We start from the raw sequence: 144,179 nt of genomic DNA, 5'->3' as shown, positions 1-144,179 counted from the left end.
CCTGAGGTACTCCACTCAGGACTTTAGCCCAACCTGCATTTCTTATAGCTCCTTCCTTTTTTTATAATATAAATAAAATACAGCTCAACCCCGTTATAGCGCGATCCGCTATAACGCGGTTTGAGCGTGGACCACACACTCACAGCAAACTGCACACACTCACAGCACACTGCACACACTCACAGCACACTGCACACACTCACAGCACACTGCACACACTCACAGCATGCTGCACACACTCACAGCACACTGCACACACTCACAGCACACTGCATACACATTCACAGCACACTGCATACACTCACAGCACACTGCACACACTCACAGCACACTGCACACACTCACAGCACGCTGCACACACTCACAGCATGCTGCACACACTCACAGCACGCTGCACACACTCACAGCACACTGCACACACTCACAGCACACTGCACACACTCACAGCACACTGCATACACACACAGCACACTGCACACACTCACAGCACACTGCACACACTCACAGCACACTGCACACACACACACACACACACACACACACACACACACACACACACACACACACACACACACACTGACACACGCACAGCACACTGCATACACTCATAGCACACACTCACAGCACACTGCATAAATTCACATCACACTGCATACACACACAGCACACTGCACACACTCACAGCACACTGCTCACACAGTCTCACACAGTCAAATACACACACACACAGAGACACACTTTCTCTTTAAGGGAGCTTGCTCTTGCAAGACGGAAGCAGAAGCAGGAAGCAGAGACAGGGAGAAGAGCTGCCAGATGCCGGTTAAGTGCTGTGTGCTGTTGCCACTGCCGCTGCCCCACCGGGTCTGGGAATGCTGGGAGAGTTCTCAGCTTTCCCCCTCCGGCAAACACGGTACCACCACAAAAAAATAAATAAATAAAAAAAATTTAAAAAAATCGGTGGCCATTTTTTTCCGCGACCCCGTGTATAACGCGGTGGTCGCGTGTGGCCCCCGAGGACCGCGCTATTACGGGGTTAAGCTGTACTATGTTTGAAATGGTTTCTAAAGAGCTGTCACTACATATGGAAGGATTGTACTGTCTATCTATGAAGTGTTTTACCCCTTAGGCTAAGGCCCCGGTATCTCAGCTGCAACGCGCGCCCGCGAGATTGGCGGCGCGTGCAGCCGATTCCCTGGTCTGCAGCTCACTGCAGGAAGAGAGACCGGGGGGGACGTGGCGGGGGAGTGACGGGGGCGTGGCTATGACGTCACCCGGCAGGTTTGCCCTCATTGGCTGAACCGCCGGGGGGCGTGCCTAATCGCTCGTCGCGAGTCCTGCTCTCAATTCTATTGAGAGCAGGAGCAGCTCTCGCCCGAGCGCTGCGCCCCCCCCTCGCAGCAGGCCCGGCGCCATTGAGGGGAGGGCTCTCATCCGTGCAGCGTCCTCCACAGCAGACACTGTAGTAGGCAGCGGGGTCAAGGCCTAAGGCTGCATCCAAAGTGCAGTATACAGCACAAGCTACGTAGCTGGCGCCGAAACAAAAACTAGGACGCCAATGTATATGTTCATAGTGCATGTGTGCTAGTGCGTGCACATGCGCTACGGGGAGACCGGCACTAGAAGATACAAGCAAGTTTGTATTTCCCGTGCGACGCCAGGTCACGTGAGCGGTTCGCCCAATGAGGGTGAACCAGCTCCGTGACGTCACGGCCATGCCCCCCTTCACGCCTTCCTGTTGTCTCTGCCTGCAGGACAGGAAACATCTCCTGCTGCAGGCAAGCGTGCGCTGCGCCGAGGAGCGCGGAAGCTAGCGCGTTCTACTATGGACGCAGCCTAAGGGTGGGCACTTTCTCCTCATGTTTTGGTTTTGGTCCTCAAAAAATGATTGTGTTTTTGTTGTTCCCAAATTCGATTGATTTTAGTTTTAGATTTGGAAACCATTATGGAAAAAAACAAACAAACGTTTGTCTAGTCCACTATGAATTACGTAGAAATTCAGTCGTTGACTGAGACACTGATTGAGCCACCTGTGCTGAAGCAGGGATATCCTTTAAACCTGACCTGTTGGTGGCCCTGGAGGACTGGAGTGAGTTGACCACTCCTGCTTTAGAGGATAGGCACTGAGGGGGGCACCTCTTCTGCATTTCATCATCACTAACAGCTGTTAGAGTTAACACTATGCTCTTTCCGGGAGAAAACATGACTCAATGTTCCGTTATTATCCTGTGAAGCTATGCAGTGAGGCTCAGCGTGACATTAGATTCGGTTAATGTCATGTTAAGTCCCTTGACTGAGATTTGTGGATCTAAGCCCAGGTCTGTGCACAGGAAGCTGTGGAAGGCAGAATGCAGTGGCTTTGCAGCTTTGTCTCTATTTTATTAAGGGGGAGATACTCAAATCAGACATAGTGCCATCTCTGCCTAACCTTGAGAAAGTAATTGCATCACTCAGTGCGTCAAAGTCTGAAATTAGATTGTAAGTTCATCGGGGCAGGCATTTATGTACGTACTGTTTTCCTACATGCACTGGCAGCATAGTGTATATTTTATTATGATTACAGCTCATTACAAAATAACAGATGTGGGTGTGAGAGATGTGTGCAGAGGTACATTTAATGGAGACCGATTAGGGTGAAATTATATATTGGCTTTATTGCGCATGTTCCTTTAACAAGGCAAAACATACAAAAACAAACAAAATAAAGGCCAACTCCACTTTGGAGAATAACTAAACCTATACTCCAGCCCTTTCTAACTGGGTGGGTAGCTAAGCTGGTTACCACCCTCTATATATATAGCACCCACCCAAAAATATATGTTTTGCCTTGTTAAAGGAACAGGCGCAATAAAGCCAATATATAATTTCACCCTAATCGGTCTCCATTAAATGTACCTCTGCACACATCTCTCACACCCACATCTGTTATTTTGTAATGAGCTGTAATCATAATAAAATATACACTATGCTGCCAGTGCATGTAGGAAAACAGTACGTACATAAATGCCTGCCCCGATGAACTTACAATCTAATATATATAGATGTTTTATCGATGTTAGAACACATCACGGTTGACGAGGATGTTCTCCTCGCAACTTGTGATGTGGAGTCACTCTATACCTGTATTCTATACCTGTATTCACTATACGGATGGTTTAAAAGCTGCCAAATTTTATTTATCCATGCAGAATCTCTCTGGGGACTTCATACAATTGATCCCCAATCTGCTACACTTTGTATTGTCCCACAATTATTTCATCTTTAAGAACAGATACTTCCTTCAGAAGAGAGGGACTGCAATGGGTGCAACTTGCGCACCCTCCTATGCCAACCTTTTCCTGTGGTGGTGGGAGAGAGAAATTGTCTTCACTGAGGATAACCTTGTACACACACAGTGTGTTCTGTTGTGGTTGAGGTACATTGACGATGTGCTTATCCTCTGGCGGGGTACCGCTGGAGGGTTCGCTGCATTTGTCGATGTCCTCAACCGCAACGAACTCAACATCAAGCTGACTTTTCAGTCCAGTCATACAAGAATTGAATTTCTGGACCTCGTCATTAGTGTTGGACAAGGAGGTGTCTTAAATACAGATATCTTCCGTAAAACAACAGCAACAAACTCAATATTACACGCTACGAGTTTTCATCCTGTTCATCAGGTTAGGGGTATCCCCACGAGTGAGTTCCTCAGACTAAGACGCAATGTTTCGTCCCCATCTGACTTTTTATTAAGGTCAGGGGAGATGAAACAGAGTTTCGCTCAGAGGGGTTATAGTAAGACCATTGTAGAGACAGGTTTTCGCAATAGCATGAAGACATCACGAACCACATTCTTACAACCAAAACGCACAACATCCAATCAGAAAATCATTCGTTTTGTGGGAACACATAATAAACAGTGGCCAAAACTACGTAATGTCCTTCAACAACATTGGGATATACTTATGACAGACCGCGACCCCCGACCTAAAAAAGGTTTTGGGTAAACAGGTTACCATGACGAGCCGTCGGTCACCAAATTTGAAGGACAGCTTAGTCAATAGCCATTATGTTCCCAATGTTGGTACAACATTCTTATCATCTACCCCGAGAAGAGGCTTCTCAAGGTGCACAAACTGCTTAGCATGTAAATTTATGGAGAACACAGTTACTTTTTCTAATAGCTCAAAAACCCATGATTACAATATTAATCACACACTCAATTGTAAATCTGAAGGGGTTATTTACTGTGTTTTATGCCCCTGTGACCTACCCTATGTTGGAATGACAACTAGGGAGGTCAGGTTCCGTATATTGGAACACATTAGGAATGTCAAAAATGCACAAAAAGATCTTGATAGCTTTAAGAAAGTCAGCACAATTGCTAGACATTTTCTAAACAAGCATAATGCGGATAGTACACTCCTGAGGGCCTTTGCAATTGAAAAAGTCACGCTGGGCATACGAGGTGGGGACCTTGAGAGGACCCTTCTACGAAGGGAGACTAGATGGATTACACAAATAGAATCTATGATCCCAAAAGGTTTGAACGACTACATCAGCTTTGCCATGTTTTTATAGAGTTTAGACGTCATTGTTTTGAGGTTATGTCACCCGCGATTTATTGTCATAGCAGATGTGCGGTAAAAAAACTTTTTGTAAAAATAATTTCTATGGCAATAACAAGTGATGAATCGATAAAAATATTTATTGCTCGTTTTTATTTTTCACTAGCGCATCATCTGCATGATATAAAGGCCAAGACACCGAACCATTCCTTAGATGTTTTACTTACACCTAACCCCGGCAGGAATGTGAAGTGTTTCCGTGCCCTCTCTAAATCACCTACCTGAGTCCTTGGCTTATGGATTAACATTTTATACAGTCTCCTTTTTGAAGATTTGGACTCAAGATTCCAATAACTCCTATGGATCTAGAGCAGATATCACGCCTTTGGACATTTATGTGGACTAAGCATACTGTCACATGACATTTATTCTCCATGGACACTGATCCCTATTTTGTTTGAACAAACCTCTTTAAATAAGATGAAGTGGGGTCTGCACACGTTTGTAGACAGCATTTTTAAGGTTAAATGTGGTTGAAAGGTGTGGGGTTTGTATACTCCTCTATCTAGCATCACTTTGTCTGTATGTGATTATGAGGGATCTATTGCGCATGTGCGGTTTGGATTTGATGTGTATAATACAGACATGCAGTTTTATCGTGTGTCCTGGTGGGGGCGCCTCCAGCTTGGCACTAATTGTGCGCATGGGCATCATTGAGGGATTTCTGGCCATTAGTTTGGTGGAAGAGTGTTCCCCGCATTGCGTAAGTATTGCGCATGCGCATTATATGCTACGGCGCCATACAGGCAGCATAGGCAAATAGAAATGTGCCTCTCTATTTCCCACATTACGCTTATATTGGGCATGTGCATTATGAGTCATGGCATCACACACGAAGTATATGCTGCTACAAAGTCTCTTACTATCCCCTGTGTCACGGCTGTATTGCGCATGCGCATCACGCATCATGGCTCCATATAGGAATTAATTGCAAAAACTATATGCTTCACCTTGACACGTGGAAGTACGGACCCTTAATCACAGTAGGGATTACATACAGCCGTTTACTCCTTCTCTTGGCGCGAAATCCACCCTTTTTAAGCAGTGTTTTGTCCTAGCCTCCTCACCACTCCAAGTTTAAGTCCTCTGACGAAACGCGTGGGGGTGCTAGGCAGGACCCCTGGATTATGAAGTCACGTAACTATGCTACCTAACATTGCTGTGATTATCCTTTTGGACTTTGAACACTTTTGATACTCATTTGTGCAATAGACAGGCTATTTAACTTTGCACTCGGCTGAGTGCAAATATATATATTTTTTATGCCACATGCGTGACATTGCTTGTATTGAGTGATCCTCAGAGCACAGAAACCATTTTTCCACAGATATCCAATTTGCTGTGGATTTGGATCATATATCTGCCTTAAGAAGCGGAATCTTTATGCTCGATGAGGAAGTATTTTCTACCACTCCAGGCCCTTGGAGATTTATTCCACTACAGTATATGCATGTGTCATTAATTTGGCATTTGGAATAGCCAGCAAAGGACTTTATTGCATATCAAAGTGATTCTAATCATCTTGTCTATACCAGGCATTGGGGTTTATATAATCAATTTAACCCCTTTTCATGCAACAGTGTTTCTTTTGGGTAGTATCCGTGTCAGGGGTCCTAGCCTATTTTTTAATATTTTTGTACTGTTACCTATTTTCTTTGTGTCAATCAATAAATTGTTATTTTTCATATGGAATACCTGAGTGCTCTTAGGCGGGTTTCTTTTTTCTTGATGCATAGCTATTCCTGACCCGTGAGCACCGCCTGTTATGGAAATGATTCCATCATATACTGGCTTATGGTGACCACTTATATTGCTTGAGTGGATGCGAGGTTATCTTCTTCTTCTTCGTATATATATATAGCCCTCAGACCCCCCCCCCCCCCGGTCGCAGATCAGACCCCCTAGGATGTACTAAGGTCTGGCTACACATGTCTAGGTGGTGCATACCTGTGGGCAACAGGAGGGCATGAGTCTTCCGCGATGGTGTGGGGTAGTACAGGACCAGGTTTCTGCGGTTCTTGCCTTCATCAGATCTCAATGGTGCAACGCCTCCATCTCTGTTAAGCCCCAGGGATATGGGGTGGAACCCTTACAGAGAATTTCCACTCAGGGACGAGAGATTCCAGTCTCAGTCTTTGGTAAAAGTAGCAGCAGCTCTCTTTATTGTCACAGCAGCTCACAGCACACAGCAATCCCAGTAACACGCTGGTCTCAGGTACAGGGTCTTCTCTCCCAGCTCCAGACTGCACACCCTCAGAATGGTCTGTGGGTGTTCACTGTATCCCTGCCACCACCCCAAGCCGCGGGGGCTGATGGTGGGGCTAGCTCTTCCATCACCCCCTAGGCAGGGTGAGAGGCATTGGTCCACCGTAGCTCTATCAGCTCTACTCAGGGCCTGCCTGATCTCCTCCAACTGTATACCTTAACAGGAACTCTCTCTCTCTGAACTCTCAGGAACACACACACAGAACTGCCACAGGAAATCACACTACTTAGACTGTGCACTGCCCTTTATGACTTTGGCAGGCCCCTCCCCTATGTCTCTTGCCTTAGACACAGAGTCAGGTGGCCTACCTCCACCACTCAGGGCAGGGCTTGAAGTGGGGGAAACCCATGATAACTACTGGCAGCCTGCCCTTAGCAGGACTTACACCAGTAGGAGGAAAGACATATAGCCCTATTTCTTACCAGGGCTATATATATATATATAACAAATGGAAATATTACTCTATGCTCATTTGCATGTCTTAGAGAGGTCTGCAACCCCGCCTTTCACAATTTTGACCCAGCACACAGCACTTCCACTGCAGCAAGTGATTCTGGGAAATGACATGCAAATGAGCACACAGTGCCACCTTTTGCTTCAAAACCATTTTTAACATCTAAACTAAGAGATGCAAATGAGCATACAGTAATATTTCCAATTGCTATATGCTTTGCTGGAGAGGGTTTTTGTCACTTTTTTTTACCCACCATAACTTAACTAAGTACAGACAGTCCTCGTTTTACAACGCTTCGTTTTGCAACGAATGGCTTATCCAACGCTATGCAATGCATACCTATATTCATTTTTACAACGCCAAAACGGCTTATCCAATGCTCTTACGACGCTTTGCAACGTTGTTTATGCGTATGTGTGTGTGTGTGTATATATATATATATATATATATATACACACATACGCATAAACAACGTTGCAAAGCGTCATAAGAGCGTTATTATATATTATAGTACTATATAATATATAATTTATTATGTTATATTATATATATAATACAGTGTATACACTATATAATTTATGCGTGTGCTGCATATCTTATAGCCTGCATAAAATATTTGGTGTATTTTAGTGTTAAAAATGCCTTCAGGAACGGAACCTTTCATTTAAACAGTGTTCCTATGAGAAAATGTGTTTCGCTTTACAACGTTTCGCTATCCAACGCCATTTTGAGTAACGCATTGTGTCGGATAACCGAGGACTGCCTGTATGGTAAAACCCATCCTCATTGCTTCATTTTTGCATAGCCAGTGTAACCAACCCCACACTGATGAGTCCCATTAAGGTTGAAACGGCTGTCTGTGGGTGGGTTTGCTGGCTATGCATCTTAACCCTGGCTGTGCTCAAAGTTGTGACCATGCAGCAAGCTTAAGCTTATAGGGAAACATGTTAAAAATGGTTTTGAAGCAAAAGGTGTCACTGTGTGCTCATTTGCATGTCATTTCCCAGAATCCCTTGCTGCAGTGGAAGTGCTGTGTGCTGGGTGATAATGGTGAAAGATGGGGTTGCATACCTATCTAAGAAATGCAAATGAGCATACAGTAATATTTCCATTTGCTATATGCTATGCTGTGGTGGGACACACACACGTACGTACGTCCAACAAGAAAATCTCATATGTTTCGGTTTGTGACGATAGTGAGGGTTTGGCCCGGGATTAACGGGGTTACCCCCCAAGGGCCCCCCTCTAACCTCACCAGGGAGACAAGGGGTTAACTGGGCTGAGGTCCAGAAATGTGATTTAACCCTTGTTATAACATGAAAATGCTTATTCCCCTGTGTAAAATGTATTGTTGCTGGGTCAGGGTCTGCATAACCCACCCACTGGGACTTAAGGGGTTAATGAGCTACAGTTTAAGAAAATTCCACTGTATTATGTCTTTTCAGGAAATCTGGACTTCAAAGGGTTAATTGAAGTTGAATGTGAAAAGCAGAAGGGTTTTTAGTGCACCGTAGGTTAATACCTGTTTGCAGCCAGCCCCTGAGTCTTGGGGTGCAGCCTCAGGGGAACCCCCCAAGTACCCACGTATTAAAAATATAACTTTGTCATAAGGGGGACATATATTTTTGATAAAGTGACTTTTGGCAGTCTTACAATGTACAGGCCAAATGCTAATAACCTCTGCCTGCCTTTGTAATGCGTACCAGGACCAAATGGGTCTATTCACGTTTGATATGCAAGCTTACTCACTGGAAGTGTATATCAACAGAGAGGTCTGGGCTTAGGTGTGATACATAAGTGATCAAGAGAGTGATTACCTAATTGCTATGCAAGACCCAGGAAGCAGCCAACAGGTAACTGCCCTAGTTGGTTATGCGAGAAGCTACAAGCCTACTTCAAAAGGTTTTATTGATGGGGGTAGGGGTGGAGCTACCCAAGAAGGGAATCAAAAGGAGTAACCTTATTAAATATAAGAATACTATGAGATGACCTTGGCTGAAAATGATAAGAATTACATATTTGTATTCGTGGGATTTAGCATATCTTTGGGAATCTAAACACTGGATAATGAACTGCTGCTAAATGTCAGATATTAATATCTCTATTAATTTTCATATTACACTGTAATGTTTGGTCTCTCTGCGAGCGTCAGGTGTGACGGACTGTATTAATATATCTCACCTGACTGTATGTCTTACTGAACTCAAGTTATGAGGTGATTTGCAGTAAATATGAAATTTTGGTTGAGTTCTGAGGAACCCCTGTTGTGATGAGCAGGAAAGGCTAGAATTTACAAGCCTGGTCATCAAAGGCTAAATTGCTAATTGCTTATGCTTGGTCCAACGGACAAAAGGAATTAACCAGAGTAAGTGTAACTTTTCACACTGGACCCTGGAAGTCCAAACCGAGCTTCAAAAGCTTCAAAGGGGATTTTACTAGACGGCACGGCGCCGTAAGCTGGGGTACAAGGGTTAAAATGATATATAAGTCAGAGCCACCCTTTTACCATTGTTCTTCATGCAAATGTTCTTCATGCAAATGTTTTTCATGATCTTCATGTCTGCATGTCATCAGGCCTGTGTCTTTATGCAAGGTCTTGGGATGATGCAGGTATTGCTGTATAACTTTGCCTGTCTTGCTGTGATGTCAACTGAAATATATGGGAGAAGTGGCCCAGTCTGTATCCTGATGGCCTTCTGTCCTAATCTTTAAGTAAGTGTCTATATTTTGCCTGTTATTTGTACATATCTGTTGTGTTCATCTTTATCAAGGAATAAATTACATTTTATCATATCTAAGTTTCGTCCCAGTGCAAACCCAGGTATATATATATTTATATATAGTTTTGGTGTAAATTACAGCCTGTCACAAGCTACCGTGACACTGTTGCTGTAGCTGTAGGGGAAGGCCTCTCTGTTCTCCTGGGTCAGCATCCTTGTGTGCTATGGCACTCTCTGTGTCCAGGTATAGAGGTCATGTCCCCTTGTCTTGCAGTCAGCATACAGTCCTTTTGTGTGCATTAAGACAATATCTTTTCCTGACCCATGAGCTGACCCATGGAGGCAGAGGGCGAACAGGCTGGAGAGAGGTATTTGTCATGGGAGACCAGGTTATTTACACCTTTTTACCGGGATCATTCATTGAGCAAAACAAGGTAATGAAATACATTTTCATTTATTCGACATAATTTCGCTTACACACAATGATACACAAAATAAAGACAAAATACACACTTACTTTGGGACCGGGGTCAAAAACTAGACTTTCCTAGGTGCAGGGAACTCTATGGGAGAGTTTTACCCTGACCGGGACTTAGCCTGGAATCTCTTGGGACCCAAATCGGCATAAAATTCCATACGCCACCGCTACGTGCTCTTCTGAGAACTTGGTCCCTCCTGACGCGAGTTAGTCCAAATCTCCTGGAACTCAAATCGGCATAAAATCCCAGCCATGTCCACTACGATCGTTTCTGAGAACTTGGGTGCAAAAGTCGGGATTTATACTCTGGCAGGCAGGCTTTTCAGTCTCAAAATCGAAGCCGGTTGCTCTGCTATTTACACAGAAGCAACTTTGAAAAGCCCACCCGCGCTCTTACTACGGAGACTCCGAAACTGATTGGCTCATCGATTATTTTCATTCTCATTCACAAAACTGAACAGCCAATCAACGCGTGGGAACTTTCTGTGAGGATTACGGACGGTGACATCACCTGAAGCCGCGGACTCGGGCTCCACCTACGGATGGCACCGCACGCTCCCAGTGCGTGGCGCGCGCACGTGACACATGCGCCATGCCCACCAAGCTGCGTGGCAGCATCACCATCATCAGCTGATACAAGCAGCTGCACCTGCACATTGGTTCCAGCTTATCACAGGCTTCCACGGAGGCCGCACCTCCGCTCCACCCTCCATAGGGATTGGCTAATCAAGCCTATATATGCTCAGCTGTGCCATAGGCACTTTGGCTGAGCATAGATTGTGTTACTCTGTGTTTGCCTCTGCTGATCCTGCCTTCTCCCTGTCCTGTTGCCTTGCTTTCTATATTAACCCCTTGTGTACCGACCCGGCTTGCCTTTGACCACCCGCTTATCTGGAATACTGAATTCGGCTGCCTTTGACTCTCCGCTCGTCTCATACCCTGACCACGGCTTTGAACTTCGACTACCCTACTCTCTCCAACTCTGACCTTGGCATAGTACCTTCCACACTCTGGACCTCACCTGTACTGAACCCGGCAAGTATAACGACTACCCTGACCTCTCCACTCCAGGCCCGGCTACCAAGACTATCCTGCACTCCGGACATGGCCCCGTGACTGTGGCTGGTGTTTACCTATTCCCATCTCAGTACCGGGGTCCCGTCCTGTTTGTGGTGAGCACAGCGTAACACTTTCCCAGGCAACCAATCAGAGACGAGCCGGCTAGAAAAGCCTGCCACCTCTCTCCCTTGCTAGAGACAGTGCAGCAATTCAGAAATGAATTGCGACCCTTAATCAATTAGAATCTCACTAGGAAATCCTACTCTTGAATAGATCACTATCAATGCCTTAGCCACTGTGAGTATGTAGCGCTTGCTGGTCAAGCTAGCGATCTTCAGAGGTCCCACTATGTCCATAGCTTCTCTCTGAAAGGGTTCCCCAATTACTGGTAGTGGATTCAGGGGAGCCTTCACACAGTCACCCGTCTTGCCCACTCGCTGGCAGGCATCACAGGACTGGCAAAAGTCTGCCACTACCCTGGATGCCCCTGGCCAGTAGAAATGCTGCAAGAGCCGGGCTCTAATGTGAGTGACCCTGATGCCCCGCTAGTGGAATGGAGTGGGCTACCTGCAGTAACTGCTGCCTATACTCCCTGGGTACAACTAGCTGTTTTCTACCTGTCCACACCCTGTCTTGAGCGCGAGGAGCTTGTTCCCTGTACAAGAGCTCACGGTGCCAAAGATACCGGTCTGACCCACTTTTAGAGGCAGACTCAGACGCCTGGAGTTTCATGCCCTCTGAGTCGGGATTGGACCGTACCGCCACTCTGAACTGTGCCCCCAGCTCCAGTCCCTCTGCCTCAGTCACTAAATTGGGTGATGGCGAAACAGGTAATTTGGAAGGAGGATCAATACATTGTCTCGACTCTGTCTGGCTTACCTGCCTGGTCTTCTCAGAGACCTCTGGAGTTGTTGGTCCCAAATGCAGGGGAACGGCGAGATCCTCAGTGGGTATGAAATGGAGTGAAATGAAGTGGGGATTCAGAAATGAATTGCGACCTTAATCAGTTAGAATCTCACTTGGAAATCCTACTCTTGAAAAGATCACTATCAATGCCTTAGCCACTGTGCGTATGTAGCGCTTGCTGGTCAAGCTACTGTTGCGGCCGGGCTGAGTCTAATGCAGCTGCCCCCGCAGTTTAAAAATAGCGCGGGCGGCATGCGGCTGTCTTCGGCCGAAAACCGGTCGGTTTTCCCGCGCCTTGGGCGCTTTCAATAGTATGCGCCATTAGCGCTGATTTATTGAAGCGGCCGCCATGTGGGAAACTCCGTTTTTAAACAGAGAACAGACCCGCAGCTAGCCCGCTATGCACCCGGCGAACATTAGACTCAGCCCGGCCGCATCAGTAGGGATCTTCAGAGGTCCCACTATGTCCATAGCTTCTCTCTGAAAGGCTTTCCCAATTACTGGTAGTGGGTTCAGGGGAGCCTTCACACGGTCACCCGCCTTGCCCACTCGCTGGCTGGCATCACAGGACTGGCAAAAGTCTGCCACTACCCTGGATGCCCCTGGCCAGTAGAAATGCTGCAAGAGCCGGGCTCTAGTGTGAGTGACCCCCTGCTGCCCCGCCAGTGGAATGGAGTGGGCTACCTGCAGTAACAGCTGCCTATACTCCCTGGGTACCACTAGCTGTTTTCTACCTGTCCACACCCTGTCTGGAGCACGAGGAGCTTGCTCCCTGTACAAGAGCTCACGGTGCCAAAGATACCTGTCTGACCCACTTTTAGAGGCAGACTTGAACGCCTGGAGTTTCATGCCCTCTAAGTCGGGATTGGACCGTACCGCCACTCTGAACTGTGCCCCCAGCTCCAGTCCCTCTGCCTCAGTCACTAAATTGGGTGATGGCGAAACAGGTAATTTGGAAGGAGGATCAATACATTGTCTCGACTCTGTCTGGCTTACCTGCCTGGTCTCCTCAGAGACCTCTGGAGTTGTTGGTCCCTAAAGGCTCCCCTGCCTGGGAAAGTGCCCTGCATTGACTTCTGGTGATGGCTGCTACTGGAGCAGCAACCTCTGCAAACGAGCAGATGAGGTGCCCCAGGTCATTGCTGAGTAGCACCTCAATATTCAACCCAGGTAAAACACCCACATCCCCCATCCCTCATATCTCGACCGGCACCCGTCAAGGAACACCCGGGTGACCTGGTTGACCTAGGTCCCCTTCAGGCATGGTGGCCTGCATCCCTGTTCCCGGGAGCAGATCCTCTGGATTGACCATATCAGGTCTCACTAGAGTAACAGTGGCACCGGATTCAAGCAGGCTGACTGCCTGGCGAGCTCTGATCACTGGCCACAAATGCTTCCTTCTGCCGCCTTTACTGTTCCACTTGCTGAAGGGGTAGAACTCACCACCTGGGTCTGCTGCTGGACTTTCTGGACGGCTGCGTGCTGCTACGCTGGGAGTGACAGTCCCATGAAGGCGACCGGGTTCGCAGCTGGAGTGCGTTGCCCCTGAGGGGAAAGGTGCCACTCTGGACAATCTGGCCTGATGTGCCCAGTCCGATTGCACTCATAGCACCGCATCTCATGCCTGAATCCTGCAGACTTGGGTGTACTCCCCTCTGCAGCAGCTTTTGACTTCCAGTGTGGAGTGCCGTTGTTGGACTCAGTGCCCTTGTGTGCCCGAGCCGGAGTGGCACCATTCTGGGCAGACACCTTCCTGCCCTACAGTGCATGGCAGGTGACATACTCATCAGCCAGGCTGGCTGCATCCCGGCAAGTGGCTGGCTTTCGGTCAAACACCCAATCCCTCACCTCAGGCTGACACCGCTGTAAAAACTGCTCCTTGAACAATAAGTCCAGTACGCTGTGGTACTTGATGGCTTTGCATCCTTCAACCTACTGAGTGCCATGCTGGATGAGTCAGGCGGCAAATATTATGTGAGTTTCCCAGCCGGTCTTGTCCCAAGACCTGAACATGCCCCGGCACGCCTCTCGAGTGAGGGCATACTGGCACAGCAACAAAGCCTTCACATGTTGGTAGTCATTGCTGTCCACTGACGGGATCCACTGGAAGATCTTCAGGGCTTTCCCCGTCAATAGCAGCAACAACCGCAATACCCAGTCTCGTTCTGGCACACGGAACCGGAGACACTGATCCTCAAACACTCTGAGAAATCCATCAATGTCATCATCTACAAACTTGCTGAAGCTGTAGTGGGACACCTTTGGCAGTGGAGGTTGGTCAGGGTCCCGCCGGGGTCTTGGGGGCTGCACACCTTGAGAAGCTGCAATCAACTGCAATCTCTGCTCGACTGTGACCCCCTTTCCCCAAAAGGCGAGGAGAGAGGTAAGACCGGTAGCAATTGGGGCTACTACGGCTGTACTCCCTGTTTCACACTCACCCTTTGGGTCCTCTTCTTTCCCATTCTCCTCCTCTGCCTCCACTTCCTTCAGGGCTGGAAGATCCCTCTGGACCCTGGCTGGAATGGTTGCCACTGCATCATCAGGTGAAGCTATGCCCGCTTCATATCCTCAAGGTCCTCCTCCAGCAGAGTCTTTGCCTGACCGGCGGTCGGTAGTCCATATCCCTCACACTGGGTTACGATTCTGGGATGGTCCCAGATCCGGTATCGACCTACCCGTCTGTCCATCTTTGCCTGGTGGCACTAAACTTAGTGACAAGAGAGAACCTGTGCTTTTCCTGCTTTGTGTAATGTTTGTAAGTCATTACTTGTTTTGAGAGCTCACAATCTATGAGTTCCTCTTTATGCTATAAATCTCCGCAAAACTTTAAATAAAGCCTGTCACGGGAGACCAGGTTATTTACACCTTTTTACCGGGATCATTCATTGAGCAAAACAAGGTATGAAATAAATTGTAATTTATTCGGCATAAATTCGCTTACACACAATGATACACAAAATACAGACAAAAAGACACACTTACGCCACCGCTACGTTCTCTTCTGAGAACTTGGTCCCTCCTGACCACGAGTTAGTCCAAATCTCCTGGAACTCAAATCAGCATAAAATCCAAGCCACATCTGCTACTATAGTTTCTGAGAACTTGGGCGTAAAAGTCGGGACCTAGACTCTGGCGGGCAGGCTTTTCAGGCTCAAAATCGAAGACGGTTGCTCTGCTATTCACACAGAAGCAACTTTGAAAAGCCCGTCCGCGCTCTTACTACCCGAGACTCCAAATCTAATTGGCTCATCAATTATTATAGTATTTTCAGTCTCATTCACAAAACTGAACAGCCAATCAACGTGTGGGAACTTTCCCAGGCAGCCAATCAGAGCCAAGCCGGCTAGAAAAGCCGGGTCAGCGGGAAATCCGAAATAGCCAAGGGACATGCACAAGCTTGCCACCTTTCTCCCTGCTATCTCAATGCCACCCGCTGGGCAGGCTCCACCAGGTCTGGCAGAGCAAGTGGCATCCGGGAGGACGGCCATTGATCTCCGGACCTGGTACTCCCCCTTTCCCCGCTGACCAAATGCTATTCACACCTCTGGACTTCCTCTGGCTGCTTTAAACTCCGATGTCCAGCAGACGTAAGCGCGCCTATTTGTTAGCTCGGGCAACCTGTTTGGACATTGGTTCTGAATGTAACAAGCATTACATTATATTAAAGTATATTTTAATACACTTCTGAGGCTCTTGGTACAGGGGACAGAAAAGGAAAATTATTGTAGTTTTATTTCTATCTGCCTTATTCCCCACACACTTTCCCTTGGACTCGGTTTGGACACTCAGAGTCCCCCCCTAAGCCTTATATACGTTTGTGACACCCACAAACCCTATACTGGTTGTGGGTCACCTTGGCACTAGCTGGGATATCCACCTTAACCAAGGGATTCCTCAGTTACAGGAATACATGTTTAATACCTGTGCCTCATTCTCCTTTCTGGGCTATGCTGAAGCAGGGTACCCTTGTGGTGAGTTGCGCTTGCATTTTCAAGGGGAGGTATTGCCGGGACAATGTGCCTACATGTACCCGAGAATCAGGCATGTCCGGACCCAACCTACTAGGCACAATCTGTCAAGGGTTCCTCCACAAACCCCCCCTTCAAACTCATACCCTATCAATCCCTGCTTGATTGCATGCCCGAAAAGGGAAAAACACATAAATATATAGTACATTGGAATGGTACAATATTACTGGGCCCAAGAGCTAACTCTCTGGGACACTTATACACGGATCAGGGGTAACCAAAACAGGCTTGACCTTTATGAGAGATCCTGGTGACCCCCTCCCTTTACAGTATTTATATGTGTTTTGATTCAATAACACCTCAGACTCCTGGCCCCACACAGTGGCTGTACCTTCCATCCACACACCCCATACAAGGCAGGTTAATACAGCTTCTACTAGGCAGCACTCGGCTGATCCAGGAATCCGGTCAATGCCTTGAGAACATTCACTCTCACAACCATGTGCTAAGAATCACTTCTTCTCTGGCTGAAAATCACTTCATCATCTTCTTTCCCCAACTCATGCCTACTTCACAATACTTCATGTCAAATAAAGACCTAACGCCTTAATTGAAGTATCTCCGTGCTGCATGCGCCCACGGTTAAACTCTCCCTTCCTCTTTTACTTCGGCCTCTGATCAGTATGCTTTGAAGCCACCTTCACCTTGGCTCGGAGGATTTAATCCTCCTTGCTATTAACAGGCTTAAATCTTCCCGAGCAAGAGAAAGAGGATCGTACCGCATATTGAATCGGGACCTTTGTGCATATTCAGCACCTGCCCCCGTGGCACAAAGAATGTCAATGTGTTTATGGAAAGGGAAACATCAGGCAGTCAAAATTGTTCAATGAGCTCACTATGTGACGGGTTTGCTCTCAGAGTGTCTCCTTCTATCTAGGGTATGACACTTTATACAGGTGTTTATTTTACCCTGAATTTTTTTTCCTGTGTGTTATTTATGTCCTTGAAGTAATAGTACATTTCTGTCTGATCACGGCTGCCTCTGTTCCATAGTGTATATAGTCCTTTATTCTCTCCTAATAAAGCATCCAATGCTCCTTTAACTCTAAAGAAATACATTGGAGTCCAGCATAAATAAAGCAACGTATAACACCATGTATATCAAACGGGGCAAATGAGCCATAATATGCCTCCAAGCTTAGCGCCGTTTAGTTAATCTGGACCATCATGTTTATAGAAGCATTGTGATTTCCTCATTTCTCCATACCTAGGTATACATACAGAATTATTTCTAGGTACACTTGCTATCTATGACATCAGACGATCACGCCTTAGATTCAGAGTAGAAATCATGAGAAGCATCCTTTAAAATACTGAATAACTAGGCTGGGCTGAGCTGGGATGAAGTTTGCATTGCTGTAGACACTAAAATGGCAATGAGATCAGCCCTCTGCAAAAGCAGAAGAAAAAGCCACCAGGAACCAGGATGCTAAATCAAGGGGTACAGGAGGTAAAGCAGCGTTTGCTAGATTAAACCCTACGTGCAAGAATACAGATTAGTCCAATGACTTGTCGAACACAGCACATCACAAAATCTTCCACCACCTCCTGGCAGGATATTTACATAGTTGTTGTACTGGTACACAATAGGGGTTAATATTCATAGAAGAAGCCGTATCCTAGTATGAACAGCTGACTCCAGGGTATGAGGAAGCGCTCAGGCAGCCCTGGCTTATAGCTTTGTTATATTTTCCGTACAATAGATTTTACTTATGAAAAAGCTGCACTGTATTTTATTGAGAAGGAAACCTGCATATCTAGAGCTGAGCTTGGTATCAGAAGCCAGGAGATCCTAGAGTCCCTGGTTATACACCTATCCTTCCCCAACCCCCCCCCCCCTCCCTCCCCCCCTACAGTGAAATCTTTTTGCATATAAAACCAGACCTGGCTGAGTTTATCTCTGGTAATGTGCGGCCAGATGGTCACCCTGGGTTGCATATCCCTTAAATTATCCCCTGTTCCCAAATTGTCCCTACATACACACACACACCATTGCATTGTCAGTATGTATTCTTTAGCTTCTCAGCTTGTGTCCCTCTCTTTTCTCTCTACACCAGCATCCCTCGCTGTGACAAGTGATTGGAGCTCTCGGGGACAAGAGAGGGGAGAGCTGGGATCATTCTGCTTTTTTCACTTAAGAAAAAGCTGTAATCAGGGCCCGGGGGGGAGAATTGATTAGGTCGCTGCGGCCTTTAAAAGAGAGAAGGGAGGGAGAAAAATCGAATTATTGGACAGGCGCTTTTTAAGAGCTGCGGTTTTAATTTATTTTCTTATATTTAGTCAATAGATGTTTTTTTTTAAACAAGTCCCGCGGTTTATACATTGATTCAGTGCATGGAGAAAAACAAACAAAACCATTTAACTTCTTTGGCTTCACATTTATTTATTTCTTTGGGGTATTTTTTCTATTTATTTATTATTTGAAATCCTTGATATTTATCTAAAAATAAATTAAAATAAGGGCAATCAGAGCAAGGACACCCCAGAGTCCAATTCAGCGTGAATTATAGGGACATTTAATGATTAATAATGGAAGTGTTGAGTCTAGTAAGACTGTTTAACTTTGCTTTTGAACTCAACAAGGCACCACAGTGGTAGGTTCTATTCAACACTCTTGGCATCCCCCATGTTTAGAAGTCTTATGGATTCTTGCAGCAGATGCTTATCTTAGCAAACAGTTGTAAATGGGCCAATTTAGACCAAACAGGTGGGTCAATATTTAGGGGTTTTTTTCCACATAGAAATGACGTACATTTTTTCAGTATGTTGATACAAGCAATCTAAAATACTGGTGCATGATGATAAACAAGGGGACAGAGTACCAGAAAATAACCTGAAAAAAACAGAGAAGACTATCTGTTCCCCGTCAAGCTCACAATCCAAGTGATATGTTGGAAACATACTGAGAGAAAGCATGGTTCAACCCTTTCATTGTCAGAGAAGCTTCAATTACATTGCAATGTAATGTGTTGTAGTCCTCTCTGGTCTACGGGTCATATTACAGGATCCACAAATGCCAAGATTATGTCTGTTTGTCTCCTTCAATAGACCAAAGTCCATCTCCAGGGATGGGTAGATAGAACTATGATGGCTTGTTCCCTTTGCAATTTCCATTGAATGTGACTGCACCTACCGTATACTAAAAGGCAGGGAGTTGGGAGCACAGAACCTGAACCTCAAGTATCAGGGAAAATAATACATGTTGAACACATGTAGCCTAGGATTTAAAAATGATCTCCTAAATAGATTCTGGGGAATTCAGACTTAAGGAGAGTGCAGTACCATAGTTCAGCTGGAACTTTGGAACCAGTAGATATACAGCACTGAGTTTTTCCTGAACTACAGTAGTACAATGAGTGGACTGATTTTTTAAAATAAAGGATGCAAAAAAGATGCAAGGGTTTGGATTTCATGGACAGAAGAGAGCAGCCGCCACTGTTTGAGTCATCCAGGAGTCAGGTGCTGTGAAGATAAATGTATGAACAAAGGAGCTGCATTGACTGAGTAACCAGTGATGCTGTAAAAAATACCACTTGATTCACTCTCATACTGCCCATTGACCTTTATTTTCTCTTCTCTCGCTAACAGTCCCACTTCACCAGCTGTGAGTACCACACTGCATGCAAAGACTCCTCAATGTCCCATTACTACAGACACTGTAATTCGTCTTGACCACTAACGCCAGGACCACTCCACACAAACTTAGTGCAGTTAACAACCTATTTTTCCTCTACCTCTTTCAACCTCCTAGTTATTACTGAGGCATGGCTCACCCACTCTGCTCTCTCCCCGATGCACTTTCCCAGTGTAATTTTCCTAATTTGAAGCACAGACACCATCTGTATTTTCTCCCCTGCCTTTCTCTGTGTTGCAGTCATCAACTGCTCCCCTGCACCTACCTCACAGTTCCTGGACAAGTTTGCTGTCCTGGCTTCTATATTTTGTATTCTGACCTGCCACTCTCAATATAGGCCACTTTGTTTCACATTTTCTTTTGGTTTTACACAGAGGAAAGGGTACAGATCCTCACTTTATACAATTCCTTCGGCTTGCACTTGAGGAGGAGCCCCTCCTATTTCTTTGTCAGTCTTATACACCTTCTCACTTCTCCAGCCGGAGGGGAGAGCGTCTCGCTTGGGGAATTAGTCTTTCCTCTTTTGGGTGTGGAGAAAAAGAATAGACCTAAAGAAGAGAGGAAGTAGAAGGGGGAGGGGAAGGAGGGGAGAGACAGGGAAGGGTGGGAATGTAGTGGAACGGGGAACAAGGGATCGGAGGGGGGGGAGAGAATAGAGGGTGGGAAGGCAGGGTCCCCCCTCGGAGACGTCGACCCCAGGCGGACAGCCGGTGCGAACTATTATTCCAGAGAAGATTTTATGTATGTGGCCATGCTTCCCAGATTTTATCAAATTTTTCGACATTTTGGTTCAGTCTTTCTGACAATAGCTCCATAAGTCTAACTTCTCTGATTCTGTTAAGCGCCGACTGTTTGCTAGGTGGCTTAAGCTTCTTCCATTTTGCCGCAATTTCGCCGTGGGCTGCCGTCAAAATGAATTACATCAATTTCTTGGTTTGGAGGGAGAGCCCTTCAATAGGTTTTCCAAGCAGATAAGTTACATGATCTAATGGGACCGCCATTCCGACCATACCCTCCACCATAGACTGGATCATACCCCAGAACGGTCTAATTCTGGGACACGTCCACCATATATTCACCAGGTTCCCCAGCTGGCCGCACCCCCTCCAGCAGAGGTCAGACAGACCAGGGAAGACCTGGCTCAGCCTACTCGGGGTGAGGTACCAATGGAATAGAATTTTGTAAATGTTTTCTTTGATAGTAGTGCAAATTGAGGTTCTGTTTGCTGCTTCCCAGATGTCCTTCCAGTCCTCTCAATCTATGTCTAGACCGAGGTCTGCAGTCCACTTTAGCATATAGCTATGATTGACGGGTGCTGAGGCGCGTGCTAGTCCCACATATATTTTAGAACTCAAACCCTTCCTATATGCCCCACTGAGCACATCCTTTCGTATTTGGTTGGGAGATCAAATTTGGAGTTGTGGGAGATCGTAAGTAGGAAGTGTCTGACTTGGAGGAAGCTGAAGTGGGGGAGGTCTATAGGGGCAAAAAAAAATTGTACTTCGGGGAATGACAGCATCCTTCCTTTGTCTAATAGATCAGACGCTCGTCGTATGTTAGCCTTTTTAAAATTTACGAAGGCTTTGGGGACGCAACCCGGGGGGAAGTCCGGGTTACCGAATAATGGAGTAATTCCCGAAGGGGAGGATGTTAAATTGTATTTTATTTTTGACTTTGACCATATTATCCACGTGCATCTCGTGGCTCCCAGGCTTGTCTTACCCGACATTATCTCCCCTCCTCCCCCCGACCACATCAGGGCCGAGAGGGAGAGCGGAGACACATAGGTGGACTCAATGTCCAACCTGCCTCAGGACGCCGGATCATTATTCCAGACCACCGCTTGTTTCAGGTGGGCTGCCAAATAGTATTTGGTTATATCTGGTACTCCGAGGCCTCCACTCTCTTTTGGTGCCACCATGACTGATCGAGCCACTCTAGTCTTTTTGTCATTCCATATAAATTGGAATATTCTATTTTGGATATTCTTGAGGTCCGCCCCTGGGACTTGTATTGGGAGCGTCTGGAAGAAATACAGAAGCCTAGGAAGGATGTTCATCTTTACAGATGCTACTCTACCCAACCATGATATACTATACTCCTTCCAGCTTTGGAGATCTTTTTTGATTTCGGTGAATAATGGGGGAAAGTTATGTTTATATAGAGATTCGTAAGAATTCGCAATTTTAATTCCCAGATACTTAATGTTGGACGAGCTCCATTTGTAGCTAAAACTGGTCTGCAGTAGTTTTACTTCGGGGGGGGGGGGAGAGGGATAGGTTTAGGGCCTCAGATTTGTCACTATTGACTTTGTACCCTGACACCTGGCCACCTGAATGGGACTGCCAGGAACCCCTGCTGTGTTAATCCGATGGGCCATTAGCCTCTGAAGATATGTCACTGAAATGTACCCAGCATGTACCCAGCATGTAAACTGGCTAGTTTAAGGCAAGTTTAAGGCAAGTTTTAGAATGCTCGTCTGTAACAAAGACCAGTCTCGGCTCTCTACCCCTCTGCAAACCCTACTCTATCCTTTCACTACCTCTCCTGCCCAGACTTGGCCAACTCCCTATACAATATTTTTCCCTCATCTATACTTAAAGAAATTGCTCTTGCCACAACTCGCTTCTACCGTCCCATTAAAACTCAACCCTCACACACACAAAAACCACTATACCCCCAGATGTGCTACTATAGTATTGAACGACAATTGAGGAAATCACCCTCTAAAGCAGATTTCATACATTACAAATTCACTCCCTTGTCTTATAATACTGCCCTATCTCTTTCTTTAACAAAATAAACTACTTGTACTCCCTCATATCTACTCCGGTCCTCTTAATCGCAATGCCTGTTTTCAGCATTTAAGTCCGTTTCTTCCACCCACATCAGTTACTGCCCTTATGACTCAAGACCTTAATTACCACTCTAAAGATTGTAAATGCTTTTCAACATGCCATTGCACTTTTTCAAGCCCCATCTATGACATGCAGCTCGCACTTGGCTACCAAAGCAACCCTCGGTTGCATCTAACCAGTTACTGAGAAGGAACTTCTCTTCTCATCCCCCTCTGCATTCTCCATCCTATCCCCTCACATCTGTGCTCACTCTCCACCGTAATTATTCCTACACTTAACTAATCTCTTCAGCCTCTCTCTGAGCATAGGCTTATTCCCATCACCCTTTAAGGATGCTTCTTTCACACCCATCCTGAAACCTTCTCTCCATCCTTCCAGCTTTCATCCCATCTCCTTTCTGCCATGTACATATAATCATTTTGAAAGACTCCTTTATAACCGCATGCTGGACTTTTGCTCTTCTAACTCTCTCCTTGATGTACTGAAGTCTGGTTTCCATACTAACCGCTCCACTGAAACTGCCCTAGCAAAAGTCCCCAATGCTACCCCCCGCCACACCACACCACACTCACTATTCCTTGTGTCTCCACTCCCCACCTTTTTAGGTAGTAAGTTCCTTGCAGCATGGACCTCCTTACTATTGTGCTAGTTTGTCTTAATTTATAATGTACTTGTAATCCTGCTTGCCCAGCTTTAAAGGAGTTTACTATCGGTGTTGAATATATACATGGCTCAAGCTCTCATACCTTGTCAGGGTGCTGGATCCGTGCAGGCTTGGCATGCAGGCATAGATTTGTAGATGGAATGATGATGGGCACCAGGAACTTTATAGTACAAACAAGAGCTTTATTGAAAGACGTTGATAATGCTCCTTCCTTAGATACTGTAACTCTCACTCTTCTTACTCTAGGGTGGTACTTAGGCTTGTTCCTTCTCGTGTTACCTATATTGGCCATCTCCTGTATAGTGTCCGTTATAATCCATTTCAGCTGGGCCCCTTCTGGGTTTAGCCCTGCTCTCTTTCTCATTAGGATCAGTTTCCCAGTGCTGCAAACTGTGTACCTCTTCTTGGCACACTTGGTCTGACTTAGCTGCGGACCTCCCAGTTTGGCTGATCCGACTATGTTGCAGGGCTATTACTTGGAGAACCCCATTGGAACATATGCTTTTTCTCGGTCAATCTAGAGAGCTATCTGAATCCATTACTATAGACGCTAACTGGATAGGGCACTTTCCCTAACAACAAAACAATAAACAAGAACAGGATAATATTCATCTCTATGTAGCAGGGTCACCCCTGACTACTATTCTGCTCTAGGGCTGATAGTAAACGCTGGTACAATCAGGTTGCCAGTAGTTGGTATGGGGTTTTCCCCTCACCTTTGGTACTGCACTTGAGTGACAGCAGAGGGTGGTTGTAAGAGACGTGTGCAGAGGTACGCAATGGAGGCCGTTTAAAGTGAAACTAAAATTAGGCTTTATTGCGCCTGTACTCTGCTTAGGAAAATATCTACACATGTAGTCCAGCCCTCTCTAACTGGGTGGTTAGCTAGGCTAATTACCAGCCCAAATATATAGATATACACAGATATATAAAAGTCTTATCTGTATCTTGTAGCCGTAAGGGAAGGCCTCTCTGCTCTCCTGGGTCCGCACCCTTGTGTGCTATAGAAATATCAGGATCCAGGTTTAGAAATATTGTCCCCTTTGTCTTGCTGTCAGTCTGCAGTCTCTTTGCAGCTCAAGACATCTGGTTGTTCCCCAGGTCAGCTCAGTTGTTGACTAGTGAACTCTCTGGTCTGTCCTTCCTGGGTCAGCTCCAAATGTGAGCTCAGGAATCCTCTTCCTGTGTCTCACATGACACTATCTCACAGAGCTTTTATTAGGCAGGTGGAGCTGGCTTATTGCTGGTGTGCAATTAACCAGCACACTGCTGGATTAGAGGCAAGTTTCTTAACAGGGATAAGTCTGTATTACAGTGGTACATCCTGTTGTAGCTGGGACAATGAGATGCCCGCCTTCTGGCTGTACTTAAGGGCAGGACCGCCCTAAAGTTAGGAGTGCCTTCCCCCACTTGAGGAAGGCAGGTCACACATTGAAGAGTCTGCATATTGGGCCTACTCTATTCCTCTTCCCCTTGGGGGAGAGTGAGTTTGTACCTTACCTCAGTCTCCGCTAGGGAGGTGGGGAAGAGCTAGGACGGCAGCAGGTGCCCTCGGCCTGTAGTGACGGTCCAGGGACCATCTTCAGTGATAGCTGATCTGACAGACTGTATCCGGCAGAAGACTGCTGTGTAACTGTTACTGCAGAGTGCAGTAATAAACCCGTTCCTGTTTTGCAATATACCTCCTGCCTGGTGCGTGACCTTACTGGGGGGAGAGGTAATAAGTTCTACCGTGGGAGATCGCCTTCAGTTCCTGGAGCTTATGGCAGATGGAGGCGCTGCACTGCTAAGGAGATATTTGGGGTATAAACCCCAGAAGCCTGTTCCTGTCTCCCCACTACCATCGGCGGACGACTCAGCCCTTCTGTTGCCAGCAGGTATATGCACCATACAGCCTGCAATGGCCCCTATCTGCGATTGGGTGGAGGGAAACACTGTTACATCTACACTGAAACCTATTTACATGTCTTCACTGTGAGACCCTCTAACTGCCACTCCGAGGAACCTGCTTCTAGAATCTTCTGTCAGACTATTTATACCATGATGGTGACGTCACTGGTCACCATGCATAAAGTGGGAGTGGCTTCTTTCCTGCCAAGTCACTCTACACCATGTGATGGGAGAAGGGCGTTATCTTACGTGAGCCCACACAGTTAACACTTTAATGGCATTAACCCCTTAACTGAAATAGTAGTCCCTAAGCGGGGCTACATACTCTTTTTGTTATACAACGTTATTGTCCTTCCTCCCACATTGTGTTATGCTGCGGAATATGTTGGCACCATACAAATAAAGATAATAATAAATAATCAGAGACAAAGGTTGAACATCATATACAGTATCTGCATTTAGGTGGAGCATCATATAATCTGTTTATCCTACAAAAAGGGATGTCGAGAAACTAGTTGTCTAAAAGAGCAACAACTGGGTAGAAATAATATCTTCACTGGCTAATGAAGGTATACAAAATTAAGCTTTCAGCACATCTGCCCCTCCTTCCTTCTGTTCTGACCAGAGGACTTGCATTCTGTCCCTTACGTCTCTCTGCTCTGTGTAGTTCAAAACAATGTTATTGCTGTAGTTTTGTGTAGCTGAACATCATACACAGATAGAAATGAAAATACAAAACTTTTGAATACTGATCTGCAGGAACATACCACGGAATTAGATTCTGGGGCGAATTGAAAGAGCACTTTAGGCGATTGAGCATGAAAGAATTGTTTTTTTTTGTTGCTGTGAACAGAACAACACACAGTGGCAACCTCAACAGAATGTGAGTAACAATTCATCATTTTGGACCTCTCACAGAGGACTCAGCCCAAAACTAGACGCTTACATCGATTGTTTCTGCAAAAGAGTCAAATCACAGGTCCTCTACAAACATCAGAAAAAGCCCACATACAATCTCACACCACTAGAAAACAAAGCCATAAAAACACTCAACAATTCCACAGATCAGTATAAAACCTGCTGGCAAAGGCAGCACTGTAGTGGTCATGAACACTGTAGATTAAGGAAGCACACAAACTACTACCCAGCACTGTACATAGAATTTGGTGCCTAAGTCACAGGGAGATAAAGTGACTTGTTCAAGGTCGCAAGGAGCTTACACCGTCTCCCCAGCTTCAATATCGAAGGCATTGTTTTTAGTTTGTGCCTTTACTCACTAAGCCATTCTTTTAGCCCAGAGGTGGGCAACCTATTTTCAAAGTAGCCACAGGTGTGGCGAATGAGAAGTTGAAAATCGCCACACCATGTAAAAATGGAGAAATTAGGTTGCTCAATCGAACATTTAAAACAACACACACTGTTCTTCTGCTTCACTCACCTCAGCACTATAGCCTGCTGTTGCTTCACTCAGAAGTGTATGTACAGAGCTCCTAGGCATTGTGGAATCAGGTTGTATTCTTCTTTTCATTTGTGTTATTTTGGAGTGAAACTGTGGGGGATTGTGTGTTTTGTAGAGGTTTAAAGGTTGTTTTTGGGGTTTAAAAACCGTTTTTGGTTTTTCACCCAGGGACTGCAGTATTTTTCAACCCAGCACAAGCTGCACTTTGGCTGGCTGGTACTGTAGCTTTCAACCCCTCTCCCCTCCCACACCCCTGGTTGTTTTACTTCTATTTTCACTTTATTTCTTAAGACTGATTCCTCTTTTCTCACCTGCAACTAAGAGCTCTGTGTCTTTTCTTCAAAGACTTGTTAAAATTGTGGTGTTGCCTATTACAACAGAGAGAGAGTAACTAATAAGGGGGGAAAGATTTAAAACTGCAGCAGGTTTTAAAAGCTGCTTTTTTCCCCCTCCCTTTGCAGAGAGGTTAATTGGTTCTTAAAAGGACAGTTCCTATTTGCACCTTTCTCTCTAAACATTACCTCCTCCCCTGACTAAAAGGCTTAATATTATCATGCCTAAGGGAGGTAGGAGTAGTGTGGCAACGGGGACCACACCCGGATACAGGACACCAAAAACTGTGGCCCCTAGGAGCAACACTCTTAGTCACAGCCCTAGGCCTGGTCCTTCCAGTGCCCTGGCCAAGCCTCCCACAGCGCCTGTTAGCAGCGTGGCCCCTGCGGCCCCAGTTCAAACATGGGCGCAGATAACAGCTGCAGGCGTCGACCCCAGCAACAACAATGCTGAGGCCACGCCCGGTGTGAGCAGGAAGCTTGGGGTGAGATGCCCAATGTCACCTGGCCTTAACATGGAGATCTATGTAAGGGCTGTGGCAGACGTTGTGGGTCCCTTTGCTGTGGTGGCGGCCAGCAAGATGTATGGGAGGGGCATTTTCTTCCTCCGTACGCTGGCTGCCACCCACACCCTGGTGCAGAAAGGCATCAATGTAGGGGGATCTATATCCCTATAGAACCCATGGAGGGGTTAGGCACAAAGGTCATTTTTTCAAATGTGCCCCCCTTCATCCCGACAGCCTCATGAGGCCACACCTGCAAACCCTGGGAGACATTAAGTCTCCTATAAAAAAAATTGCCTTTGGGCTGCAGGGATAGGGCGCTGAGGCATGTGCTCTCATTTAGGCGGCAGGTACAACTGCTGCTGCCGGGGAGCACAGAATCTGTGGAGGGTTCCTTTAGGGTGCCTTACGAGGGCATTCAATATACTTTTTTCCATGGCACGGAGGGGGTTAGGTGTTATCTGTGAAAGGAGCTGGGGCACACTCGTAGGAGTTGCCCCAAAGGGAACAGGAATCCCATCTCAGCTCCCGCACCCACCCCTCCCTCTGCCAAGACACCCGGTACCGCTGTGCCTACTACAGCGGGGCCCTCGAGAGCCCAGGTCCCCCCTGGGACCGTAGGAGATGTCGCTGCCCCATCTCGGGCGGTGACATCTACACCTCTCCCAAAAGAACAGAGGGAGAAGGTAAAGCCCTCGAGGGCCCTGGTCCCCCCTGGGACCGCAGAAGATGTCGCTGCCCCATCTCGGGCGGTGACATCTGCACCTCTCCCTAAAGATCAGAGAGAGAATGTAAAAGCCACCCCACAACAGTCACCCTCTGTTGTCGCTGTCCCCCCCCCAAGAACAGCTTACCCCCATTGTAAGCACCGTACAGGGTGCGGGGGAGCAGGAGGAAGCTCCTGCTGGGGAAGCAGCGGCACCCTATCCTGGGGAATCAATCCCCAGAAAGAGCAAATTTAAAAATAAAAACAAGAGGGCGTTTGAGGAGGTCGAGAAGGGTGAAACGGATTACGTTCACCCGCGGATGTCTCCAAAAGGGAACGCAACATCGTTTCTGCACTAGGTGGCTCCATCCGGCCCACTGGTTGAGATTAATCAGTGTGAGCCGGATCCCATAAATGAACAGCCCCCCCCCTCGAAGATCTGGAGGGAATGCAAGAGGAGGTACTCGACGTCTCTGGGGTGGAAGGCCAAAGTGCTAAACAGCATGAGGCCTTACCCCTAGAGATAGACGTTGGGGAGCCTCCCAATGACCCTCTGGATTGGAAAGCATCCCCGGAGACTTGTGTTTCGGTGAATTTACCCCACCGGACACAAAAAAGATACCTGTCTTCGGGGACCCGGGGGTTGACCGGGATCCCCTTCTGGTTGTACCACCTTCGGGTGACGCGCATAGGGATAAAAGGCCCCGGTTTGCGTCACCAGAGGAAGGAGATGCGTTAGGGCTGACCCCCGTGGGTGGGGGTTTGGAGGGTGTTTTGGTGAGCACTTCCAATTACATCTGGGAGTTGTCTGACCTGAACCCTCTTATTGCAGAGTTTTGGGCAGGCACTTTATTGGGAGTGAATGCTGGGATAGACCCTCCCTTTGAGGTCCTTGCTAGTGAGTGCCCTCCCACGGTTGGTGAGTGCCCTCCCGCGGATGGTGAGGACCCTCCCGCGGATGGTGAGGGCCCTCCCGCGGTTGGTGAGTGCCCTCCCGCAGGTGATGCGAACACCCGTGGCATGCCATTCATCTGTATGGCGCTTGAGGAAACTAGTAGGGCATTGTGTGCTTCTGTGGCCCCCGAGGACTCTCGGGAGACCACTGCCTCTGCCATGTCGCCACCAGCTGCCCCTGAACATCCTGACTCGGGGATGGAGGTGGAGAGCACAGTGGACCCCCTCGTGGAAACACCGAGGAGGGGATCCAATCTAGGGCTGAGAGAGGCCCCCGCACAGAAGGTCGGGGCTCTTGAATTCTCCAGCCAAGAGGAGCCTGGGGAGTTGGGGCTCAGTGGGGAGTCCTCTGGCACCATGGAGTCGGTGGACTCCTCGATCCCCGTTATCCCTGCCCGGGAGCTAGATAGTTTCCTGGATGCTACCCTCTGTAGACACGGACATACAAAGGTGCAGTTGGCCCTTGAGAGGTGGAAGGATGCTTCGGTCATTCTCCACTCTCAGAGTGTATATCAAGGCTAACCACAAGGCCAAACTTTCCGGGACTATCGAACATGTTCGGGTCCTAAAGTTTAACAAAGTGTTGCGAGAGCACGTAAGGGCTTCTCGGGGTATAGTACCCTGAGCGCCTATGGGTAGCAAGACTCTTGATTACCAATGGCTTTGAGCATCGGTACGCTAAATGTAAATGGATGTAAGGACGGGTTTCGCAGGTTCCAGGTATTCTCCTTTTTACAAAAGGGAAAGTATTCTGTGAGTTTCCTGCAGGAAACCCATACCACTCCAGAGGCTGAAGCCAGCTGGCATCTGGAGTGGCGAGGCAAGGTCTTTTTCAGCCACCTCACTTCGACATCTTGTGGGGTGGTGACCCTGTTCTCTGAATCCTTTCAACCTGAGCTGCTGTTTGCCAAAACTGTTGTTCCAGGTCGCCTGTTGCATCTCAGGGTCCGGCACGAGGACTACACGTTTAATTTCTTGAACGTGTATGCTCCTGCCACCAGACCCCTGAGAAGGCAGTTCTTCGTCAGATTGTCCGAATACCTGGAGACAGTCGACGCGGACGAACACGTGGTGCTCGGGGGTGATTTGAACTGCACCCTCGAGGCTCTGAGGGACCGGAATGGTCCGGAGCCACACCCGGGTTCTGCGTCGGCCTTGCGGGAGGTCATCACCTGCTACTCATTGGTAGACGTCTGGCGAGAACAACATCGCGGGGTATCCACTGAGTTTACCTATGTTAGATTGTTTAGAGGTGGACGGATATCCTGGTCCCGGATCGATAGGCTGTACATATCCAGCCACAGCCTGTCGCGAGCTCAGTCCAGTACCATTAGGATAGCGCCGTTTTCGGACCACAATTGTGTGTCCGTGATGGTGGCGCTAATACCAGCAGCGCCCTCGGCCGCCTATTGGCATTTCAACAATACGTTGATGGAGGATAAGGGGTTTGCGACGTCGGTCCGAGACTTTTGGATGGCCTGGAGAGGTTGCAGGTCAGACTTTGCCACGTTAGAGCAGTGGTGGGACGTGGGCAAGGTTCATCTGTGCCTCGTTTGTCAAGAGCACACTAAAGGTGCCAGCAGGCGGCGCAATGCTGAGATCGAGACCCTTAGGGAAGAGGTGCTCGATCTCGAGAGGCGGCTGTCTGTGGCAGGAGACCAATTCCTGCAGTGTGCGTACGTGGAGAGGAAGTGCGCTCTCCGGGACTTGGAAGATTGGAGAGCTCGGGGGGCGTATGTGCGATCCCGCATCCACTTCCTTCGGGACGAGGGTCGCGGGTCACGCCTCTTCTACGCGCTGGAGAAAAAGAGGGGAAACCGTAAACATATCACCTGCTTGCTAGCAGAGGACGGTACCCCTCTGACTGACCCGGAGAGCATCCGGGACAGAACCCGGAGGTTTTACGTAGATCTTTTCTCTCCGGAGTCCATCCAGCCGGATGCGTGCAGGGTCTTATGGGAGGGGCTTCCCACGGTCAGCGAGGGTGGAAGAGAGCGGCTTGAGTTACCTTTGACTCCGGCCGAGCTCTCTGAAGCTCTTAATCTCATGTCCCACGGAAAGCGCCGGGGCTAGACGGGCTGACTGTGGAGTTCTTCCGGTTTTTTGGGAGATGCTGGGACCTGATTTCACCGAGGTCCTGGCCGAAGCCCTGGAGACTGGTGAGATGCCCCTTTCATCTCGGCGGGCAATACTGTCTCTGCTGCCGAAGGGGGATCTCCGCCAGATCTCTAACTGGCGACTGATCTCACTGCTCAGCACGGATTATAAGATCGTAGCCAAAGCGCTCTCGCTGAGGCTCAAGTCCGTGCTGGCAGAGGTGATTCACCCCGACCAGTCCCGGGCCGGAGCATTCATGACAACATTTTTCTGGTCCGGGACCTGTTACACCACGCGCAGAGGACTGGTCTGTCACTTGCCCTCCTGTCCCTAGATCAGGAGAAGGCGTTTGACAGGGTGGATCACCGTTACCTCATGCAGACCCTGTGGGAGTTTGGCTTTGGCCCACAATTTGTGGGCTTTCTCCGGATGCTGTACGCCTCTGCAGAGTGTCTGGTAAAAATTAATTGGTCCCTGACGGCACCTTTTGTGTTTGGTCGGGGAGTACGTCAGGGGTGTCCCCTGTCTGGGCAACTATACGCGCTGGCCATTGACCGGGCTGGTGCTGCGGGAGCCCAGCATGCGGGTAGTCCTGTCGGCTTATGCCGATGACGTGCTCCTCGTGGCCCAGGATCTCGTGGGGGAGCGATACTCTCAAATATCTGGGAGTCTACCTGTCTGCTGCGGAGGATCCAGCCCCAGAAAACTTCAGTGAACTTGAAGAACGAGTCATTGCTCGTCTCGGGTCATGGGTGTATCTGTCGAGAATGATTTCCCTTAGGGGAAGAACCCTGGTGATCAACCAGCTGGTGGCCAGTCAGCTTTGGCACCTGCTGATAGCCATGGGTCCGCCCCCCGAATTTATCAACAAGATCCAGAGGAGATTGATGGATTTTCTCTGGATGGGGAAGCATTGGGTCTCTGCGGGGGTTGCGTGACTTCCTTTGGAGGAGGGTGGACAGGGAGTGGTGTGTGTCCGCTCCCAGTTACACACTTTCCGCCTCAATACCTGCAGAGATACCTATTCGCAGATCCGTCTCCGCAGTGGTGCCAGCTGGCGACCAGTTTCTTTCGCCAGCTGCGCAGTACGAGGTATGACCGGCAACTGTTTATCATCAGGCCCGAGGGTTTAGGTAGAAACCTCTCGGAGCTGCCGGCATACTACCAGGACTTATTAAAGGCCTGGAAACTGGTCTCCATGACCAGGAAGGAACAGGCGGCGGGGGTTGATATCCTCGCCGAGCCCCTGCTGTATAATCCGGCAGTGGGGGATCGGATGTTGGATTCACCCTCTATTTGTCACCGGCTAATCCTGGCACAGGTGACCAGAGTCGGGGATCTCCTGGACTATGAGCGGCGGGACTGGGTAAGCGCAGAGGTGCTTGCGCCCCGTATGGGTATGCTTACTGCCCGTGTCCCTCGCCGTTTGATCCGGGAGATTAAAGATGCAATCCACCCGGACTCAAGCACCTTCATCGAGGGGGTTTTGCAGACCGGAGAGCCTTGTCAACCTATCAACTTCAGCTCTCCGGATCTTTGCGTAGAACCCAAACCACGGCAACCCCCTCAGGCTCACATCTCCCCCAACCTCAGCAGGTTGGGGGATATGTCCCCGGCATGTTTCCGCGGCATGCCGAGGAAAGTCCTGTATTCTCTGGTGCTCCATATAGTGCACTACCTCGCCCTTGTCACCCGCCCAGATACCATCTGGAGGCGGGTATTTCTTGGGAACGAGGGCGAGAGACCCCGTGGAGAGATCTCTATTCAGCTTTGGTTCCCCGTCCCGCCGGGGATTTGAGTTGGAGGGTCCTCCACGGTGCACTGAGCACAGGAGAGTACTTGGCACACTTCACAGACTCCCCTGCCGCCTGTCCATTCTGTGGCGAGCGGGAGTCCGTATTCCACATTTATCTGAGCTGCGCCAGACTGCAGCCCCTCTTATCCACCTTGAGGAACCTTCTTCTGCAGTTCTGGCTGGGTTTTTCCCCTCATCTTTTTATTTTTGGGTGCCCAGTGTCCCGAGACAATAAGCCTAGGGATCTCCTAGTCAACCTGCTCCTGGCAGTGGCTAAGGTAGCCATTTACAAGACCAGGAAGCAGTGTTTGGAGAGGGGGGTCCCAACGAACATCGTGGCAGTGTTCCGGGCGCTGGTGCACTCCCGTATTCGGGCAGAGTTCATGTACGCCGAGTCCGCTGGGACGGTTTCGGAGTTTGCCTCCCAGTGGGCGTTAGGCGGGGTGCTCTGCTCGGTATCCCCCATTATGGGTTCTTTTGAGTTAACCCTTCTTTTTTAAGTGCATTTTTTACAGTGCACTTGTTGGTTCCCTTATATATTTGTTTGACTGGTTTTTCTTTGTTCTACTTGGCAACAAGTAGAATTGCTGTTTAACTGAATTGGCCGGCTTCGCCGGCCAATCAGTATTAAACCAGATCAAAATAGGCTGCTTCACTCACCTCAGCACTATCACCTGCTGCTGGTTCCCTCACCTCAGCACTATCATCTGCTGCTGGTTCACTTTGTTGACTCATTCAGAAAGCGGAAACCAGCACACGCCATCAGGAAAAAGTTTATTTTACTGTGGGAGCTGGCAAACTAAAATTCGCCACATTTTCATGGCCAATTCGCCACGTGTGGTGATTGGCGACAGGGTTGCCCACCTCGATTTTAGCCTGTAGGTGAACTTGCCAAAGATGCAGGGCCGGTTTGATGGCGGTGCCATCGATGCCACTGCACCAGGCCCTGCGCTTACCGAGGCCCCACGCTCTCCCCAGCTCAATAACTCTGACATACAAGCAATGTGGATAAACCAGCTCTCTGGTTGGCTGTTGTCTGGGCCACTGGGATGTCACCGTGAGGAGCTCGGAGTTGAAATACTCTCAAAGCAAGGGAATGGAGCAGGGCCGGCTCGAGGAGGAGTGAAGCACGGGGCTGCATGCACTGCTGAGGCCCGTCAACCTGTGTGGATGGAAGTTGTTGCGTTGCTTACTCTGATTCCCTGCTTTTTACCATATTGAATTGGGTTTATGGAGAAGAGTTAAGGCCCATTTAAATGAACGTGACTAAAATCTCCAGCATGAGTAAGGACGGCTTCACAGGATATGGGACTATGTGGACTATGCATATGGGAGTAAAAGGAGTACAATAGAGAGACGTAGCACATGTACACTCAAGGACCAAAGTGGATTGTAAACTCCTCACAATGGGGATTATTTGTGCCTGTTAATATTAGTATACACAGAGTGCATTCACTGTACATACTTTATAAGAATATATTGCTATCATTAGAGTCCAACCCTGGACTCACAGACATAAATAGGCAACAACTAAAGATATCACTTCAAACAGTGCTTGGATGCTGTAATTTGGACTACCTCTTCTAGCTCTCTGTCTCAGAAAGTAAGGTGACAAAATAACCTACCATCTGGGGGTGACAGAACTGTCACAGTCGTTTGATGCAGCCTGTTCCTCTGTCATCCTTTTCCATGTCACTTCCCCCCACTGCCCTCTAATTCCATCATTGCAGCTGTCATCCAGACTGCAGGTCAAATGAACACTTTGATCTTGCTCAGATCATCCCACACTTCTACTGAAACCAGCAAATAAAACTTTCAAAGAGGACTGAAATGTAACGTCTGCTCCAAAAACACGATAACCAACAGGTAGGGATGGAGGGCAGAAACAAAGGATTCTGGGTATGGGCATGATTAGGAACATGTACAAGATCTCCTTTTCAACTTCCACATTTCCCTTCACTGTAATTCCTAGGATTAACCCTCAACTCTAAGCAAAATCGGACAACTGTCCCAGGCTCGGCGACTACGGTGGGGCCTGGCCGGTGCTGGAAGTTGGGTCCGGCCAGAGGTTGAGCCAAACATCCACGTCTGTCTGCCGGGCCTCAGCTCTTCCTATCTGCACCAGACTCCTCTCCCCTGCTGCGGCCCTGTCTCCAGTGTAAACCCCACCCTGCGCCGGAAGTCGGGCCCAACTTCCACATGCGCCCACGGGATTGGCGCAGCAATGGAGGCTTCCCCCCCAAGGTAAGGGGAGGGGGCAGTTATTATGTGTATTAGGGGAGGAGGTTATTATGTATATTGGGAAATTGGAGAGGGGGAGTGTGGGAGAGAGGTGTAGGAGAGAGAGATAAATGGGATGTGAGAGAGATGTGGGGGAGAGTGGTGGGGGTGTGAGAGGGAGGGACCTCGCAATGCCGCCAACATGGGAACCGGGGGGGCAGTAATAACTCTAGTCCGGGAAAGCTGTCTGCGGCCCTGACATTGTATACAGTAAAGAGAAGGTACATAGTACATATGCAGGGGTCTACGTATCAACATAAAGTGTGTTTAGACGCACATATGTACTGCACCGACACACTTTATTCGAGCAAATACCCAGTATGTACCTGGCAGATACCTGGAATGCGCCGCTCCTCACCTCTGACAAGCCCCGTTGCGTTTGCCTTCCCAGCCTGGGTTCATGCCTGGCTGATGGGCGGCTGATCTGTTAAATAATAATGATTAGGATTTAATAGGCTGCAATGCTTCGCGTGTCTACCAAATGGCATAAATTCATGAATTGTAATGCAGTATATATATATATATACTGTGCAGTATTGCAGCCAGCGGGAATAAAATGCTTCAATCCCTGCCTGGAAAATAACCCAATGCACTCGGGCAGAAAACAGTCACAAACCTCAATACACCCGGGTATACCCGAATTCGTGGGACTAGCCGAGCTCGAATAAAGTGTGTCGCCAGTGTAAGAACAATTTCTTACATCTAATGTAGTATCTTAAACTTACGCCACTCCAGATGTTGATGATTTTTTTGTGGCAAATAAAGGCAAAAAGAATGTCTCAGACAGGCGCAGATTGTTATACATCTCAATATAATCTGTACACCATGTAACTCTCCTTAACTCCTCCTATTGACACTCCCCAAATCGTCACCTGGGGTACCGATGCCTTCAAAAATGCCTTTAGAAATGTACTATTGTGCCCATTTACAAGAAATACAAATCCTTTTGGATATCATTTAGAAAGGATTATACTGAACATCTCAACGCTAAAAACAGTAATGAAAAGAGCTTTTTTTTTTTAAATTAAAAACAACTTTAATTTGAAAATAAGCAGAACTGTGAGATTAAACACAGAAAAGTAGTTTTTTTCTTAAATTTACAACTCTGAGTTTGTAAATAGAAACCAGTCGAGGTTCAGTGAACCCACTAGCACTATCACACTTTCACCACTGGCTCTGAGACATAAAAAGACTTGTGCACTGTCACAGAAAAGTTTCAACCCAAATTCTTCCACTGCAAAAACATTGCAGTTATCAAAAGTCAGGGGTACGACCGGCACTCCATAGTTAGGTTACCATCCGGTGCTGCGACTGCTTATGCATTTTATTGCTCTCATTGTTGCTGCATTTGTTTAACCCCTTGATTGTGTACGAGGCTGTGTATCCACCATGTAGCTTGCTTGTCGTGTGCCCGAAACAGCGGTTTAATGGCCAGTGTCTTTATGTACTGCCCAGTATGTATGTGTGTATGCGCTTTGTGGCGGGTGCTGCTAAACTTGTATGTTCTTGTGCTGTTTGGCTGTGAGGCTTCTCGGGAAGATAAATAACACACAGCGACTGATCGATCTGCAGCAGCAACAGTTTGGGGGATAAGACAAGTAGCTTGTTTACTTATTAATCTCTCTCCCAGGGCGCTGACACCGGCAGAGGGTGGGGGGAGTGAATGGAAGAGAGAAGGGGAATGGTAGAAGAGAAAATGTGCATGAGAAGTGTGTCTCTGTTGAGAATATAGGGGTCAATCTATAGCCTAGCAAATAATGCATGAATGTATCATGACACCCATTACAAGAAAGCAGACTGCCCACTGTTACCCCTGAGTAACGTGTGGTGGTGTGGGAACCCTTTTATTGTTGAATAGAGCAGGGTATATTTTAACAATGACCTCTCTCTCCCTTCTGTTTTTACAGCCCCAGAACGGTTTCCTTATTTATGTACCGTATATATCTAATCTCTTCATTCCTGGAGAGGGCCGCAATGTATTGCAGGGCTAATTAAAGCTATGGTGACACTACGGCGCTAATGTACCAAGCGTCGCTTTTCTGGTGCATAATTGGCGCACCGTAAACTACATTTCAATTGTGCTTGTGTGCACCTTTGTACAAACCTGAGATGTCTCAATATGCGTCAGCAGCTTGAATGGACTGGCGCACAGCACCAGCGGCGCATGGTGTACAGATGTAAATAGTATGTTCTAAAACACAGTTTGTGTGCTCCCCCCCTAAAAGGAGAACGGGCGTCAAAATCTTTCGCCCATTTGAACTGGATATAAACCCTAAAAAGACTGTTTATATTGTTAGCGCAGAATGAAGTTGATATGAATCAACCCAACAAATGTATTTGATGCCGCGGGGATATTTCATTGTGTAGCTCAGTAAAATATACTATTTTCCCAGTATGGCTTTTATAAATATTCCGTTCGTAATTTAGATTTTACTAGCACTAGTTACAAGGGGGGAAAAAAACCATCATTCTGTTTTAATTTAAATGGTCTCAGTCAGGATGAGATGCGTCAAAAATCATTTCAAACAAGAAATGATGCATTATGTGTATGATGTCTTCATACATACGATGCACATTTTGCATTATTTTTTTAGCACGAAAATTGCCGCACAATTTAAAAAAAATATATATAATCTTTTTGGAGAAAGTTTGAATAAAGTGTAACTGTTGTTTGTATCACAAACATCCCCTTCTTTCTGCTGGGACCATCTTATTGAGACAGTATTTATACTGGCACAATAAAAGGTTGGCGTTTTACCATACATATTATTCTGATTTTTCACTTTTCGATACAGGTTTGTAGCAGGGGGTCTCCGGAGATGAACCCCATTCATTTCAGCTCCAGGGACCTCCTGCTTCCAGAGGTACTTACCTCTGAGCGGGTGCTGGTATGTCCTGCAGTTTCAGGCCCCGGTCCCATGGGCCAATAGGAAGTCGCACCGGATGACATCATGGATTCCTATTGGCCAACAGTGCCAGGGAGCTTTGAAAAGCAGCCATATAGTGAACCCTGGAGTGGCTACCGGCATCCACTACGGACGTAAATGTCTCTGGAAGCAGGGGGTCTCCGGAGCTGAAATGAATGGGATGCCGTTCCGGAGACCCCCTGCTTCAACACTGTATTTTAAAAAATGAAGAAAGAAAAAACCGGCTTGGATTGTCTCTTTAAACAGAGACTTTGGGGCCTCGTGTTTATAGGCCACTTTATGTTTTAAATGAAGGGCAAGCGTATAAAAAGACTGACGAGCAGTATAGATTCCCCGCTTATTACATTAACAAATTAACAACACAATGAACGAATGTAAACCAACGATAAGGAATGAAAATCCTTACTCCATTTAATGGGGCATGAAAAGCAGATAAAATCACATGTAATGATCTAAATCTGCAATACCGCACTTCAGGTGAGAGAGTGAGGTGAGATTACTGAACTGTTTTTTTCGTTCACGTATGATTTGCCCATGTGTGGTTCTTAATGAATCATACAGGATGCGCGGTATGCTTGTAGTACCTGTTATACCTAGCTAATTAGGCTTGCAGTAAGTCTCCTTCTTTTAGGCATGTGTAATGCAGCGAGACACTTTCACAATGATTGCAGAGCTTCCGAGATGCAGGCACCTGCAACAAATCTGCAGTCATACTCGGTGTGTGACCTTATTCACCATATTATCACTCCGTGACATAACGTGGCCTGTGATGTGAGCTTTTGTGCAGGAATACACTGTGCCAATGGGGGTTTTGTCTGGTAGAGAACTGCATGTACAGTGCTGTCTGTTGTATGAAGAATCAAGTACATCAAATTAATAATAATTAGGGAACCATAAGGATGCGGGAGGGGAAGCCTGGGATGAATTTTGCTGGCAGCAGTTCAAAAAGAGCCCCATCATCCCACACACACCCCTCAAAAACATGCACTGATCCTCCCCCGTCTTTGCTTTGTATTCCTCTCACTTTCTATGTTAAAGTTCTCCTGTTTCTCTGTTCAATCAACAAACTATTTATCTTTCTTTCTGCCTGTAGCTTTCTTCTTATCAGGTGTCATGTTCTCTCATTTTCTGTGTAACACCGTTTAATGAAAGTTAATGCATACTTCTCACCCACATCTCTTTACCCACTGGCTTTCAAACTTTATTTTCTCACCTCTTGTCTCCCTTGTTTTTGCTTTTTTTCTAATTTCATAACTCTTGTTCTCTCCTGTGTCAGACACTCCTGCCATCCCCATTTCTACTTCTGTGCTCCCTGCTTCTCCTGGCCACGTTCTCCTTGTTTCCTCCACTCAACAAGCAGCTTTCACTCTCTCTAAACTCACTGGAGTCATATTTAGTCTTGCTTTTCAGAACTAACATGCGTCCACATTCAAGGAGCAGTTTTTCCTACTGTTTTGTTGTTGTTGCATGTATAGGAAGAAGGGACCCCTTGCTTCTATGATACTTACCAGGGCAGAAACACTGGCCGTTTCAGCCCTGAGGTAGCGGATTAGCGTTAGGATTAGGGGTTAAGCTTTTTAGGGTAAGGGTTAACATTAGGGTTTTTATGATAAGGGATTAATGTCATGATAATATCATGAGATATTATGTATTTTAATCTATCTGGTGCTCTTGAGGTACAATTTGGATTTAAAAATACAAAATATTGGGTTTATGACAGGTCAAGACCTTTCCTGGTTCTGGGATCTTCCAAGAGGACTTAATTGGGGGGTGTCACGGTAGACCAGAACTTTAAACACCAAAATACTCGGATCCTTTGATTGAGCAAAGCGAAGAGGTAAAATAAATTGTGATTTATTTACAGAATGAACACAAACAGCTTAGTTTACAATTCCAACGGAAATACACTTACTGGAACGGGGTAAAACGAAATATCTTGTTTCCAAAACGAGATGTTGCAAAACAAAGTCTCTAGGAGCAATTTCTCAGGAGCGGGAGTTGGTCGCGAAAAGAGCCTGGAACAGTCCTCGGTCAGCAGTGTAACTTGTTACTGCTGTTTTACTCCGCCGGAGCTGCTTCTTTCATTCTGTTCCCGTAGTATTGGATCTTGGAACCTTAGTTCCTACGAACTCTTGAAGCTCAGCTGAATCTTAGGTGAATCTGTTACAGCATGATGACTCTTATTTTTGATGGGCTGCACGGGTTCTTATAGGGTTAACATTCCTATATCTAACTAGTGCAGCCTCTCTCTCTGTGGGAATATTTACGTCCCCCTATCACGGAGTTGCCAATACTTTGCAAACCTGGCAGGGGGGGCTTCTCATTCTGCTATGGGCATGTGTCGAACTTTGCACCTTTGCCGCTTAGCATTTGAGACCCTGCCCCTCTTACCTGGTGCCGCTCAGTCTGAGCAGGGTGACATCTTGCCAGGATGGCTTATTGACGTTTTTACCCCTCCTTGCTAATAAATGGTTTCACACTTCCATATCCTGGACTGCCTTTGAAGCTTAGAGGGCGGAGTAGCAACGCTGTCTCCCATGCAAATGGATTTTTACCCATACTGAGCATTACTGTAACTTAAAAACATATAACTCTCGCCACCTTATACCTGGTGGGAGAAACGCTGAACCCCACATTGGGTTCTGGGGGTTTGGGCATATACCGGGACCTTTGAATGTAATTAAATTCCCTGCTTAGTGTTACTGTACTGAAGCAGGGAGATTTGGCGGTGAGCTGCAAACTGCTTTCTAGGGAGGATTTTATCCACTGGTCTGTGTTCCTCATGTCCTCAGGAATCTGGGGGAATTCCTGAGTACATGTTTTGGGGTAACCCGCAACACTGGCCCCCTTCTACCCAAACACACCCTGACAACATTTTACCGTAAAATCACCCCTGAAACTCACGCCCTGCACAACTCCGCTGGTTGGCACTCCTGAAACTTTAAAAATACACATACAGTTTTATTCACAGAAACAGTGATTCTGCCATGATTGGGTTGCAGAGCTGACAATTCACAATTCCCCAACCTGGCTGAGGGGCACCCAGCCAGGCATAATACCTTTATTAGTGGCCTGGGTACCCCCTCACCGTCACAAGGGGGCCTATCATGTCCACTAAAAGTGAGATATGGGTGGTTTAGAAGGTCCTAAACGATAAGCAGAGACTACGATGTCAGCCTCAAAGAAAGCTAAATGGTTGTAAGTAATTACTGGTGCATTCCAGAGAGGTGACACACAGGGTATACTTTCATTGGAGTACTTTATTAAAAATGAGAATATCCTGTGACGTCATCTGCTGTACATCGTAAGAGTTACATGTGTGTATTCGTGGCACAGAGTGGCATGTACTGGCACCACACACTGCATGGGTAAGAGGTGCCAAGGACAGGTATCCATTTGTCACTCAAATTTAAGATTAAGACGGTCGTGATTAGTCTCGATGCCGCCATCATGAGTGCCCGAACCTGTTAATGTGACCCGTGTGTTTAATTATTAAAGAACGGAAGTTATTAGTGCGGTTATATACTGAGGCATGATTTCAACATTGTTCGTAGCAGGTTTTTTTACCCTGTCATAAAACTGTCTCTCGCAGCTGATCTAAGAGGAGTGGGCTTATGTTGTTTCAATGGGGGGGGGGGAGGATATAAATCTGAGTAAATATTATGAAAATCAGATTTCAACAGAGGTGTGTTTTTGGACCAAACACGTGATTTCTCAGTTCTTCGCCAGTGACCTCTCTGGGAGAAAACCTATGACATTTGATCATGTACTGTATAGGGGTTTCTATTTTATGTTTCATCCTGTTATTTTAAGAAACTGTCCTGCATTTATTGTAATTTGTATGTTCTTGTAATCCTTTGTTCTGTAATACAAGCACTGTATTTTTGTATATATTAAAACATTTAATAAGTGATGCTTTGGGCTCTGAATTAACTGATTGAACGCTCTGGAGAGCGTACTTACATTTTTGGATACATTTTGCTACAGCAGATTGTGTGTTAAGTGCATAGTTTTTTCTATTATAAACCGGCACCTGAGACTCTGACAGATTGATTAATTTTACATATTTTATTTGCATTTCTCGGGTGGTGGAAGCTTACAGATATGATTGCAATTGAGTAAGGGGTTAATATTGACTTATTGAAAGTTCCGCTGCGGAGGAGGTGAGTTGGCTAGAGTAGCCATGTGTATTAACCCTGGTCATATCTAAGTCACATGCTCACTTGTGTGCTGTTCATAACAGGTGATATATGGGGACAGATTTAGGGGAGATATTGTCCATTTAAGGGACCTTTGCAAAGGAGAAAAGTGGGACCGCTTGGGAGTAGTTTATTAACCCTGATCCCATATGCAGATCACATGCTCACAGGTGTGTTGTACATGACAGTTAACATTAGGATTTTTGGGGTAAGGAGTTAAGGTTTTTAGGGTAAGGGGTTAATGTTAGTGTTTTTAGGGTAAGCGGCAAAGTGCCCCTGTGGTCAAATGTCCCGGTGGGGAAATGGTCGCAGTTGAATGGTCGCGATTACATGGCTATAACTAATTTTCCTAGACCGTACCAGGGAAGGTGCCGCTGGTACTATCCTCTCTAGGAGAAACAAAATTAAGATTCAAATCTCCTGGGTCACACAGTCCAATAGGAAGATGCAACGTCATTCATCGTGGCTTCGTATTGGCCTGCGTCACACTGGGTTTTAAACCGCAATGAAATACCAGTGGCAAATTTTCTGGTAAGTATCTCTGAAACCAGGGGATCTTCGGAGCTGGCATTAGTGCAGTTAGCTCTGGAGACCCCTTGCTTCCTATACATGTAAAAACCTCCTGCTTTACCCATAAACTTCTAACCTTCTGCTCAAAGAGCAAAACCTAACAAACTTTACTGTAGCACACCAAGAATGACAGATTCTGAACAGGAAATGCTGCTTTAAGACAGTTGTTCGACCATGAAGCAGCAGTTTAACCATCTTCTCTGCCACACAGGGCCGCCAACAGAAATCATGGGGCCTGGGACAAATGAAAGGAGCAGGCCCCCCCCCCCCCCCCCACAAACCCATAGTGCCCCCCCCAAACCCATAGTGCCCCCCACCCCCCGAACCCATAGCGCACCTACCACGAACAAATATTTTTTAGCGCGCAACTTTTACTTAACTGTTTTCTTATTGTGATACAGAAAAAAACATTACAATGCAACATGTTTATTTTTATATTTTCAACAAAAGACAGGTGACTGCCTGGGTGGGTGGGTGAGTGACTGGGTGGGTGAGTGACTGGGTGGGTGAGGGAGTGGGTGAGAGAGTGACTGCGTGGGTGAGAGAGTGAGTGAGTGAGTGACTGGGTGGGTGAGAGAGTGAGTGACTGGGTGGGTGAGAGAGTGAGTGACTGGGTGAGATAGTGAGTGACTGGGTGAGAGTGAGTGGGTGGGTGAGAGAGTGAGTGACTGGGTGGGTAAGAGAGTGAGTGACTGGGTGGGTGAGAGTGAGTGGGTGACTGAGTGACTGGGTGACTGAGTGACTTGACTGAGTGACTGGGTGGGTGACTGAGTGACTGGGTGGATGACTGAGTGACTGGGTGGATGACTGAGTGACTTTGACTGAGTGACTGGGTGGGTGACTGAGTGGATGACTAAGTGACTTGACTGAGTGACTGGGGGTTTGACTGAGTGACTGGGTTGACTGAGTGACTGGGTGGGTGACTGGGTGACAGGGTGGTGGGTGACAGTGACTGGGTGGTGGGTGACAGTGACTGAGTTGAGTGACTGGGTGGGTTGGGTGACTTACCCTGACTAGGTGGATGCTGCTTCGTGCTTCCTTGCCGCTTCCCCCCCCTGCCCCCGATGTCCCCTTGGCAGCTGCGGGGGTGGGAGGTGGGCACGGGGGGAGGGCACGGGAGGTGGGCGTGGGGGGAATGCACAGGAGGGGGGCGCATGGGAGGTGGGCTTGGGGGCGCATGAGAGGTGGGCTTGGGGGGCGCACGGGAGGTGGGCTCGGGAGGCGGGCAGCTGGAGGGGGGGCGCGAGATGCCGGCCGGCTGAAGTATCCTCCGCAGCTGCTGCTGGGTTGGCACGTGGGAAGTAAGCTCTGGGGGTGGGGCGCGGTGCTGGCAGGCGGCTGCAGCACCCCCGCGGCTGCTGCATGAAGCAGGAGGCGCAAGCGGGGGGTGCAGAGTTGGCACTTCCCCGCCCTTCGTCCCGAGGGGGAAATCGAGGAAGAGAGGGGGGGGGGAATCACGGAGCCCGGGACGCCTGTGCCTTTTGTACCCCCCTGTTGGCGGCCCTGCTGCCACATGGAGAAGTGATGCATAGTCTGCATCATATAGTCTATGATTGATAATAGAGCCTTAACATGTAAACTATGGAAGAAAGGACAGGGAAGGGAGGTTCATACATTGGGGGTATAAACAAGGTACACAAAGTTAGCATTTATTAGAGAAAGTATATTAGCATGAGAGATTATACTCTGAAGCTGGTAGTTATGGGGACATGTGTGGAAGTGCTACATCAGTGAACAGCTTCTCAGCCAAAGTAGTACTGGATAATACATTCAAATAACTACACACTGCTTTGGGTAGACATCAAATATCCTAGACCTAGAGAATAGTAAAAATCCAGGGTCGACAATGGGGTCTGAGGCTTTCCAGCATTAACAATATGGGCAAACTAGATGGGCCAAGTGGTTCTTATCGGCCTTCAGCTGCAATTTCTTTGTACAGCCTTTGCACCCGCATCTTTAATGAGCCAGCTAAACATTGCAAATAAATACTCTGCAGTCCCTGCTGGAAGCCAAGGGGTTACGTTCCAGCACTTCTTTCCTTGCTAGGCACTCCGACGTCTCTCTCTTCCTTGCTCGGTTCCCTCCGTCTCTCTCCCTCTTTCCTCCCCTTCCGTCTCCGCAGCTTTTTATTAGCCGTCTGGTTCTGTTGCTCTATAATATTATCCGCCTCCGGGCACATTTCATGTTTCCATTTGCTACATTTACTAAGTCACAATCCCAAAACAAGAACCAAGGGGTGTCCCCTCCCTCCCCTTCTCCAAACTCTCCATGAATTATTGAATCGCTTTATTGCATATTTTCTTAAAGAGCCTCCTTCCCCTGGTGGGTCGGTAAATATTGTATGAATTTAATTTAAGAGCAGATATTTCATCCTTATCATGCCAAGCAACAGGCGTCACGCTCTCCCTGTCTTGTCTTTTTGGCTCTCTTCCCCTGGCCCTGAGTCCTGTAGAATGGGCACGGAGATAGATGGCCCTAGTCCTCCATCACTCAATGCCTTTTATACTCACCTAACACTCAGCCAGATTTATGGGCTCTGGCAGGTCTGGGAAACACAGAGGAGCAAAACCCAGGGAGCGCAGCCAGGAGCCTGTGTGAGTGTCAGGTGCACAATCCAACCACAGCACACAGGGGACAGAACCAATAATTAACCTTCTCAACACATCACAGAGCAGTGGATTTATATAAGCGGAGTAATGCAGCGTAGGTTACTGCTGCAGTAAGAAAGTTCAAATACTGACCCATATTTCATCTACATATATTTTTTTTTTAATTAATGTATCTATTTATGTTACAAAATGGTCTGCATTCAATGGATTAAAAGCCAAAGTTGTTAAAATGCAGTGGCATCCGTGCCTGGTCTCCAACCCTGCCTTCCCTGTGTCTATCAAATAACTAATCATATTCTGGAGTGCTGCAACAGCCGTACGCTTCATAATTTTAAGCTTATGAATTTGACATGATATGTGAAATAAATGCACTTGAGATATTATTAATGGTTTAATCACAAAAGTGGCAGTGTCAGAGACACCTCCTTCTGCATGCCCACATTTGACAGGTTGAAGGGAGACCTATAAAACAATTTTTTATCTTGCTTTAATTCATGTTCACATTTTGTTTTGTAATCATATTGTAAACAAGGTCGGGAAGTCTAAAGCAAATCCATTGGCTTAGCCTTGGGCTTCTGACCTTCCATCCCACGCAGAAACGATACACACACTCTCTACACATTGTATCCATTTATTTATTTATTTTCATTTGTGAAAGCTAATAGTGCAGCAGCAAAAGAAATAAGGGGTATTATTTACTGGTCTTTGAAATTGTGTATTGCGAAGGTCCAAAGACTTCCCATTAGAGCAACATAGAAAGGAGCTCATGTGGTTTAACTGTCCCAGGCTAACACTCTGCGTGCATGTCCTTTGCCGTCTCCAGGGGGGTTTTGATATGGTTCATGGCTTTGTAAATTTGCACAATGGTACCAAATACGATACAAAGATTGTGGCAAATGTGCGTATACAAATCGACAGTGCATGCGCAAAAGGGCATTATTGTAGGCAGAAAGTGTCAATAATAATAATAGCATGTTCTTGTATAGCGCTGCTAATTGTACGCAGCGCTGTACAGAGATATTTTGCAGGCATTTTGCCCCGTGGAGCTTACAATCTATGTTTTGGTGCCTGAGGCACAGGGAGATAAAGTGACTTGCCCAAGGTCACAAGGAGCCGACACCGGGAGTTGAATACCCTGCAGCAATCTCAGTGTCAGTCAGTGTCGTTACTCACTGAGCCACTCCTTCACCTAATGATAAAATGTAAAAACTAGACATTTAGCAAAAAAAAGCACTAGAAGCGAAGTGGATCTGAATTGTGGGAAGTTTGAGGTTTGAGTAGAGTATCTTCAGCCAATTGTGTTGTATGGGAGATACAATGAAACAAAAGGACCACATTTTGCCCAAAATAGAATTTCTCCCAATGTTGGCACCGTGAACATAACTTACCTCCTTCATTTGACACATCAGTTCATCAACTCACATTAGAACCAGAGAATTTCAGAACAGCCATACATAATGATTCCTGAGTCTCTGCCTTGAAGAGCTTGCAATCTATGAGTCACTAGCTCACAAGCAGCTAGCACTGGGTCCCAACTCCCAAACCGGGATCTCACACATCAGAGCCTTTATCACAAGCTACTGCTCGCTATATGTCTTTATATATAAACATTTTCAGATATCAAACAATAAAGCTACAAGAAACATTTTATTGCCAGTCTTAACACATTTCTGAGTTATTTCCCTATGTTAGTAATAAAATGTGCTATCACGCTGTGTCCATTATCTTGCACATAACAAAAACCTTAACACCATATTGCATGTACTGTATATACTCCGTAAGTATAGGTATAACCCACATCCCAGTGTCTAACACAAACATTGTGCCACATTTTGTGTAGATTTAAAAAGGGGGCAAACAACACTCACATTTTTACAAACGCTCTACAACTGATTAGTCAAGCGGAATGGCCAATGTAAGCTCCACGGGGCAGGGTCTGTGTCTCCAAAATGTCTCTGTAAAGTGCTACATAAAACTAGCAGCGCTATACAAGAACAAGCAATTATTAATTATTATTATGGATACTAATGAAGTTCTGATTCTGACAGAACAAATCCTCTGATCATGGAGAGCTCAGCACTAGATTGCAGAGAAATGTATTTATATAATATTCCAAGTGGCATCATTGTTGAAACCCACTTCCATCTCTGGCCCCTATTCCCTTCTGTAAAGATGGCTTCCCTGTGCTTGACAATATTGTAATCCCATTCATTTGAATAGAGATGATGTCATCTCCAGCACAGAGAATACCTCTACACAATATTGAACAGGGGGCATTGTCTTTGCCACTCTCTTTCTCCCCTCATTGTGATTATGGCTATTCATTCACAATCTGTCCCTGGTACTAACAATAATATGGCAAGCTCCTTGGGATACGCTTTTTTGCACACTATGTACCATGCTGTATAGCTGCTGTTCTCAGTGTAGCAGGGACCTCTGCCTGGCCTAGGCATTCCAACTCTGTTTAGGTAGAAGGATGTGATGTATGACCTTGCTTGTGTTATAATTTGTTCCCCAAGTACCACTAGATTGCTGGGACCTTACCAACTATTGCATCTACACACGGGAGCCGGATATGTTGTGTAACAGTGTTTCCCCCACCCGATGGGAGATTCTGCCATTACAGCATGTGTGGTGCGTGCTACCTATAAGTAAGGAGGAGGGCTGAGTCGCCGCCGATGTTTGTGGGGACACAGGACAGGTTTCTGGGGTATATACCCATGATGGTTCTCTAGCAGTGCAGCGCCTCCATCTGTCGCAGGCTCCAGATGTATGGAGGCGATCTCCTACGATAGAAACAATCCCTCTCCTTCCCCAGCAAGATCAAACACCAGGCAGGAGGTATATGAAACAGGAACAGTTTATTCTGTTCAGCTCAATGCAGTTATAGCAGGCCTCTGCCCTATGCAGTCTCTGGTGATATCTCCAGCTGTAGGGTGGTCCCTGGACCTGCACTACAGGTCATGGGCCCCAGCAGCAGTCCTTGCTCTTCCCTGATCCTCTATCAGGCTCAGGGGAAAGGTGCACACTCACTCTCCCCCAAGGGGAAGAAGAACAGGGAAGGCCAGTATTCAGGCAACCTGTGTGTGACCTGCCTCTCTCAAGTGGGGAGAGGCACTCTCTAAATTTGGGCGGCACTCCCCTTAAGTACAACCAGGAGGTGGGTACCAGGTCTGGGTGAACCGAGGCCTGGTTCCACCTTCCCCACCTGTCACTCAAGAACACTGCTGGGAGTGGGGAAAACCCCTGATAAGTACTGGCAGGCCTGCTCTTATCAGGGCTTACTGCCAGTGAGGGCAGACTGGTAACCAAGAACCAGTCATGGCTACAGTTGCTATTTAATGGGATTGGTATTTGGCATTATTAATTTACATGTTGTAACTCATCTTAATGCCTCTCGTCTCCTGTATGTTGGTTCCATGTTGACAATAATCTCTGCTGAGGACAGAGAGATGTGGAGAACTGACAATGTGATAATCGAGAGTAAGAATAGGAAGATGAGGTAAGAACATCACTTAAAGCAGGAATCCTCTTGAAAAAAAAAAAATCAAATAACCGTTTTTATTCTGTTGATCTATTTCTTGTTTTTAATTTTTTTCAAAAATGTTACTTTTTGCTGAATTTTCCCGTTTATCATTTCTCTGACTTCAGCTGTTACCATGGTAACCTCTTGATTCAATGTGGGTAAATGGCAGCAGCCATTTTATTTAACCCAGAAAGGCATATATCTCCAAAGTGCAACTTTAAAGATTTACTTTCTTTTTACTGCGGTATTGTTGATAATTAGTAGAGGGGATCGCTGCTTTAAAATTAACATCTTCACTGCCATAGGTACATTCAACATTGTCAGAACAAGTGCATTGTGGGGCATGGTGCAAGTATATGAACTAGGGCCCTCTTCAACCCATACTGGGAAACACAATCTGAGACAAATATATTTGCTACGACTTGACACCAGTAAGATCAAAACTATTTGAAACACTTTTTACTGCCTGCATGTCTACTGCAACTTCACTCTTGCTCTCCTCGAATGAATCGATGATCTGGACCAGTTACCATCTTTACTTACGCTTTTACTATTAACCAACTGTTGACTTGGTTTCACTGACTAAGAACTAGTACCTGGTGTGTTGGTCTGCGCAGAGGCGGATTTACAAATCCGCCGCCCTTTGGGACTTGCCGGTGTCTGCCACCTGCGTCTGCCATCCTGCTTCAGAATCCAGCGTCAAATGATGCCGCGGACATCACCAACGTGACGTTGCACGGCGTTGCGTTACAATGGTAACGAGACAATGCCATTTGACGTCGCAACGTCACAGTTGCCATAGCAACGAGACGCCGAGTGACGTCCGCAGCGTCATTTGCTGCTCGATTTTGAAGGAGATGCAGGGCGGCAAAACGGAGGCCGCCGGCACTGGTAAGTAAGTTCTTCCCATTAGGTCCGATAGGCTCAAGAGCGCGGAAAATGCAATGGAGGCAGACATTTGTGACGGGGACAGAAAGGAAGAAGGTAGTGTCCAGGTGCCAGTGGCTCCCGGACAAGGCAAGACTTCCCCCCAAAGGTCCCAGTTAGGCCTAGAGCCACAGTAGCAATTGTATCATAGGGAAGGCCCCCAGATAGGGACACTTTCCTTTGTATTGTCCATAATGAGAGTGTTGTGGCACCGTCGGACGGACGCCACACAGTGATTTGCAGCCTGCGGTCTGGGACCAGACCACACTATAGACATTAAGGGAGACGCTCCTGCAGGAGCTCCCTCAAGAGACGGACACCACTGGTAAGGAGAGAGGGGATTTGGCAGACCCCACGTCGTGGGATCACGTTGCGGCCCTGCTGATTCAGGATCTCCAGTATACCCTGGTCTGGCCTGAGACCAGGAAGGTACCACCGTGCACCAGCGATCTCAAACAGGGGTAGCGCTACTCCACACACTTTGGGTGTGCATTGTTATGTGGACACCGGGGTGGTTAGGTGCCATGGGCACCCTCTGTACTACAGGGGTGGTGAACATTGTGTTGGGGGACGTGTGTTGTGGATATTATTGTTATAAGTGTGTCAGTAAACAGTTATATTATACCTATGTGTGTATATTACTCATCAATGTAATTGGTTCCTGTGAGGGGTTATCCCGCTGCACTGGGATCCCTCATCAGGTGGAGGCGCTGTACTGAGAAGGGCGGAAGCTCACCCCAGGCTCCATGCAGCGGAGGCTTAGGCCTTCTGTGAGCCACAGGTAATCAGCATACGTAGTTCCCATAGTCATAGGGAAAGGGGGCTACACACAAATTTATAACAAATAGATGGCTCCACCACTTGAATTCCCAAATCCTAGAAAATAATTGGGGAGACACTAACTTTTCAGCTAGACAGTCACCACTATCCTGTGATCTGCAATTGGTCTAGTGAGGTCAGAACCGGAAGAATCTGAGAGCACCCACAACAGTAGCTTGGGATGGGCGAGGGAGGACAGTGGAGGGGCGCAGGAGTCTGTTCTAACTTCTGAAAACATCAACCCACGCCTGCCGCCCTTGTCCTGCCCTTCAGTATTCACCTCTCGCCACAGCACTGCTTGCCAATGGTAGTATGATGGTAAGTGACGTAGGCCAAGCTCTCAGATACACCCCACAAACGGCTTCTGTAAACACAATGCCTCCAGCGGCCAGCATTTGAGAACCAGCGAGACTGGAGCAAGGGACTTTTCTGACGTAGTTAAATTAGCAGAATTAAAAAAGAGTGCCGGAGGATGGCCAGCTAAAAGTTGTAGGCCTGGTGCAGGAGAACCGGCAGCAGTTCTGCTACTGCCCCCTATTCAATATGGTGAGAAGTTCAGTAATACACCGTTAACAGTGTCCTGTCTGTCATTCACTTGATGCATGCATCAACTATGAGTTTCTCATCATATAGAGTAGGGGGTCTGGGATGTGGTCGAACACAATCCTGTGCAGCTCACAGCCCCAAGACCCATGGAGCTTTTTTCCAGGGAAGAAAACAGCACGAGAAACTAGAATCCATTACAAAGTGGCTCTTTCTTGGTGTATTTCTGGAAATAACAAAACAACCTCATTTGATGCCAGATATTGAAATCGTCCAAGACAAAGAGACAATGCATGTGTAAAGAGAAAATGGCATGTTTGAACTAAAAAGCCTTTGAATGGAATATTTGTACCTGGCAAATTTAGCAAAACAAAGCCCTCCAATACATTTCAGAGCAAAGCTAATCATGGCTGGTAACCCAGTCTGTTGGCAACTCTGTTCCTGTAGCTTAATCCCTTCAGAGCCATAAAATACTGTAACATATTACAGAACAAACAGCCAGAGCAATCAGCTGCTACTGGCAATAGGACCGTGGGCAGGTACCTGCAAAACCATTACAGAGCAAACATTGCAATCATGATAGGATTACCGGCAGCTGTAACCTAGGCACTAACCCCTTCAATGCTGGATAAGTCACCAGCCATTCACATTCATGGTAACCCGCAACAATTGGGAATCCTCGGGGGTCAACCCTTCTATGTAGTGGAAATTAAAGAATTACAAGTCCTTTTATATAGATTGACCTGACCAAGATGTAATAGGAACGCAGTATCCTGTATAATAACCTCCACGGCCCAACATGTGACAGCTCCCTGGGAGGGATATTTGGGAGGGAAATGAGGAAGATCTCTTCATATTCTGTTGATCTTCAGTTAGCGGTTGCACATGCCAAATATAATCATGTGTGTGAGACGAGTTCGTTCAGTTCTGCTTTTTGTCTTCTCTCTCTCAAAGCATCCTGGGATTTGCAGCTCATTGGTTTCACTGGGGATAGAGAGAACAATAAAAACTGGACTGGAGCAACCTGTCCCATCAACATGCTTGCAGTGGGCAAACCTATTGTCATGAGGAGTCAGGGAGAAAGCATGAAAACAGCACTTTGTCAGTAGAAGGTCAGCAGACAGCACGGAGCTAGCAGCACCCGGGCAGGGAAAGGGTTTGTAAGCACAAATGTTAATGGGGGTATTTATATCTGCATCTGATGTGCTTTGGCCCACTGTACAAAGTCACTAACACACACAGAAAAGGCACTGATACACACACATATAAACACACAGAAATGAACTGATGCAGTCGAAACACAAATATATACTGTATATTTGTTTCGACTGTGCATCAGTTAATTTCCGTGCGTGTGTGTGTGTGTGTGTGTGTGTATATATGTATGTATATATATATATATATATATATATATATATATATATATATATATATATATATATATATATATATATATATATATATATATATATATATATATATATATATATATATATATATATATATATATATATATATATATATATATATATATATATATGTGATTATGTACAAATGTGCACCTCACACGTGTTTTACAACTGACAGACCAACACAGGCTTATTTATTATGTAGTACTGTAATTGTAAGACTGTCATTGTGTGGGTGCAATGTGAGAGCGGGCCCCGAGGGGGGTTAACAAACTACAGTAATATCCTTCCATTTGCTCCCAACATGTATTGGGCAAAAATTGGACTTGGAAAGCAAGCCCAGGCCCCTGGTGTCTGCGTTTAATGGATCCCCACTTCTTCCAAATCAGCCCCCACCCCCCCAATCAAATTTCCTCGATAATTTCAGACTAGCTGCGTGTCCTCTTCCTCTGTGATAGATGCGGCTCGTAAAACAGTGTGAGAGATATGAAAGGTTGAGGCACGCCAGATAAATGGGTCCTATTATTCTCCCAATCAAGTGAAATACCTCTTCTTCTCCACGTCCTCATTTGAATGATAATACAAGCCGCACAATCATTTCCTACTGCTATTGTCACAGAGCGGAGCTGCTCCCTGCGGCTGGCTGGGAAGGTAACCTTGACCACCACGGGATGCTCGTAGCTCTCTGCTCTGCCTCAGAACCCGCTTCACTACGAGGGTAAAGATAGCAAATGTTCAGCTTTTCCGGGGACCGCTGGCGGCTTTTGTAGAGAATAAGGCATATACAGTAGAAAATACATTTGTGTGTTAAAAAAAAAAAAAAAAAATTCAAGCTTGGAGGAAATGTATCAGGAAAAGCCTAGATTTATCTCATAGTCAGTATCCAGCACCATTCCTAATAATTTCAGTAGTCACTATATGGACTTTATTGCTTATGGAGTTTTATCACTTCTGGGTACTCCGTATGTGAGACGCCCCCCTCCCCAACAGGTGAAGATTCACTGTGGAGATTTTGAAAACGCTATACTCTGTAATGTCACCTAAGAACAACTCAAATGTTGGTTCGCTAAAAGGTCACAACCTACAACAAATCTGCTCTTCTCCAGGGCTAATACAAGACAAAAATACATATTCGAATAAAGTATTACATATTGTGGTTCAAAGTATGTGTGTGAAATATATGTAGATTTCAGCACACCGATGTTGGCAGTAATATATTGGTGGCGGTCCCAAAAGAGTGAAATTTGAAGTTATTAATTAAAGTGAACATTTCAACCCCTTATCTGCTAAAATGAGCCTACAGCAGCTTGAATAATAATTAATTTAGCTGGGAAGGGGTTAATGAGTAATGCTGAGAGAGATGATGGGTGTTAAGGAGTTTAGGGTCCTAGTGAATATACCCTATGACTAGAGCCTGAGGCTGAACTGAGTAAGACTTGATAGCTCTGACATTATTAACCCTTTGATGGAGGACACTTGCGGTTACCTGATCGCTCCGTCACTGATGATGACAGAGTCCTCTTCCGTTCCACTTCCTGATACAAAATGAACAATAAGATAATGACGTGGCTAGAACGTCATGGGGCCCCTGGAGTGCCAGACCCCGTGACGTAGTAACTACGTCCGTAGGCACCCAAAGGGTATATAGCACCCAAACCTCAATTTTACCCTTTTGTTGCCAGTGGGGACAGCAAAGCATTGAAGCAGAAGACAATCTGTGCAGAAAAGAAACTGGAACTGGTGTGTAGCACCCTTCCCCCGGCCAAGAGGCCACACTCCGTGTAGGTGGTAGTATCCGGCAGCCAGTCACACAGGTGTATCTCAGGGGTGCCATTTTCCTCAATTATTCTCAGGGCCAGAGGGGCACTTATATTTTCTCTGAGGGACAAGGAATAGCAAGCTCATGAACACTGCCTGTTAGATTTCAGGTATATCTCATTGGAATCCCCAGTTGTCCCCCTACTTCTCCAGCAACATGTTCATTAGGTCCGTAGAGCTGGGCTTGGTCACATGTTCCTTTTGCTTTCTGACTCTGTGCCCTAAGCGGGTCAGGCTCCAACTTGTAATTGCTGCAGCATTTACCAACAGGAACATTAACTCCTAACTTCAGGAACTCTTGAACAGCTCTCTCGGCTCAGGAAGGCAGAGTGTTATGGACAGATAACTTCTCCCATCCTTATGCATACCATGTCCTACCAAAGAGAGCATACTTAAACAAACGTAACTTTAAATCCATTACTAGCCTCACAGACATGAACCCAATGAAGCCATCTTTGTGGATTTACACTACTACACACATTACATTTTGACCAGAGGGGGGGGGGATATTTAGGGATATAATCTATCGCACGTGATTGATATCACAAGCATTAACTCTTGCGGTAATTTATAACCCATGATCAAGATCATAATCCTTACCCTCAGTAGTCCAGTGACGGGGGCTCTACAGGTGAATGAAATGCCTAAATCCCCCCCCATCCTGCTAGGTGTTCTATCTGTAGAGCACCGCAGCTTACAGTGCAACAGTGGCAATCTTAGGCCGCGCTTATAGTGCCGGCAATGCGACGTCGCCCGAAAACAAATGCACTGCCGCCGCGTGCGCTTATAGTAGGCGCGACGGCGACAAAGCGACAGGGTGACGCGATTTTTTGAAGCCGGGAATATTTGATTTTTCAGGGGCTGGTCGCCTCATGTGACAGCCCCTGAACCAATCAATAGCCTGGTCGCCCGTGACGCCGCCGCAAAGCGAAATACAACTTTCGCTAGCGGCGACGAGTGACGTCACGCGTCGCGGGCACTATACGTGCGCCCTTAGAATACTTCTGACCAAAATATATTACATATCAAAATCCCCCCCGCTGGAGATTTATGCTACATTTTCACTTTAATAAAAGGAAAATGAGAGACCTTTGTAAACTGGAATTCAATCTTTAAGTCAATGTAGATTTGTGTAAAAAAAAAAAAAAATTGCTCTCAACGGGGGTATTGTGGCACCCAGGATTGCTGCTATCTGAATCAACAGGTTCTGTGTAGCTGTTGGGAAAAGAAGGTCAGGTCTGATAGAATACATTTATGTTCAGCATGTGGTGCTAATGACAACATAAGACAAAGGACCACAGTGCTGGTACATTCCAGAGTGGCACCCTGGAGTGCTGTGCAGAGCATTCTGGGGAGTGACTTCAGGATGCTCAGCATTGATCAACAGCTGTACCTCCACTCATGGTGCTTTTCCTTGTATTGTTATCAGCGCCACATGCTGAGTGCAGAATAAATGTACTGAGAATTGAGTAGCCTCCCTTTTCTCCCAGCAAAAGTAGGCACTGCCTTCAGATCTCCTTCCTCCCGACTTCTTCAGGAAGGCAACGGGATGGGTGTCTCTGTATGGGTTCTGCATCATTGTCTTTTTGGGGAGTGAACCTGTAAGGGTGCTATGGGGGGTACTCGGTATGGATGGTGGGTGTGGTGCATATTCCATCTCTATATTGATCCTGGGGGTCTGTGTTTTACATCTGCAATTGTGTTACATTATCACCTTTGAAATATTAATCAGCAGTGTAAATGTAAAATGCATTTATAGGTATCTAATTAGTATAGAACAAATTACATAGGTGAAAGGGTTAACAAATGCTCTATCACAGTGCTATCCAAGCTCATCTGTACTATCAGTGTATGGAAAGGTGTTATAAAGTGCTTGTACCTTTATCATATATACATTTCCCCTTAGATTTAGATACATTATTGAGAATTCATTCTGCTTAGAGGGAAAGTTGTGTTGTGTGTGTCTTCTCTGAGCTGCTAAACTCTTTCCCTCAGCAAGAGATGTACAGTAGAAGCCATGAGACTATGGCGTCCTGTTTGGTAGAACCTTGTGTAGCTATCGCAAGTGATGCATTCACCACAGGTTACAATGCCCTGCTCCATAGATCTCAGCAACTAGATGTCTAACCAATGTGCTGCAGGCCTGTGTGGCAGTGAAAAGGTTAAACATTGCCTCACACTACCTAAACTGTTAAAAAGTTAATTGAAGCTCTGCAGGAAACATCGTAGATTAGATTAAGAAAAGACATGTCTGTAGCAATGAAGGGATTACATGATGCCCCACAGGTATCATTACCAGTGTATGGGTGAATTGATACTGTATAGCTCTAAATAAATAGTTTAATAAATGTCCCAGGGGTTTAAGCAGTGGAAGGGTTAAGACACTTTGTACATGTTTCTTGCATTGAGGGCATTGCCGCAGTTGTTTTTTCTGATAACCACAGGGTTAATCATTCCTCTGTACTTTTTAATGAATGATCCAATGATTTCATTAATAGTGAGCAGATTAATTGATGATTATGTCCAGTGTTTCCCGACCCTTTCATTCCACAGTGACCAACCCATCAGTTTATCAATAGTTAAGTTCATGAAATCTCCTACAGAACAGGCTCGAGACAATAATTAAATACCTAATTACTTCTAGGATATACAATTACTGCGTGAATTCATGTAGTGACAGCATTTGTGAATGTAATTGCAAAATCGAATTTTTCTGGTATTTTGTTCAATGTGATGCTAACATTTTCATCAACAGTGTCATAAATTCCCATTAGGTCAGCCTGAGAGGCTCCGTGGGGACGCAACGCCTGGCTGTCATTCATTTGCAGTATTCTGTAGAGTATTGGGCAGAAGGGGCGAAACTTGTCACAGGTGGGTCCCGGGGCAAATAACAAAGGCCCCCTCCGGGTCCTACCTGTGTGTTGGGACCTTATGCGGCGATGAAGAGAGCCCACTTAGGCGGCGATTGTGGAAGTTGGCCCAATTTTCGGTGCGGCCTTTCATGTTAGGACTACGTCGGTGGGCTCCCTCGGCCCCGCACCACGGGTGGGAGGGGGTATGGAGAGGGGGCCTTTAGAAACACCAGAACGCTGTTCCAGCTGCTAAAATAAGTGCCACCCTAAAGGTGGTAGGCCCTGGACATAGGGCAGTTCCACCACTGTTGGGCGATGTATTGTTTATTTAAGGATCTACAGGTCTTTTTGGCATTGCAAGGGTAAACTAATTGCCCCAAAAGGCACCAACTCTTAGATTAAAATACACTGCAGTACATATGTAGCACAGGTTGTTGCACACGCTGGCGTGTTATGGTGGGATATTCTGTGACGGTCAGGTGGAAAATGTGCGATATTCTGCGTTATGAGCAGTTGCAATAGCCCTGGCTACATCTTTCTGTGCACGTGTCTGGGAGAACATTAGCAGTATTTAAGTCGATCTTTTGCAGTGCTTTGCAGGAACTCGGCAGTTGTAATGAGCACGGACAATGACATACGTATCTGATCTACACCGGTTCAACCAATGCTCTGTGGCAATGAAGGGTCTGTAGTTTCAGTGTGGAAATGCTCATCAATGTGATGCCGATCTCTGTGGGAAGGGGATTTGTAAGTAAACACAAGGGATTTCTCATTGCAAGGGTTTGCTGAGGCTCTGCAGATCTGTGGCAGTAAAGGGGTTCATTCCCCCATGTTTTTTCCAGCATCTGTGCAGATCTACGTTGCACTGTGAGACTTAGGAAATGTCCCACAGATAGACAGTATCCGTAGCAGGCCTCTTAATGTATCCCGTAGTTTTCAGAGGCCAGCATTTCTTTGCACAGCTTTGCTGGCCTCTTTCCATGCTGATGGTGCGCGTGACGTGGCGCTCTCATGCAGCAGGGGCGATTCCTTAATTTAAATGCCTTCGGGAAGCGCGCAGGGCCTCCGCAAACCCTGCACCCCCGCAATATCGCATCCCCCCTGGGGGGGGGGGGGGGGGCCTGCTCCCAAGTTTGCGCACCGCTGCCTTAGAGGTTTCATAACATCTCTGAAGGGCTCTGTGGCAGAAAGGGGGTTAAACAATGGCCTTTTAGCAAATGTAACTATGAAGAGTTAATCAATAGTCTACAAGGATCATCAGCAGCTGTGGTGAAAGGGAGTCATTATCCACAGGTTTTGGTGACATTCAAGGGGTTAATAAAGCAATTATCTCCAGGAAAGAGCAGGTCATTAGAGCAATCATTTGTGAATAGAAATCCTCCTCCAGCCCATGCATTAAAGCCTCTCTTTTTCATCCCCAAATATCAACGGTAATTCTTTGGTTTCTGGGCTGCAGTCTGAATGTATTGAGAATCCTTTGCATGGTCTCCTGTATCTCAGCAGGGATCCAACCTGCATTACCTGGCCTGTAAAAGCTTCTGTGCGGGTCTACAAAGCAGCTTTCTATGAAAGTACCATTAAAAGCACAGAGACGCCCGCAGAGAGACAGAAAAGAGACCATTTTACTGTGAAGGAGACGACCAAAGTAAAAAGGGACCAAGGTAACGACCCCAGAAATCCTGCTGGGTCAGAGGATAGAGAAAGAAGTCAGTGTTCCAGCCGGAAACCGAACAAAGGTGAAGAGGAGTGTGATGGGAGAGAGAAGAGACCGCAAGAAAAGGGGAAGGGAGAGTGAAGGAGTGTGATGGGAGAGTGAAGAGACCGCAAGAAAAGGGGAAGGGAGAGTGAAGGAGTGTGATGGGAGAGAAGAGACCGCAAGAAAAGGGGAAGGGACAGTGAAGGAGTGTGATGGGAGAGAAAAGAGACCGCAAGAACAGGGAGAGTGAAGGAGTGTGCTGGGAGAGAGAAGAGACCGCAAGAAAAGGGAGAGTGAAGGAGTGTGATGGGAGAGAGAAGAGACCGTAAGAAAAAGGGGAAGAGAGAGTGAAGGAGTGTGATGGGAGAGAGAAGAGACCGTAAGAAAAGGGGAAGAGCAAAAAGAAGAGACTAAGGCCCTGTGTTCAGTACGGTGGGAAGCGGGTAGCATGCAGTGTAGTACGGTGGGATGCAGGTAGCATGCAGTGTAGTACGGTGGGATGCGGGTAGCATGCAGTGTAGTACGGTGGGATGCGGGTAGCATGCAGTGTAGTACGGTGGGATGCGGGTAGCATGCAGTGTAGTACGGTGGGATGCGGGTAGCATGCAGTGTAGTACGGTGGGATGCGGGTAGCATGCAGTGTAGTACGGTGGGATGCGGGTAGCATGCAGTGTAGTACGGTGGGATGCGGGTAGCATGCAGTGTAGTACGGTGGGATGCGGGTAGCATGCAGTGTAGTACGGTGGGATGCGGGTAGCATGCAGTTTAGTACGGTGGGATGCGGGTAGCATGCAGTGTAGTACGGTGGGATGCGGGTAGCATGCAGTGTAGTACGGTGGGATGCGGGTAGCATGCAGTGTAGTACGGTGGGAAGCGGGTAGCATGCAGTGTAGTACGGTGGGATGCGGGTAGCAAGCAGTGTAGTACGGTGGGAAGCGGGTAGCATGCAGTGTAGTACGGTGAGAAGCGGGTAGCTTGCAGTGTAGTACGGTGGGATGCGGGTAGCATACAGTGTAGTACGGTGGGATGCGGGTAGCATGCAGTGTAGTACGGTGGGAAGCGGGTAGCATGCAGTGTAGTACGGTGGGAAGCGGGTAGCATGCAGTGTAGTATGATGGGAAGCGGGTAGCATGCAGTGTAGTACGGTGGGATGCGGGTAGCATGCTGTGTAGTACGGTGGGATGCGGGTAGCATGCAGTGTAGTACGGTGTGAAGCGGGTAGCATGCAGTGTAGTACGGTGTGAAGCGGGTAGCATGCAGTGTAGTACGGTGGGAAGCGGGTAGCATGCAGTGTAGTACGGTGGGATGCGGGTAGCATGCAGTGTAGTACGGTGGGATGCTGGTAGCATGCAGTGTAGTACGGTGGGAAGCGGGTAGCATGCAGTGTAGTACGGTGGGATGCGGGTAGCATGCAGTGTAGTACGGTGGGAAGCGGGTAGCATGCAGTGTAGTACGGTGGGATGCGGGTAGCATGCAGTGTAGTACGGTGGGAAGCGGGTAGCATGCAGTGTAGTACGGTGGGAAGCGGGTAGCATGCAGTGTAGTACGTTGGGAAGCGGGTAGCATGCAGTGTAGTACGGTGGGATGCGGGTAGCATGCAGTGTAGTACGGTGGGATGCGGGTAGCATGCAGTGTAGTACGGTGGGATGCGGGTAGCATGCAGTGTAGTACGGTGGGATGCGGGTAGCATGCAGTGTAGTACGGCGGGATGCGGGTAGCATGCAGTGTAGTACGGCGGGATGCGGGTAGCATACAGTGTAGTACGGCGGGATGCGGGTAGGGCGGGATGCGGGTAGCATGCAGTGTAGTACGGCGGGATGCGGGTAGCATACAGTGTAGTACGGCGGGATGCGGGTAGCATGCAGTGTAGTACGGCGGGATGCGGGTAGCATGCAGTGTAGTACGGCGGGATGCGGGTAGCATGCAGTGTAGTACGGCGGGATGCGGGTAGCATGCAGTGTAGTACGGCGGGATGCGGGTAGCATGCAGTGCAGTACGGTGGGATGCGGGTAGCATGCAGTGCAGTACGGTGGGATGCGGGTAGCATGCAGTGTAGTACGGTGGGATGCGGGTAGCATGCAGTGTAGTACGGTGGGATGCGGGTAGCATGCAGTGTAGTACGGCGGGATGCGGGTAGCATGCAGTGTAGTACGGCGGGATGCGGGTAGCATGCAGTGTAGTACGGTGGGATGCGGGTAGCATGCAGTGTAGTACGGCGGGATGCGGGTAGCATGCAGTGTAGTACGGTGGGATGCGGGTAGCATGCAGTGTAGTACGGCGGGATGCGGGTAGCATGCAGTGTAGTACGGCGGGATGCGGGTAGCATGCAGTGTAGTACGGCGGGATGCGGGTAGCATGCAGTGTAGTACGGCGGGATGCGGGTAGCATGCAGTGCAGTACGGTGGGATGCGGGTAGCATGCAGTGCAGTACGGCGGGATGCGGGTAGCATGCAGTGTAGTACGGTGGGATGCGGGTAGCATGCAGTGTAGTACGGTGGGATGCGGGTAGCATGCAGTGTAGTACGGTGGGATGCGGGTAGCATGCAGTGTAGTACGGTGGGATGCGGGTAGCATGCAGTGTAGTACGGTGGGATGCGGGTAGCATGCAGTGTAGTACGGCGGGATGCGGGTAGCATGCAGTGTAGTACGGTGGGATGCGGGTAGCATGCAGTGTAGTACGGCGGGATGCGGGTAGCATGCAGTGTAGTACGGCGGGATGCGGGTAGCATGCAGTGTAGTACGGTGGGATGCGGGTAGCATGCAGTGTAGTACGGTGGGATGCGGGTAGCATGCAGTGTAGTACGGTGGGATGCGGGTAGCATGCAGTGTAGTACGGTGGGATGCGGGTAGCATGCAGTGTAGTACGGTGGGAAGCGGGTAGCATGCAGTGTAGTACGGTGGGATGCGGGTAGCATGCAGTGTAGTACGGTGGGATGCGGGTAGCATGCAGTGTAGTACGGTGGGATGCGGGTAGCATGCAGTGTAGTACGGTGGGATGCGGGTAGCATGCAGTGTAGTACGGTGGGATGCGGGTAGCATGCAGTGTAGTACGGTGGGATGCGGGTAGAATGCAGTGTAGTACGGTGGGATGCGGGTAGCATGCAGTGTAGTACGGTGGGATGCGGGTAGCATGCAGTGTAGTACGGTGGGATGCGGGTAGCATGCAGTGTAGTACGGTGGGATGCGGGTAGCATGCAGTGTAGTACGGTGGGATGCGGGTAGCATGCAGTGTAGTACGGTGGGATGCGGGTAGCATGCAGTGTAGTACGGTGGGATGCGGGTAGCATGCAGTGTAGTACGGTGGGATGCGGGTAGCATGCAGTGTTGTACGGTGGGATGCGGGTAGCATGCAGTGTAGTACGGTGGGATGCGGATAGCATGCAGTCAAGGCAGGGATGCTCAACTCCAGACCTTCAGCACAGGTGGCTCAAATCAGTCCCTGCTTCAGTACAGGTGGCTCAATCAGAGGCTCAGTCAAAGACTGACTGACCTGTGCTGACGCTGGGATATCCTGAAAACCTGACCTGTTTGGGGTGGGGCTTGAGGACTGGAATTGAGCACCACTAAGTTGAGGCATTCATGTCCATCCAAGGAAATGGGGTTTCACCCATTGCTGGCTGCGTTAGGCCAGGTCGCCAGTGGCCGCTGCGGTTTCCTTTATCAGGCAGGCCCCAGTAGCTTCTTGTGTGGGCGCTCACGAATCGCGATGGCGCGTGCGCTGGCAGGGAAGACAAGAACTTTGTCTTCCCGTGCCGCGATCACATGGTCGGCGGGCAGCCAATGGAAGGGCAGATATGCCCCATCATGGCCACAATCCCATCACTCCCCAACAGAGCACAGATCGCGACTTCTATCTGTGCACGTGCGGCCAGTGTGCGCTCGGGCGAGAGTTGCTCCTGCTCTCAATAGAATTGAGAGCAGGACTCGCGTCGAGCGATTAGGCACGCCCCCCGGCGGTTCAGCCAATGAGGGCGAACCTGCCGAGTGACATCATGGCTGCGCCCCCGTCACTCCCCCCCTCCCCCCCGGTCTCTCTGCCTGCAGTGAGCTGCAGACCGGGGAATCGGCTGAACGCGCCGCCAATCTCGTGGGCGCGCGTTACCGGGGCCTTAGCCTAAGGCTGCGGCCAGGCAAGGAGCGAGCGTGCTCGCGCACAGTGACGTCACGCACTCTGCTCAGGCGGGCGATTTTTGGCCAGCTAGGTACGCGCACGGGGAGAGTAGGAGGGGGGTGCGGCCATGACGTCACGGAGCTTGTTCGCCCACGACGCACCAGCGAGCGGCATATTCAAGTTTGCTCACGCTGGCCACACACATTGCTGCAATGTGTTTCATCGCGGCCAGCACGCGCCCGCTCAGCGTCACCCTAGACAAGGCCTTAGAGAGGAAATATATCTGGAGCAGAGGAGAAAAGAAAAACAACCTACAGAGCAGCATCCTTAAGCACAAGTAGGCTGGCCTTTCCCACTTCAGAGGCCAGGATCATGTTCCCATTCATGTAGCCCCCTCAGTTGGTGATGCTAGGATGGGAATAGGCTCGGGCAGCTCGGTGCAACAAGCGGCATAGCGAGAACCTCATCTTCACGTTTCCCGGAGATGAATGTTTTTGTCTCGCCTTCCTTGCTGCAGAGATATAAATCAGAGCGGCGATCCAGCTACACTGCTTTGTGAGGAAAACAAGCGCCTCATGGAGTATGTACCCGTGTAAAGGGGAAGGAGGTTATATGCAAATAGCCTTTTATAGCACTTCCCGTGAACATGGCAGAGTTACAGGCGCAATCAATCCATGTCACAGACAGCTTGCAATCTCTTGAATTAGTGTATTTGGGAGAGCAGACATATTATAGTGTGTGTGTGTGTGTGTGTGTGTGTGTGTGTGTGTGTGTGTGTGTATATATATATATATATATATATATATATATATATATATATATATGTGTACAAATGTGTTTCATCTATGCAAATGTGGATTGGGAGGGGTGTATGCATGTATATTTATATAATGTATACATATTTTGTGTATATATTTTGTATATGTCCATTAATAACCAAGTATATACAGGTGCTAGATAAATACGTGTGCACGTGTGTAGAGACAGATTTTGCAGCACGGCCGGCAGCTTTCGTTTTTATGCATGGCTCTGGTGCTAGAAAGCCTGGCCTCTGAATATTAAACAGCTGTAATTATTAGCAGCGCTAATATATGTGAGCCTGAGTCAGCTGGGTGCTGCGGTGTCAGGAACAGTGAGGGGAACAGATGCAACGTGCTAAAATTCTCCACATTCGCTAATTGCAAAATGGAAAATGAAAGTCTCAGTGTCTGGAAGGTCACAGATCTGCGCTATGTTCCGTCTCCCAGTTTGTTTTAGGCACGTCTCCCGGACAAGCTCATCCTACAGCCCTCTCTCGGCTGCTTTATCCAGTCATGGTGGTGTGTGACTGCCCCCACTGGTCAGCAGCAAGTAAATCAAATACGCGTTATGTGCACATGAAGCATTCTAATGTTGCCAAAGCATGTGTAAAAAGTACAATATTTGCAGGTAGAATAGTTAAATGGGTGTGGGGTGGAGAGCAGTATGTGACAGGTGCTGCTATCATGTGCAACTAGTTCTGCAGTGGTTTGTTCTATATTATTTGACGTTTTGGATGTGAGCTTTGGAGTATTTTTTATTTATTTAAATGCAGCTTATTATTTAAGTGCAGCAGGAAGGGTCTCATTTTCTACCTCTCCCTGCTAGGTATTCCGTTGTCTATCCGCCTCTATTTCTAGGCTGTGGGCATGTACTCTGTAATAGCACAGGCTGCTTTGGGTCCTTTACCATCTGGAGGGTGTAGCCCACAGCTCTTCAACTATTTCCGCAAAGGGACCAGGTCAGAAAACATTTGTGAGTATAAGGGCCACATGCTTATTATAAATAGGGTGACCATATTTGTCCCGGTTGCGCATGCGCAGTCGGTACTAGCTGATTGCGCATCCGCGAAAGGCGAGCGCCGACTGCACATGATACGCAGAGCGCTTGCTGACTGCTCATGCGCGATTGGAGCTTGCCGGTTGCGCATGCGCAAGAGCAGCCAGCTAATGCTAATTGAAAACCGGGACAGCACCCCAAAAAGTCGGGACAGAGGCCTAAAAAACGGGACATCTGGTCACCCTAATTATAAATGTAATTTTAGATACATTTAAAGACTTGACAATGATTATATTTCAACATTTTACCTGCATTTACTGTATATATCTGTACCATATATATTACATCACCTTAGCTTCTAAGTGAGTTCGTGTGAAAAATTGCACTTGGCTGCCTAAAGCCGTGATTATACAAGCTCCGACAGGGCGACAGCGCAATTGGGTGACGTCACCACTGCGATCCGACAAAGTGGCATGTTGAACTGAAGTCAGGAGCCAGCCGGAGGAGACAGGGAGGCGTGGCCGTGAGTGGTTCACCTTCATTGGATGAACCGCTCACGTCACGTGAAGAAAACAAATTTCCAAATCTGTTCTGCAGTTCGGTGCGTCACGCGAGCTATGTTCACTTTCATAGGATTACTGCTATTTGTTTTTGAGCCGCGCAGTGTCGCGGGAGGCTGATTTTGGTATGATCACAGCCTATTAGCAGGAGCAGAGCCACATGAAGTCCCTTTGCGTGGCACTAGTTGCAGAGCGCTGGTGTACCCTCTCTAGGTAGTGGTAGGTCTTGAGCATTATTTTTTTTTTAACGCTGGCTTTTATTTATTCAGATCGCCAAACACTCAGCTAGCAATGGAGTTGATTGGGTATTTTGACAATGTATTGATCTGTGTGGCTGTATTGTGGGAATTAGAGGACAAATTGTCTGGTGGCAGAGTAAGGCGCTCCTGGCTTCCCATGGCTCTGTAGCAGTAAGTTTGTTGGGTGCTGCTGTTTAGGTGGGCCACTATTTCAATGCTCTCTTCGTTACGATGGGCAACTCATGCACTGTTTGTATCTGATCAAGATTAGGACAATGTATTTATCAGTGTGCCATACTAATCGCTCCATAGGAACCATCTACTGTCCTCTCCCTTGTAAGAGAAGCATCTCCATGCATGTTTTTTCTCCTATAATTGTTATACCACTGCCATACAAACTCTTCATCTATATCTGTCCTGTGCCCGCCTTCCACCGACATCTCAACTCACACGGATTTTCTGTAGGTTTAACTGATTTCGAGCACTCTCAGTTTTAGGGGATTATTCAGTAGCTTTGAAGCTGTTATTGCCAAGCTGCATGGTTTGGTATGTTCACAAGAAGCGGAATGAAATGTGAGGAAAAACAAACAAAAAGTATTCTCTTTTTCAAATCACTTCTTCTAAACCTCTTCCTAAAAAAAAGAAGTGACAAACTGCATGGTTTAATAGCCAATCCGCTTAGTTTATACTTACTTTAGCAGCGGTATGAACAGAGGTGCTGCTAAATCCATCCCCAGTCTGATTTATGGGGTTTTCGCTCTCAGCCAAACCCATATTTCAGGCTCTGGATGTAACTTGCAATTCTAATCTCAACTCCCTTTAGGTGGTATTAAAAGAAATGTGTGAGTTTTTCGAAGCGGTTTGCATAAGGGAGCTACTAAAATAGCAGTTGGAGGCTTTTTTGACAAACCAATCGGATTGTCAGAGCAAGAGTGAAACCGCTTAAAAAAAAAAAAAAAAACCCGTTTAGATGCGGTTTGGACATGCAATAAGGACTTACAGAATCGCTAAGCATGCCCATCCGCTTCTAAAGTGCGGTTTGTCACACTTCGGAGCGACTAGAAAGGCCCCTAACACTAACGCAGGTTCACTGATTCAATCAGTAGTTTTCCAATGGAAATTGCATTTTGTTTGTGGCCCAGAATCAACAAACCCTTGGAGGTTAACAACTCTGCTTCTAAATCAACTTGTTACAGATTCCCTCCCTCTGTTCCTATTTTGCTATAGAAAAACACATCCTGCATGGTTCCCGTCCACACAAAAGCAGTTTGCAAGATCCAAACCTGAATCTTACAGCAGGAAACCTAAAAGGGGCCAGTTAGGTTCTGAAACACGATAAGCCAGGCCCATTCAATTGTACAACAGGGATGTGAAACATTGGTTTTCTGTAGGCTATATTAGAGCTATACTATTATAGAGTTCTCTGTTATAGTGTCCAACACTTATTACATATATCATATCTTAGCTGGGACCACTAATCCTGTAACTACATTGTACACACTTGTTTCAAACAATAACCCTTTACCTCATTGATATATGACAGAAGCAGTGTGTTTAATTGCCAACTTATAATGAAATACACGGCTGCTGCTTGAAGTAGTGACATATGCAGTAAGATGCACGAGGTTCCCATCAACTTGTTGAGCACAGCTGGTCAAGTGTGCAGCAGCCTAATTAGTTGCAGTGTGTATATAGCAGTCCTTATAGACTTGATGCAGGCTCTCACTCACAGGCTGGATGCGGGCTCTCACTCACAGGCTGGATGCGGGCTCTCACTCACAGGCTGGATGCAGGCCTGTACCATTGTACGCCTCATTTATTGGGTACGCAGCTAAAGTTTCATTTTATGCTCTAAACAAATTATGGAAAACTGCAAACACAGTGATTTGTTTTAAAGCTCTGCTTTCAACACTTATTAAAAAACAAACAAAAAAACAAAACAACCACACTATTGTTTTGCTGCTACCAGTACATGATTGTCTCTTGATGCTACATTTGTTAAGTGGCAAATCGACTCCTTAAAATAAAAAGCTGTTATCTGGCTGAGCGGCTTCCACTTGCAATATATTGACCGCGAGAACTAAAATGCCCTCATACATACAAATAAAGAAATGTTACCAACAAAGTAGCAGTGAAGGCCACAGCAAATGTACTAAATGTACATTAAAGCAGGAATCCCTGTACGTGTTCTTTTATTTTCCAATAGAAACCAGGGGGGGAGGGGGGTGAGAGGAATCTCATTATATATATATATATATATATATATATATATATATATATATATATATATATATATATATATATATATATATTATATATAGTATCAATCACAAACATTGATCCCATTATTATTTATCAGGGTCAGTAGTGAAGCTGCACCTTTCACGGCCAAAGTTAAAATGTTGGGCTATTTATATACAGAAAAGCCATGGCCCTCAGAAAAACTCGTAACGGTTCAATGAATAGACTTTATATACAAAATCACAAATATTGATACGTGAGGGTACAGACTGCCTCAGTCCTCCAGGGACAAGCAGATCAATGGGCGAAGAAAGATAGTGTCACACACCAACCCTTCACTTGCCGAGACAAACCTTAGATTCAGGTTGCTCTTTACCAACAACATGTAATAGTGGAAAAACAAATGGCATATCCTTCGGTGTGTGTTTGGAATTAAACTATTGTCTCTCACCCCCGCCTTCTGTTTAAGCCTGCTCTATCATTTAAAAAAAAAAAAAAGGTTCAGTAATGGTGTTTTGTATAATATTTAATGGGTGAGAGAATCCTTTATCCACAAGCAGAAAGTGTAAAGGCTGTAGCGCGTTTTGATGGGAAAAAATGTGACATTTCCCTTTTAGCAAAACTGCTAGATAAAAGTAAATTTCAAAAAAGGCCTTCATTGTGGAACGCTCTGTATCTAGCTCACGCGAGAGACCCGCGATCACTGTGCTGGCCTTTGCATGGAAATGCAGAATATTCCAGTTAATCATTCTAAAGAGCAGCAGCACCTGCCAAGATAAAGAGGGTCCAGAGACCAAAGCCCGCACGTTGGTAATGTGGCTGGCTGCTTCTTCCTGCAGCTGCTGAACATGGGGAGAAGAAACACGATAAAATACACTTCCACCATCATTTAACTTCCTCATTTCTAATCGGTTACGTCACCCCTCACGCACCTCCCCCCCCCACTATTTTGTAATGTTTAAAACGACCCCCATCCCCCCCATAAAAACATTTCATGTTCTTGTGAAACCAGATGATTGAGATTTTTTTTAAATTGTCAATCTCTGTAATGATTAGACTGTTTGCAAATCCCTCCCAGATATTTAATTTATCCTACTACGTTACAAATTAACGAAGAATAGATGTGATCAGAGTAGGGGTTGAGAAGAATCTCCCCCCCCCCCTTTTTTTGTTGTTGCTTAGTTAGGACCTGCGATATTATGGTCATGCCTTGAAGTGGCTCGCAGGCTTATAATGCTTTGGGCAAAGGATTAAACTAAATTACCCTTTTTTTCAAGAGATATATATATATATATATATAGGTATTTCGCTGTGTATTTGTGTCGTATTGGAAGTAGCTCTGGGCTCCCTTTATGTTTTGTTTTTTGTAGTATACCATGCCACGCTCCGTAGCACTCCTTGACACATACATACATACATACATACATGTTGTGGTAATTTTTGGGGTTTATATGAGCTTACTGTGTTGTTGCTTAGTACAAAAAAACATTTTCAATGTAATAAGAACATTGTATTAAACGGTGTAATAGGGGGTTATTCCCCTTCAAGTTTCAGGAGACTAGGTAAGGACAAACGTGAAATACAGTACATAGAAAAAAGGGGGTAAACCCAAATTGATGCTGCAAACACTAATGTGTCTAGTGATCACTATGAAACTGTAGAACTGTTGTCATAAGTATGATGCCGGTATCTGAATAATTAAGGCTTTTGGTCCATTCACTAAGCCAAATGTGTTGACTGATGCAGCAGCCACCTCACACCTGAACTCCGTGCGGAGGTAGCAGCCCGGGGGGGGGGGAACACCCAGAGGATCCGCACCCTCGTGGTCAGAGTCCTGCATAGACAGATCCCCCCCTCTCTCACCGGGCGCCTGTGTCTCCTCCCACGGTGTCGCTGCTGGTGATTGGAATACCGTAACCACACTGGCAAAGCAAGGACAGGACCGCTGCTGTGGAGGAAATCCTCACCATGGACAGGCAGCTGTATGCTGTGCAAACCGGACGGCATGCTTCAATACCAATAGGTATACAAAAATAGGAGTAGAAGGTAGAGCACTGCAATTGTAAACAAGGATGTGTGTCTTTATTTTTGGCATATATGCCCAATAAATAGTCAAACTTTTTTGCCTCCAGCCCTTGTTTAACTCCCTTCTACTCCTATTTTTGAAATACTGTACATGTTTACATGGGGAGCTGGGATATAATGTAAAGACTTTGAGAGTGACCACATTCAATATCTCACCCTAATACTAAGACTATATCTGTCACTACAGACATAATGCCATCATGCACCACTGTTAACATTGTAACACCATGAATGCATACATAGAAACCCTAAAGTGTCCTTTTACTGACATGCAGCTCCCTCTTGTGGCAGTAGTACTGTGCTGCTACCGTTATTGCACAAAAGTCAAGAAGCTAACCGAGACGTCTAAGGCCACGTCCATAGATGGGTTGTCAGTGCTGGACCGCGCTGACGCTGAGGCTCGCCTGCTGAAATCTGGGCGATTTCATGCCCATGCAGGCGAGCCAGCGAGTGCGATCGGGGGGAGGCGGGGCAGTGACGTCGCTGGGCCAATCGCCCGCGACGCACCGACGTCACCGTGACGTTGCTCCGCGCTGATTGGATGTTTTCAGCCGACAGCGCTCTGAAAAACAGCTTGGCTGTCGGCTGAAAAATCCAACGCCTCAGCACGCCTGCGGACGCTCGCGTGAGCCCCCTCTAAAGACATCCTCATGGAGTATGCAGGGGCTCAGCGCGGAGCGTCAGCGCGGAGCATCAGCGCGGCCTCCACTGCTATGGACTCGGCCTAAGGCCTCGGCTAGAGTGGAAGCACCTGCTTCTGCGCACCTCGGCACAGCGCACGCTCGCCTGCAGCAGGAGAGATGTCCTGCAGGCAGAGGCGACAGAGGCGCATCCATGATGTCATGAAGCTGGTTCGCCATCATTGAGTGAACAGCTAACGTGACCCGGCATCGCGTGGGAAATACAAACTTGTTTGTAGCGCGAAGCGCCGGTCTCCCCGTAGTGCATGTGCACACGCACACTATACACCAATGCAGTCGTCCTAGTGTTTGTTTTCGGCGCCATCTCCTGCACTATGGACGCGGCCTTAGCTTACAGTGACGGCACAATCAAACACATTAAGTGTATGCAAATATCCAAAGAGCGCACGTGCGCGAATACGCAGCTGGTTTTTCGCGAGACAAAAGTTTTTGGATTTTGTCTCACGATGGCCGGGTCACATGAGCAGTTCAGCCAATGAGGGCAAACCGCTTATGTGACGTCATGGACATATCTCTGTGGATCACAGGCCACAGATCACTTGGACAACAGGCGCATGTGACGTCACGCGCATCATAGCATGGACGCGGCCTAACTAGCACTCATTCCCAAAGCAGTCACTTGTGTACGAGAACCTCTCCCCACCTATACTACACAAACTATGCCAGATAGCAATGTAATCACGTTTCTCATGCGGCTTCCTGAAAAGCCAGTGTGTCACCTGCTTCCCCCCACTTATCCAGCATTGTGCTACCCCCATTCAGACCATAAGTCATTACAACAAGATAGGAGGACTTTATTTTGCATGTAGAATTCCTGCAGTGACATTTCATGCCGAATTCCTGATCTTGATGCAGCAGTGCGATGGACGGGAGGGTGAGTTATCACCGAAAGTCATTTCCGATCAAAAAAAAAAAAAAACGTTTAGGACATCTGCAAGACCTGAAAACATTCACAATTTTGAGGGCGACAGCGCGTTAAGACTTGAAAGCAGTACGGGGTAGGGCTTTAATCATACACCTACCCCATGCTCAGCAAAGGAAATCTCTCCCCTTAACCAGATTGATTGCAGGACGACTATTGACACATTGATGAACAATGGGTTACAATCAATGCTGAAGAATCTACCCCTGCATTGTTACAGGCTAAGAGAAGGGGAGAAACACGAATTTCACAGCTGAAAATGGCAAGGTTCTTCAGAGAAAGGAGTTACAAGGGAGGAAAATACAATCAGAAACAAAGTAACTGCTGGAGTTGACACAAATACTACATCATTTGAAATGCCACAACTCCTCATTAAGCAACTACCATATGTTAACAAACCACTTTCTCTCAGCAGTGAAATTGTGCCTTGAGCTCATTGCTGAAGTCAAGCTATACATCAGTGGTATGGGCTGGTAGCTGTGGCACCGCTCTCCCTTGGTAAACTGTACCTGATACTTAATCACAAGCTGCATTTAAGTGCAGTGCTGGGCTGCCAGTGGCCATTTGAGGCTGTGCAAAGTTCATATTATGCTTTATTGTTGTTTCTCTTTGTACAGAAATTCTCAAAGTACATCTTTATAAAGTTAAGTACACAATTGTCAGGTTACCCGAGGCACATGACCCTTTAGTGCAGGAGTAGACAACTCCAGTCCTCAAGGGCCACCAACAGGGGAGGTTTTCAGGATATCCCTGCTTCAGCACAGGTGGCTCAGGGATATCCTGAAAACCTCCCCTGTTGGTGGCCCTTGAGGACTGGAGTTGCCCACTCCCGCTTTAGGCCTCGTTTATAGCTGCGGCGTCAGTGCGCGGCGTCACTCGCGCGAAACCTGCACTGGAGGCGGTAGGGTGGCGCCATGTGAGCGGTTCGCCCTTCATTGGCTCAACCGCTCACGTGATGGGGTCAGATCAATTTCACATTTCGCGCACTTGGACGTGTCGGTCAACATTCATTTGTTTTGGCGGCGCACAACGTCCCCGCACGCGCGCCCCCACTATAAACGAGGCATTACTGTATGTGACGGTCCTACATGTGGTCAGGTGCTTCTCACCCAAACAAGATTCTAAGGCTCTTTTAGAATGATGCTTCAGGTAAACAAATGCAGCCAGCTCTGGAGTGGAAATTCAGGCAGCAGGTTAATAACATTACCAAACGACACACAAGGAACAATATCATTCTTACCCAAATACAGAAGGGAAGGAGCCACAAGGGATTCAAGTAATCCAACCGCACACAGTGTGACCCGAATTGAACTCGCAGCCTTATGCATCAAAGTACAAAATAAATAAAAGCGCTGAAGTGTTGGTGTCGTAGAGCTAAAACTCACCATAAAATATGCAGCAATCAGAATAAAAGGGAACAAAGGAAGAAAAGAAGTGTGAACAGGACAAGATCAATTATCTCACAAGCTATGAAGGGAACACAGATATATAGGGATAAGGATTTCAGCCTTAAGAGACTGTACTTCTACCCACTCATCACGTAGAGAAACAAGACTATGTGTTTGACATCCACGTGCTCCACCCGTTATTGGGTACAGAGAAAGGTTCGGCTGACTTATCCATGATAAATTCCCATCTTCAGGTAAAATTTGCTTCTAAAGAAAAAAAAAAAGCTTGCTGCAGAAAGTATCAGTGAGTGACAAACTTTTAAACTGGGAAACAAGATACCTGAAGTCGTTGATATATAGAATAGTACATACTGGACTTGGAAAAAGCAGTGGAAGAAGGTAAATAGAAAAGATAAAGCATATTCTTAGTGTGTCTGGCTGTGCCTGCTGGACAAGTGGCCATAACGGCAGAGATGGATGTGGAGCAAAGAAATACAAACCGATGTGTGATGAGAAAAGGGAGCAACAATTTAACTTCACACTTGCAGCGGTGATTTTTCCCAGACTCCTCCGCTGCTACAATGCCAGCTTTGGAATATAGGCATAATTCCAGCAGCATCGATGACTCGGGCAGAGTGTTGAGAGGCCCTGACTTCTAAAAAGCATCACAGCTCTGATGTACCCAGTGCACAAGTTCAACTGCCTTGCATGAGATGTGTCGATAGCCACTACTGCTGCAGGGCATAACGGCCATGACAGTCACTAGTGTTCCTTTCCAAAGCATACAAAACATAGTACAAAAAAAATAATTCACATAGGCGGCTCTTGAGACTGAATGGGGTTAATACAAAGTCATAGAGCTGCAACGCCTCCAGTGTCAGACAATACAGGGAGCTTTCCGGCTGGCACCCCCCACCTTCATGGAGTAGCAAGGCGCAGGGGATACCTACCTTGCTTACGGGGATCAGTCAGAGCCATGTGGCCTCTCCAAAAGATGGAGGGGTTGACATGGCACTTAAGAGTCCTTTAATTTCGTAATATAGATATATATATAAATATAAACCACAGTCACACTGCCTTCTTACAGCGCACATGCACTTATTTACACCTTGGCTTCCAATGCCAGTCCCTCCATGCCCAGGGAGGGAAGGAAGCTAGGGCTGGAAGTGGGGGACGTGGCATAGAGCACAACATAACCCCCACCGTGTGTCTAAAACCCATAATACAGCAGAGGGGGGGGGGGGATAATTAACAAGACCAGCCCAGCCCACCCTCCACAGAATACGATCACATAAAGGAATGTGTCCATGACGGAGTCTGTGGCTGTAGGATATTGTAGTGCAGTCACAAATGGCTGTCCTCCGTGCCAATGGGAAGTCTGTGTCAGGGGGTGGGTCACCAATTCGCTTTCACAGCTCTGATGTCACTGATGAGATTCTGAGCCAAACAAATCCCAAAAATCTGGAAGAGAGGGAGATACTTCAAGACTAAGACAGCACGGTCTGCTAATTACAACATGCAAAGGATCAGACGAAAGGAGCCAAAATGATTAATCCATCCCAATACTTTAACATAAGGACTGTCCAAGTGGCTTTCAAATGGATATTTGTTCCTCATTTAAAATGTGCTGTGAAGTCGACCATAGCGCTTATAATCTAATTTTGGAGTCTGTGGCACATATAGACAAACTGTCCAAAGACACAAAGTGCTCAACCAACACTAGATTACAACTGTGCATGCATGACAGGAGCCCACACTTACTGTGCAGTGATACCTCTGCACTTGTGGTCACACAGCAAAGTAAGAAGATATTTTAAACACACTGTAATATGAAAGAGAGAGCAGCATATCCTTTGGCCTCCTCCACTACTACAGTACAAGAACTGCTCTGATATAGAGGCATCATTCCAGCAGAGGGCGGCACGGACCACTGGGACAGAAGGGCAGAGAACTAAACGTATTAAAAGTATCACAGCTCTGGTCCAAATAAGAGGGCGGTGAGACGAAAAAAAGGAAAGCACTTACCTGCAGTAATGCAATTGCAACAAATACCCCGGCCACCACTATTAAATTATCTTGTAGCCATTTCTCAAACTGCCCCACGCATCCCTTAGTGTATATGTAACTCTGCTGCTCCAGCTCCTGCGGTGAGGAAGGGGATATTATTACTATAATGGAGGAGGAAGCTCATACACTCACCTATCTTCCCATCAACTAACCAACTCCTCTACCAGCCGCTACAAGAAATATCATAGTGGGGACACTCTGTATACAGGTCGGGTAGATGGCTCTCTTGGCAAAGGCTTACATTTGTATTTCTACAATCTGTTATTTTAAGGGGTGCAATTTTTTCTTTTATAATGTAGTTTGAGAACGCCGTATTGGGCCTGGGGAACAGCTGACTAAACGAAGGTTGTGAAACCTTTTAGCGGATCGACAGTTCTTCACAGACGATATGATATAGTGTACCGAGCTTTCAAAACCTCAGATTTCTTCTTCAAGTGTACTGTGTCAGCACAGTTATAAGGAAACACATATCCTAAAGTGTGGAGTAGGGGCAAACAAACTCTGTAGTGAGCCTTCAAGTGGAGTGCTGACGAGATCATAACGATCTGTACACTATAATTTAAATCAGTGAAGAACTCTGTGTCCGCTAAAAGATATCACAACATACATCAAATCTGTCCATAATGAAATGTACTAGAAATGTTTCAAGAGAGACGTGTCAGCACAACCATGCTTAGCCAGATCATTTGAGAATGAAGCTCAGGAGAAAATGCAACATTTACATTTTCAAATAATAAAATGTAAAAGCCAAGAAAGAGGGAAAACGGTTCCCATTCTGCAACAGAATAATGTTGCGTCAGTAAAAAGTCTGCCACGACAACACCGTGCGAATTCCCCCCCCCCCCAACAAGGCACAAGTCTCACCAGTTTCATTCTCACGTCGTATCCACACTGTGTGTTGGGGACATCTTCCTGTGGGGGAAATTGTGAAAAAATATATATGTTTCGGAAAATGACATGGTGCTGAAGAGTGAAGCAACCTGCACTATATGGCATCCCAGGAGGCATCGGACTGCCGTTTCCTGGAGTCAGGAAGGAAGTGTTTTCACTTTGTAACATAACTTCAAGTTTGTTGCTTTCCCCCCTTCTCAACCTTAAGCATATGTTACGGAATAGAGATAGGTGAGCTGAGGGTATGCAGGTTTATAAGAACCCTTTAGTCCATAAACTTCTACGTAGTATAGAGGTCAAAACGCTTGAATGCAGAAGAACACAATCCTTTAGAACAAGGGGGAATGCTCCTTAAGGATCTTTAAAATATATTTAAATAGGGATGTGCTAAAAAAACCAAAAAGGTTATTTTTTTTTTGTATACATCCATGGTTTATTATGAAGTTTAGACTTATAATAGAAGTAGTTGTACCAAGTACAATTCCACTTCGACCACTGGGCCAGTCAATACTATTCTCTTACCGCCGGGTCCTTAACACAGCAGGAGAACGGCACCCCACAGCGCTCCCGGCTCGGATTGGAGTCTGTGCAGTTGAAGTAAATGTTGAGGTTCCAGTCGTTCGGTCCATGAGCACCACAGCAAGACCACTAGAAGGGGTGAGAACAGAGAGGCATGAGGACAAGCCAAGCAATGTGAGGAGGAGAGAAGCAGGGGAACACAGCACTTCAGCTCTTCCATACATGTGAAACCTTTAGCCATAAGTGGGTGTTACCGAGCCCCCTGCCTGGCCATCAATAAACAGCAATAATATTTCTTATACCTATCAACACATTACTGAAAGTTGAGATACTCACTCCCAAATCGCCAATGATACAACACACAGGTAGGCGATGCTGCACACCGGCTTTTAAAAACAAAAGGTGGACAACTCAAGTCTTTAAGGGCCACCAATGTGTCCCTGCTTCAGTCGAAGACTGAGTCACTGATTGAGCCACCTGTGTTGAAGCAGGGATATCCTGAAAACCTGACTTGTTGGTGGCTCTTGAGGACTCGAGTTGCTCACCCCTCTTAAGACCACAAAAAGGGGGCAGCTTGGGACCCCAAAATTATTAGCTGCATTATTGTGAAGAGGAACAACCAACACAAGCGGCAAATAAACCCAGCCCAATCCCTGCAACGCGTGGCTATGCCCGGCATTGCGGTCACTTCTGGCAGGTCAAATGTATTACATGCAGGTCACTGGCTCAATACTCAAAAGTTTGCGGGGTCAGTTCCAGCTTCACTCACTTCACTCACTTCTATGCAGTGAAATCGCCATTTCCCCTGTGGCTCAGCTTCCTGTCCAGCAGCAAAAAGAGGTTTCTCGTTTTAAATCCTTTTAGGCAATATGCCTCACACCTTTGCTATTTTTGTTACTTCGCTTCCACTTCTCCCTTTTTGCAGTGCTCCTTCTCCATTCGCTTATTTGATTGGCTCAGCTTCCTGGTCTGTAATTGGGTTACCATATTAGTGTTATTTCCTCCCCTCTCTCCTATAAGGCTGCTATGCATGCAAAGAGAAAGCCTGTCCTGCGCTCTGGCAGTTAGTTCCAGCACCCTAGTTGTCAAATGGAGCAGGAGAGTGTGATGGCGGACCCGAAGATAGGTCAGAGCTGGGAAGGGAAACCTTACCATTGTGAGCTCTCAGACCTCGGTCCCGCTCTCCTCTGAGCTCCGGTTCTTGACGTGCAGCCTTCTGAAGATAGGACGTGGAAGAAAAGAGTTCCGGCGCCACAGCCCGTGACAAACATCAAGGTACTTTCGGGTTCGTAGCAAAAAAAACTTAATTGAAGCCTCACAAACACACGGCTACACCACGATCTCCCCCTCAACGCGTTTCACGCTAGGAACAGCGCTTCGTCTTGCAGTGGGGAGACGTGGTCAGAGCCTGCACATTTAAAATAAAAAAGCCAGCGAAAACGGACTAACATATTAACCCCTGGTATACATGACTTATTAACAATATCCAGCTAACATCAAATCTTATTCAAAGACTCAATATATCTTTAGACATTAGTTCACACATAATTATATTACTAAAAATGCCAGATATGCTGTGTTGTAGTAAAGTATTATCAGGGATATATAAAAAAAGCAACCTATGCAACATTTAACCAGAGAAACTGACATCTAGGACTATATTAGAAAAAATATAATAAACTATAAGCACAGTTTATTAAAGTAACAGTATTGGCTATATCAGTGTCATATTCGGAATACGGAATAAGGATATGCTGCATCCAGTATCAATACACTTAAACACCTGTCCATTGGGTTCAGTGGGATCATTACAGTGTATAGCACTTGAACATATCCCATTACCCCCACGGGGAGGGGATCGTATCAAACTCTTGCACCAGCGAGAAGCACACAGGATCTTTACGCTAAAAACACTGCAGCCCAATGGACTGAACGTTGAATGGGACCTGCGTTGTTTCCTTTGACATCTGTACATTATATGACTGCTTTATTGTTCAATATTAGGCAATTAGATTAAATCATTGATTATTTATTAATGATTTACAGTTTTAATGTATTTTTTGCTTCACTGTTGCTTATTTTTTCTAATATAGTCCTAAATGTCAGTTTCTCTGGTTAAATGTTGCATAGGTTGCTTTTTTTTATATATCCCTGATAATACTTTACTACAACACAGCATATCTGGCATTTTTAGTAATATAATTATGTGTGAACTAATGTCTAAAGATATATTGAGTCTTTGAATAAGATTTGATGTTAGCTGGATATTGTTAATAAGTCATGTATACCAGGGGTTAATATGTTAGTCCGTTTTCGCGGGCTTTTTTTATTTTAAATGTGCAGGCTCAGACCATGTCTCCCCACTCCAAGACGAAGCACTGTTCCTAGCGTGAAACGCGTTGAGGGGGAGATCGTGGTGTAGCCGTGTGTTTGTGAGGCTTCAATAAAGTTTTTTCTACAAACCCGGAAGTACCTTGATGTTTGTCACGGGCTGTGGCGCGGAACTCCTTTCTGCTATGCATGTACATTGTAAATGTGTTTATTCCACCCCATATGTGGCGGCACGAATATTTTTGAAGCGCCTCACAATTTTACTTCAGAAAGACAAGATACCATAGTACGTCTTCGTGCAATGCAGGTTTCTAAAAAGCGGCAATATTTGATTACAATAACTGATGTTTTCCACAAGAGGGCGTCTGTATAGCAGTACAGCAAAGACTTCAATTTAACCCCATTTGCTGTAAAGTGGAGTCAAAAATCATACAACTGCAGCAAGGAAAATCAATCTTTTGACCAATTAAAGGGGCAATCCATGCTGGTTTTTATTTATATTTATTATTTTAATACAGGATTGAAGCAGGGGGTCTCCGGAGCTGAACCCCATCCCTTTCAGCTCTGGTGACCCTCTGCTTCCGGAGAGAATTACCTCTGTAGTGGGAGCCGGCAGGCACTTTAGGGTTCCCATTATGGTGGCGTTTAAAAGCTCCCGCATCCTGTGGGCCAATAGGAAGCTGTGACATCACCCGGTGCGGCTTCCTATTGGCCCATGTGACGCCCGAGTTTTAAACAGCAGAAAACTGCACCGATACTGGCACCCCCTTCGGCGGCAAGTATCTCTGGAGACCATCTGCTTCAATACTGTATTTAAAAAAAAATAATAAACGCCATGTATTGTTCCTTTAAGTATGTGCGTATAAGTCTAACATGAGTGCCAAATGTGAACCCAGAAACAGTGAGGAATGGCCCACACACTGACGCTATATTAAAAACACACACTCACATATTCCTGAGCAAAGTCAATGAGGTTCTGCAGGTCAATGTCATCGCGATACGCCTTCACGTTGTTGTTGATGAAGAAGTTGAGCTGGTCTTTGATCCAGTCTTTAAACACGAATGCCAGGATCCCCGCGGTCAGCTCCAGGAAGAAGATCAGCCCCAGGAAGACCGAGAACTGCAGAGGAAAGGAGGTAGATGGGCAGACATGAGAGAGGGAGCAAAGTGTGTGGGATCTGGGGCAGTATTTCATGATAATGAAGAGACATTGTCTGAGGAGAAAAGACATGGATAATAAACATGATGCATTGTATACCAACGCTGAATTTCAGTTCTCCGGTGCCACATCAGCATCACCTTTAAGAGAAAAACTGTCAAATGTGCAGAGGGGCGCCATGCCTGAAATTACTGTGCTTTGCCCTCCCGAGCTCAGAGACAACAGAGCCTGTCCCCACAATACCGTCACGGTTGGTATTCTCACCATGAGGGGTGGACAGGCAGGTATACATTTTAGGAGCCAAATGTTTTTTTTTTTTTACTTAATTCTGTAATTAGAAGAGGCTTTTGCCACTTGGGAGTCCTGTTCAGAACGGCTTTGCACTGCATATTACTTTTCATTACTGTATGTGCATCATTTGGAACTGGGCTTCAAGACGATACCATTTATTAATTACATACTGATCAACATGTCGGCACGGACCACACCTTCCTCAGGATTCGTCTGAGCACCTGGAAACCATTTTTCTTTTTACTGTAAGTTGTCCTCCCTTAGAGTGTACCTCGGTACAATTGTATAAACCAGGGCTGTGGTACCTTCACATTCTACCCCGACAGCTGCAGTACACACACCTCTCATCTGAGATGTTCCAATTGGCTGTCAGTTGTCATGGTTACAGTGCACATGGTTTTCCCACTGTATCCATAAAACAGCTATATACTGTAGCATGTACCATTCATCCTATTTTATAGACACATTGTTCAAAACAGACATCCATTCTTTTGAGTTCAGTTATTGGTTTCTTGCAGAAGAGGGACAGTGCATCATAATCACGGCAGGGAAACAAGCGGCATGTGTCACTAAACAGTAACTTATGAGTAAATCCTTCTAGTGTCAGTCATTGTAGTAAAAAAAAACAAACAAACTGAAAAGAAAATAAAGAAGCAGCAGGGGCTATCATGCGTCATATTGCATGCTCAGATTCCTTACACAATGCCTCATTGTAGCTCAAGGGAATGGGCTCAAAATGAACTTTCGGTACCATTATGTATCACTCACTGGTACATGTAATACTGCCGTCAACATAAATACGTCTTAGTTGAAAATAAACGTGTTGTGTTTGCGATGTACATGGTTCCAGCAGCAGCAGCAGCAGCCACAGAAAACAGAATCCGCCTTAAAGAATATTCAATGTCATATGGTAGGAGTGCGAGCTGGCCAGAGAATCTGAACAGAAAGGAGTCGAGACTGCGGTTGTATCGTCTTTAATGGAAGAGGTTAATATCAGGTCACATCAGTGTGCTTTCCTCCCCCTTACCTAGAAGGCTGGCTGGCAGGCATGCATGTACATTATAAATGTACGGTCAGAGGCGGCTACATAAATGTTATTATAGTAACATTTTGAGCGGTGTCAAAATGACAAGATACCATCATAAGTCCTAGTGCCATGCAGAATATATTGAGCTGCAGTCTTTGGTTACCATTCAGTAGTTCTCGTGTGTTCCCCCAAGAGGGCGCCAGTACAACATTACTGCAAAGAATTTAATTTAACCCCAATTGCTGCAAGCAGGGCTCCAAAGTATTACAATTGCTCCCGGCATGCCATGCGGTTTTCCTGAATGCGGGTCAACAAAGGATTATCAGGGGACAGAACCACTGGTGTAGAACTGTTATACACCTAGGCCCATACCAAGTGGTGCTGTTCCATGAGACATATTCCGGCCCGGGAAGACACCCTACAGCCCCTTCATGTGAACTGGAAGGTGTCCTAGGAAATAATACTATTATATATATGGACCTTAATACTGATTCACATGGATCTATTGGGTGCAGTTCAGGATTGCAAGGCAACAAACAAAAATACATGAACTATCCAGACATAGATTAGCGCAATGAGATTAGCATTACAAATAAAACAAAACAAGCTTTTCTGGGTTCTAAAAGACAATTACATGACCCAAATGATTGAGGAACTAACCAGGAGAGGGGGCAATACTGGATTTGGTACTATCAAACAATGTAGAAGTAACACCCAAATGTTCCCGGACTTGAATATTTGTTAACAGATATCATAACATGGTCTGATTTGAAATAAATTATCAAAAACCATATTACTTGGGTTCAACAAAAACTTTATAAATATCTGCCTTTCTAAACTAAGGACTAATCTATAAGGAATAAATTGGTCTTACATTTTTGCAGGGAAAAATGTGAAAGAGAAATGGGCAGTCTTTAAAACATTGTTAGATGAGCACACTTATCAGTGTATATACCCTTGGGTAATAAATGCAAAACAAGTCTAAACCAGTGTGGCTCAAACAGGTAGGGGAGGAAATGGAAAACAAGCGGCAGGCGCTTAAGAATCTAAAGTCAGAAGGGACAGAGACATCTCACCAGAATTATAAGGAATGTAACAACTTGAAAAATCAGATTAGCAAAAATTGAAAACAAAACAAGTAATTGCAACAGAAAGTAAGATTAACCCCAAAAATGTCTTTAAGTAATTTAATACTAGATAAATTATAAAAGGGAATATAGGACCCTTTCAGTGTGAGATGGGCAGGCCAATTATTGGAGATAAAGAAAAAGCGGAAACATTAAGTAGATTATTTTATATGAAATAATTATTTGTCTCTGTATTTACCAAGGAGGAATCAATTGCAAAAAGATTGCGACAGGAGGAAGCCAGAACCCTTATAATCAATTAACATTTGGTTAACTGAGGGAGCAGTTCATAGGCGGCTAGATAACATTTGAAAAAATAAGGCACCTGGCCCCAATGGCATAGATCCAAGAGTTAAGGCGGTAAATTCAGTAATAGGCAAACCATTACATTTAAAATTCAAGGACTCAATTTCCACAGGCTCAGTACCACAAGATTAGTGTAAAGCAGACAGGGTGCCTATATTTAGAAAAAGGGAGCTAGATCACAACCGGGGAATTAAAAACCTGTAAGCCTGACATCAATAGTGGGGAAGCTACTTGAAGCTTTAGTATGTATGGGCTAATATTCAGGAATACTTAATGGAAAACAAAATTATTAGTAATAGTCAGCATAGATTTATGAAAGGTAGGTTGTGCCCAACTAACCTTATTAGTTTCTTTGAGGAGGCAAGTAGGAATTTAGACCAGGGTAATGCAGTTGGTCTACTTAGGTATTGCAAAGGCTTTTGATACGGTTCCACACAAGAGGTTAGTGTACAAAAAAAAAAAAAAAAGCAAATTGGACACTGTAAAAATATTTGCACCTGTATTGAAAACTGGTTGAAGGATAGACAATAGAGGGTTGTAATAAATTTAAATTTTTCAGGTTGGGCTAAAGTCGTTAGTTGAGTACCTCATCGATCAGTACTGGGACCCCTACTTTTTAAACTTCTTTATTAATGACTTTGAGGTTGGCAGAGAGCAAAAAGTCTCCATCTTTGCTGATGACACTAAATTGTGTAAGGTCGTAGAATCAGAGCAGGATGTAATTTCTCTCCAGAGGGACTTGGGGAGACTGGAAACTTGGGCAGGTAAAAGGCAGATGAGGTTTAATACAGATACATTTAAGGTTATGCATTTGGGAAACAAGAATAAACAGACAACTTACAAATGAAATGGGGATAAATTAGGAGAATCCTTGATGGAGAAGGATTTAGGAGTGCTTGTAAACAGCGGGCTTAGCAATAGTGCCCAAAGTCATGCAGTAGCTGCAAAGGCAAAGGTTCTTTGGCAAAGGATGCAGGGTGGATGCACAGCTCCAGGTTTGCTGGTTGCACCACAATGTCTTTATATAAAAGTCTCTGGCACTGTTTCCTTTTAGTCTTGTAAGAGAACAGTCCTTTTGTCTCTGTAGTTTCACCCACAGAGTGTATCCCCTTGTAGGTATACCAGCCGTGGCAGCCTGTTGCTCTATCACCTGGCGTTTGGCAGAAGGAGAGGGCTATTGGCTCCTTGTGGGAGCGGATTACTGTCCCTGGAAAACTGGTTGTCGAATGTAATCCAATGAAGGGGACGTCGTTCAGGGAGACTCCCTGAAGCTGAGCGCTGGGGTTGAACATTACCCGGATTTGATCGGGTTCCTGAGGGTGGTAGGCCCCAGGTGATTGGAGGTACCGACATTCTTCGCCTTCCTCCATTAGAGGTGCTGGCTTTGCGTGGCCGGTAAAGAATATCTTCTGGATGAAGACCACAAAGTTGTTTTTGGTCTCTGGTTCCCTTTGTAGGCCGCAGAGGTGCGAGGTGAACCTAGAGATGGCATGTTCTCCATTGTTTTGGAAGCGCCTCCTTGGTGAACGGAATGGTAGCGGAGTCACCCGACTGCTCAGTCCGTCTTTAGAGAGCTCCTTGACTGTTAACTTCGGGAATCCTCTATCTTCCCTTGATGGTGTTTGCTTGTCATCGTTCCTTGTTGTCTGGAACGCTGTGCACCGTAGTTCATCGGTACATTTCTCTTGCACGAGAACATCTCCGCGTAGTTTGGTGAAACGCTTTTGTGTTTCTTTGTTGACTGCCATCGGGAGGTTGTTTTCTCCCCGGACATGACGAAGAACAGTCTCTTTTGTCCTTGTAAATCCTTTTGGGAAATGTCTCTGCAACTGTCCCCTCTTACGTGTTTGAACGAACAGTCCTTTTGACACTGTGGCTTCGCCTGTGGGGCGCAATCTTTTGCGGCTATGCCAGCCGTGGCAATTGGTTGCTCTGTTGCTTGATACTCTGTGGGGAGGAACAACTGTACGTCTTAATTGTGCCCTTGCTCGCGGGAGCATTGTCTGATTGTTTGTTGTTTTTAGGACGATCCCTTTGTCGGTCACCTTTGGGAGGTTACTCTCTTCCTTCGGTGGAATCGACTCATCATCCTTGGCTGTCTGGACTGCTGAGCATCCTAAGCCATTGTCGCATCCCATCGGCGTGAGGATGTCTTTGTTGGTCTCAGGGGTATGACCTTGTCTTTTCTCTTCACTTGGCCCTTCGGTCACTTGGAGATGGCCAAGACATGGTTCAGGGAGAGATGTGTGTCCACATTCTGTCACCTCCGTTCTGCGGGCATCAACGTAGTCTTGCCCGTGCTCTTTGTTGGTGAGCGAGTTGCCCACTATCACCCATCCTAGGTCGAGTCTTTGGGCGTATGGCGCGTTGTGGGGTCCGTTATGCTGTTTACAGACTTTATGTACCCTCATGATGTCCCTACCGAGCAGCAGCAGGATCTTGGCGTCTTGTTCCACCGGCCGGATGTGGTTGGCTATTCCTTTGAGGTGGGGGTAATGGAGTGCCACGTCTGGTGTGGGTATCTCGTCCCTGTTTGTGGCCATGTGGTTGCACTCGATGAGTGTGGGAAGGGGCATGTTCACTTTGCCGTCTATTGAACATATGGTGTAGCCATTCACTCTTCTCCCTGTGGTCTCCATTTGCCCTGCGCACGTTCTGAGAGTGTAAGGAGAAGCACCATCTTGTATGTTAAACATGTCGAAGAACTCTGACCTGACCAGTGATCGGTTGCTCTGGTCGTCGAGGATTGCGTACATCCGAATAGCCTTTTCAGGTTGTCCCTCGGGGTGCACTGCGACAAGGCATATTTTGGAGCAGGACATTTTGCCACCTTCTTTTCCGCATACCTCAGTGCGCTGCGATGTGACGGATGTTGACTCTCCTTCTTTCTCCCCGCCATGCTCCGCTACGGAGGATGGGTTCTTGAGTTGGTGGAGTGTCATCGCCTCTGGGTGTAACGCTGTCACGTGCTTGTCACTCTCGCACACTGTGCATTTGATCTCTTCCTTACAGTCCCTGGCTAGGTGAGTCGTGGAACCGCAGCACTTGAAGCAAACTCCGAATTCTCCAAGTAACCTCTTGCGTTCCTCTAAGGACTTCATCCTGAACCCAAAGCACTTGTTGAGTGGGTGTGGCTTCTTGTGTATGGGACATTCCCTGTTTGGGTCCCTTGGTTCCTTGTCTCCGGCGACCGACTGATCGGGAGTAGTTTGGGTCGTGGGAGGCACGTCCGTCCTGCGGGCCGAGACGGGTGTTTGGGGGTTACCATATCTCGTCGCTGGTCTCTCGTTCTTCAGGCTGCTCGCACTGTATGTGGTTTGCGCACCTAAGATGAAACTGGGATCGTTCCTTGTCCTTGCCGCTTCGCGGATGAAGCTCACGAAGAATGAGAATGGGGGGAAGACAACCTGCTTCTCCCTTTTGTATTTGGAACCTTGTGAAAGCCACCTTTCTTGGAGGTTGAAGGGTAGCTTCTCCAGGATGGGTCTCACTCCACGAGCTGAATCTAGGGCGTTGAGACCTATTAAGGAATGGTCTTTCCTTGCGAACTCCAGTTCTTGCAGCAGGTCTCCAAGATCTCGTAACTTCGAGTAGTCTTTAGTTGTGATCTTGGGGAAGCTCTCGATTCTTTTGAAGAGTGAATCTTCGACTGCTTCGGGGCTGCCATAGGACTCTTCTAGCCTTTCCCACACTAGGTCAAGACCTACTTGGGGTTGATGCGCGTTTGCCGTCCGAAGTCTCTGCGCTTGCTCCCTGGATACGTTCCCCAGGAACTTGACTAACAGGTTGAGCTCTTCCCTTGCTGAGAAGTCCAAGCTGTCGATTGCGTCTTTGAACGTGAACTTCCACGTCCGGTAGTTCTCAGGGCGGTCGTCGAAGCTGATGAGTCCTGCGTGCACCAAGTCGCGCCGGATAATGTACTTGGCTATGTCTGTCAGACCCGAGACATCGGCGCGTTTGCCCCGTTCTGAGGTAGTTGCTGGGACGGTCTGTGCGGTCGCCTCTTCCTTGGCGTGGATGCGTGATGGCTGCTGGCCAGTGTGAGGGGCTGTTTTCTCCCGCGTGGGTGTACCTGGATTGCGAGCCTGTTGTGGTGCATCCGTGTGCGCGCTGGCGTGTGGATCACTCTTGTGGGTGTGGCTATCCCAGGCAGCATGTGCCATTGCAGGAACGGCATCTTCTCCTCGTGGGCCTAGCAGGTCTTCGGTATCTGTGGAGTCGCTCCATCCGTGTTGAGATGGTGCGCTGGTGTTTACACTGAAGAGGCTCCTTACGTAGTCTTCAGTGCGTCGGGCCGGATCCTCTGAGGCAATCCGTCTGTACGGTTGCTCCCCGCCGTCCTGTTGCGCGGCTGCTTCTAGGACTTCGGCTTGGGCTATAGCGGTGGCGGCTTCCTTCTCTTGATTAAGTGCCTCTAGTTCCGCATCAAATTCGGCCTTCCTACGCGCAGTGGTTGCTGCAGTAGCGGCGGCGGCAGCAGCAGTGGCGGCATTAGCAGCGGCTGTCTGTTCTTCCTCTTCTATGCGCGCTCTTCCTGCTCTTATGGCTGCCTCTCTCCGACCATATTCGGCCCTGGCACGTGCGGCCTCTGCGGTGGCTCGCGCCTTGGTAGCGCTTGCGCTGGACGCGTTGGATTGCGCTGATCTTGCTGACCTTGATGAGTGTCTGGATGTGCTGGAGCGCTGTGATGCAGTTTCCAGCAAAAGGTCCTTTCTCCTACTCTCAGCCTCCGTGATAGGGGTACGCACGCGGCTGTCTCGTGTCAGGTCAATATTACTCTGTAAGTCTCTTTCTTGCAGGCTTTCGCTGGTGTTGGCCCTGGTCAGGTAAGTAATGTATGCCTCTGATAGCTCTTGATAACGCGAGTGATCAGTCCTTAATTGCGTTATTGCCTGCTCGAGCTGCTGCGCATAGTTGCCAATACTAGTGACATTGCGTATTCCCAGTGTGGTTGTTTCCCAGGCCAACTCTAATTTAGCGCGGTGCGCTTCAACGTCACTCTCATATTTTTCGCGGGCCTTTTTGAGTCAGTGTGACTGTCCGTTTAGGCCTTGCGCCTGCCTGCGCCTGTTGCAGTTGCGCGGCGGTCTCTGTGTCTGAGTGATCGCTCTCCTGCGTGATGTCTGGTGAGGCTCTGAGTTCTGCCATGCTGTAGGTGTGTGTAGGCCTTTTGCCAGTGCGTGTGGCGTGCGGTCTTTTACCTTGTCAGCGAAGAGCGTCTGTCTCAGATGGTGCCGAGCGGTTTCCTGCAGCGTGCAGCATTGGGGTAGCTGTACTTACAGGTGTCCGTAGGCTCCTCACTGTGGGGCTGAGCAGCGGGTGGACTCAGACAGAGAAAAAGGCAGTTAGTAATTGTGAGAGAAGCACTGTTTGTTGCAAGGCTGCCGTGCAGTTTGAGCTACTGGTTGTCTGTGAAAGCTGCAGACTGTGTGCAGTTGCAGAGGCTGTTCTGTGTAGTCATGGAGTCTGGAGTAGAAGCTCCTGTAAATGTCTGTAAGGCACAGATATCTTTTCACTGTTCTGTTTAAACTGCTGCTTGTTTTGCAGAAAGCTGTAGCAGTTTGCTGTATAGCTGTGTAGAGTTGCACTTTTGTAGCATGAAGGCTGTGAGTGATAGCTTCTGCGTAGACCTCTAATACACGGTCTCTCTCTTACTTTCCTGGAACCAGGGTCATGAATGATGTATGATTAGTTCCAGTAAGCTCAACTCATGTCCTCCCTCTTTCAAAGCATGACAAGTCCTTAATGTCTTTCTTAATTTTATTGCTGGATTAGAAAACACAGGAACTTGTGGGTGTAGTGTAGGCAGAGAGTGCTTCTCTATGTGGGATGCTTCTATGAGGTTAGACTATGGTAAGAGAGAAAGGCCTTACCAGGGGTGGATGCAGACAGGTCTGTACTCACTGTAATCTAGGGTGGAAAAGGAAGTGAGGTGCAGGGGTCACACTAAAGGTTGAGTGAGACTGCACTAACTGTCAGCAAAAGACAGGGGAGAACATGGGAAAGTCCATTAACTGGGAGGACTGGAGAAGCTGCAGTAGCAGTTCACTGATTACGTGCTCAGAGGCAAGAAATGCAACATTGTTGTATGTTACACAGGCACAGTATGTGTGTGCAAACTCCATGCAGCTGAGAATAAAATCTGACAGGCAGAAGCTGCAAAGGAGAGAGGGGGTGAGTCAGAAATGTAGTTCGTGTTCCATGACAGTTGGAGTAAAGGGGATTTCACCAGCAGGAAAGGGTTCTTTACAGTAAGGGCAGTTAAGATGTGGAATGCATTACCCATGGAGACTGATGGCAGATACAATATCGTAAAAAAAAAAAAAGATCTATATATAAAAAAAAAAAAAAAGAAGGTTGGACATCTTTTTAGAAAGGTACGGTATACAGGGATATACCAAATACTGTAAGCATGGGAAGGATGTTTATTCAGGGAGAAATCTGATTGCCATTATTGGAGTCAAGAAGGCATTTAATTTTCCCCTTATGAGCCATCAATGGGATTTTTTTGTTTGCCTTCCTCTGGATACTGTAAATACAAATATAGTATCTTGTCTAAATTTAAAGCACCAATATGGGTTAACTTTTTAAAATATATTTTTTTATTACAGCTTTGAAGCAGGTCTCCATAGCTGAACTGCGTTAATTTCAGCTACGGAGACTCCCTGCTTCCAGAGATACTTACACCTCCATATCCCTGCAGACAGAGAATCTGTGTTGCCTAATCTAATGGCGGTTTAAATGTCCCTTGGGCCAATAGGAAGTCATGATGTCATCTGGTGCGGCTTCCTATTGGCCCGTGTGACCAGTTAAGGGTTAACAATTTCTTGGACGCTTTCTCAATTGAATGATTGATCATGGATTATATACGGGCTCTGAGCCCTCAATTACCATACCCCTGATGAAGTTGCGGTGCATGATGCTACGAAACGAGTATAGTTCTTCTGTTAGAGGACTGTTTTCAGAGGAGCCAGTAGTGTTACGGAGCAAAGACCCCATAGCGGTGAAACTCTGGATTACGAATTGCTGTTTCCGGGGGACCTCGTAACACTCAAACCTGATGTGTGCCCGGGTGTGTGTGAGAGAGTGAGTGAGGCCGGAACCTCCGCCACGAGCCTGTGGTGCACCCGATCTGTCCGGTGACAGCGCCTCCAAACAGTATAATAGGCCCCACCCAGTACCACCAATGAGTGTTCCCAAAGTACATAGGGTGCTTTGCACTAATACACTGATGTCCTTTTCCCACAATGTCAGGGTCCACCCAAAAGTGTAGGAGATAGCGCTATCCTGTGGTGTTGGTGCACTTAGTTGGGTACCTGCCCGGGGCTCCAGCACCCGGGTAATGCAGATTAACAAAGGAGATCTGCACTGATGCCCAAAATGGCAGCGCCCTATCAGCGGCCCATCGCGGAGCTCCTGGTGACCCCGTCGCCCCTCCGGCAGCACCCGCACCCCGGTGCAAACTCCCTGCACTCCCACCGGAGGCGTCTCTGTAGCCGCCCCCCTCCCGCAGCCCGTAGGTAAGAGGGGGACCCGGCTACATATGTTTGAAGCAACAACAAAACATTTACATTTTTTGAGACATTCCATGTATTGTATATAAAATTGTATTTATATAGCGCCAACATGTGCGGAGCATGTTACATTACAATAGGAGGTAAATAATGTACATTACAAACAATGGGAACAAGTGCAACAGGTAAATGACAGCAGAAGGCTAAAAGGACACCCTGCCCCAAAGAGCTTACAATCTAAGTGTTACTAAGTGTTACTTTGTCAGAAACCCAGAGATTTCTTGGCAGCTTTCGTGTTTCAGAAAGTGCCTTCAAAAAAAAGTATCCTATAAGGAGGTTTTGAAGATGGTTGACCCCCTCAAGATGTCTCATCATTCCTAATGGCGTTGGGGTCCATGCATTATAGTTATTATTTCTATGTTTGTGCCTGCAGCACTTAATGCCAGCATAGAGGTTACATTATGGGTTCTGTTGCGTTGTACCATATTTGTTTCGCCCCCAAACATTGAGTTATGATTGGAACTTGCTGCCTGATACAATTGGCATACAAGACAATGGAAAAACATCTCAAGCTACCTTTTTAAGTAGGACGTAGTGGACTCATCATATTCACATGATGGACACCACAGACTGTCTGTAGCCACATTGCATCCTACCTGTCTCCACAGTCTGTGGCGTCCATGATGTGAATATGCTGAATCTACTACATCCTACTTCAAAGTAACTGGAGATGTTATTCCAAGAATACACAGGAAACCTAAAGTAATGGCGTTGGGGTTTGTTGTGGTTTCAATTAATGTAGGCCTGCCCAAATGTTCTTTTCAACCCTCTTTCTCTCTAATGCTACTGTGCCAAATTAAACATTGAGGGAACATTATTTTAGAAAGATTAAACACAAAATTTATGCTTCAGAAAATAAGGCAAATTTTGCTGAAATAAAAAGTGGAAGTTTAAGCATCTAAATATATGAAGTAGTGGTACTCTGGGGTTGTGAATTATAAAGTAGTCGTGCATCACACTATTACGATCACGCTGTGACCTCTGCTTTTAGACCATTCTTTTTTCTATACGAGAAGGAAGAAAACTGTCCTGCGCTCCGGTATTTAGTCCCAGCACCCGTAGGTGTCAGTGTAGTCACTGGGGAAGAATGGAGAAGGAGGGTGCAGTAAAGGACCTCTAGGTAAATCAGAGCTGGGAGGGAAATCCCTTACCTATAGAAGCTCTCCGATCTGGGTCCTGCTCTCCTCTGCCCTCCGATTTCCAGCGTGCAGTCTTTCTGAGAAGTTGAATGGAAAGAAAGAAGATCCGGCGCCACTGTGAGTGACAAGCATCCAGGCTACTTCCGGGTTGGTTGAAAAAACTTTATTGGAACATCACACACACACACACACACACACACACACACACACACACACACACACACACACACACACACAAGACTACACCACGATCTCCCCCTCAACGCGCTTCCAAGACGAAGCGCTGTTCCATAGCGTGAAACGCGTTGAGGGGGAGATTGTGGTGTAGCCTTGTGTGTGATGTTCCAATAAAGTTTTTTCAACCAACCCGGAAGTCGCCTGGATGCTTGTCACTTGCAGTGGCGCCGGATCTTCTTTCTTTCTATTTTCTATACGAGCCTAACCAAGATTTCAGAAATAAGGACACCACAATGGCACCTCCATGAAATGTATGAGAACGACCATTGAGGGTTAGATCTACTAATCAGCGCTGGACTTCAAGCCCCCTTTAACTGCCCACGTTTTAGGGGACACTTGGGCTTACTGGCCTTGATTAAACTTGCACCCAAGTATAGAGTTTATTGTACATGTAGTATAATGTGTATAATTATAATGTAGTATAATGTGCACACACGTAGGGGTGCAAATCTTGAACACAGAACCTTTTCCCACTTGGTGTAGGTAGTTCTGCTGCTCCATTAACCGAACACTTTTTTTTCCCTCCCGTATCTGAACATTTTTAATCCCTGATATTTTGGAAGATTTATCTCCCTCACAATTCACAGCTTTTTTTTTACGTTTTAATCTTTTTTCAGCAAAATACCAAGCCCCAATATTCACTTTGCTGTCTCCATTTCCCGTTGAGTAAAACTTGCCCATATCCTGAAGATAGGAGTGATCCCAGGAGACATACCAGATGCAGCTTTCTATATGCACTTTAGCACTGTTTTGCAAGAAGAACACACCCAGATACTTCCAAAACGTTCTTAATAACTTATCCAATTACCAGAGATTCTTAAGCATTGAAGCGCAACGCAGTACTTACCACCTGCAATCATCCAGCATTAATTGCCTGGATATTTTTACCCGAGTCCCATAAAGACCCTGGCACCAGTGGTCAAAGTGGGATACACACACCACACACACCACACACACCACACACACCACACACACCACACACACCACACCACACACCACACACACACACACAATAAATGTCACTTTTTTACATATAGGATTGCCTGTCCCTTTTTTCCTTTTTCTGTATCTTTTTGGACAGTATGCACCCTCCCTTTACCGTAATTTTTTATTTTGTGTGGATATAGATATAGACAGAGATATACCTTTTTAAATCAACGTTGCTCCCTTGCATAATAGGACTGTGCTACAGAAATCAAGCACAGGACCACTACTTTTTAATGACACTGACCTGCCTAGAAGTCACAGTGACTTTGCCTGTTGCGGTGTTTGTTTCTGAACAGAATTTTCAAAAACAATGTTCCGTTTCGGGCAGAATATTTCTCAATGAATAAGTACGTACGAATTTTAGGAGCGTAGTGTTCTCCCGCAGGGCTCCGATGCAGCCGGCAAACCCCAGCACAAACATGATAATACCAGTGACGATAAAGAGCCAGACGGGGTCAAACCCACCCAGGTCTGTGATGGACGAGAGGTTGGAGAGGACACCCTGTGGGGAAAACAAACGGAAGTCATGAAAGAACCAGAGCAAGAGAACATCTCTCCTGCTTCTACAAGGCAGAATGTGAATCAAAAACTGAAACGAACCAATAGGAGGTTACAAGGTTAGGTTGTTAAATCTGGGTGATTGTGTTTTCCGTATGGAAAATGCTTCAAACAAAAAAACAAAACAAACAACTATGTTAGTTTTGCAAAGTTGTAAACAAACGTGGGAGGGGTTGGATTACCTCCAGCTACTCCCTTTTGTATGAGGTCATTGTGCGTTGAACAGGAACTCCCACAGACAAGGTCCCAGCCCCTGTCCTCCTCCTTCTCCCGATTGGTCATCTGACAGGGGGACCACCCCTATCGAACCAGCTCTGCAGAGCAAACGGGAGGAGGACAGGAAACATAAGTGGATATTTCCATGTAGTCTTCCTAGTGTTATAGAAATGTTGGAAAGGGGTGCAGGCAGGCGCTCTGGCATTAAACGGTGCAGGAATTCACCTGTTCGGCTGCTATAAAAAGATGCCTATTCTGGCGAGTAAAGAGTGTGCACATGTGTATCTCTCCCCCGCAATTTCCAACAATGTAGTGTCATTGTAATCTGACTTAATTTCACTGCACACAGAGTCTTTAAATCCTCCATCCCTATAACCAACACATAATGGGTCTGCAATAAAGTGAAATCACTCAGGCTTGTCTTACATCTTTAATGCATCTTTCACAGTTTAAGTTTCATACTGTCAGAAAGCGCAGCACTAAATCCCATGGAACACACAATATACACAGCACGTGGCTAATTTGAGCAGCTACATGAAAGATCAATTATCTTATGACATACACAGCTCACAAAAAAAAACATTTTTAAATGTAAAACATCACGATTGTAATTTTTTTTAATCTCAAATAAATGTAAATCATGCCCAAAGCAAACGCAGTATTTATCCGTTCGTGCTTCTTTTGAAACTTCGGAGGGAGACACTGAATTGGGAGTTTCTTCTACCTGTAGAGCAGTGGTGCTCAACTCCGATCCTTAAGACTGAGCCACGTGTGCTGAAGCCTTAAAACCTGACCTGTTGGGAGGGGTCTTGAGGCCTGGAGTTTAGCGCCCCTGCTGTAGAGGACCAAGTTCAAGGATATGAAGATCAGAGGGGAAGCGAGCAGGCGGCTTTGCCTGTTCAAGCTCTTGTTCTACACACAGCGACAGACAAAAGGAAGTAGCTGGAGGAAATCAAACCTCTCCCGTCTCTCAGGTTAAATCACACGTATAGCAACAAAAAATGCACAAGCAGCGCACTGCGCAGGGAGCCAGGGGGTAGACAAATATGAAAATGTATCGTCTAAAAACATCACACGGAGGTGAAAAGCGTTTCGCACGTCACACTGCTTTATCAAGGGGTATGGTGTGTGTATCAGGGGCCCTCCTTAAATAGCTGACGGGAAAAATTAATTCAAACCAATTTTTGCGTCAAAACCGGGTGCGTGATGTCATCGCGGGCACGCCCGTGTCAGCGCGTACCTTTATGATTCATTCATTGAAAAGGATTGACATCATAATCCGGAGCAATTGGAGCACCCACTATTCTCATATCTTGAGCTAATCCCACGTATAAAAGGGACATTGAAAATAAAAATAGCAAAATGTCAAAATACAAAAATGCTTAAATATGTTCACTGCCATTAGCTCACTTGTGGCTTCATTCTTTTAACGACACACGGACACTGCAGTGATACTCAATGGAGTTGCAGTGAATTGGGCGAGGTTCCGCTTATTTAAAACCGGAGTGTAAGTTGCAGATATTATACAAATGAGTGCAACCAACCTCGCACTGATGAGACCCAAAAGGTGGAAACAGCTTAACTGAGTAGGGTTGCTGGCTATGCACTTCTTAACCCACGCTGTGCTGGAAAGCTGTGTAATACGGCAGGCATAATCTTATAGGGGTCCATGTTAAAATGGATTAAGAAGTAAAGGAGTGACTCACTGTGCTAATTTGCATGTCATTACACACAATCCCTGGCTGCAGTGGAAGCACTGTTTGCGAAGAGATAAAATCGGAAAAGGCAGGGTTGCTAACCTGTCTGGGACATGCAAACGCACCCACACATGGTATTTTTATTTACTGTACAAATTCGTGCAAAACTTTAGTTTATGGATAAGGACATATTACCCTTTTTACATTGACAGACTAATACACGATAATTATGAATTACTTTAGGAAGTAAACTTTGAGGCCCTCTGTCAGAAGAACATGATGGGGACACGTTCAACATGATTCCTTGTGTATCAAGGCAATGACACAGAATCAGCATCAGCCTATACTGAAATCTGCTTGGAAATACAGTATGACAAAGTCTGCCGTTAGCACAGGGCAACTGAAATCAATTTCTAAACATTGGAACTATCAGAGAAGCTACAAATTAATAGCGATTATACAGTGGGCTTGCAGCCCGATTAGTGTCTTATTATTGCACTTGTGCATGTTTATAGGATGGGGTAACATTTCTAAGACCCAAGAAGCTGTCCCTTTATCCTTCGAAACGGTACCACTACTTACCTTCTCTGCCCATGCCCACAAACCAATAGCCAGGAAAGAAGCTCCCAGCAACTGTGGGGAAACAACAAAGGACATCTTACAGAGACATAATAACAACACCCCATGCACCCAGCACTCGCAGTACGGAGCGGCATTTCACATCATACCATTTACAGTCACAACAAAAATCATACGTACACCAGATCTTAAAAAATAAAATAAAAAAGCTACCACGAGACAAATTGTACTGGACCACAAGAAGCTGGTACTGTGGTAGTGAAAGGGTTAAAGTCTCTATTTAAATCCTGGTTTCTGGCATGGAAAGTGTGAATCACACATTGATCCCTTATCTTGTAATGGGGAGTGTATTGTATGTGCTCCCCCCCCCCCTCCATTTTATAGTGACATTCTCCTATAGTTTTTCCTGTTTTAAAGAAATACTGAATTAGTTCATGTTGTATTTTTTATTTTTTATTTTTATTGTGAAATAACAGCCCAGGTTATTTTCTAACGGCTTTGTAAATCAACGCCGATCACATGTATAATCATTAGTGTGCGGTTTACTCATCTGTAGGACTAGATATAGAACAAAAACAGTCTGCATTGTACAATCTGTCACAGGTTTACTGCTCGTGTCTACTTTAGACCAAAGTCGAAAGAAAGCCTAACTGCAAAAGCACATATCTTCATTTATTATGTACATTAAAAAAACATTACAAACAGCAGTGAAAGCATTCGTATTATTGTATTTCCTGCATTTGTTGCAAGGTGCAGCTGCAAGATGTCGGACGTGAGCACATGCAAAATGGAGACAAAAATAAGCAGTATATTTAAAATCGAGGGCCCATTTTTCAGTGGAGTTTCCAAATGCTGTGCCTTCAACCAGTTGAGCACCAGATGGTCTGGTGGACAAAGGGGTACACCCACCTCACCCCTGCATTTAAAACATTACACTCTATGTATGACCTTGCAAGTTATCGAACATGTAGCCGTTATAGGGATTGTGTGGGAAGGACTCATTTTTCCCAAGCAAATAGGTACGACTGTAGTTCCTCTACTCGTGCTGGATGGAGGCGATTCCAAGCTATTCCTAGGGAATTCCCCTTATCTATGTAACTAGGGTTGCCAAGTGGCTTCTCCAAAAATACTGGACTCGATGGTGAAAGGTGCATCAGGTCACTTTGTCCAGGGAGGAAAATACCGGACACATACATGTCCAGTATTACAGTACCTCATTTTTTACTGGACAGAGTATCCAAATACAGGACAGTCCAGTTCAATACTGAACACCTGGCAACCCTATATGTAGCTTACCCCACACTTATACAAACAGTACAACTGGCTTTACCAAAAACAGCATCGTGTACCTGCTAAGTAGGTACAGTTGGAGGGTGTAAGGCATGAGGATGGGCATGAAGGGAGCTGCAGTGCAGTAAAGGCTCCCGCCCCCCTCCAGCAGGAGTGAAAAGAGTTAGAGAGGTTGGAAGAGCTGTTAAGCCCATAAAGGCTGTTTCACACCAGGGACAGCCAGAAGCTGGGAGGGGGGACATTCCCACGGTGATCCAGCCAGTTGCCATGGAAACCATGGCCCTCCCGTCTGTAACCACGGAGACCCCTCAGATCTCCTGCAGGAGGTGGGTGTAGCCTGAGGGAGGCTGGAGCCTTCACGTAACAGCCACTTCTGGGGGCATAGGACAAGCTCAGCTTCAGATGACTGCTACCACAGGATCATAGTGCTCTGCCCTGACACGGAGACCAGCGTCGCCCCAGAAACACTGACCAACAATCCCTTTTCTCTATGCTTAACCCTTAGATCTCTGTATTACACATGTAAATCACTGCAATCTGCTGTGCATGTACATTATTATACCTACACGTAAATAGAATATTGGTAGTGTGAGAAGCTTTAGAGGGAAGATTAAAAACAATCTTAACTGGGGATATTTACGTAGAATCTATACACACACAGCATATTCCAACATCCAAACACCTCAAGCAGATGCAGGCTTCTGAGAAATGTACTCCCCCCATCTTAATTATTCTCTGGACAAAAATGTTTCTCCATGAACAATGTATAAAAATAAATGATAACTAATGAACCACCATATACCAGCTATCTTGTTTCTGCAATCTGAAATTCAAATATTGGCACAGACCTCGTGTTCTGCAGTCCTGAGGTCATTGCACTTGGACCTCCACACCACTGACACGGACTGCTGTGCATGTCCATGTATTATATGCCTTGTATCTACAATATCCTTGACAAAGTCAATACATCTGTACAGGTGCATTCATGACCACAGCCTCTGACGCCGGCTAATGTCTGATTAAAACATATGAGAAGTTGGTGAGCATCTTGGTTCAAACCACAGCTCACAATACACATTGCATTATGTACATTGTACAAGAATCCAGCTGCATGATGAGTGATGGTAGTGTTAACCCCCCCCCCCCCCAGGAAGGACTGCTCCCTTTCCCTTAATACCTGTGTAGCCCCGGTCCCCCTGGGCTCCCAGTGAGTGTCCCCTTACCTCCGCGGGGAGTGTGGCAAGAGGTGTGCGGTGGTTGCGCAGGCGAGCGCATCGCCGGAGGCTCCTGGCAGCTTCCTTTGCAAGGCGTCGTCATCTTGTGGGCCATCGCGCATGTGCAAAAGGAGTTCAGCGGTCATTGCCAAATCGCGCATGCGCAGGAGATAGCGCAGCCTTTAGGCAGAGAAGCTTGCGAGGGACTACAGCCCCCAGGATGCATAGGGGCAAGGCATCACCTGACCCACGGCAGCCAATAGGGCTCTTGGATACCCCTGCTCACCCTTGGATACATTTTGCGCGCTAACCCAACGCTAGTCAGTTGGTGCTGGGGCAGGTTAAGGAGAAGTTGTATGTAGGGAAGATTGTGGCTGCTATAGGGACAGGCCCTTAGGTAGGGACAGTGTCCCATTAGCCGTTTATGCCAGGGACTCAGCTGCAACGTTGCACAGCACTGGAGAGCGTGTGAGGCTGGCGGGTAGCTGTAACCAGTAGCCAATATATATCGCCATAGTAAACTGTTATTTTATGTTACCCAGTGTGGTTATTGTGTGAATATATATGTGTACATACATATGGGTCCTGCAACGGGCAAATCCACATCGTAGGATCCGTTACAGGTGGATGCGCTGATGAACATCGTTCCAGAATACACCCCAGGCTCCCTGCAGAGGAGGCTCAGACCTCCTGTGAGCCACAGGTATTGCACCACACACACACCGTAGTCACATATCTCACAGAGGGTGGGGATATATGTGTTACACCTGCAGTATTGGTATTAACCGATATTTAGAAAAAGCCCAAGCTGCGCTTTATGAATGTGGATCCCTAGCTGTGACATCCTAACACTGCTCTGTTCTCACTGGCAGCACAGCTAGTGATTTGTTATCAAGGAAAAATAAGAAAATAATCAGTTTTGTTTGTACAGAGCACATCAAAAGGCCATGTGTATATCACAGCTCTGCCAAACACCTCCACACCTTTCCGTTTTTAACCACATTCCAAAAACAATGGGCATACTATAAAAAATATCAAATAAATACACTGCATTGTACAGACATGCCCTGATATACACAGCCTGGGCTGTAATCTTTATCGGCTGATGCCCACAATGCACTCAAACACCCCTTATAAACAGATCTAAAGTGTGAGACAATTAAGATCTGCTATAAAGCCATCCATGTGTCATGTTCATGAGAGGACTGTGCACCGTTTATTAGCCCCAGTGACACAGCTTGCCAAGACTATCATGAGTTTATATTGTGTCCTTTAGCCTACACCAGGACTCTTCAACTTGCAGCCCATGGGCCAAACTAAGCCTCCAAAAGGTTTGTAAGTTGCCCGCTGACCTCTATGATGTGATTGTTAATTTGTGCAAAATGTTCACACTGATTATTTTATTACTGTATATTTTTTTGTAGTCCGTATATATAAAGTGTACATTGCAATGCTCTTCTGGCCTTCCTAAATGTTCTCTCATTCAGCCCCTTTGTAAAACTAGCTGAAGAGGCCAGACATACACTACTAGTGTCCAACAAGTGAGGGTGCCCCTATGGGGAAGTCGGTTATTAGGGAAAGAGACTGTCAGGAAAGGAGTGGGTGCTTTGAGAGTTTACATTCAGGTATGTAAAAAAGTTTAGTACAGTAATATTTCGCTGTACTGTACTATACTGTACATCACTGCTTTAAAAATGGAAGGTATCTGATGGCTATTTAAAAAAAAAAAAAAAAACAAGACCATTGGTCACGATGGCAAACAAAGTAATTAGCCATGTACAGCATAATGAAATACATGGCTGCTGTTTCAAGTAGTGACATGTCCAGTAAGATGCACTAGACTCCCATCAGGTTGTTGTATACAACTGGTTAAGTGTGCAGCAGCCTATCTAGGTGCTATGTGCATAGAACAGTCCTTATTGTGGACATTATGCCAGCCTGTTCCATTGTAAATCTCACATTTGGGCTAGGCAGCTAAGGCCTGGGACATAGTAGGGTGAGCCTTGCTGAGCCGTGCTGAGCAGATGCACTTACCCCCTGCATCTGTCATCAGCGCGGCTTTAGCAGCCGCTTCCGCACGCATGCGGAGGCTCAGATATTTTGAGGAGACAAACAAATTTTTAATTTGCCGCTCAGGGGAGCGGAGGAGCGGTCATGTGACCGCTCACATCCAATGGGAGCGAGGGACAAGCCCCGTCCCCTGCCACGCCTCCGTTCCGCCTCCAAAGCGCGCTCACTGCCTCGCCTCTCAGGACACAAAAAAGCTCCAGTTTGAGCAGGCAATGCAGAGCAGGAGCGCGGATCAGCGCGGCCCAAGGCACCATGCCCGAGGCCTAAACGGTTGTTTTCTGCTCTCCAGAAATATTGCTTGAAAACTGTAAATATTGTGATTTTCTTAAGGCTCTGCGTTTTCGAACCTCAAACATACAGTAGTATTGTTGGTCTCCTGGGACTACATTTGTTAAGCCAAGAATCAGTCCCTTAAAGTAAAAATATCTGTTATATGGCTCAGGTGTATCCACTTTGTTACAATGTCAACGTATGTACTGTACAAAAGAGGAATTGTACCTTTAACCTCACTACAGTGAGGAACAGGCGGCAAGCAAGGGGTTAAAGCTACCGAGTTCTATGCCGTTTACTCAACACTGTACCAGGAATGTGCTGACTGTGCTCAGGTTGAAAAGGTAATATTAAGAAATCTCCGGTTAACACAAAAACCTGCATCCTGCCCCCAGTGATTTGAGAAACTGAAGCAAATATGAATCCGGTCTTTGCTTTGCCAGAGGTGCGCAAACCCTTTCAGCAAAACACAGACTCCGATGAAACCAGTGTCTTTTCTAGGGAAACCACAGCAGTGAATTTGCCCCCTGTAATGAAAAGGCCAGAAAGTAGCAAGCATTTGATTTATTTTTATGGCAGGTCAAACCATGCCTAGTTTTATGTGGTTGTCCAGAAAATTAGGTTACTTGGGGTCAACGTCAGGTTTTGCAAGAGGGGGGAAAGAAATATGGTGTCGCAATTCTTCTCTGATAGTAGAAATAAGAATAACCCTTTTAGTATTACTTGAAAGGGATGCCTTTGTGCTCTGGACATACCAGGGGGTGTGGCCAAGCCATTCCAGAATTGTGTAGATTTACTCAATATAAGACTATCAGGGATCTAACAGCGATTCTCAAGAACAACAAATAGATCTTTGCAACCTTTACGATTATACAAATCTCTTCATGTTTATGAGGTTGCAAAGGATAGATACCCATGTCTCGCTCTATCTCGGGCATAAGGCGGTCAAACAATCTTGTTATATTCGGCCAATTCGCTCAAACATATGGATATGAATTATGTTCTTCTACGTATTACGGGAATAAAGATATTGGATTTTCTACATTCAGCAGCTTTTTAAAAGTTAAATTTTCCTTTAGCTATAAAAATGCCACCACGGAGATTGTAGCAACAAAGGAGGGAGAGGGAGTAGGTGGTATGATATCTTTTATTGGACCAGCAAGTAGTTGAAATATTACAAGCTTTTCAATAGTGATGTACCGGGTACCCGGAATTACCCGGTACCCAGCAGGTTCTCAGCTACCCGGACATTACCCGGACCCGGCAACTGAGAAGTGGGCCCGGCGCCGGGTAATACCTGGCGTCGCGTAATGTCAGGGTAGTTGAAAAATACATCACTTACCTGCTGTCAGCGACGGAAGGCGGCGACATCTAGGCAGGTCAGCAGAGGTTCTGTGGCAGTGGCAGCATCAGCAGTGTGTGTTCAGCCGGCTGTCCAGTAGGAACGCTTCTGCTCCTGCTCCGGTCACATGGTTCCCCAGCTCACACTGCTATGGAGTCCTGCAGCTCCCGCGCGGGCTGAACACACACTGCTGATGCTGCCACCGCCACAGGACCTCTGCTGACCTGCCTAGATGTCGCCGCCGTCTTCCTTCACCCCCAGGTAAGTGCCAACTGGGTACCCGGCCAGGTACCCTTTTTTTTTTTTTTTAAAGTAGGACCCGGTCCAACACTACTTTTCAACCTCTCAGGGTCCTTCATCCGGTATGGCAGAAGTACAGAAACAAAAATATTACATACAATGTTTGCAAGAGGGATATCTGGTTACAATGGATGTTGAGAGGAAGTGGGAAATAAGATAAGGTAGAAACAGTGAAGACATCAAACAGACTGAGGAGAGGTGGTTAAGGATATGCCCAGAAAGGTGGGCTTATGTTTTCAATTAAAGAAGTTTTAGGATAAAAAGGAATGTATTTAGAAGATTGATTTAGATATTAGCCAAAAGTGTTTTATGCCAAATCAGAAACGTGAAACCTCATATGGGTGAGGGGGAGCTAGTGGCTACCCGTAGTCCAACCCCCGATCGACGACACGCGCTGACGTCACGAGTCATCTGACGCGGAAGTGGAAACACGCTGCCGATCGAGAGGAGAAGGGACGAGACATTTAACACCCCAACCAGCAGACGAGTGAAGTACTCCTGTTCCCGCGGTCATTCTAAGTACCGAAGTGCCTGTATTTACCTACTCTTCAGTGAGTGTTTATAACCGTTTTTTTACTATTCCATAAACAGACTTTACTACTCTATGGGCTTTGCGCTTTTTTCATGATGATGACGTATGTTAGGGTCTTTTTATGCTATCCTTTTATTTGATGAAACGGTCTGCATTCATTGTGTAGTATCCTTCCATGCCCAATGCTGCTTTGCGGCCGCACTGACCAGCCGCGGCAGTGACTGACAACCCAGTCACCGCCGCGCTGATTAGTGTGGTTCAGGTTAGAGGGTGGGAAAGCAGGGGGCAGAAGGGCAGAAGCGAGGTGGAGCTATCCAGGACTCTGCCCACCTCTGCTCTCATATCACAAGGTGTCTCGTTGCCATGGCAATGCGATGTCGCAGCGTCAAATGATGCAATGACATAACATTACCATGGGAACGCGATACCGTGCAATGTCACATTGGTGACGTCCGCGGCGGCATTTGACACAACAGTTCAAAAGGAGGGGGGGGGGGCAGCATCAAGGAGGCGTCCGCAACAGCCAAGTGCCTTGGGGCCCTGGCTCCTAATCCACCGCTGGCTCCTAATAATTCTGTCTGGCTCCTAAGTAATTCATGTTTTTGTCCACTCCTGTCAAATAAGATCTCAGTGTACGTTCCCATGTAAAATATCATCATATAAAAAGGAAGTATCTCTTGGAGAAGAAGAAATAAAGATTAAAAAAAAGTCACACTTTCAAGCTGGTGTTCAAAAGAAATGAGCAAGTGCTTTCTAGTGCAAGAGTAGTAGAGGCATGGACCCACCTTCCAGCTCCCGTTATGGGGGGGGGGAAATAGTCAAAGAATTTAAGATGGCTTTTTTTAAACACAAAGGGGAAACTATTGTTGGTGGGAAGAACTAAAACATAGATTTGGTAAAGTCTGATGAAAGGGCAGACCAGGTGAGCCAAACGGTGCTCATCTATTTCTAATACTTGAAGGTAATAATCTGCTTTGCTCCGTATGTGAAAAGGCTGGTACCAATGGTTTAGGTATCTTTATGAGATTGCACATTCGAGAAATTGAGCCTTGCAAATCCCGGCCCCCACTGTCAGATTAGAAAGACAGGCAAAGGGGTTGCCATGGAACCCACTAAAAAAAATATATAGATCAATACTTTCATTTTTCTCTCTCAAAAGAAAAACAAAAATGTGTTATGTTCTGTGTCAAGGCTGCACCATAAAATGAAATATGAATGCAGTTTGGAAAGGAATGCAGTTTTGTCCAAAGAAAGAAAAAATGAAAATTAAACAACAGGCTGCCCTGAAGGTATACAAGTGTCTCTTTATATGGTTCAGCATGTCATATGAGAGCGTGGACCTAACACTGCAATAAAGCCAATAACAAGCCGTCATAGACACAGTACTGATACACTAGGACGAGTAGCTCCGATGAGCTTGCAATTGAAAGAGATTTTGCTCTGTGCATAAACAGAGGACCTGCATTAGCACTGTAAGCAGAGCTCCCACAAGGATGTGTACGGTGTAAAGAGCATGTCTTTAGCTGGTGCATACAGGATGCCACTTACAGAAAACAATAGAGTAAGCCTGAACAAAAGCAGGAAGCAGAAGGGAAGCTGCCAGTTGCAGTGATGGAAAATGCAATCTGTAGGATCCTCAATCAATGGTGATGTCACCTTTGTTGAACCCCAACAGGAATGTAGGCATTATAATTGTAGGACCCTGTTTATTTTGCCAATAATGCATTTTCCGTCACTGCACACAGTTAAGCACTGCTATTCAGAAATTGGTGGAAATCTAGCAAACGTGACCTAGAAAGCATGACAGAGTGATAAAGAAGAGGAAGGACTTCAAGAAATGAACAGGCCAGGCATCAAATGATTGGGATCATAAGAAACGTCTTCCTCGTATCCTAATGGCACTTCTGCCTAAGCCGACAACCATTCTAACAGCTCTGCAATGTAACCATTACTTACACAGAGCAAGTACACTTCTCTATGCAGCAAGGGCAATCGGTCAGCAACATCACAGCAGAAACATTTGGATTGAGAAGATAGAGGCCTAGAAAGCACAGATGTATAGTACTGTACCTGTATCATCTCCATAGAGCTGTGCATTCACTAATAATATACATTTAAGATGATCACATCATCCCCAAAACCACGGTGCATTATATGAAGAACTCTTCTTTTTCCACGTGTAAGTACATTTTAATGCATGTGTACATCCACACACCTATAGAGTAGTACTCTGCCCACTGAAAGTGGAACATTCTAAAATACATAGCTCATTATTAGGCCAATTCATTGGTTGACATCCATGAGTGGCCCGCAAAGGGCTGCAATATGTTGAGATCTTTAAGCAGAACAGGTAAGAGAGCTGCAAGATGATTAGGGTTCTATTATATATCAGGGAACTTGTACGTTGAACTTTAGGTCACAGATTTCCGATGGACTTATAAGCCCAACAAAAAATGCTTTCCAGGGCTTATAACCATTTTGTACAAATATTTCTATCACTTTGGAAAGGGGTCATGTCCTGGAACCTCTGTATATTCTCCCAGTTCTGAGGCAGTCATCACTCAGTGTAAGGCTGCGCTTACAGTGCCGCCGACGCAACGTCACAACAAATGCATTGAATCTGCAGCATGCGCATATAGTAGGCGCGACCTGAATCTCTGTAGTCAGAATTTGATTTTTACAGCGACGGTCTCACCATGTGACAGGCTAGAAACCAATCAGATAGCTACTGATGCAGGAAGAGGGTGATGTGTGTGTGAGCGTGTGTGCGTGTGAGCGTGTGTGCGTGTGAGCGTGAGAGCGTGTGAGCGTGAGAGCGTGTGCGCGCGAGAGCGTGTGCGCGCGAGAGCGTGTGCGCGCGAGAGCGTGTGCGGGCGAGAGCGTGTGCGGGCGAGAGCGTGTGCGGGCGAGAGCGTGTGCGGGCGAGAGCGTGTGCGGGCGAGAGCGTGTGCGGGCGAGAGCGTGTGCGGGCGAGAGCGTGTGCGGGCGAGAGCGTGTGCGGGCGAGAGTGCGCGATTGTGTGCGGGTGAGAGTGCGCGATTGTGTGCGGGTGAGAGTGCGCGATTGTGTGCGGGTGAGAGTGCGCGATTGTGTGCGGGTGAGAGTGCGCGATTGTGTGCGGGTGAGAGTGCGCGATTGTGTGCGGGTGAGAGTGTGCGATTGTGTGCGGGTGAGAGTGTGCGATTGTGTGCGAGTGAGAGTGTGCGATTGTGTGCGAGTGAGAGTGTGCTATTGTGCGAGTGAGAGTATGCTATTGTGCGAGTGAGAGTGTGCTATTGTGCGAGTGAGAGTGTGTTATTGTGCGAGTGAGAGTGAGTTATTGTGCGAGTGAGAGTGAGTTATTGTGCGAGCGAGTGTGAGTTATTGTGCGAGAGTGTGAGTTATTGTGTGAGAGTGTGAGTTATTGTGCGAGAGTGTGAGTTATTGTGCAAGAGTGTGAGTTATTGTGCGAGAGTGTGAGTTATTGTGCGAGAGTGTGAGATATTGTGCGAGCGTGTGAGTTATTGTGCGAGCGTGTGAGTTATTGTGCGAGCGTGTGAGTTATTGTGCGAGCGTGTGAGTTATTGTGCGAGCGTGTGAGAGCGCGATTGTGTGAGAGTGCGATTGTGACTGTGTGATGTGTAGGACCAACAGGGGGGGACTGCCGGTGTTGGTGTCCTGGGCCAGTTTATTAAAAAAAAAAAAATAATAATAAAATAATATATATAAAAAATAAAATAAAAAAAAACACGCTGCACCCGGTGCCGGGTCTCTCCGACGGCAGCGCCGGAAGTCAGCTGGGCTAAGCCTCCGCGTGAGAGGGAGGCCCGGTGTGCACGTGAGCAGCCAGCGTGGGACAGACGGGTGCCTGCAGCGGGGCAGGGCCGGCAGCAACTGCTGTGACCTGCCGCCGGGCTCCCTCGCAGTCCCGCCAGCCCACCCACCCACCGCCCCCCAACCACCAGAAACACCCCCCACTCGCAGCACCGCCAGGCCCCACAGCCACCGCCACCCGCAGCACCGCCAGTCCCCGCAGTCACAGACCCCCCCCCCCCAATGCAGCCACAGGCCTGACCCGAGATCATCCTCAAGGTAAGCCCGATTTTTATATGTATAGGGGATGTATTTTATATATGTATTGGGAGGGTTGGAGTATTTATTTTTTAGATGTATTGGGGGGCTTGGGGTGTATTTTTATATGTGTAACCCTGCTTCCTATCACTAGCAAGCTGTTACTATGTGCTGTGTTACCTGCTGGCTCACAGGGCCTAAGTCTCTGCCACGGAGAGCCTGGGGTGCGTGAAATATATATATCAGGTGCAGCGCCTCCACCTGCAACAGATCCTGCCAAAGGGGGAGTTAGTCTTCGCAGGACGGATATACAAGAATTACTCTTACACAGCCAAGTTCTAAAACCAATCTCTTTTACTGATAGGTCAAACTCACGATACATTACATGCCGAGACATTCCGGTATGCAGGTACACATTATATAACACGCCACGGCAGACGTCACCATCACTTGCGCCTCGGCGGACGCCAACAATAACTTGCGCCTCGGCGGACGCCAACAACAATCCCCCAATCCCGCCACCGGGTGAGCCCACTCGTGTCCAAATATGCTACTCAGTTCTCCCGCTCACAACAGGCCTTATGTGTATGGGGTGACTGCGCAGCCACTATGTCTCGGGTGAATGAAAGTTACAGTTGGTGCACTTGATGAAATACCTGCCGAGCACTCCGGGGCTCGGAACTGCCACGATCTTCGAAAAGGGTCTCTGTGTTGACAACGCTCTTTCCCTCGCTTGTGTCCGGGGCGCTCCCTCTCGGACTCCTCGACAGAATAGACCCGGGCAAAACTAACAGTGCGGGGGTAAGACCTCCCATTCCTTGGGGTGAATCAGGGGTCACGGCTACATCTGTATTGGGGGTGTATTTTTATATGTATTGGGGGTATATTTTTTATATGTATTGGGGGGTTGGGGTGGTATTGGGGGGTTGCGGGTGTATTTTTTTATGTATTGGGGATGTATTTTTATATGTATTGGGGGGTTGGGGGTGTATTTTTATATGTATTGGGGGATTGGGGGTGTATTTTTATATGTATTGGGGATGTATTTTTATATGTATCGGGGGTTGGGGTGTATTTTTATATGTATTGGGGGATTGGGGGTGTATTTTTATATGTATTGGGGATTGGGGGTGTATTTTTATATGTATTGGGGGTTAGGGTGTATTTTTATATGTATTGGAGGATTGGGGGTGTATTTTTATATGTATTGGGGATTGGGGGTGTATTTTTATATGTATTGGGGATGTATTTTTATATGTATCGGGGGTTGGGGTGTATTTTTATATGTATTGGGGGATTGGGGGTGTATTTTTATATGTATTGGGGATTGGGGGTGTATTTTTATATGTATTGGGGGTTAGGGGTGAATTTTTATATGTATTGGGGGATTGGGGGTGTATTTTTATATGTATTGGGGATTGGGGGTGTATTTTTATATGTATTGGGGATGTATTTTTATATGTATCGGGGGTTGGGGTGTATTTTTATATGTATTGGGGGATTGGGGTGTATTTTTATATGTATTGGGGATGTATTTTTATATGTATCGGGGGTTGGGGTGTATTTTTATATGTATTGGGGGATTGGGGGTGTATTTTTATATGTATTGGGGATTGGGGGTGTATTTTTATATGTATTGGGGGTTAGGGGTGTATTTTTATATGTATCGGGGGTTGGGGTGTATTTTTATATGTATTGGGGGTTGGGGGTGTATTTTTATATGTATTGGGGGTTGGGGGGTGTATTTTTATATGTATTGGGGGTTGGGGGTGTATTTTTATATGTATTGGGGGTTGGGGGTGTATTTTTATATGTATTGGGGGTTGGGGTGTATTTTTATATGTATTGGGGGTTGGGGGTGTATTTTTATATGTATTGGGGGTTGGGGGCGTATTTTTATATGTATTGGGGGTTGGGGGCGTATTTTTATATGTATTGGGGGTTGGGGGTGTATTTTTATATGTATTGGGGGTTGGGGGTGTATTTTTATATGTATTGGGGGTTGGGGGTGTATTTTTATATGTATTGGGGGTTAAGTAAAAGCTGCGTGCTAAAAATAAAAAATAAATTAAAAAAAATGCACGTGGTAGGTGCGCTATTATTTCTGTTGGCGGCCCTGATACACTATATGAACAATTTTAAAATAGTAAATTATCCCATAATTTAAAGTAAATTCAGCATACAAACAGAAATTACAACTCCTCTCCGTTTCAGCCTTCCCCCTTGCTTTTGTCTCCGCCCCTCTGCCTTCCCCCTTGCCTGACGTCACTCCTCTTGTAGCAAGAGACTGTCTCCCAAACACAAATTACAACTTTCGCAAGGGCTACGGAGACGGGTGACATCATCCATAGCTGTAGCCGGCACTCTAAGCGCAGCCCAAGATTGCAAAATTGTTCCTCCCTTGTTGGCTTCTCAGCCAGTTGCCTTGGCAACGCCCCCTTCTTTCCCAGTAAGATGAGCTGTCCCTTCCTCCCCCTGCTAGTTGGCATAGTCCTAGACATCTTTCCTGCTCGTCCAGGCCAGCATGCTTTCTTTTAGATTCAACAGCCATTTTGGAGCTGTCACCTCACCTACTCCTCTTGTAAAAGCTATTGTAATTTACCTATCCCTGAAACCATAGCTATCCCCGATACTATACCACCCTATTTACCTTGCATTATCCCACTGCCATCCTAGCGCCTTTTCCCCTCCATTGCCCCAGTGTTTTCCCCTTTTTATTTGTCTTGTTGACCCGATAAACACTTCCGCAAATAAGAAGATTCCCTTGCTTGGTATATGGGATGGAGTTATGCTGCCTGCCTCTATTCACTTGCCACAGTGAGCTTGAGTCAGAACAGTAAATTACAGCGCTACAAAGAGACAGGCTGAGATACAGCTTCACAGAGCCTGCAGCGCTATCCAGATACACAGTGAGGTATAGTCATCAGACCTACACCTGCGCTACGTCCCCACAGCTAGTGCTACGAATGGCCACGCCACGGAAACCTGCAAGTACAGCTATCGCTATGCTGACCGCTGCAGGACACTTACCGGCACTGTCTATTTAAGGCAGTCGTCCATCGCTGACGCAGGTAACGGACCGCACGCCACTCACATTGGCAAAAGCCTGCATACACCTGCAGCATGGCAGAACTCAGACCCTCACCAGACACCACGCATGAGAGTGACAACTCAGACTGAGATGGCTACACAACTGCAACAGATTGTGTGAGGCCTAAGCGGACAGTCACACTTACACAGAAGGCCCACGAAAAATATGAAACAGTATTTGACGCGCACCGCAAGCAATTAGAGAAGGCCTGGGGAAAAAAACCTGAACTTGAAATGTGTAATGCTACAAATACTAGCGATCAAGAAAAAACAGATTAAGCAGGGTATAGCGCAACTGTGGTCATGCCACAGACGTTACCAAATGCTGTCGCGGGCATATCTCAACTACCTAGCAAGGACAAATACTTAAGAAAGCCTGGGAGAGCAGGACTGACAAAAAGCAGCAGATCTGGAACGTGACGACGTCGTGCAGACCGCTATCACGGCAGCTGAAGGCCAGAGAGAAAGGGGACACAGCATCACATCGTTCCAGCGCATCCAGGCATTCAACAAGGTCAACAAGCTCAGTGCGATCTAACGTATCTAGCGCAAGCTCTACCAGGGCACGAGCTACCGCAGAGGCCGCACGTGCAAGGGCCGCATACCGCCGAAAAGAGGTGGCCATGAAGTTAGAGAGAGCCCGCATTGAAGAGGAGGAGCAGAGGGATGCCGCCATCGCTGCTGCCTCTGCGTTTAAGAAGGCCGAGTTGGAAGCAAACATCAAAGCACCATGTACCTACAGACCGGAACCCTGCAGCCTACGCTACTGGGTTAGTGTCCACAGCTCACTCACAGAGCACGTCATTGCCAACAGAAACAGAGTCTCTGACACAACCTGATGAGATACCATCATTTCCAGCAAACACATTTGAATCAATCATACCGGAAGTAGCCACAGAGATCCACCCTCAAGTCTGTGCTGTGGTCACAAACGTGACAACCGGAGGTAGGCAAGTATCCCACTGTTCCTCTAAATGTACAATGCTCCAGTGAGAATTTGCACGTTTCAAGCATGCTACTGCTTTCAGCCACACACCTGGTGGTAAAGTAGATAGCCGTCAAGGTTGGCTCTTCTGCAAGAGATTAAGCACCGTCAACACTAAGACCGAGTCCATGGTCCCTGCTGGCGCGCTGAGGCGCAGGGAAAGCGGGTGCTTTCCCTGGCCTTGCGGTTGCTTACCGCAAGCGCTGTCAGCAGCCGTCAGGGGGTGGGCCGGGGGCGTGCGCGTCACTGGCCGCGGGCGGGCCAGTGACGTCACGGAGCTGGTTCGCCCTCATTGGGCGAACCGCTCACGTGACCGGCCTGTCTCGCCGGCAAGCGGGGGAATTTAAAATTCCCCTAAGACCTGCGCTTCCGCAAGCGCGTGGAAGCGCAGGTGAGCCCCTACTAAAGCCGCTCTAATTGCGGCTGTAGGGGCTCAGTGCTGAGCGGGAGCGCGCGTTAGCACGCTTCCGCAAGCAAGCGCCAAACATGTCCGGGGCCTAACAGAGGCAAAGAAGAGTGTCCCCAGTGGCGTCCAGGAGAAGACGCACGCAGACAAGAATAGCTGTGTCAGCGGAAAAAGGGACCTCTCTAAAGGGAGTTCCTTCTGGAAGCTGAATCCTACAAACAAGGGCAACCTTACAAGAACAGGTGGTCACCTTACCAATACTCAAGTGTGCTGGGATGACACAGTTGGAATTGTTCAGCAGCCACAGGCAGGACAGTGTGGGAGAGAGGCCCAATGTAAGTGTGTATATATATGTATTTGGGGGGTAGTGTGTGTGAATTTGTGAGGACTCGTGTATGGGTGTTTGGGGGGGGGGGGGTTCGTGTATTTGTAAATGACACTATTTTGCACAGAACAATAAGAAAAACGAAATAAAGGGACTACTTATTGTGAGATGCATTTTATTCCCCACATATTTTGTCATGTTAATGCTTATAGTGTATATATACACACCTCTTTGTGTGTACAGTACATGTTTGTATGGGTGTAATATTCAAGCATGTGTTGCGGCTCTCTGAATATTTTGGGAAAAATTATTTTTTTAATAAAATGTCTCTTCCTTCAGAGGTTGCCGACCCCTGGTATATGGGTTGGAGTTAAACTGCCTGCCTCTACTCACTTTCCACAGGGAGCTTGAGTCAGAACAAGACATGTAATGAAACAAAGGCGCCAAAAAAGTCTAGGATTCCCTCTCAGGCGGCAGAAGAAAGATGTCCAAAGAGTTATTGTAAAGAGATTGGTAACTCTGGAGACTTTTATAAATGCAAGATATTTTTACTACTAAAGCATGGAATAGAGTATCTACCAGCGGTAAAATAATGGTGGCCACGTGCAGATTAAGCCGATTTGTCACCTCACCGCTATGTCAGGCCAGTGACGTACCCAGAAAGCTTTGAGCATGAGCCAATTCCCAGGCTCCACTATTCCCAGCATACCCGCCAGGCTCCTCATTCTTCTGCTTTGGACGCCTTTGCAAAACAGGTCCACTCCGATCCTTGTGGGGATAAACGGATGTTTGTATGGGCAACGCCTACAATTGTGTTTGTGGGCAAGTTGACAACAGTTTCTTTCATTTGCGTTATTTTGGAATTTGCTTTTATCAACAAAAGGAAAAGAACTAAAAATAAAATTGAGAAATGTCAAATTGTACAAAAAAAAAAAAAAAAAAGGGGAGGTAGGTTTGTGAAAGACTAATTTGTCCCGTCTGCAATGCCACTGAAAGATTACAGGGTCCTTGTCAACATGACCCCAACAATGCTGCCACATTGGTGCAACTAGCCACAAGACACTAAGGGATATAGTGGTTAAATGTGAAATCTCTGTCCAGGGGCTACCCAGAGATAAAACAATCGGCATCAACCTCACAATGCTCAGACATTTACCATCAACCACAAGCCGTTAAACTCTCAGAGCAAATTGTGCAGGAAATAACCATAATTACAAGGACCTTGTCCATTCTTGTAAATATGACTCTCACGACAGTACCCAATAATCATCTTCAGTATGCTGAACAATCTCTGAAACTTGGAACATGTGGGCCTACAGACACCTGTAATAATAATCTAGTTACATGTACAGATCTGTTTATGAACACCTGTGGGTATTCAGGAAATACTACACGCAGAATATGGAAGTCAACTTTTTTTGTCTACATGCCAACCCTACGAGTTAGTCCAGCTAATTACCCAGGTAAAAAAAAACATTTTAGGTGCTCAAATCACTCATTTATCCTTGCCCCGGTCAGACTACACAAGAATTTCAAATCGTTGTTCAAAAATAGGATAATATAAAAACCCTTTATTTTAATGTTTTTATTATTACTAAATACTTAAAGATAACAATGGTTAAGTGTAATTAATACCAAAGCGGTTAAATACCCGGTAGTCTCAAACTTTTAAAAAAAGGAGTTCCTCCTGTGCTTGGAGTGGAGTATAAACTCTGTATCGAAGCTTGCTATCTCTTCCACCTGTATGTCTAATCTAAGCAGCTCAGATTACTGAAGTTGGGGCGATAGCAATGGAGACCCTAGCGGCATCAGGCACACTGGGGTTTTGCAAGTTCATTATGTAATCATTTCTATTGCATATACTGATAGAAACTCAAACTACTAACCTTATCTTAATTGCCTGTATTTCGCTTTATTGCCCATGTGTCTTGTACCATGCTGAATTGTACAGGTATGCTTAAAAACGTATATTATGCGCTATGAAGCAGTAATGGGGATGTCTACACACTTACTCCCTTATCCCCTTGGGGATGTCTACACACTATGGCCCCTTCCTAGAAATCAAACAGTATATGAAGATAATGCGTGCTCTAACAGTCCAGAAAAGTTATTATATTATATTCATCGATAATAAGAGTAACACATATGGCTCAATTGTGGAGTGGGTAAACTACTGGGTGAGTGAAATATCACACTGGAAGCATGAGTATCCTGAAGGCAACAGAAAAAATATGTAAAAACACGCTTCGCTGTACCTCATTGGAAATAGCTGTGTAATAAATCCAGGACTCACCCCAGTATGTAGTAGGGAAGATGATCCATAGTCGAAGTGTCAGAGAATCTTACCCACTCCTAGAGCTTATAGTGATCCAGGTGGCGTGTCCAGACGCTCGTTGAGTTTCAGACAATCCAGAAAATATGCAAATAAATGCACAAAGCCACGCACTGCCCAGGGACACAGGTGTGCGCTGCTTTGTGCATTTATTTGCATATTTTCTGGATTGTCTAGAAATCAAACAGGCCTAATAGGAATTAAATGTGGCAGACCTGGTAAAGGTTTGCAAGTTCAGAAAAAGGAGCAATAATTGTATGTAGGGATTCCGCTTTTTGAATTTTTTTAAATAAAATGAAAACACAAAGGAGTGTTTAGCAGTGTTCACAATGGGGGGACGGACATTTGAATTGTGTTTATCGGTGCACTTTTTCTTTTAGTGTCCATGCTCTGCAATGCGTTGCAGGCACCTCGGGCAGCCAATGGGTTAAGAACACCACCGGAACGAATAACATGGTAGAATTCCATATGGGATGATACTATAGATAAATGAGTGGGTTACAGTGCGGACATTAAGAGGTAGAGTTCCTAAAGCTGCCTCAATATAAAAAAAATAAAAAATATCACAAAACAATGGCAGACTGCATCTGCTCCCATCACTGGCCCGTACCATCATAGAGCTAATACACAGATTAGAGTCAGCACTGCATACACAACACTCCCTGTGTACAGTACAGAGCCTGCCTCCATACACAGCACACAGACCCTCCCCACAAACATACGATGACCTTTCACCCCAGGCATTTATACTCCTCCCACCATACACTGCATCTGCATCCCTCTGCAAACTGATGTTCCTTACTTATCAAACACCCCACCTCCTGCAGCAAAAGTGGGGCCACACCGAATTATAACGTACTAGACCACGAAGGGGGGGTCAAAGCCTGAAATATTTCCAAAAGGTCATACAGGAACACAGCCCGCCCAATACAGACACATGGATACAAGGGCTCACTGTGCAGCTAGCATTGACCGGTTGTGAAAGCAAAACACAGACACCCACACAAAAAATACACCCAGAGCAACTTAACCCCATCAGTGCTACAAGGACCTGCAACATGTTGCAGAGCAATGTAACTCGTGCGGGAAGGTTGTGCAATGCAAGCCAGTGTGACCTCATTATCAGACACCCGGGGGGGTGGGGGAGAAGAGGGGGTTGCAAAGCAGTTTAACCCTTTCAGAAGCTGCCAGGGCTTGCAGCATATTGTTCATGCCCGTGGTGCCATTCACTTCGGCTGTGAAAGGGTCAAAGCCAAAGATTTCACAGGCTCTCTGAAGGAAGGAGGGAGGGAGGAGAGATGCAATGGGAAACTAGGAACTGCAGCTAAGGGGGTAATGGAGCCTCTCTCAGCTCATTACACCAGCAAGGCACAGACAATAGAACGTGCTAAGGAAGACAGAGAAAGGCCAACTCACCCATTCAGAATCTATTACACCCCCAGGCAGAAAACAAAAGCCTCAGTCTCTCTCCTCCCCCACCTTGCACTACAGTCCCCATCAGCCAGGAAACTCACCCAGAAGACAATGTTGAATCCGAATAAGAAATACTTTACACAGCAGCTGACTTCAGGTCCTTTAAAATGCTGGTGTTTGCCAGACATGGTTTGTATCCAGAGATTAGCAGGGGAAGGATAGGAAGGATTAATCCAAACACACAGGAATAAATAAATCACAAATAGGGATATAGGGAGAAGGTGGCAATGCACAGGTCTGAGGGGCTGCAGAGCGGGGGAGGGTGTGATGCAAAAGCTGCCTGGGAGCTTAGAGCTGGCATTGGGAAGCTGCAGAGAGCGCTAGAAGCTCAGGGCAGCCTATTGTTATACTGCTTCCTGGGGTCTCGGCCATGGGATCTCCATGTCTGCTCTGCTGCCTTGTCCTGTTTGCAGTGATCAGCAAAGCCCTTCCCAGCGAGAGGCGGTCCCAGCATCATACCTCTCTAGGCCAGCGACACCTGGGGGACAACATGTGCTATTGCAGCCGCTGGGTTTCATGGCAGTAGCAGTGACCAGCCTGGCACTAATAAAGCTAGGTAATTACAGGGTAGTGCGACTGTCCCATTTGCACTTATTCAGTATGCTGTGAAGAAGTCTTCCCCTGACTTGGAAAGTTTTAAAGCTGCAGTTCAGTCTTTTTTTTTTTTTTACTTCAATAGCTTCATGTGGGCAATCTCTAATTACCTAAAGAACTGTATAGCTGCCGGTCAATCCGTTCTCCATATATTGATCGGCGAAATTTGGCGACATTTTTAAAGCTGGGATTTGTTTATAATTTGCCTCCGGCAGTCAGTGGAAGACTCATGAATATTCATGAGTCTCCCAGTGACGTGTGCTCGCTCCCGATCTGCCCGATCCCTATGGCTGTCAACCTGCGCGAGATGGAGGGGGCTTGCGCCGCCAGTGGGGAGGGGGGAGCTGGAGATGTGTCTCCCTTCTGCCCCGATCCTTGTGCCTGCCTCACTGCCCGTGCGGGAGATGCAGGGGGGTTGCGCTGCCTTGTGGGGGGTGGGGAAGGGAGGGGGGAGCGGGAGATGTGCCCCCTTCTGCTCCAATCCCTGTGCCTGCCTCCCTGCCCGTGCAGGAGATGCAGGGGGGTTGTGCTGCCCCCGTGGGGGGGGGGGAAGATGGGGTTGTGTCCCGGAGCAGTGGTGGCAGCAAGGTGGTGAGTATGTGTTTTTATATCTGTGATTATATATGTGTGTGTGTGTGTGTGTGTGTGTGTGTGTATATATATGTATGTGTGTGTGTGTGTGTGTGTGTGTGTGTGTGTGTGTGTGTATATATATATATGTGTGTGCATTCAAACGAGTGAAGCTGAAATGTTCACGAGCAAGGGAAAGACTACTACATCAGCATATTGAATAGGCACCATAGACCAGGGCTGCTAGTCTCACATTAATTCTACAAAGGGCCCAGATCAGAACATTTAGGAGTAGAAGGGCCAAAAGCATATGGTACTGTACTGTAATTCGAGATTCATTCAAAAGCCATGAAAATATTTCAGCATTTATTACATCTGAATATTACAAGTACGTTTCAGTGGGGGAAAAATTGCACTCTGCTGCCTAAGCACCGGCAACTAAATGAACAGGAGCAGAGTCCAAAGGCCCTCTGGGGCCAAACTTATCAAAGGGCCACTAGTTGATGAAATAAAAAACATTGCCATTTTAGGGACCTAGGCACCTGGAGGGGAAAAAAAGCTATATTATATATACATACATACACAGGCCAGGGATATAGATGTAGCAAATGGAAATTACTGTATGCTCATTTGCATATCTTAGACAGGTCTGCAACCCTGCCTTTCACCATTATCAGCCAGCACACAGTGCTTCCACTGCAGTAAAGGATTCTGGGAAATTACATGCAAATGAGCACATAGTGCCACCTTTTGCTTCAAACCCATATAACATGGTCCTCTGTAAGCTTTTGCTTGCTGCATTTCACAGCTTTGAGCACAGCCAGGGTTAAGGCCGAGTTCACACAGAGGGCTTCGTGACACTGCGTTCTCACGCTTCTGTCTGCTGGGCGATATGTGATCATCCCCAGCAGACGGAATGATCCGACAGAGCGGGCGGGGGCGGCCCCCGAGTCTCAATTTAAGCAGCCAATCAATGTAAACGTCTGGAAATTCATAGCCCGTAAACCCACACACCGACAGCCGTTTCCACCTTAATGGGTCTCATCAGCGGGGGGGGGTTGGTTATACTGGATTTGCAAAATGAAGCTTAAGATAGGTTGCTGCAGTGGAAGTGCTGTGTGCTGGGTGATAATGGGGAAAGGCGGGTTTGCAGACCTTTCTAAGACATGCAAATGAGCATACAGTTATATTTCCATTTGCTATATGCTTTACTGTGGAGGGGTTTTGTCACTTTTTTTACCCACCATAACTTAAGTATGGTGAAATATATATATATATATATATATATTTACACAGTCAAAATACACAGCAAAGAACAGAATCCAGGGCTGCAGTCCTTTCGAGAAGCAACAAATATCAGTAATACGGGGCTACTTCCTTTCCATCATAATGCTGCAATACATGAATACTTTCACAATACAGAGCAACAGCTGGTCAATGGGTTGAAAGATGCCTTGGAATAGTCAGTAGGATTTTCAATCTACAGAAAAAAGCCTTCATTTGTTGCTCCTATTAATACTGGAGAATTAACTTTCGTGTAAAAAAAAATAATATTCCGAATGAATAATTGCCAACAAGTCACTTCTCACACACACCTTCTAAAGTCTACTCTTAACCTTGCCACTAGTACCAGAGGGGTGTTAATGGATTCTCATCAAATGGGTTAAAAGTTGCACACTCCCCCACACAAGTATTCAATCAGGAGTAGCAGCAAACGTAGGACTTCCAATGAGAAAATGGCATTCATTTTAGACACCACTGAAATTCACAAGTAGTTAAAGTAGTATTCACTTAAAAAATAGATATATATATATATATATATATATATATATATATATATATATATATATATATCTAACACAGCATAAAACAAAGCTTATTTGATTACTGTAGAAACCAGTGACCAACTCCATATGCCTTTGACCTGACTGCACTTTTACTCCTAAGGCTTGTTATATAGTGGTCGCGTGCGCTACGCCGTGCGCGCGTCCCTTATAATTGGCTGAGGTTAGTCAGCCCTTCTATACAAGGGCCGCGCTCGCACGGCAGTGAGCGTCCAGCCGGCCGACAGCGGGAAAGACAGGGAATACAATGATTTCACGCCGCTATCGGCACTGAAACGTATGTACGTACAATGTTAATAAATATTTTATTTATACCAATGTGTTTTTTTTTTAAATAAATAAATAATAAGTTACACACACACAGTCATACACTCGCGCAGTAAGCACACAAAACGTGTGCGGCGCGTGCACGCGCCTTCGCCCGGCCGCACACACAGTATATAACAGCCCTAAGGTGTCTGTAAGCCTCCCAACAAACCAGTGATCGTAAGCTCTACAGGGCCTTCCTCTGCCTTATGTGGTCATGTACATATTGTTTGTACTTTATTTTCAATGTATTCAATGTTTTCTAAGGCCCTGCATACACCCTTTGCGCTATATCAATAATATGATATGGAAGTTTCTTCAACATTTAAAAACGAACATAAAATGTCCACGACACCATTTTTCCTGTAATATTTCTTTAAAATAAAGTGGCTCACAAAAAAAAAAAAAGGGGGGGACTGCCACTTTAAGACATTGGACCCGTGACTACAATGTAATTTGGAAGCAAACATGTGAGGGGGAAGCGCATAAATATACATTATAAACTGGCTCAATGAGGGAACACTGATGATACTGGGTGGTGCATTTTACCCCCGCTTATGCCTCATTGTTTATTGTACTTCTGCAGTCACCACAAAGTGAATGAACAGCAATGTGATGGTTTAAACTAAAGAGTACAAACTAGATGTGTCGCACTAAACAATTTATAAATAATTTTTTCATTATTATTATTATTATTTTTAAACAGTCACATCTTTTTAATCTGTGCAACAGATATTAGTTCAGCTTGGTCCTATGCGGGACGCACCTTCAACTGCTTTGGGGATTCAAAGGGCTCAGATGCTGCCTACAGTACTTGGCTGCATGTAGTACATTAGCTGACACCTTACTCAAGGGAAATGGTTGCTACAAGCGATACCAAATGCTAGATCAAATCCCACATACAGGTCTGATAGCAAACACGGTTGTCTCCATATTAAGAGAACACATACCCTGCAGCGTGTGCTTCTCAATAGAGCAGCTAGTACTGGGTTTTGAGTGCAGTTTTGGTTCCATACCCTGCGCAGTACAGGCAACCAAAACATTGCAGACTTCAACAGCCACAATATTCTTGTTTTTCCAACACCTTATCTTGCTGTCTAATGACAGGACGATGAGGTTGTATCTGTGCAGTTCCAGCTAGACAATGAATGGTCAAGCAGTTGTCAGGTTTCTGCAAAAGGTAATCTTTCTCATCCATAAGTGCTACCAGAGGAAAGGGGTTGGGACAGACCTGATCACCTGCAACCAGGTTAGGCCTAGATCAAACTTTTGCAAAGATGTAGCATGCATCAGCTCCCATTCATATGCAACATAGCCTCCCGGCGGTTACTTATTTTCCTGGGCCTTTCCTCTGTCAGACCAGGCAGTGGAAAGGTTAATTCCCTTTCTTAGGCCTGTGTGTGCATTCCAGCCTTGAATAATGTATCAGTATTCAAGGGCAGGCCTAGCAACTCTGAGGATGTCAATCTAAGGGGTGGATATTGGTTGGAACGCCCCCTGATGTGTTTGGGCCAATCTGTATCCGGCTCTGGCTTGCTATGAGTTAGAGACTCTCCCCAAAGATATTCAAATTGAGACATCCTCCCAAATTATCAGTTAGTTCAGTTAGTAGTTATACAGAAAAGACATGCTGTGTGTGAGTTACTGTCTCTGGATGAAGGAGTGTCAGTGAGAGTCTATCCCCTGATGATTCAAAGGGGATCCTCGCTGGCTGGAGGCGCTGTACCAGAGGAAGACATCAAGGTAATCTGTCACTTCTGTTCCTTGTCCTGGCTCTCCCCACACCACCGCAAAGCCCACAGCCTTCCTGTTACCAGACGCACGAGTAGCGGAGAAACACCAGAGCAGGACCCAGATCGGAGTATTCATGGAGGTAAGGATTGTATACCTTCCCAACGCCGATTTCATCTAGTGGTTGTTATTGCTCCAACATACTCCGCTCTCACTGGCTACACTGACACCATTGGTGCCTGAACTGTTCATCTGAGCGCAAGACAGCAGCTCTGCTCACACCAGAAAGAGAGTACCCCACATATCACTTAGGGGTGGTACCCTAAAAGGGTTACACATAAATATCTGTAGGATACAAGGCATGCTATAGCTTAGCACCCTTTTGTGGATCTGGGCCTTTTACTTGTCCCCGTTTGCTGCATACTTCCAACCACCCTCTAGCTGCTGAAATGCTGTGCTGTTGCTGTCCAGCGATACCCAACCCAAATCCCAGAATATGGTTGCCCCTCCACCCCCTGGAATTCAATTTAAAAAAAATCAAAAAATCAAAATTGTATTCAAGAGGCGGCTTGTTTATTTGCTTCTTTTGTTTTTTTTAGATCAACAAGACACCATTATTATTCAAAACATTAGGACAAAATAGAATTTAAATAAAGAAAAGTTTCCTGCCCCCCCACCCGAAAACTTTTATTATCCAGCGTTGGAAGGTGGAGGGGTAGTGTGGTGTCACACCCCGATCTTCTGTCCAAACCAAAAGCTTCTCAAACCACAAACTTGTTCTTGTTAAGAGAGTTGCTCTTCGTAGCCGTGTCTGCGTGAGCCTGATAACCAATGACCACTTTGGAAGATAATCCCAGTCTCTCCTTGTACACTCTTCTGCAAGACACAGTCAAGCAGCACAATGAGATGCAATGGACTACACCCTCATAACATTAATGAAATGAAAATTGTCGTCGGTACTGGGTATTATTTCCCCTCAACGCAAGAAGGTTAGACGCCTGTAATTTAAATTTATTGGGAATATATTTTGAGAAACCTCTATATCCATATAAATGCTGGACAGTGAAAGTCATTATCCATTCTACTTTTTTTTTTGGATTTGGCAGAGCACGCAATGTACAGCACCAATAGTGCAATGCCCTTCAGCAAATGCTGCCCATGCAATCTAGCTCCCACAAAGTGTACCAAATGCTAGTTTGAGATGGTAGCAGCTTCCAAAGCCACAGGGAAGCCCGCTCAATCTATAGGCTTCGGTTTGGTTTTCGCTTACCAATTCAGTCCCAGACTAATTTTCATGTTCCTCAGGCAGACACCTGTTTAAAACCAACCCCAGGGCAAAAAAAAAAAAGTGTCTCCACATCATAACCGTGCATAGAATGGTAGAATGTTACCCAATGTGAGTTACTGCTGCTCTGTTCTCACTTTCCCGGGTCCAGATGGCAATTTTATCTCCCTTTGCCCGGATGTTGATGACAGCACCACAGATTTCTTCATTGTACTCGTCAAAAGCTTCGCCGATCAGGCACAACAACTGAGAATGGACCAAAGACAGCAAGCCATTTTATTCATCTGCAATCACTAAGGGATGGTTGCGCTCTCCATTATAAAGATATTTTTTACTAACCATGAGGGAAAGGTCACCCGAAATCCCCACCTAAACTCCATTGTCAACAGAGCATATTTCCGTAGCCAACAATCAGGTCTACAGTTTTGCCCCAATGGCATTCTACAGCATCAAAACATTTCTTCAACCCCTCAGGGGGTATGCCCCAAAATTAAATCTGAAAATAGAAAGACTACATATGCCATGAAATTTGGGACCAAAACTAAGGTTTTTGGCCACGTATCTTCGGGCTACAGGTTTGCCTAGTAAACCTCTGGGTGGCAGTGTCTTCCGGCACCTTCACCCTGCAACTCTTGTCAATATGGCCATTCGAACGCTCCGTGACTTAATAGCATCAAGTGACACCTGTTGCCATGACAACGAGGCGCCACGTTGCAATGACAACGCGATGCCTTGGCGCTATAAGGCATCCCGTTGACATTTCAATGCGGCGCCATGCAATCATATTAACAAGAGTTGCAGGGGGAAGATTCCGGGAGGACACCGCTAAAATGTAAGCACAACATTTAAATTAAAAAATTAATTAAAAAAATAAAAAACTCTGGGTTGGCCTTCAGTAGAAAGTGGCAACCCTGATGGAAGTCTATGTAGTTTTGGCCTAAAGCGGCCCGATCAGCTGATCTACACCAAACCCCTTACCGTCTCCAGCCACATAGAGTCTAGGTCACTGTGTCTCTGCTGCTTGGAAAGAGTTATCAGCCACCGCCCACCTCGCTTGTTCTTGCTGTCTTCCCACATGGGCTCAATCCCATCCTGCACACAAACGGAGAGGCAAATATAACAGGACTCAGTTCTGCCCACATTTCAGGAAGTGATTAACACACATTCCCAGCTAGCTCAAACTCCTACACCCACCACATCATGAATATATATTTATGTCAAGGAAGACCTGCATAGTTACACTGTGTTCCCCCCCTTTCGGATTGCTATGGCCTTAAAGGGGTGAACTGCGTGTGTAAACGGTGACACACCTTTCCTATAACGTGGTTCCTGAAGGGGTGAGAGTGGAGGAGCCTCGGTGTATATAGTCAAGTATGTTCCAGAGTATATAGGAAGGAACACAGCTCTAGACCTGGGCCCCGGAAAATCTGCCTGCGGGCCTGCCAGGGTGCAATATGACTAGTTCTAAAGGCAGGTCCACAGGCCTCAGTCCTAGTCTTTCTAGACATGACAGTTCAGACAAGAGGGGCTGTATATCAGGCAGCCATATGGAGTCGGCCAGGCCCCGAAAAGGGGCCCCTAAAGACAGAGCGTAACGACGTTATGCAGAAAGGGGACATTTACATTTTCTGCACCTCCCCCAGTGTGTTAAGGGAGAGCACCAGGGGATGCAACAATAAAGAATACAGACCAAATGAAACTGATGACATCTGTAACTACAGTATGTGTACTGTGTATGGATGAGAACAGCCCTGGCGCATGAAGCCTTCACCCTGAATAAGGTAATGCAGAATGGCCACTAGAAGGTTGCGATTATAGAGCTGGCCTAGCCCGCATGGGTGGCTACAGCTATTGACCGGGGGGTGCGGCCCCCCCCCCCCCAGCTAGGCTGTTGGTCGCGTGCGCGATCAGGGAAGGCAGTTGGGGCAGTTAGTTTTTCAAATAGAGCCAAGGAACAAGCAACTGTCACTTGTTCCTTGGCGTTTCAACTGTTTGGACACTCTCCTCTCTTCTCCTGTGTTTAGTAGGTTTTAAGTGGTTTTGATTTGGGCCCCCCCCTCCCGGGGTGAGGGATTTTCCCTTCCCTCCTCGTGGTGAGGGACCCTCCGGCTCCCCCCCGTGTGTTTTTGCCGGTTTTGCCGGTGCCCGGGGGGGGGAGGGGGGGGATTGCAAGAAGGCTGTTGTTTTTGTCCTGCGTGGGACCTCCCTTCCTTCCTCGTGTTGAGGGACCCTCCGCCCCCCCCCCCGTGTGTTTTTGCCGGTTGTGCCGGTGCTCGGGGGGGGGGGGGGATTGCGGGAAGGATAGGTTTTTTGTCCTGCCTTTTGTTTTCATGCGTTTTCTATTGGTGGCAGCGGTGGGGGGAGGAGGGAGAATGACGAGGAGAGTGACTCCTACCTGGGGCTGTTGCGCGAAGAAGGCGCACCGGCTTGGAGGAGGAGGTTTGCGAGTTCGCCGTTTGCGAGCCCTGTTCCTGTCCTCCTATTATGGCCGCTTGTGTGGCTGGGGGGGGGAAGAGAGGCTCGCCCAGCCCACGCTTAGCCGTGCGGTTGGGCTAATGGCAAGGGAACATGAGTGTCATGTGGTTCCGCCTCCTGACGATGATCAGGGGGTGGGGATTTTTTGGGGGGGGCTGGGGGCAAGGCTGTTGTTACGGCTGGGGGAGGGGGCTGTTGGTGGTTTGGCTGGAATGGTGGGCTTTTGCCCCCCCCTCCTCCCTCCTCCTTGGGGAGATATTGGCCCTCTTCCTTCCCCCCCCCCTTTTTTCTTTTCCACTCTTTTAAACAGTGGGAGGTGGTCAGGTGGGGCTGTCCATTTAAAAAAAAAAAAAAAAAAAATTATAATAATGAAATAAATAAATAAAAATGTATATTAAAAAAAAAAAAAAAAAAAAAGGTTTTTAAAAAAAAACAAAAAAAAAGGTTTTTAAAAAAAAACAAAAATAAAAAACAAAAAGCCTTTTGAGGTTGGTCTTGGTTGTGGTTAATGGAAGACAATGCTAAGGTTTTGATGTCATGGGTGACACCATACTTAAAAAAAAAAAAAAAAAAAAATGACAGCAATGGTTGGTTGGATGTTAGCGCTAATGGATGGAGGTGGGGGGTGTTAAGGTGCTAAAGATATAAGCATTAATGCGGGAATTTTATGTTATTACAGCTTTAGAGCGGTTTCTAAGTCTATTCAAGTGAACTGGTTTTCGTGAAGATCGGCCAGGCAAGAGTTCAAGAGTAGTTTGCTGGCAGGATTTAGGTGGTGGAATTAAACCAGTGTTTGACGAGCCATTGGATAAAATTACAGCGTTAGTAGCGATGTCCTTTCAGGTCAGCACCATGCAGCTTTTGGCGGAGGCGCACAACCATGAGGAAGGATGGTTTCAAAAACAGATGTGTGCACTAGTGCTGAAAGCTGGGAGTGATCAAGGAAGTTTGGGCAGTCGTGAAGACGCGAGAGGACAGGGCGGTTCCCATGCTACCTGCGCTGAGGCGTGGCCATCATCAAGTGATGAAGGGGGTCCTAGTTACGGAGCACGGGAGGCGTTGGTGGTGCAGAAGGGTATGTCATGGCGGAGTTTTTGGAAATCACAGCCTATTTGGTTGAAGGCTGGGTGACTTTTGGGAGGAGCCTGGGTGATGGGTCCCCATATGAACAGGTGTGGGACATTGGGTCCCTGGAAAAAACAGGGGTGGGACATGGGTTTCCACGAAAACAGGTGTGGGACATGGGTCCCTACAAAAACAAGGTTGGACATGGGTCTCCACGAAAACAGGTGTGGGACATGGGTCCCTACAAAAACAAGTGTTGGACATGGGTCCCCACGAAAACAGGTGTGGGACATGGGCCCCTGGAAAAAACAGGGGTGGGACATGGGTCTCCACAAAAACAGGTGCGGGACATGGGTCCCCACAAAAAACAGGTGTGGGACATGGGTCACCACAAAAACAAGTGTTGGATTTGGGTCCCCACAAAAAACAAGTGTGGGACATGGGTCCCCACAAAAACAAGTGTTGGACATGGGTCCCCACAAAAACAGGGGTGGGACATGGGTCCCAACCTTAAAAAAAAAAAAAAAAAAAAAAAAAAAACAAGAGCATGGATGGAGGCGAGCAGTAGGTGGCTAAGTGTTCCCTTTCTCCCCTAAAAAAAAAAAAAAAAAAAAGAGGGGGATTTTGGGAGTGGGCCGACATGCTCGCCATAGCCGGTTACTGGTGAAAGGAAGGCTGGAAAAGGATGGTTGGTAATAAAAAAAAAATAAATAAATAAATAAATTAAAAAAAAAAAAAAAAAAAAAAAAAAAAAAAAAAAGGTTGGGGGGTTTGGTCCCAGCCTAGAAGAGAACGTAGGTAAAGGATTGGTCCTTTTAAAAAAAAAAATAAATAAAAAAAAATAAGAGTTTATTCAGGAATGAAGGTTAGCTTCATTGGGGGTTTAATATTTGCTTCCTCATTTACAGGTAAATCTGGAACGGCCGGGACGCGGTCGACCTCGCTTCGTGGCGCTGGTACGTCGTCCACGGCTCGCAAGCGGTCCGGGCCTCGGGTTGAGCTTGCTGTCAGAGGCTTAGAGGACAAGAGTCTTGGGGCAGGTCCCGACAGGCGGTTCAAAACACCGCCGGGGACTGGGGCATCGAAGGGTAAGCGAAAAAGAGTTGCTTGTTTGGGAAATAAGAGTGTTACCTTGCCGGGCATTGTTAGCTCCCCTGGACCACAGGTGTTGGAGTTGGGGTTAGCGGGCGATGCTGAGGCAAGAATGATTAGTGCGGTGGTTAAGGGCGTTCAGTTAGCTTTATTGCCGATGACAACGTTATTATCCACTAAGCAAGCAGTGGAGGCATGCAAGTCAAGTGAGCGGCAGGGGGGGTCAGATTCAGTGCTTGACGGGGGGAGCAACCATGGAACAGTTGGTGGAGAGTTGGCTCAGGTGTCTTTGGGTGTGGAGAGGATGTGGAAAAGCGTCTTTTTCCTCGCACGTTCAGTAATTGGTCGCAGGCATTTGGGATTTTGGCGGGCGTTGCAGGGGATAAGGATCCGCATTTATGCTCGGCGCTTTTTAAGTATTCAGGATACGATTAGAAAAGCGTTTCAGAAACACGGGGGGTCGTCCTTTCGTGGGTCAAATAGCCTCAAAGGGGTCTGGCGGGAGCATTTTCAGGTGCGCACATCAGGGAGAGGGCGTGCAGGTGGGAAGCAGTCGGGGGTATGTTGGCGTTACAACGAGTCAAGATGCAATTTTGAGAATTGTAGATTCTAACATACTTGCACTGGGTGCGGGGGTCAGCATCCCAAATCAAAGTGCTTTAAGAAAGATAGTAAGGGTTTCAAGGGAGCAGGACAGCAGGCTGTTCAGGAAGGCGGGAACGCCAGTTTCAGCAGAGGCAATGGCGCCTTGGCTGGAAAAATACCCCAATAGACGGGCAGCTAGCTTATTACGAGAGGGGTTTAAGGAAAGATTCAGGATCCCCTTTTGAGTATCAGGAGGGATCGGGGGGCGAGAGGAATTTGAAGACGGTCAGGTTGAATGGGGATGTGGCAAAAGAAAAAATTGATAAAGAGATTGAGTTGGGCAGAATGGCGGGTCCTTTCCTTTCCTGGCCCCTGAAAAATCTTAGGGTGTCACCATTGGGAGTGGTTCCGAAAAAGGAGGCGGGGGCTTTCAGGTTAATTCAACATCTGTCTTACCCGAAAGGGTCGTCAGTTAATGATGGGATAGATAGGGACTTATGCTCCGTAAGCTACGCCACTCTTGATCAAGCGGCGGCTTTGGTGGGAAGGATGGGGCAGGGTACATTGATGGCGAAGGCAGACGTTAAGTCAGACTCTTGCCGGTACATCCAGATTGTTTTCATTTATTGGGCTGTATGTTGGAAGGGCGTTATTTTGTTGACCTATGGGTTGTGCATTGTCTTGTTTTTATTTTGAAACATTCAGCACATTTTTGGAGTGGGTGGTCCGCAAAAGGGTGCAGGCAGCAGGGATCATACATTATTTGGATGATTTCCTTTTCGTTGGTCCGCAGGGGTCTGATTTGTGCGCAAGGTGGCTTTTTCATTTTTCAGCCATGGCGCGCGAATTTGGGGTTCCTTTGGCGAATGAAAAACCAGTGGCACCCACGACCACTCTCAGTTTTCTGGGCATAGTAATTGATTCAGTGAACAGGGAATATAGGTTACCTCCTGAGAAGTTAGTTGTTTTGGAGAGTATGATAAAGGATTTCATGCTTCTTAGGAAGGCCTCATTAAGACAGTTTCAGGTTTTGATGGGCCATTTGGTGTTTGCAGCTCGCATTATGCCGGTGGGAAGGGTGTTTTCCAGGCGCTTGTCAGCAGCTACAGCGGGGGTAAGGCGTCCCAACCATTTCATTCGGGTCACAACAGATATTCGGAAGGATTTGGCGGTGTGGCAAGAATTCTTACAGAGTTACAACGGAAGGACGTTGTGGAGGGGGCGTCCAGCGCGGAACGATGAGCTGCAGCTATTTACGGATGCGGCTGGGTCAGTAGGGTTTGGTGCATATTTTAATGGAGCTTGGTGTGCGGAGGAATGGCCAGAGCATTGGCGAGGGACTCAGCTTATCAGGAATCTGACATTTTTGGAACTTTTCCCTTTACTAGTGGCTGTACATCTTTGGGGGGACAAGTTTGCTAACAGGGAGGTGACGTTTGGTCCGACAACTTGGGTGTGGTGGAGGCTGTGAATAATTTTGGTTCACGGTCCCCACCAGTGTTGGTTCTGTTGAGGCATTTTGTGTTACGGTGTTTACAGCTTAATATAGGTTTCAAGGCTAGGCATGTTCCTGGGGTGGAGAACAACATTGCTGATGCATTATCACGTTTGCAGATGGAGCTGTTTCGGAGGTTGGCACCGGGGGCGGAGACCCAGGGCGAACGGTGCCCAGCAGTCTTGTGGGATCTGGTAACGGAGGTGTGATTGATTTAATCAAGGCGTCTCTCGCCCCGGGTACGTGGGGTGCTTATGTGGCTGCTTGGCGAGAATTTCGGGAGGCGGAAAGGTTGGCTGGAGAAAAGATTGCTGTCTTCCCACATGGGCTCAATCCCATCCTGCACACAAACGGAGAGGCAAATATAACAGGACTCCGTTCTGCCCACATTTCAGGAAGTGATTAACACACATTCCCAGCTAGCTCAAACTCCTACACCCACCACATCATGAATATATATTTATGTCAAGGAAGACCTGCATAGTTACACTGTGTTCCCCCCCTTTCGGATTGCTATGGCCTTAAAGGGGTGAACTGCGTGTGTAAACGGTGACACACCTTTCCTATAACGTGGTTCCTGAAGGGGTGAGAGTGGAGGAGCCTCGGTGTATATAGTCAAGTATGTTCCAGAGTATATAGGAAGGAATACAGCTCTAGACCTGGGCCCCGGAAAATCTGCCTGCGGGCCTGCCAGGGTGCAATATGACTAGTTCTAAAGGCAGGTCCACAGGCCTCAGTCCTAGTCTTTCTAGACATGACAGTTCAGACAAGAGGGGCTGTATATCAGGCAGCCATATGGAGTCGGCCAGGCCCCGAAAAGGGGCCCCTAAAGACAGAGCGTAACGACGTTATGCAGAAAGGGGACATTTACATTTTCTGCACCTCCCCCAGTGTGTTAAGGGAGAGCACCAGGGGATGCAACAATAAAGAATACAGACCAAATGAAACTGATGACATCTGTAACTACAGTATGTGTACTGTGTATGGATGAGAACAGCCCTGGCGCATGAAGCCTTCACCCTGAATAAGGTAATGCAGAATGGCCACTAGAAGGTTGCGATTATAGTGGCGGCATGTGCAACGGAGCACGTGACGTCACATGCGCAAAACATGCACGGAGGCGATCGAGCGGGCGTGGCAGACGCATCACCAGGCTGGTTCACCCTCATTGGCTGAACCACTCACGTGACACGTCCGTCATGCTGCAAAAACAATTGAATGTGTCGCCTCTGTTATCGGTCGCTCCGTAGCGCGCTTGATTGGTCTACATTCATTTGTTCCAGCGGTGCACCTCCACTATAATTGCAGCCTAAGGGACACTGATGTAAACTTTAGGAGCTGGGCAGGGAGGGCTACAACTGTATAAAAGGAATGGAAAAGGCACAACACCGCAGAAAGGATACTTTTGTTCCTGAATTATCAATGGAACTTGCCCCGAGCCTCAATTTGCAAATAAAAGTCAGCATAACTCCATGGCATTTCTGGAATCCTTAATGTCACGTGCAATGAAGCACCCAGAGTTGAATTGGCATTAGCAGATTTAGGAGAAGTGAGGTCTTTGATGGCAACTTTATCACACAGGGGCAGTAGATCTCATGTAGTGGTTCTGTTTTTTTTTACATGATACACGTGGTTGTCCGTTGAAGTTACAACAATTCTCTAATCTTAGGGAAGACAGAATAGTCAATTATAAATGTTACCTGTAATGGCCAACTAGTTGTTAAAGAAAGCACGCTTTCAGGACTACTAATTTCCAGTCTTAGATCTGCCTGGAGGGGCTAAAATAGTCCTAAAAAGCATGCACTCTAACCACTAGTTAGCCCCAAAAAGGCATCACTTATACCTTACTTTTGTCTTGTCTACTCTATGGGCCAACACGGTACTATCCACTATCTAATCTTTGGGGGGGTGAAAAAAAAATTATATTCTGTATCTGAGCAAGCAACTAACCAATGTTAATTACCGTCATGCATTCCAGAGTGAATGATACTGCATGCATTCTATTCCATAAGTGGGTACATAATAGGGATGGGAAACACTACACCACAAAAGGTGGGAAACTGTGGGGTTAAAAAAAGTCTGAGGCCTGTGTCTTCCTGCATGATCAAATTATAAATGTTACACAAATGCAAAAGGGTGCACAGTTAAGAGTCAAACTATATCACCTTGAAGAGGGAGTAGTCACAGCCAGAGGATAGTTTGCTTGCAAGCTGAATGTGTGTGTACAGTCTGAGGAACAAAAAAAAGGGAGTCATAACCCATATCAACCCCCCAAGGTACAGATGCAGTCTTGACTTTGGGTTATTTCCTCGCCATGGCTGGCGACCAAACACTTGGCAACTCACAGCGGCCAGTGCATAGCAGGCTGTAATGGCCCATCGTATTAACACAGCGGGGGTCCCTGCGTCTGAATGGGACTCGCGCTGTGGGAATCCTACCGGGCTGCTCCTGTCTGTATGAGACACGCAGTTAGAAATTGACTAATTCAGTCTCTCCCCCTGCGCTCCTTTAACAGACGATCGCAGGGCATTTATTTTATTTTAATAAAACAGTATTGTAGCAGGGGGTCTCCGGAGCTGAATCGCATTAATTCCAGGTCCAGGGACACCCTGCTTCCCAAGTTACAGGACCTGTTATGGGCATGGTGTACCACTCAATGGTTAGAGGAGGTGGGGGTGGTTGCCCCTGGGAGGTTGGTTAAGCCTTCCGGGTGTGTAGCAGGAGGGTGTTTAACCATTAATTACCATAGTGGTTAATAAGCACAAAGGTAACTAAGGGGTTAGTGGCAGTTTTTTTTTTACTGTTGGTGCCAGAGGGGGACCTTCATCCTGACAGGGGTAAGTGCAACTTTAATTTACTATATGCTGGCTGGGTCATGTTTTGGTTGTTTTATTTTTTAATGGGAAAATGAGCTATTATCCAGATATGGATAATAGGGATTTTTCCCATTACTGTACTCTATTTGTTGGGAGGAGTTTGTATTGTAATGTTTATTGGGGGGTAGAGAGGATGCATGAAGGGGGTAGTTAGGCCTTGGTTAGGTAGTGGGAGGGGTCAACACTTTCATTACCATAGCAGTTACTACCGCTAAGGTAATGACGGGGTTAACCCCACCCGCAACCTTCCCAGTAGGCCTAACCAGTCACCCTTGGGCAGCTACCCCTTTACTCAACCCCTCTACACTGGCTTAACCCCTTCATTGCCTTAGCAGAGAAGGTGATCAAGCTGCTGAACCGCATTGATTTCAGCCCCGGGACCACATGCTTCCTGAGTTACATGGGTTGCCGGTATCCCCTTGCTTTGTTTAAATTTCCGATCACGTGGGACGTGACCAGGGTTGCCGGGATGGTGATCCCGAAGGAAAGGGGGGGGGGAAATCCCCTTACTTGGCAGCAGCGTCTCCCGACATCCTGCTGCAACTCCCCTTCCAACTGCAGTGACCACGGCTGTGCGGCATCATACGACTCGGCGTTGCCATGGTAATGGGACTTTACGTGACGTCGTGACGCTGTGTGGCATCATGACGTCACCTGGCGTCCCATGGCAACCCGGAGTCATGACGCTGTGCAGCCATGTTCGCTGCAGTTGGAGTTGCAAAGGAATGCGGGAGGCGCGGCCGTCGCAGCACGCCGTCACCCAGAGATTGACGGGCTAAACCCCATAGCACCTGCAACCAGGTGTGTCCGGGTCAAACCCGGAGAGGTGGCAACCCTGTTTGTGACACGGGAGAATTTAAACATGGCGGGGATACCGGCAGCCCATACCGGGGCCTGTAACACAGAAAGCAGGGGGTCCCCGGTCCTGAAATTAATGCGGTTCAGCTCCGGAGATCCCCTGCTACAAATAATATGTCATTAAAATATAATAAAAGCCTCGCGATTACCTGTTAGAGGCACACAGGGAAAGTGACCGATTCAGTCTCCCTCTTAAGCTACGCCCCCGTCGCCAGTTCTGAGGACAATTTTCTTGTCTTCAGAAAAATCTTGTCGAGCAACACGGCAGCCAAGGTAGCTAGTAGGCCCCATTGAGGGGCGGTTCTTGTTCCTATGCTGCAGCATATACTGGGGACCTAGCCTTAGTGCGCGTCTCTTACGGACAGGTGAAGGTCGGTAGGATTCACACAGCGCGAGTCCCATTCAAACGCAGGGAGCCCCGCTGTGTTAATCCGATGGGCCATTAAGTCTCCCTACCTGCACAGTGCGGCTTGGGTTCAATTACGGGGAGCGCCAGCAGGCTGAAGCAGCAGAACTGGATGGAGACTGCATCTGTAGGCAACTATATCAATTGCAACGCACCAGAGGAGACAGGTTACCACCATCTTGTATTATAAACAACTATAAAAAAGGTCAATGTAGGCCAAACGGTTGTGTTAAAAAAAAAAAAAAAAAATATTTAGGAATGAAAAACACCCGCATTTCAAGCATGGAAATCTTTTGTTTCCCAAATCTGATATAATTTATGGTGCTTTTTAAAAAAAGTGATTCTTGCCCCACTTTGTTAGCTCACGGGAGACTTGATAAATCACCTTCTTAAATCCTATATCACCCCTTTAACATACATTAACATGCTATGTACTTACGCCCAGAAGTCCTCCACAGTGTCGAATGTGGTGACAAGGCGCAGGTTACACTGCCACGGCTGGCTTTTAACATTCTTAAAGAACCAGAGCGCCCATCTGCAGAACCAACCAAGACAGCAGTGAGGCAGAGAAATCAACCATACAATACAAAGCCTCACCCTCTGCAGTTTCAATATGGACACCCCTCTACATCTAAATCCGGTTTCTTTGTTTAATGGGGACAAAAAAAAACGTGTAAAACAGAGTGATGCAATTACAAAGGAGTCTTAATAAACACATTAAATAAGAGTGGAATTGTATTACAACAGCTTACAATATACTATTTACAGTTTAAACCTTATGCTCTACTTCTGTAAAATATTCAGGTTTGACCAAGTTAATTATTACAGTTCCTATAATTGTGCTCATAACCGATACAGTTCATTACATGAAAGTGCAACATAACTTCGTAAAAAAAAAAAAAAAAATAATTGATCCTTAAATGTTTTTTTTTTTTTAAATAAAGATAGGTGTTTATTTCCCCTGCCCTGATCATTAACATTCCCCAAATCCTAGATGACAGCACTCACTGTTATCCCCACAATGACTCTCCCTCCCCTGCAGCTCCCCCTAGTGTTCAATACCAACCTTTTTACAGTGTTACCAGCTCCCCTCAATGCTGCCTGCACACATCACTACAGCTACATTACAGACTCATCTTGCACACATGGGGCGCTTTAATTAGGGGTGCTGCAGCGCCTCCCCCCCCCCCACATATATATTTTACATGCTGTTAATGTATGTACCGCACCCCACCTACCTAGTATTCCCTCCCGACCTTCCACATGCTACCCAAAGTACCTGCTTTGCAGCGGGTGTTTCTGCACTCTTTCCAGAGCAATTACTTCTTTTTGCTTTCTCTTATCTTCCCTGCGGGGAAGGCCCTTCAACCGCATCTAGAGAAGGAGAAATGTGCTTTACACATCAGACATACTACATGGAACAAAGTACCACACACCACCAGGTCCCAGATGCGAGCTGAACATGGGTCTACATGCCCCCTGATACAATACAAAGAGTCATCATGCCATGGTGCTATATACAGTATAGTGCTTTCAAGGACCAACGTAAACCAGTAGCAGTAGCATACAAAAGGCAGCACTCATAAGCAGCAGTAGCCATGTTTGACACACACACACACACACACACACACACACACACACACACACTTTAACTAATCCCTTGGGAGATGACTGTTGTATAAACAGGTAGAGGGTCGTTTCCAATGTGTTGTATGGTTAATGATTTTTGCCCATTGCTTTGAACTGCTTTTTCTCCTGAAGAAAGCTTTTACACATCGGTTCAGCGCCTGACTCCCACACACTTAATGCTGTTGTCCTGAAACAAATATTGTGCACGAGAAATGCAGGCGTACCCGTGCTGTACTGAAGGAGAAAGCCGCCTCCCCTGACTAATGCCACCTGACGTGCCATCACTACTGAGCACCTGGATATCCAGACCCTATGATAGTGTTTAAATATCCTCAGCAGGTCTATAGTCTATGACTCTGGCGTTACCCTTCACTAGACAATTAGCTGCAGACTGAACACTGCTGTGTTTCTGTAGCACCCTTGATTTTACTTATCAGTGGCCAACATAATCTGTACAAAAACTACAAGTGTTTTTTTTTTTTTTTTTTAAATATACATAAAAAATAAAAGGTAATAAAATACAAAGCACTGATTGAAGTAAAACGAAGTGTTAACGTGTTTAAACCACTTTAGTGAGAGACTGGCATCATCTCAGTAACGTGTTACTCACTCCGTCAGCTGCAGCCATTCTCCTAAACCGAAAAAAATGGGATTATCCTGCTCTTTCCCCCCCCACCTCCATCTGCCTTTTTATGTGCAACAAAATCAACCCCTTAAAGAAACAGCAGAGAGAGGGGGGGCGGGGTGTGTGTGTGTGTGTGTGTCAATTCAATCAGAGGTTACATAAAAACGAGGAGACACCTGAGGTAAAGACTACTTTTATTTATTTTTAACTCCTTCCTCATACAATGAAACCAAGGCGTGTTGTGGGGATATACCAGGAATATTCTATTCATAGTCTCTCTAAATGCATTCTCCTGTTTGTCATTGATCATTCTTGCAATCTGGTGTGAAAAGGGTTACCTGTGATGAGGATTAAGGAGCCCTGGTTTCGTTTTTAGCAATACTGAGAACAGACAATTGCACAATATAAGTAATTCTGCAAAGACAGATGTGTAGTGTGTCTGCACACACTTTGACCCCACCCGGCCCCCCAAAAAAGACTAGTGAGGAGACATAATCCATGTCACATGTACCAATTTAATTTAATTTGGTGTATCATCAAAGTGCTGCAGGCCCCTGTAGAACTGAAGGCTTTATTTAAATGCCCAATAACTGCCCATGGTTAAACAATTTATGGTCATCTATGTGTTGCAGTAGAGTAACAATCCAGTTCTGATTGATAGAGATGAGTAATACTAGTGCTACTTTTCGAGCTCTCATTCCAAACAGAATCATGTTATCTCTGCCAATCGGTGCAAAGTGGCCACCTACACTTACCACTGAATGTGTCCTTTTAGTGCAGGATTTATAACTCAGACCTGTTGTGTCACTCATTGGGAGTTAACCTCAGTCAATTTTAGATCTTGGGACATTTAACTGTATCCAAATAGGTATGAGAGTCACAACATAGACAAGGGGTAGCCAACTCCAGTCCTCAAAAGCTACCAACAGGTCAGGTTTTCAGGCTATCCCTGCTTCAGTGCAGGTGTGTCAGTCTTTCACTGAGCCACTGATTGAGCCATCTGTGCTGAAGCAGGGATATCCTGAAAACCTGACCTGTTGTTACTCTTTAGGACTGGAGTTCACTACTCCTGAACTAGACTAAAACTTGTAGAACCGTGATGAAGGCACCCTTGTGCGAAACGCGTTGGATTAACATTGGAACGAGCACACAGAACCCCCAAGATTGAGAGGGTCCACCTGCAAGTTCCTGCAACTTACAGACTCTGCATTCCAGCAGTGTCTGCGTTTACGTCAGTTGGACACAGTTCACAGCCCAGGGAATTTCCCAGAGACATCAACCAGATACTAACGGAAGTGACGTCACATCCGGGTTCCAGCGGAGAGAGAGGAGCACGCTAGCAGCAGCAGTTCTCCCGGCAACGAGCGTGATCCATTGGTGTCCGGCGCACAGAGGATTGATGCTTCAGCAGGGAGACAGTACCGCGGTAAACATCGGCCACAGCTTTTCCTCAGGATCCCAAGAACCCACGGAGGGTGCCCAGGAGAGTGACGTGGGACTACAGATCCCCCTGAATTGGGCTTCAACAACCAATCAGGCAATTTATCCTGTTTTATCATTATTTATTGATTAATGTGATAATATTTTGTTTTTATTATTTTTCACAGCATAAAATATTTACTTGTGCCGCTCTTTTTTTGTTCTTTTTTTTTGTTCTTTTTGAGGTTCCTTTGGAGGATTCGTTGTCCCTTTATTGGGGCTGCAACCACTGCAAGTGACTTTATACTGGACTTTTTTTTTTTTGGCTTATTGTATTAGCATTTTCCACTGACTACCTACCATAATCAAATTGGAGTAATCATTTTTCACTTATGCTCAGTGACGAATTATATGAAGGTTTGGTGATTACTTATTAGGTTCCAATATCACCTGCCTTGACAAAGGGTTTATTGTGTGGTTCATGTCAGGCACTGTGGTAGAATATAATCTCAGTGTATAATTAACCCTTGTCGAGAACGCAGATCAGGTGTACTTATAAGGCCAGGTCCCTGCTGCCTGCTGCAGCGATACAAGAGTCCGCCCCTCACTGGGGCCGGGCCGCTTGCTGCCTTGCCCGCCGCGTTGTGCGAAAAGTTCTCTCTGAAGACAGGAAATCGGTGCTCACACTCGTGACGGAGCGCTGGCCACGCCCCCTGGTTCAGCCAATGAGGACGAACCTGCCGGTTGACGTCGTGGCCGCGCCGCCTGCCACGCTCCCCCTGTCTTTCCCCCTGCAGCTCACTGCAGACCGGGGGATCTCGTCTGCACGCGCCACCAGCTTGGCCTCGGCCTAAGTCAAAACCTTTGGCAACTCCCTGTCTGCAGCATATCTCCCTAAAACCCACATCCTATTCCTCACCTCCCACCAACCCCCCACCTCATACTGTTTTTGACCGCCACCCATTCCTCTCAATTTGGGTTAAATATTGTAAGGTTCCAGGTATTAATACCTTCACCTCTTAAGGGTTTAGTAACTGAGCAAATAACCACAACGTCCTTTGTTTGTGTTTTTATGCCCTTATTCAATAAAGGGATAAACTGGGTAAGACATAGTAAACAATTGTTGCTTATTGTATGTAGCACTGTTCCAGCCCCGTTCCAGCCCCCTCTGGGAAATCTTACTGCTGCTACCGGTGTTGTGGTGTTTGCATACCTGTGAGGGTCGAGGAAATGCTGAGTGGTCCGCGATGGCATGGGGAACAGGACAGGCTTTCGTTGACTTCTCATAGTTAGCTCTTGGTGTCAGCGCCTCCAGCTCCAGTGGCTCTAGGGGAGCCAGAGTCAGTCACCCACTGGTGCACATTACAGACATACTCCTACCCGATTGACTGAGAACTCAGGCAGGAGTATATATAGAAAAGGGTACTTTATTGGCAGTCACTGGCAGATGATACACACACAGCGATGCAGAGGTTTCCAGGCCTCTGGATGGTGCATGACCTCAGGTAGTCTTGAAGCCTTTGTGGCAGTAGATGTTCCCTAGCCCCCTAGGGGCTGGAGTGGGCACGCTCATCCCTCATGGGAGAGACTCACAGCCCTTCCTCCAGTCTCCAACTTCAGACTGGGCTGCCCAACTAACTTTAGCACTTCCCTCTGACATCAAGAAGGGGAGGGCATAGTGTCTGTACCACCATTGGCTATTCACACACACACACACACCATGTCACCTCCTCTCCTGTCAATCAGAGGATAGCAGAAGGAGAGTCAATAGCCCTAGATCATGCTGTCACAGCCTACAATACCTATCAGGGCTTGTTTGACAGGAGGCAGAAAGGCAACAGGACCAGCCCTGTTACATTCTACCAACGTCCCCGCTTGGGACTAATGATGCACCATCCATCCATCCATCACTCTGGAGCCTGCAAAATAAAACAGGTTATACACAGTTGATGGTACAACATAACCAAATAGTTTCACAGAACCCTCGATTCATCCACTGACTACAGCGATGATACTAGCTCTTTTAACAGAAAGAGTAGGGAATATCTACTTGTACAGTAGTATTTGGGATCTGGCTTCTTAATTGTCCATCCCTCAAAGTCCTTGACCCACACAAAGTATAATGAAGGTACAATTAATTAGGGTAAGTAATGTGCGTACATCAATAAAGATAAATAAATGCAGTTAGGGATAATGTTACCCAACGCCTCAGGAAACCGGAAGGAGTATCCTCTCAAGGGTTATGGCGCTGGTGTCTCGGATACAGGATCCTATTGGTAAGTAGGTAAGTAGATCGCCTCTAAAAAAGTTCTTTTCCCCCAAGAGCACGAGTCCAAAGCTGCTGCTGCCACTTGCAGTCCTTTGCCAGAGCACAGCTCCACACCGGCCGGGTCCTCTCACTCCCCTCTGTCCAGAGGGGAGTGAGAGGACCCGGCCGGTGTGGAGCTGTGCTCTGGCAAAGGACTGCAAGTGGCAGCAGCAGCTTTGGACTCGTGCTCTTGGGGGAAAAGAACTTTTTTAGAGGCGATCTACTTACCTACTTACCAATAGGATCCTGTATCCGAGACACCAGCGCCATAACCCTTGTGAGGATACTCCTTCCGGTTTCCTGAGGCGTTGGGTAACATTATCCCTAACTGCATTTATTTATCTTTATTGATGTACGCACATTACTTACCCTAATTAATTGTACCTTCATTATATTGTTTTATGCACTATGAGCGTTGTGCGCTGTGTCTTTTTTGTCTTTATCTGCTAGTCTAGGGGGTTTCTGAGCCCCCCCTCCATCGCAGCTGCAGACGCTCCATTTAAGGTTATGTTTTTTAACATCTATTATCACGTCACTTAATTATTTAGCTGCGCACTTTATTTTCTTTCCACACAAAGTATACCTTGGGCCCACCAGTATCCTGGCGAACCTCCACCCGATCTTTGAATATTCAGGTCACTGTAATCCATTCCCTCATTACTGTACCAATGCGGGTTTCAGTGACATGCTCTCTATAGCTTGTCTTAGAGTGGAGATACTCGGTGACTGCTATCCTTAACCAATCATGTCTGCTATCCTCTATCTCCTGCATGATTGGTTCTGGGACGTAGGGGAAATTGTAGCCATGTGATAGACGATACCTATTTCTTATGGCCCGGTCAGCTCTACTTAACCGTATAATTTTCCGGCCAGGTAATACCCAAAACCCGGGGTCATTAGAGTCCACCTCCTGATATAATATAGAGGGGCCCTGTTGCCGGGTACATGCAACCACACGCGGGGTTTCTGGATAAGGCTTATTTATTGAGCCTTAAAAATACAGCACACAAAAACAAAACAGCTTATTTTCAGCATACAAAAAACAAAACAGCTTCTTTTCAGCATACAAAACAAAAGCTTCTTTTCAGCATACAAAAACACAGACAGTTCCTCAAACATGCATTTTGAAGACAGACCTTATAGCAGTAATCTACTTCAGCGTTTCAGTCCTATCTCTTGACCAGCCAGCTCTCCTGTGTGTGCAGCCTTTGTTTTTTTTAACACACCTTGATTATACAGCTGGGATCAAACTAATTGTCAGGAGCTTCCCAGCTGAAAGTTAACCTCCTCACTGCTGCACTGCATACCTACACATACGTCTGCCAGGCATAGAGCTGGTGATGTTCATTCACCTTGTCACATTCCACCCCTGTTAGTGTGTGGCTGGGGCAACGCATGGCTGAAGCCCGACCATCCACCCCTTCTCTAGAAAATAAATCAGCATTTTCTTTTCCAGGCCTGTGCTGAATCTCAAACGAGAAGGGTTGGAGGGCCATATACCACCTGGTCAACCTAGCATTGGAGTCTTTCATAGTATTTAACCATTTTAATGGAGCATGGTCTGTTACCAATGTAAAATGGACTCCCGCCAGGTAGTGCCTCAAGGCCTTGATTGCCCACTTTACTGCGAGGCACTCCTCAATTACTGAGTAGTTTTTTTCACTTGGGAACAAATTCCTACTCAGAAAAAGGATTGGATGTTCGACTCCCTCAAACTGTTGCAAGAGCACTGCCCCTAGCCCTATCTTTGAGGCATCGGTTTGTACAATAAAAGGCTTATTGAAGTCTGGGCTTCAAAGGATGGGACCCTCTGATAGACACCTTTTTACCTCCTCAAAGGCTCTCTGGCACTCCCTTGACCATACCACTTGTGTAGGACCACACTTTTTTGTGAGGTCTGTTAGTGGGGCTGCAACTTCCGAGTAGTTGGGGATGAACCTCCGATAGTACCCTGCCAAACCCAACAGGGAGCGTACCTGCGTTTTTGTTCGGGGGGGTCAGAACTTCTTTCAGGGCATCTACCTTGTCGGCTAGTGGCCTTACTTTTCCACCACCCACTGCATACCCCAGGTACTTGGTTTCCGCCTTACCTAAGGCACATTTCTTAGAGTTGGCTGTGAGCCCTGCCTCTCTTAGCAACTTGAGGACCGCTTTCAGCCTATTTAGATGGGCCCGCCAGTGTTTACTATAAATGACAATGTCATCTAGATAGGCCGCGGCATAAGCCGTATGAGGTCTCAGTACTTTATCCATGAGCCTCTGAAATGTGGCTGGGGCTCCATGCAGTCCAAATGGCATTGTCACAAACTGGCACCATATGTTGCAGGGTACATGCAACCACACGCGGGGTTTCTGGATAAGGCTTATTTATTGAGCCTTAAAAATACAGCACACAAAAACAAAACAGCTTCTTTTCAGCATACAAAAAAACAAAACAGCTTCTTTTCAGCATACAAAACAAAAGCTTATTTTCAGCATACAAAAAAACACAGACAGTTCCTCAAACATGCATTTTGAAGACAGACCTTATAGCAGTAATCTACTTCAGCGTTTCAGTCCTATCACTTGACCAGCCAGCTCTCCTGTGTGTGCAGCCTGGGGGATTTTAACACACCTTGATTATGCAGCTGGGATCAAACTAATTGTCAGGAGCTTCCCAGCTGAAAGTTAACCTCCTCACTGCTGCACTGCATACCTACACATACGTCTGCCAGGCATAGAGCTGATGACGTTCATTCACCCTGTCACAGGTCCTTAGGCACTTTTACCCCAAGGTTTATCTCTCCCAGTCTGTCACGCTGCGCTCACCACAAACAGGACTAGACCGCGGGGCTGAGGTGAGGATGTATATAACCGCCGCCCTACAACCACGGAGCCAGGTCCGGAATGCGTTGTCGGAGTCGTGGAGCTGGGTCGGGGCAGGAGAGTTCGGGGAAGCCGTGGTACTTGCCGTGATCCGGGGTTGGAGAGAGAAGAATCGTCGTATCCGAAGCCGTGATCGAGGAGAGAGAAGAATCGTCGTTATCCGAAGCCATGATCAAGGAGAGGAGAGAGCGGGGGTCCAATGACAAGCCGAAGTCCAGGGGAAGAGAAGAGACAGGTCCAGGTACAAGCAGGGGTCACAACACGAGTCAGGCAAGGCACAGGAACAGACAAGATCCAAGAAGCAGCAAGCACAGCACAACAGTGTTTATGTCCAGCAAAGTGAAAGTGAAACAGGAAGGTATTTAAAGGGGAAAGCACCAATCAGGAACTAGCAGATGATGACCTCACACATAAGCCACGAGCCAATAGGGTAGTGCAGGATTGGCTACTGGTGTAACACAGCTGATGCTGCTAGTGTTCGTTGGCGTGTGGCGTGCACGCGTACGAGGAGTGCGACGCAGAGTGGATGCTGTGGTGATACTGTGGGAGAGCGCCTCCGCGGATGAAGCATTGCGCAGCTGCGTGCGCACCGATAGCGGTCTGTGAATGTCAGAGATGCAGCCGCGTGATGCATGCCGGGGGCGGAACCTGGCGGCGATCCTGACATTACCCTCCCCTTCAGGGGAGACCTCCGGACGACCCAGGGCAGGCTTCAAAGGGTATCTGTGATGAAAAGCCCTGACCAATCTGGAAGCGTGTACCTGTTCCAGAGGGATCCATTCATGTTCCTCTGGACCAAAACCCCTCCAATGCACGAGGTATTGCAGTTTCCCCCTTGATACTCTGGAGTCGAGGATTGTCTACACCTCAAACTCCTGTTGACCCTCCACAAGAACAGGCTGAGGTGGCAAGTCTCGAATGGATGATTGGGGATCCTGGATAAAGGGTTTCAAAAAAGAAATGTGAAAAGCGGAAGGAATCTTCATGGTTGCCGGCAATTTAAGCCGGTATGTGACAGGATTGATCCTCTCCGTAATGACGAATGGGCCAATGAATCTGGGTGCCAATTTGGGTGAAGAGACCTTGAGACGAATATTCTTCGTTGAAAGCCAGACTTTTGTCCAGGAGTAAAAGATGGAACCTCCCGACGGTGACGATCGGCTTGTTTCTTCTGCATAGAGTCCTGGAGGCACTGGATTCTGTCCTCGGCGGCGGGAACTCCCGAACTGGAGACTGTGGAAGGAAAGGCCGAGGGATGAAATCCATAATTCGTGAAAAAGGGGGACTCTTGAGTGGACTCATTTCTAAGTTTATTATGTGAAAATTCTGCCCATGGGAGGAGATCAGACCAATTGTCCTGTGAATCCGAGCCAAAACAGCGACTGAACTGTTCTAAGGACTGATTGGTCCTTTCCGTTTGTCCATTCATTTGTGGGTGGTACCCAGAGGAGAAATGAAGTGAAATGCCCAGACATTGGCAGAAGGCTCTCCAGAATCTGGAGATAAATTGTGAATCTCGATCCGAGACTATGACTTGTGGAGTACCATGGAGTCTGAAAATCTCCTTGATGAAGACTTCTGAGAGTTTAGGCGCGCTGGGCAAACCTTTAAGTGGGATGAAATGCGCCTGTTTAGAAAAGCGATCCACAACCACCAGTATGGTGTTCATCCCTTTAGATCTGGGTAACTCCACGATAAAATCCATGGAGAGATGTGTCCATGGACAATCTGGAATTGGTAGTGGTTAAGGAAGGCCTGCCGGCCTATTGCGAGGCGTCTTATTCTGAGCGCATATGGGACATGAAGCCACAAATCTTTCAATGTCTTTGCGCATGCCTGACCACCAGAAGGTGTGCTCCAACAAGTCGATTGTTCTCCTGGTGCCAGGATGACCAGCGGCCCTGGAAGCATGACCCCATTCCATCACTTTCCTATGGAAGTTCGTGTGAGTGAACAGTTGTCCTTCTGGAACCTTGAGGCCTACAGGGATGTTACGTTGAGCCCTGGTAATGTGTGGTAAGGCGTCAAACGTCTTGGCAGACAAAATACACGCGGGAGGAAGTATAGTCTGTTGATGATCCTCTGCTCTGTCCTCAACCAGGAATTGTCTGGATAGTGCATCGGCTTTTACGTTTTTGGAA

General features: G+C 46.6%; 3 protein-coding genes across 4 annotated transcripts; 1 reads left to right on the top strand and 2 right to left on the bottom strand.

The window, feature by feature from the left end:
- Window positions 1-72,093: 72,093 nt before the first annotated feature.
- On the bottom strand, window positions 72,094-116,438 carry TSPAN17 (tetraspanin 17). 2 transcript variants are annotated; one of them, XM_075600788.1, is made up of 8 exons: window positions 116,052-116,438; window positions 96,335-96,385; window positions 93,637-93,783; window positions 80,384-80,554; window positions 77,107-77,232; window positions 76,558-76,605; window positions 75,652-75,768; window positions 72,094-75,087 (listed from the first exon to the last, which is right to left on the bottom strand). In XM_075600788.1, exons 1-8 carry the CDS (start codon window positions 116,136-116,138, stop codon window positions 75,022-75,024), a joined length of 813 nt encoding a protein of 270 aa, XP_075456903.1. In that variant the 5' UTR covers window positions 116,139-116,438; the 3' UTR covers window positions 72,094-75,021. The 2 variants fall into 2 exon arrangements, with proteins under 2 accessions (XP_075456903.1, XP_075456904.1); XM_075600789.1 differs by lacking the exon at window positions 75,652-75,768.
- Window positions 116,439-121,624: 5,186 nt separating this feature from the next.
- EIF4E1B (eukaryotic translation initiation factor 4E family member 1B) lies at window positions 121,625-134,921 on the bottom strand. The gene is made up of 7 exons (XM_075600787.1): window positions 134,840-134,921; window positions 134,472-134,566; window positions 133,632-133,727; window positions 131,218-131,281; window positions 123,319-123,432; window positions 122,447-122,586; window positions 121,625-121,931 (listed from the first exon to the last, which is right to left on the bottom strand). Exons 2-7 carry the CDS (start codon window positions 134,564-134,566, stop codon window positions 121,817-121,819), a joined length of 624 nt encoding a protein of 207 aa, XP_075456902.1. The 5' UTR covers window positions 134,840-134,921; the 3' UTR covers window positions 121,625-121,816.
- On the top strand, window positions 125,370-129,458 carry LOC142494318 (uncharacterized). The gene is made up of 3 exons (XM_075598876.1): window positions 125,370-125,890; window positions 126,789-126,968; window positions 129,172-129,458. Exons 1-3 carry the CDS (start codon window positions 125,647-125,649, stop codon window positions 129,456-129,458), a joined length of 711 nt encoding a protein of 236 aa, XP_075454991.1. The 5' UTR covers window positions 125,370-125,646.
- Window positions 134,922-144,179: the final 9,258 nt, after the last annotated feature.

This window comes from Ascaphus truei, chromosome 5 (assembly GCF_040206685.1).
Source record: "Ascaphus truei isolate aAscTru1 chromosome 5, aAscTru1.hap1, whole genome shotgun sequence".
NCBI classification, from domain to species: Eukaryota; Metazoa; Chordata; class Amphibia; order Anura; family Ascaphidae; genus Ascaphus; species Ascaphus truei.
The sequence above is the reverse complement of the archived record's forward strand: the minus strand, read 5'-3'. Positions and strand labels throughout refer to the sequence as shown.

Coding starts and splice junctions, on each gene's coding strand:
- LOC142494318 (XM_075598876.1), top strand. CDS start 125,647: ATGTCCTTTCAGGTCAGCACCATGCAGCTTTTGGCGGAGGCGCACAAC. Junction 125,891..126,788: donor GGCGTTGGTGGTGCAGAAGG/GTATGTCATGGC, acceptor CCTCATTTACAG/GTAAATCTGGAACGGCCGGG. Junction 126,969..129,171: donor GGGGACTGGGGCATCGAAGG/GTAAGCGAAAAA, acceptor TCACGTTTGCAG/ATGGAGCTGTTTCGGAGGTT.
- EIF4E1B (XM_075600787.1), bottom strand. CDS start 134,566: ATGCGGTTGAAGGGCCTTCCCCGCAGGGAAGATAAGAGAAAGCAAAAA. Junction 133,728..134,471: donor AAACACCCGCTGCAAAGCAG/GTACTTTGGGTA, acceptor TTGGTTCTGCAG/ATGGGCGCTCTGGTTCTTTA. Junction 122,587..123,318: donor ACTCTATGTGGCTGGAGACG/GTAAGGGGTTTG, acceptor GTCCATTCTCAG/TTGTTGTGCCTGATCGGCGA.
- TSPAN17 (XM_075600788.1), bottom strand. CDS start 116,138: ATGTCTGGCAAACACCAGCATTTTAAAGGACCTGAAGTCAGCTGCTGT. Junction 76,606..77,106: donor GCTGTGTTAAGGACCCGGCG/GTAAGAGAATAG, acceptor TTTCCCCCACAG/GAAGATGTCCCCAACACACA. Junction 75,088..75,651: donor TTGCAATTGCATTACTGCAG/GTAAGTGCTTTC, acceptor CCTCTCTTCCAG/ATTTTTGGGATTTGTTTGGC.